Raw genomic sequence first — 121,896 nt, forward strand, 5'->3', positions numbered from 1 at the left:
AGATGTGCTGGAGACCGCAGAGTGGTAAAGAAGGGAGTGGCTTGGACTCTGTTCTGAGTCACAAAGCATTTCATCTCAAATTCTGTACTTGCTCAGTATGTTATTCATTTTGCATAAAACTCTAATTGGTTATACACCTGAGGGAATTAAAAACCCCATGTCCTTTTCAATCCATGGTATTTTCCTGTTGGAGTCAAGACCCCAGTCATCACTTCAAAATTCTTTAGAACCACAGAATTCCTGCGGTGCATTGACTCTCTGAAAGATCACCCTTCCTACACCTACTCCCCCGACTCCTTCCTGTAACACCATAATCCCACCTAGCCTGCACATCTTTGGACTTTGGGAGGATGCCAGATCACCCAGAGGAAATCCACACAGACATGGGGAGAAAGTGCAAACTCCGTACAGTCACCCAAGGTCGGAATTGAACCCGGGTCCCTAAGGCTGTGAGGCAGCATTGCTAACTACTGTACCACCAAGTCCCAACTCCGGTCTGAGGGGGAAGCAGCCCTGGGATGTGATTTTCCTAGAGGTCAGTCCCAATTGAGAGGAGGGTAGGTTTGGCGACCATCTTGAAGTAGGATGCAAGGGAAGAAGGTGGAATGCTGTAAGTTTGGGTCCAATTTAAAGGGATGACAGGAGCCATTAGTGTGGTTTCTAGTTTTGAAACACTATGCCAGGGAGAAGAGAGGAGCAGACATCCATGGCAGGGTAACTCCAAGGTTCAGTAATATGGGAGGTGATTAAGGATAATCAAGGCATATTGTTCCCAGATAGTCGCAGGAGAAGGTCAACCAACCAAACCAAACAGACCTGGATGGAGTTCTCAAAGCAAGTGAGCAGCCACAGTGTTCTGAGAAGGGTCTGGGCGCAGTGCCGTGAAAGGTTTAATGACTTACTTCATTCTGGAAAAGTGGGTGCAGCATGATATGCTGATGATGGGCATTTAAGTCTACAACCATCGGCAGACCTAGCAGCTGAGCAACTCGAGGGTGCACGGTGCTCTTGAACATGGCAGAAGTGAGTTCCTAGGATGTTTACTGACTGATGAGCAAGGTTCAATTCCCTAGCTCTACTGAGGAGCGACAACATTAACAAATGCAGCATCCCATTTTATTGAGCCAGTGCAAATAGTGAGAGATGCCAGCATTGCCTTATCTCTCACCCTTTCATCCTTTCAGAAAAAAAGGGTACACAATGTCAGGGAGAGGGCTCACAAAGGTGGATGACTGCCCAGCTTGCCATCCTCATTAGAGTGGAGAAGGAAGCCCTTGACATCGCAAGAGTGTCATTGCATGAGAAAGTGGGTGATGGAGCAATAGAAATACCTATAAGTAGAGGGTGAAAAGACGCTTAATTGGACTTATGCTTAGAATTAGGCGGGTTGTTGACTCCTATCGTCCTCCTTCAAAAAAGTCAAAACAGCTTCAGGAAGCTGGCAATGTAGCATAAAGGATTAACAGATGTGTTCATGATGTACCACTGACACTAGTCATTCATGTGTTAGACTCTCAAGGGAGAGGTTGGAATCCTGTCTAAGAGCGATATGCCTACTTTAAAACAATTTAGAAGTCGTAATAATAAACAAATGTTAAGCAGATACCAGTTGATGTCCACAGTCTGTGTAAGAACCAAATCCTCCTAGCTAGAGTCCAAGACAGAAGGCACCAATCTCAAAACATGGTGGCAGCTCAGAATAGGCATGACAGCCAGAAATTAAGCATCTACCAGCCCCCATGTTTCTTGCTGCTATCTAGCCACCAAGATTCTGCTCCATATAATTCTAAATATTACATGCAGCATCTTTATTTCAAACCCACTTTGGTCATTGATTTGTGCAATTTTACCTAGAGCTTCAGGTAGGAACATAAGAATGGTTTCATACAATTAAACATGGTTTCTTCCAACACTTGATTTATTTTCAAATCTTTAGCATCCACAATAATGACCCATGAATAAAGTAGAAACAAAAAACAGTCAAGAATAGAAATTTTCTCATATTCTACAGTGCTTAGTATCATAAAAACACAACCATGAAATAAATGCTCAATTCTTCAGTCGCTCAATACACAAAAGAACATAGGAAGTACAACTTTTCATTCCATCAGTATGCCTGACCTCCTTTGACAAATGTACATCAGGAGTATGGGGATATGCCGATATTTCCATAATATGGTACAAAGCTGATAAATCTAAACCTTTTGCCGTTCTTTATTTACAAGACAGTTTTATTGATTTCTCCGTTCAGCCAGAGCTATGAATAAATTATGAGGGAGTGACAAGCAACTTACATGTGTTGATGAATGAAGAGGGAAGAAACTGGTTTTATATGCAATTCATTTAATCTTGCTTTGGAAATTTTTGCAGCAAGTTGGTCATAGCTTTCTGTAAACAATGCACCTCTGTTATCTCTCAGCCGCAAGATCAGTAACCTCTGCAAGTTCTCCTTCTTAAAATAGAGTTGATTAAACTTCTTCCTTAAGAACAAATGGCAATTCACAAAATAGATTACCTTCTGAAGATGTAGAAGTAAATATTTTCATGCTTTCTTGAATAAAAGTTGTTCAAGCATTATGTTCCCCTCTGTCTATAGGGGAGTAAATATATGTGGCTTGGTTCCCACAACATTTCTTAAACCAAGGCAATTGGATGATGGATGAGTTAATATTTAAAGCCTAGTAACAAATGTGAGTGGAGAATCTCATCTATTTAATTGACTTTTATAGCTAACGGAAATAACTGATAACCAATTGATGAGGGCTATCCAATGGCTAGAATTTACATCAACATTCGGGGAATTAATAGCAATTTGGTTGGTTGGACTGAAATGCATAAAGTCTGTCCAGTGAGCGGTGACCCATGGAGTTCTATAAAGGCTCTTTGCTGTGCACGTTTTCTATGTATTATTTGAAGGTATTTTCTAAGGGTACCAAGCTTGAAGACAATTATAAATATAGAGAAGAGGGAAAAACATGCAATTGGATATTAATGTAGATTAATTAGATTCCATAGCTCAATTTGTCCCAATAAATGTAAGGTAGTGGATATATTTGCAGAAAACATTAATGATTTAATACACAATGAGGAAATATTTCTGAACAACCCAGTAAATCTGTAAGATAAAATGAATTGGATGTAGTCATTGATAATTTGGCTAAAACAATTGTGATAACTTTGCTTGATTACCGATTACCAATGAGACCACAGAGAGAATATTACATACAATTTTAGGCAGCCTTTCTTTAAAAGGATTTCAGCATTAGAGGTGGTTCAGAAAACAGTGACAAGAATGAGTCCAAGATTTGGAATTACAGGCAGTCCTCGACTTTATTATGTTCAAGTTGCAACGAACGGCACTTACAATGTATATAAATCAACTTTACAATGTTGGTTCCGACTTTATGACACCATGCCAGCACATTCATATGTGTGCATTGACTTTCTATGCCGCCCATCTGTATAACCGGACAGGTTAAGCCATCTTTATGAAGTTTGAAATTAGTGTTTTCATAGAATCATAGAATTCCTACAGTGCGGAAAGAGGCCATTTAGCCCATCGAGTCTGCGCCAACCCAGGCCCATTCTTCCGCCCAACCTTTGGACACTAAGGGACAATTCAACATGGCCAATCCACCTAACCTGCACATCTTTGGACTGTGGGAGTAAACCAGAGCACCCGGAGGAAATCCACACAAACATACAGAGAGAAAGTGCAAACTTCACACAGGCAGTCACCCAAGGCCGGAATCAAATCAGGGTCTCTGGTGCTGTGTGGCAGCAGTGCTAATCACTGTACCACCATGCCACCCGGTGAAAATTTTAAAAATACATTTATACGCTTACGTTGTGTTTAACAAGTGTTGAGACTCACATAGTTCAAGGTTAAACAGGTAACTGACAGTGATGAATAGCTTCATTATATCTCCATACTAACCAAGAAACTTGTGATAAGGTATGTAGGCATTAACAATCACCTCAGTGACTCGACAGGAAAAGAGTTGAGAGCACTTAACACTGCCAGGTCACCTATGAGTGATTGCCTACCTTGGTTCAGGAACCTATCCCCAATTTTTACCATTGTTCCTATAGGAAAATCAGTTCCGATTTATGATGTTTTGACTTACAACGTGGTTTTCAGGAACCAACTGTGTCATAGGTCTGAGAACTGTATGCTTTACAAATAATGGGTCGGTGGAGTGCAAAAATTCAGCCTGAATCCCAGAGCAACATACTCCAATGTGCTTGAACCATTGAGTTAACTAACCCTTTCACATTTTTAACTTTTGCCCATTCCACTTCCAAAGGGAGTATGTTTTCCTTGGGCTGAATTTTATGCAAAAAAAAATGAAATGAAATGAAAATCGCTTATTGTCACAAGTAGGCTTCAAATGAAGTTATTCTGAAAAGCCCCTAGTCGCCACATTCCGCGCCTGTTCGGGGAGGCTGGTACCGTTATTTAAGAAGGGTTGCAAGAATAACTCGGGTAATTATAAGCCAGTGAGCTTGACGTCAGGAACGTGAAATTCTTGGAAAAGGTTCTCAGAGTTAGGGGGCGCGATTCTCCACTGCCCACGACGGGTCGGAGAATAGCGGGAGGGCCTTCCCGACATTTTTCCTGACCTCCCGCTATTCCCCCCCCCCCCCCCCCCCCCCCCCCCCCCACGGCCGCCCCACGACACAAATCGCTGCTCGCCGTTTTTTACGATGAACAGCGATTCTCCCCTGGCCGATGGGCCGAGTTCCCAGGCCTTTACGGCCGTTTTCACGAACGCAAACACACCTGCTCTCACAGTTCGTGAAAACGGCCGCAAAGTGCCGTTCCGGACAACCGCCGTGACGCTTGGCGCGCGGGCTTAGCGACGGTCGCTAAGCCCGCGATGCCGTGCTTCACGGGGCCGCGCTGCTAGCCCCGCCCGGGGGGGAGAATCGGGTCCCGGGAGGGGGCGCGAAGGCTGCCGTGAAACACGGCCAGTTTCACGGCAGCCTTTACGACTCTCCGCATTCGTGGAGAATCGCGCCCAGGGTCTATGCACATTTGGAAGCGAATGGTCTTATTAGCGACAGACAGCATGGTTTTATATGAGGAAGGTCATGTCTCGCTAATTTTTTGAGGAGGCGACAAAAATGATTGACGAGAGAAGGGCTGTTAATATTGTCTACATGGACTTTAGTAAAGCATTTGATAAGGTCCCTCATGGTAGGCTGGTTCAAAAGATTAGATCACATGGGGTCAGGGGCGAACTAGTTGGATGGATCCTGAACTGGCTTGGCCATAGAAGACAGAGGGTAGCGTGGAAAGGTGTTTTTCCAAATGGAGGTCTGTAACTAGTGGTGTTCCACAGGGATCAGTTCTGGGACCTCTGCTCTTTGTAATATATATATAAATGACTTGGAAGAATACGTAGCTGATCTGATTAGCAAGTTTGCAGATGACACTAAGATTGCAGGAGTTGCGGATAGTGATGATAATTGACAGGGAATACAACAGGATATAGATAGGCTGCAAAACTGGGCAGAGAAATGGCAGATGGAATTTAACCCGGACAAATGCGAGGTGATGCATTTTGGTAGATCCAATTCAGGTTGGAGTAATAAAATAAATGGCAGAACCATCATGAGCAGAGAGACACAGAGATCTGGGCATGCAGGTCCACAAAGCCTTAAAAGTGGCAGCACGTGTGGAAATGATGGTAAAGAAAGCATATGGCATACTTGCCTTCATAGGATGGGGTATCGAGGATAAAAGCTCGAAAATTATGTTACAATTATATAGAACATTGGTTAGGCCATATTTTGAATACTGTATCTAATTCTGGTCACCGCACTACCAGAAGGACGTGGAGGCTTTGGAGTGAGTACAGAAAAGGTTTACCGGGATGTTGCCTGGTATGGAGGGTATTAGCTATGATGAGAGATTGAATAAACTGGGATTATTCTCCATAGAGAGACGGAGGCTGATGGGGGACCTGATAGAAGTTTATAAAATTATTAGGGGTATAGACAGGGTTAACAGTTGGAGGCTTTTTCCCAAACAGAAATGTCAATTACAAGGGGGCACAAGTTCTAGGTGAGGGGGGAAAAGGTTCAGTGGAGATGTGCGGGGGAAGTTTTTTTTACACAGAGGGTGGTGGTGGCCTGGAATGCCCTGCCAAGTGAGGTGGTTGAGGCAGATACGTTGGTTACCTATAAGACTTATCTGGATAGGTACATGAACACCGGGGTGCAGAAGGATACAGGCGGTTAGTCTAGATAGTACATGTGTTCTGTGCAGGCTTGGAGGGCCGAAGGGCCTGTTCCTCTGCTGTATTGTTCTTTGTATTAATAAATCAGACTGAGCAGAAAGAAAAGAAAACTCCATTGATTGTTTCTTTGTCCTGGGATCACCTGAAAGTGCTTCGGAATGAATGAATACATTTTCTTTGTAGGCAATCTGGCAGGTAGTTTGTAATTAAAAATGTTCCACAGACAGCAAATGTGTTGAATTACATTTTTATGCTCAGGGTCCAGGGAGGAATGTTGGCCAGGGCAGTTTTCAGGCGTTGGGTCCTCAATTTTCATCTGAAAAGACAAACAGATGTCATTTAAAATTTCATATAAACTTACAAAGCACTGGTCCCTCAGTATTGTACTGCAGTTGCTAGAGTAGGTATGTAAGGCCTGAAGTACAATAGTGGCTGTAATATGTAATATTACAAAGTCTCCCCTGCCTGCAGAATGGCTCCCACCCGACTGTGGCGGCACTGGACTCAGTCCACAGCCGCCATGTTGGATTCCCAGAAAAAAAAGCACACGTGTCTCACGCCATCGGGAACCCGGTCCATCGGGGGAGGACCTCAGGTGACGTCCTGAGGCCATCCTAACGGTGTACGGCATACTCGCGTTTTGGAGGGGGCAGAACATCACAAAAGCGGCACTGCTCCTGATTTCGGCACAAACGAGGATTCTCCGGCCGATTGCCGAACACGATTTCAGCGTCGGAGACAGGAGAATCCCGCCCATGGTATATTTGTTTGTTTATGTAAAAATCAAATGTCTTGTGTCATTTTTCAATGTTAAGGTGCTATGTAAAGACAAAACACAAAACTTGGTAGGCTCTTGTTATGGTTTACCTTGCTGTTCATTCACACTTTTCATTTTCTTTCCAAATGTATCCATGGGGCAGCACGGTGGCTCAGTAGTTAGCACTGCTGCCTCACCGTGCCGAGGATACGGGTTGGATCCCAGCCCTGGATCACTGTGCGTATGGAGTTTGTACGTTCTCCCAGTGTCAGCTGGGAGTGTCACTCCCACAACCCAAACTTGTGCAGAGTAGATGAATTGGCTACGCTAAATTGCCACTTAATTGGAAAAATTAAAAAGAAAAAGAAAGTGTATTCCTTTTCTTTTATTCTGATCTTCTACATCTCCCCTTTACTTGCATCTGCCACATGTCTACCAATTGAGCTCATCACAGAATCATTACAGTGGAGGCCATTCAGCCAATCGAGTCTGTACTGCTCTTTGAAAGAGCATTCTATCCAGCCCCACTGCTCTGCCTTATTCCTGTAACCTTTCGCATTCTTTCTTTTCAGATAGCAATCCAATCCCCTTTGGAGTACCTCGATTGAAACTGCCTCCACCACCCTTTCAGGATGTTGGTTCCAGACTCCAACCATCCACTTAGTGAAAACATTTTTCCTCACATCACACATACTCCTTTTGCCAATTATTTTGAATGTTCTCCTAAAATATTTTATTGTTTTCCGTGCTGTTTAAAATCCTATTTTTTTTAATTATCACCATATTCTGACATCACGCTTTCTTAGCCCATGCTCTAATACAAGTGCATAAATGGACCAAGCACTTCCAAATTTTCTTTAATCTGAGAAAAAAATATTCCCCCTCACCCTTTGCTTCCTATAAATTATTTAAAAGATGTAAAAAGAAACCATAATACTATTTTGAAGAGTAAAGGAATTATCCCTGCTATCCAAGCAAACATTAATCTGTGAATCAACATCAAAGACATATTACCTGATGCTTATCACATTGCTGATTGTGGGAGTTTGCTGTGTGTTAATTGGCTCCCAGAAGGTTTGTGGTAGTGTCTCTACTTCTGAGCCAGAAGTTATAGGTTTGAGACCCACCCCAGGACCTGAAGGCCCAGGGAGGTGCACTCATAACATGGTCAAACAGGTTGGGAGCGTCAACCTGAAAATCCTTCCAACATGCCAGAGGTTGGTGATAAGAGCGGGAGAGATGACTGGTCAGCCACACTTGATGTGCAGTGGGGCCTCTCAAACTGTAAGCCCCTGGCAACAGACTAGCGACCTATTCGGGAATTACTAGCTGTGGAAATGGACTCATGTATGCCTTAGTGCCTCACCAGGTGGGCAAAGAGAATTAGAATTGGCTCCCACATTTTCTACAGAGATTACACTTCAAAAGTATTTCAGTGACCGAGCCATTCCTGAAGTTGCAACCGGATGGCTTTGATTACAACCAGAGCACTACAGTGCTAAAGAGTGCTATATTCAACTGAGCTTAATCCCAAGATCCAATCAGATCCGATACCTGACCATTCAACCAGACCAGCCCCACAGTTCAGCGATGCCCCCTTGCAGGCTTTCAGGGTTTCAGGGCAAGGCAGGAGGTGATCTTTCATGCAGATGGGATCAAAAGGCCCTCCTGCCAGCCTGAAGAGAGGTTGAAGAGGTGGTGAACAATCATGGAATGATAAATGGGTCGAGTGCAGGAAACAGGTTAACAATCTGCTCTGATTTACAATGGTAAGTGCCAATGACATATTTCAAAATGCATGTCTTGAGTGGTCATCAATAGTGTAAGGTGCAAGTGGGCTGGTACGCCAGAGGTGTGAACGTGTGATTAGCCTGAGTGCTGCATGACATTTGAAGCCAATGCCTTTTGCACTTTTGTATGCACTTTGAAGCAACATGTGAATGACAACCCAGTAGGTGTGATGAGAATGCGTGCAGACAAGGGGGTTTGGAGTCACTTTGGTGTCACAATGTCAATAACATTGCACTTTGTCCAGAAGGACAATCTGACCCACAATTCGTGGGAGTGGAAACAGACAAGAGGAGGAGTTCCTGGTATCAGCCTCCTCACAGCAGCCAAGAGATAGGCAATAGATCCCAAATGAGGAGGAACCATGATTGTTTGTAGGTGGCAAGGCTGGCTGGCCAGATATAATGAAGACAGACAAACATTCTGTTGTTGGCTAATGGGCATACAGAATGGATGCACCTAATGTGAAATTCTCAAACTATGCTGATTGATAATGTGATTCCTTTTGTTCTCCACTACAGGTCACCATCTCCAAGTACCATGCCACAGCCATGGGAGGAGCCTGAAGATTCCACCTCAGGATGAAGTAGTTACCACCCCAAAGAATACTGCCTCTTCATCAACCTCCACCAGCACAGTTACACCCACAAAGTCTCTGAAGGGTTCACATGTAGATTTGGGAGCACAATCAGGTGGACATGCTGCAGACATGCCCAGCAGATACGGAGGGTGCAACAGCCAGGTCCTTAGATGATCAGAGGACTGCTAGGGATCAAGATCATGTTAAGCCCAGCTCTAATGACTGGACTCTGGTCACAGCAACAAGAAGCCTGCTGGACATGTGGCAGAGGTTAGGGAAATATGTCAGATACACTCTGGATTACATGGACTATGGAGATGACCATTCACTCCATGAGTTCTGCCATGTCTTCGGCATTTTGAGTGTATAGCTTCATCCATAGTTAGGTTGATGAGTGCCATTTTAAAAAAAGGGTTAATGTTAAATATATAAATATAGCGTCTATATCATCAGCAATGTAAGATCACATGGTAGCAGAGCATGGAGAGATTGTTCCATCTACGGTTTCATGCTATGTCTGTAATGTATGTGGTTGGTATAATGTTCAATAATAAGGTAGGAACGGTGGAATTCTATGCTTCTGGGATCAGTAGATTTCTCCTGGTTTTCAGAATATAAAAGTTATGCTCAGTAAGACAGGTTTCCCTCTGGGATTTGGCTTGCTCAGCAAATAACATATGCTGTGGTCATAAAAAGATGTATTAGTATTTTAGAACCTTGCTTAAAATAGTTTGTCATTGGCATCTCTGCACATCTGTCCATGGTCCTGCCAATTGGATTTATGACCTTCTCCTCATGCTGAGAAATGCTCATCATCTGAGGAGGATTAGAGTTAGGTTCCTTGCACTCTGCCCAATAGGATATGGAACCATAGAAATGTTACAGCATAGAAAGAGACCATTAAACCCATGGGCCGGGATTCTCCGACCCGGCGCCGGGTCGGAGAATCCCTGGGGGAGGGAGGGAGGCGCGAGAATCATGACCCACCGCCCCGACGCCGGCTTCCCCATTCTCCGACACTGTTTTTCAGGCACCAGCGGGATCGCCGGTCAGGGGCCATTGACAGCGGCCCCCCGGCGATTCTCCTGGCTTCAATGGGCCGAGTGGCCGACAAATTTGGCCAAGTCCCGCCGGCATGGATTACTCACCTCCCACACGGCGGAACCTGGACGGTGAGTGTGCGGGTGCCATCCTGGAGGGGGGAAGGGGGATCCGACCCTGTGGGGGGCGCCCCCACGGTGTTATGGCCCGCGATCGGAGCCTACCGACCAGCAGACGGCCTACTTTACTCTGTGCCAGGCCCCTGTAGGGCTCCGCTGTATTGCCCAGGGGCCGGCACGGAAAAGGGAACCACCTCCCCGCATGTGCGGAAATATGTTGGCCGTTCCGCGCATGCGCGGACTCGCGCGGGCCGTTTCCCACCGGTTGGAGCTGCGGGGACGACTCCAGCATAACCTAGCCCCCTAGAAAGTTGAGACTTCCTCACTTTTGAGGGTCGTTGACGCCTGAGTCACTGGCGCCGGTTTTCACGTCGGCTTGGGGACATAGCCCCATTTTTAGAGAATCCCGCCCATGGTGTATGTGCCAACTAAAAAAGCTAACCACTCATTCTAACCCCACCTCCTGACACCAAATCCATAGCCTTGCAGGTTACATCACTTTATGTGTATTGTATGTTTTTAAAATTTTATGCATGCAATTCTCCGGAAAATATTTCTAAGTGTGGTAGCGAGCGGGAATTGCCACATGCTTCCCGGTGTTCGGCCCAGCAATGCCGGCAACATATTTCAATATTAATTGGTCCACATAACGAGGCCTCACGGGCTTCACTCCGCAAATGAAGGCTCGCCAGCTGATTTGGCCGGGCGTGCTCACCAGTCTCCCGCTAACAAGGTCAAGCAGCACATAAGCTGCACTTGCTCAGCCAACTCCAGTCAGCTCGCAATAATGGCGCCAAGGAGACCAGCGCAGAGATATGGGAATACTGACCTCGCGAGGCTCCCAGACGCAGTGCAGGTCAGGAGGAATGTTCTGTTCCCCCCGAGGAGAATCAGCCACACGGCAGCCAGTGCTGCCTGGGATGAGGTGGCAGCAGCTGTCAGCTCGGTAATTGTGACCAGGAGGAATGGCTTCCAGTGCTGCAAGAAGGTCAACAACCAACACCGGGCAGTACAACTGAATAGACACCAAAGGGGTGTCTCCCACAAGGGAGTACCCAACCCCCAACTCCCCGTGACCCCCAACCCTCCCTCCACGCCCGCCCCCACGCCAACCCTCCCTTCATACCCCCCTCCTAACACTGTGAACCACGCGTATGGCTAATGATGCCCCCTCTGTGTCTCCTCAGGAAGAACCCTCCCATAATCATTGGGAGAGGGCCCAGACTGACAGAGGTGTGCCAGACTCCTCACCACCTTTGAGAGGGCCATGGAGATGACTGTGTTGGGCGAGGACAGATCGGTCGCCCATGTGGAGGATGGCGCAGAGGTGAGGAACCACTTGGCTCCACCAAGATGACCTGTCAAACGTGCGTTGTTATTGCCTTACTGACTGACCTATCCCTCCCACATGCCCATTCTCTTGCAGGTCATCTAGTCGATGGTGCCGGCCGATCCCGGGCGGCCCCCTCTTCTGACTCTGAGGAGAACACCTCGGAGGAGAGCTCAGAGGATGCAACCATAGTTGTGGCACAGCTGTCATCCCCACCCTCCGCCAGCACAGGTACACACACCTCGGTGGGAAAAGGTAGTGGACAGGCTTCTGGGGCACAATCTGGTGAGCACCACTCTACTGGTGATTCACCAGTTTTATAGCCGATTGGAGGAGTCCCAGAGGCTACGGCCGCAGGAGATGGCGCCGCAATGCAAAGCCCCTCAGCCAACAATGCTAGGGTGGTGACCCCAGTGGGAAGCCTGGTGGATGACGTCAGCACCATTAGTGAAGGTGTCCAAGGCATTGTGCAGTCAGTGATGGCCATGCCCGAGGGTCTCGGGGGATGTCACCAAGTACCAGGCTGACCTCGATGAGGTTCTGCGGGACATGTCCCGCTCTCAGATGGGCATTGCTGAGGCACTGCAGAGCATGGCCTGGTCACTGACGAGCATTGCCGAGGTCAACACTGTGGTGCAGACATTGGGAAACTGCCAGGTGCAGAGCCAGGTGATGCAGGGGCAGCCGGGGTCCAAACCAACTGCTTCTCTGTCCCAAGGTGAACCCCAGGGCCCTATGGGAACTGACCGGGAGGAGGGGGCTCTGGGTGCCAATCCGGACCAGTCCCATGGAGTGGCAACGGTGGCCACCAGCTCCCCAAGTTCCACCAATCTGATGAGGCTGTGACTCGCAGTCAGCATTTGGGACATGGTGGCACCGCTGTGCATGAGCAGCTGGCAAGTGCGTAGGGGCCCTCAGGCCTCAAGAGCCCCCAGAGGACAGCCGGCAGCGACATCGAAGGCTATGAGATGAGGTAAGCAGCTGGCTGCCTCCACCTCAGGTGTGCATTCTGGGGAAACACCAAGCTGTACTGGTAGAGGTAGGAGAACCAAGGACGTTGAGGATCACTGACAGCACCAGGGAGAAGGGGGTGGCACCATCAGGAGAGTGGGGGATTGTGAAACATATTAAACACCTTTGTGCACAACCAATATGATGCCTCTGTCACTTTCTTCCACAATGCGGCCTGACCTCTAAACCCTTTGTCATCTCTGCAGGCACCCCCTCTCCCCTCCGCCCCCCCCTCCCCGTGGCACCCACCCACCCTCTGGCCGTTGACATGACCCTGGAGCTGTGTCCCATTCTCTGGGTATTCGGATGTTTGCTGCTGCATGTGTGGTGTTGCCTCCCGCAGTGCTCAGGCACAGTGTCCAGGCATCAAGGTGTCATTGGGATGCTCGGCAGTGACTCCCACAAGTTACATGGCCCGCCCACCCACGGGAATCCACTTGGAATGTGTGAAATGCTCACTTAACCATGATTGCTAATCCCCTATCCGCAATAACCTTCTGGTACAAGACCAGAGGCCTTGGCCATCGGTGGGGGTTGTGGGTGGTCAGAGACAATGGCTGCCCCTGGAGCGGGTAAACAATGCAGGGGTCAGCATGGTGGTGCCGTGAGCGGTAGTCCACCGGTTATCCCCCCCCCCCCAGCTCCCCCACAATCTCCTGCGGCGGTCCACCCCTGTGGAGGGTCCTCCACCCCCAGCCAAGGGTCCCTCACCCCTCCATACCGAGCACTGACGTGGCAATCCCAGCGCCCTTAAGCTCTTTGCCTGTGACCAAAGATGGCTACTCATCTCCTCGGCTCCCCACAGAAGCCCTTCCAACAGGTTCACATTTTTCAAAACGAGTACTAATCGGCGCCAGAATGACCACTTGCTGGGGAGGCCGCTGAATGATAGGAGGCCTTTGGATATGGGGTGGCTCCTGTTAATTGAATGGAAATTGGGCTGGAAGCTGGGCTTAAGTGGTGATAATTGGTTTCTTGCCTCACTACGGCAAGATGCCATTTTCGCCTACGGGAACGGGGTGGTTGCATTGCAAACTGTTTGGCGCCTGGTGCTGTTCTCGTTTTTGGCATGTCCTCAATTTCTATGCCATATTCACCGGCTTTGTTTCTCTTGAGAGAGAGCATAATGAGGACAAAGATTTGCTCCCTTTATTTATTCATTTATGTTTGTATCTGTCCACTTTGCTGCACCAGGTTGTGCAGTGCCCTCTGCGGTACATATTGCAGAACCCATTCTGGATCAGTCAAGGCAGCGGAAGCATATCTTAAGAAGTCTAGTTGTTTGCTCTATGATGGCTCTTGTGGATACATGAGCTCCCCCTTACTCCAGGAATGTCTCACTGAAGTAATCTGTCATGTATGCAAGGCATGGCCCTCTTCAGGGAGGATCCATCCAACCTGGACTGGCTCAAAAAGCTCTGGGAGCCATGAGTTGCACAAGATACATGTGTCATGACAAATATCTAGGAAACAAGCATTCGTCATCTACTGCCATCGCACAGCAGTTGGTATGTTCAAGGAATGAAATGCTTTCCAATTTGGATTTGTTTATTGTCATGAGGTATAGTGAAAAATATTTTTCTGCGTTCAGCACAGACAGATCATTAGGTACATGAAAAGAAAAAGTTAAAAAAATACATAATAGGGCAAGAAAATACATAATAGGGCAGAAAATACATAATAGGGCAGAAAATACATAATAGGGCATATGCAACTGGCTGTTCCCTGGAAAACTTTCCCTATGGCCACGAGTGCAGTTGATGACTCCATGATCCATGAGTGATGATGCTGAACACAACTGTCTTCATCAGTGGTGAAGTGGATAAATCATAAATCATTACAACTAAATAGGACACCAGACACCCCCATTATGCACCTGTGTCACAGCATATCAGATGCCACATATGTTCCACATTGTCCCCTAGAAGCACTGCTGGCATAGAAATTGAGCAGTACAGTGACCCCGAGGGTCAGTGGTAGCTTTTCCAACAAATCCACATGGCGACATGTCTTGATGAACCAACACATTTCCCAGAGCATCCTCTGATGGCTCTGGCATTGCCGGTCTGACATCTGGAGATAGTTTGTTCTTCTCTGGATGCATTGAGCACCAGTGCCAATCTTTACTAATGCTTTCCCTGGATTTCTGCACCTTGACCAACCTTCCCCTCTGGTGCTGCCTGCTATTGGTCTTGAGGCCTTTGTTGTAGAACTGCATGAACTCTTATTCTACATATTGTCTCCTCCTGCTTTCAAAGTTGCAGGAATATCAAATGAATGAGACCCATGGTTATTAAAGTAATTGCACAATGTGAAGAGGACAGAAATACATATGATAGCATGCCCATCCATTTTTCTCATCCATTTAACTAACCATTAATGAGTCCCTTTAATTAGCCAAGTGTGTACAACATGAAATCTACCCACCCAAAATTAACCTCCTCCCACTTTAATCCAGCGCACATTCAAATAAGCTGCATTTGACATGAAACCCTTACTGTCTGGTGCATGTAACCTTTGAGACCCATTCCTGTACCTTCCACAATCCTCCTGTTAGTCTCACACTTGCCCCATCGTTCTTGAACCACTCAATACAATCTTTCTTCTTTCCTCTGTTACATTGGACCCTATTACGATTTCCCTGGCCTTTCCATGTATCGCCCCCCCCCCCCCCCCCCCCCCCATGCCAACACAGGCAACCATCCAAATGTCCATTCTGATCCCAAATTCCACTCCTTACAAACCCCTTCCCCTCCCCCACACCCCAACCCTTACTTCTGTCCATCCATTACCAACCCCATAAGATCTTTGAATACTAAACCTGACTGTGGATCTGCTGCCATACTAAAAACTCCCCTCCTTGAAAATGACTATTCCCTCCAACACGCAACAACCTCAATTCAACGCTCAGGATCCCTGGGCGAGATTCTCTGATCCTAAGGCTAAGTGTTGACGCCATCGTAAAACATCATCGCGTTTCACGATGGCGTCAACAGGCCCCGAGGAGCAGCGATCCTGTGCCCTACAGGGGGCCAGCACGGCACTGGAGCGACTCACACAGCTCCAGCTGCCAATACCAGCATCAAACGGGTGCTGCAGGTCTGTGCATGCACGCTATGGCCGGTGCAAATTCACGCATGCGAGTTACAACCGGCGCGAACTCACGCATGCGTGCTAGTTTCCTTCTCCGCGCCGGCCCCAATGCAACATAGCGGAGGGCTACAGGGGCCAGGCGCTGAGGGATGTAGGCCCCCACCAGGAGAGGCCGGCCCGCTGATCGGTAGGCCCTGATTGCGGGCCAAGTCACATTGGGGACCCCCCCCCCCCCCCCCCAAAACCAGGCCGCCCCCGCCGAGGTCCCACCGGGTATGACCACATGTGAATGGCGCTGGCGGGACTCGGCCTATCTCGGAGGCAACTCGGCCCATCGCGCGCGGAGAATCGCCGGGGGGGGGGGGGCGTAGAGCAGCCCCCGACTGGCGCCATGCCGACTGTGCCGGCGCCAATGGCGCTGATTCTCCGGTTATAGCGAATCGGCGGACCGGCGTTGGGGCGTCGGAGCGGCATCGCGTGAAGGGTGTCTTCCCGACGGCGATTCTCTGACCCAGCTCAGGGTCAGAGAATCCCGCCCCTATATCGACAGTGCTGACTCCATCCATCTTACAATTCCTGCCTCGGATCCTGGCATCATTCCACTTCAGCTCCTAAAACTATCTTCATCAGTGGTGAAGTGGATAAATCATTAGCACAACTAAATGGGGCACCAGTCACCACCTTTATGCACTTGTGTCGCAACCAGAGAGATATTACATATGTTGCACATTGCCCCGTGGAAGCACTGCTGATGGAGAAATTGAGTGGGAGCAGACCTTATTAGAGCCAAACCTTTCAGAACTTAAATTAGAAAACATTCATGCACACAAAGGGTGGTAGATGTTTGAAACTCTTTTCCGCAAACAGCAATTGCTGCTGGATCCATTGTTAATTTTAAAACTGAGATTGATAGGTTTTTGATCACCAAATCAATTAAAAGATATTGGATAAAGGCCAGTAAAGTAAATCATTGGATACTGTAGCTTTAATGACGGATCTGCAATAAAGAGAATGAATCCACTGAACTTTATGACTTGCGCTGCTTGCACATAAGAGAGGGCCATTGTTGTATGATTTCAGCAGCACCTTTTTGATGTGAAAGATAGAGGCATTGAAGTAGGATTGCTGCCATCTGCTCAGCAGAAAAATACTGCACAAGACAAGACCTAATTGCTTGCAGGGGAGGCCGAATTATGGCATTCTGCCTGGACGTCACTGTTGTACTGAACCTGCAAGCTTCTGTTGATTTTGGAGGTCAAGGTGTGGCCCATATGTGACTTTGTATTTGGTGGAGGCAGAGTCACCACTTTGGTGTCATTTGAAGTCATTTGAAGCTTGTGATTTAAGTATGCAGGTCATTTATTGCTTCAATAAACATGAGTCAAAAATGCTCAGTGAGTTATGGCAGTGAATCTGATGCTACGAATAGAAAAAGAAAAACTACCACTTTAGAAATTAAATTAGAGGTTTTAAAGTGTTTTGAGGCTGGAGAATATGCAGTTGATATTGGGGTTTGAGCTTCATTGCTACAATCCAAGGATCAGGAGGGAACAGCAATAATAAGATTTATTATTTACATTATACTTTCTCTCAGCTCATCAAGAAACAGTATGTTGAGAATAAGCCATCAGGGAAGTTTGGCATATCAATTATATCCTCAAGACTATTGACAATATTGCTGATTCACAGAATGAAGTTACATTGTCATGCCTGAATGAGGTGTGACAAAAGCATGGCCTGAATGTGGGAGCAACCTCAGAAGGTTTCATGAGGCTGCCCCCAAAATTCAGCAGCAGATCATCACCTTAGCTTTGCTTTGAAGTGATGGAGGAATCTGGTGTGGTGGAATTGTTCATGACCCAAGAGAAAAGTTGTCAAATGGTGATTTGATGCAACTAGAAAAACAACAAGATGAACAAGAAAAACTCACTGTTGAGACACTAGCCCCTGCAATGTCAACAACAAACGATTGTTAAGAGCTTCCCAACATCGAATCAGCAATGACAACCTTTACAGAGTTTGATCCAAACACAGAACACAGTTTCAAGATTGTTGACAATATTGCCCTTTGTCCCAATAACTCCACCAGGACTTGACTGCTCAACTTACTTCCAAAACCAAAATCACTCCATCTTCAGTCATTGAGCTTGTGCATGCAAAGAGGCTTTTATGTGCATTCACTCAGAAAGCATTTGAGAAAATAGGTCTTTGACTGAACACTTGGAAAACAAATGTCCTCGTCCTACCAGCTACATGGCTTGCAAAATCCATCGCCTCCAATATGCTAAATTTTCCTTTAGTGTCCAAAGGTGACCTGGGAATTTGGGGATAGACCGGGGAGTGGGCTTAGGTAGGATGCTCTTTCAGAGGGTTGGTGCAGACTCGATGGGCAAATGGCCTCTTTTTACACTTCAGGAATTCTATGAAGCAAGCACAGATACTTTGTCAGGAGCAGGTAGAGATGAAGGTGATTTGATGGAGAGGGTGCGCAAACATCCAAACAATTCACCTATCCAAACCTCTAAGCAACTCATGCCCCGCATATGACAGAGTCTACAGATCATGCATTGGACTTATCTGTTACGTAATTGGTTAAGAGACATTCCAATTAGTTGTCTCATTTATGTTAAGTATCCAATAATTGACACTTATATGTAAAGGGGCTTCAGGTGGCCTTTGTGTCAGGTGGTGTGATGATAAGAGTTTTGTGCAGAGTCTGTTAAAGTAAAATAAAGGTGTTTGTGAAAAGGAGCAGAACCTTTGACTCATTATACAACAGCAGCTAAACGTCCAACATTATCAGCCATCTTAGTGGAAGCAAGTCCCTAGGGGACTGCCTAAGAAGAAAGAGAGACTGGTGAGTGTTATCTATAATAAATGTGTATATTATTTGTTTACTATTTAGTTATTTATTTTACTTTACAGTTTATTACATTTTGAAACATTTAATATTGCACAAGTATTGTTTATCCAGATGGGAAATGTGCAAAAAGAACCTCACTCCAGTTTATACATTGATTCTTATTTGAATCTCTGGTTCACTTAGATTTGATTCACTTGAAGTTACCCCACCCATCCTTCTTGGCCCTTCATGCCAACACATGTTTTTCATCCAACCACCAATGGCCCCTTATGCCCTCCATTCGAGCACAATGCCCAAACATCCCCCAAGATTCCCCAAACCTCCATGCAAACTTTATAGCCATTCATCAAATGTCTACCATGGGCAGATCTCAGAGGCCATGCAGAGATGAAAAAGATCCAAATATCTACACAGCTCTCAATATACAGACTTGATATTTTTAAAATCCTCTCATTAATGAAAGCATCAAAGTGTTTAAATCTCAAGTAGTTAACCTCTTAAAAAATGAACTCTGTTCATACCACTAATCCTTTGACAGCCTCTTAAAGATGCCATTCAAACTTTGAACTTAAAATTCCCTGCTGGAATGAATGCGGCTTTTGAAACTCAGCTAAGCAAAATGAATATCCCTTAGGAAAATATCAACAAACTGGTTTAGTAACACTGTGTACACATTTTACATGATGAGCGAGGCACACCTCTCCAGAGTGCTGCCTGCTATATCTGTTGCACAGAATCTCCAGCACATGACTGCTGATGTCATGGTTACCACATGGTCTACATCACCCATTATCATATCTATTCCATTAGCTCATTGCATTGCAGTACATAAAACAGAATATGAACCAAAAATATATTTACTTTAGTATACTGTCATTCCATGTTGTTCCGTTGCTGGATTCCACAGGAAAACTCTATTTTCCGTGGCCCAAAATTAATATTTGGAACGATCTTTTAAATATTGTGATAAACAAAGAAAAAATAAGCATCATCGACTTATTCGTTAACAAAGCTTTCTTTCAAAACTTTTTAAATTTATTTATCTTAAATGAGGCCATTCACAGTTAGCTTAGTTGGTTGGAGAATGGTGTTTAAATGGATAGTGCACGATCAATACCCCGAACTGGTAGAAGTCATCCTTGGGGCCTGTGGGGAAGCACGGTGACGCAGTGGGTTAGCACTGCTGCCTCACAGTGCCGAGGTCCCAGGTTCGATCCCGGCTCTGGGTCATCTGTCCATGTGGAGTTTCCACATTCTCCCCATGTTTGCGTGGGTTTCGCCCCCATAACCCAAAGATGTGCAGGGTAGGTGAATTGGCCACTCTAAATTGCCCCTTAATTGGAAAAAAACAATTGGGCGCGCTAAATTAATTTTTTTTAAACTTCTTGGGGCCTGCCTCTTCTACATGTCCCATTGTAATATCATGACATCATTGAGACATGATTAGCAACCTTTAGCCAGTAAGGATGCTACATGGAGAGAGTGTTTGGAGTTTTCCTACAAAAGCTAACATCCTAAATTTCAGACAGTGAAAAATGAGCATGCTTGAATTTGAAGACCTAAAGTACTGTTGTTCTCAAAATATATACTTGTGTTCATAATCTGTCTTTTAGAATTGCAGACTATTAACATGGCAATCCTGAACCACACCCACCCACTTGAAGAAAAATGAAATGAAAATCACTTATTGTCACAAGAAGGCTTCAAATGAAGTTACTGTGAAAAGCCCCTAGTCGCCACATTCCAGCGCCTGTTCGGGGAGGCTGATACAGGAATTGAACTGTGCTGCTGGTCTGCCTTGGTCTGCTTTCAAAGCCAGCGATTTAGCCCTGTGCTAAACCAGCCCCTGGTTTTGGAACATAGGAATTTACATAGGAACATCGGAATTAGGAACAGAAGTAGGCAATTCAGCCCTTTGAGACTGCTCTGCCCTTTCACCCTTACACTTCACTTACCCTACACCTCCCACCAAACCACCCATCCTGCTCCCAAACCACCCACTCCCCACAAACCCCAAAAACAGCCTGGATGCAGCAAAATCAAGGTCATAGACACAGAGACACATAGAAGATAGGAGCAGGAGGCGGCATTTTGGCCCTTCGAGCCTGCTCCACCATTTATCACAATCAAGGCTGATCATCCAACTCAATAGCCTAATCCTACTTTCTCCCCATAGCCTTTGATCCCATTCTCCCCAAGCACTATATCTAGCCGCCTCTTGAATATATTCAAAGTTTTAGCATCAACTACTTCCTGTGGTAATGAGGTCCACAGGCTCACCACTCTTTGTGAAAAGAAATGTCTCCTTACATCTGTCCGAAATGGTTTACCCTGAATCCTCAGACTGTGATCCCTTGTTCTGGACCCATCATTGGTAACATCTTTCCTGCATCTACGCTGTCTAAACTGTTAGAATTTTATAAGTCTCTCTGAGATCCCCACTCATTCTTCTGAACTCCAGCAAGAACAATCCTAACCTAGTCAATCTCTCCTCATATGACAGTCTCACCATCCCTGTAATCAGTCTCATAAACCATGGATGCATATTTCTTTGTCACTAACCACAGAATCCAGGCCAAAATTTCCAACTCATCATGCAAACCTCAACAGTTTAATGTCAGAAAATGTAATGTTGGAAACACAAAATGTTATTGTAGGCAAAACAGTTCTTGATCTAATCCTAATTTGTTCTGGCATGCTTTCAAGCAGGTTATTATTTTGGAATAAACTTGATTTAAATTTTAAAATGGCACCAGCAACCAAACTGAATTGCAACCTGGATGTTAAGTTGAAAGACAGCACTTTTTTTTTAAAACAATTTTTAAAAAATACTAATTTAACTCACATGTTTCAATTTAATTGGAAGGCCAGGCTACAGGTTCCTAATTAAATATTTTACTGAATAGGCTTGTGCATTTGGCAGCATATTTATGTCTATTCAGAGAATGTATTTAGCAGATGATTTCCACTGATGACTTTTAGCAAAAACTGAAAATATTGCATATCAGATATATTGAGCAGAGTACAGCAGTACAAAAAAATAGGAACTCCTACGAAAATGCCTTTCCATTAATTATTTTATCTTACAGTTCAGTCACAAATTGACTAATTCAAAACATGACTTCATACACATTTGCCATCATCTATGTAAACCCCTTGCAGGTCGGGTAGAAAATGCTACCACTTTATGACTACAATTATACACCAGCAAATTAACTAACCTCCCAAGAGCTACCTTCTATCACGGTCTGCCAAAATGTATAATATCTTTTTGTATAGATTATAAGTTAAATTTAACAAACATGCACAGTAGCAGTTTATTGTTAAAATAATATTGTTGCAAAGTCAATAATGCAATAAGTCACTCCACATTGCTCATGGATGAACATCTCCCTTTAAAATTACTATTGCCAATATGATGAACATTGAAACAATAAATACTATAGTACACTACAAAATATTTACAGTTTTCCTTATCTGTAATTTAGATCTGATCTTCGTTGCATCCTATTAACATGCCGATGTAAAAGTTCATCAATAATGTCAAGCGCTTTATATTCTCACCACCAGTAATGAGGTAAAAGCATACAGGTTTATAAATTCCCAAAATTCTAATTCCATTTTATGAAAGCAAAATCCAATTTGAAACCCAATTAACTTGAAATTCTGTCTTCTTAAGTGTATTGCTATGCATAGTACATTCAACATCTTTCATCAACCTGGATAACATATGCACTTTGCAGTGCTGGTATTAACTATAAATCACTAACATATCTTTAAATCTTTAAACATTTAAAGCTCCAATTCTTCTTTTTCTTTTCTCCACATTTTCATCATTTTCATCAAACAACAAAAGAAAAACAAACAAAATAACAATCCCAAAGAACAACAGCCCCCTTTAATATACAGTCTAATACATCCATTCGTACATTTCAAATAAAAGTGAACAAGTGAGCACTGTCCTCCCCCCCCCCCCCACCTGTTCATTGGCAACAAGTTTGTGAAAGTGCATGATAAACAATCCCCATGAATTTTAGAACTGCTACTTTAGCTCAAATTTCACCTTCTCCGGGGTCAAGAATTCCAGTAGGTCCCCCTGCCAAGCTGAGGCACAGAGTGGAGAAGCTGATCTCCACCCAACAGGACCCACCTCCTGGCAGTCAGCGAGGCGAAGGCTAAAACATGTGCCCCAGCACCCGCCTGCAGCTCGGACTGGTCTGACACACCGAAAATTACCTCGAAGGGATCCGGTTCCAGATCCACATGTAAAACCCCGAGGATGATGCTAAAGACCTCCCTCCAATACCTCTCCAACTTCGGACAGGGCCAAAACATATGTACATGGTTAGCAGGGCCCCTCCCGCACTGCTCACAGACATCCCCCACCCCCTCAAAGAGCTGGCTCATCCTCGCCTTCATGATGTGCGCCCTGTACACGACCTTCAGCTGTATCAGCACAAAATCGCACATGAGGTTGAGGCGTTAATCCTTCGCAGCACCTCACCCCACAGACCTCTTTCCATTACCTCCCCCAACTCTTCTTCCCACTTGGCCTTAATCCCTTCCATGGAGACCGTGTCCTCTGTCATAATATAAATCTATGTATATAATGGAGTGCAGACAGGTAGTGATTGACACACAGGATGACCAGTAAGCACACAGAACAGAGCAGCCAATCACCAGACAGGACACGACCACTATAAAGCCAGAGGGTACCAGTTTTCCCGCTCTCTCGGGACCCAGTCTCTGAGACAGTCAGAGCTCGTGAGCTAGCCAGTGCAAACACCATGTGGTAGCTAGTAAGTCTGGTCAGGCTAGTGTCAGGTCTCCATTCAAGTCAGCATAGTGTCAACCCACAGTTGAACATGTATAATAGTTTAGATGTTAAATAAAATCGTGTTGCATCTCATCAAGTGTTGGAAGCCTGTCTCTCACTACACTGCATCAAGTGCAGTCCCCATCGACCCAGCCAGCCCAACACATCAGCCTCCACCAGAATCTTCCCGTAAATCGCCAACACCACCAACTCCAATCCCCCTGCCGTCAGTACCTCTTCCAACAACGAGTGGCCGGCGCTATCACGAAGCTTGGAACATCCTTCCTTTCAAAGTCTCGGAGCTGCAGGTACCTAAACCCTATCCCTTGCCCCAATCCGTACTTCTTCCCCAACCTGACGGAAAGTCCAACAGGAACAGATCTTTTATTACCTTGATCCCTCTCTCCTCCCATCTCCGAAATCTCCTGTCCAACCTCCCTGGTGCAAACCTATGATTCCCACAAATCAGCATCTCCCTTGACCCAACCTCCAACTTAAAGTACTGTCTCAACTGCCTCCAAGTCTTCAACATTGCTACCACCATCGGACTCCCAGAGTACTTGCCCACCACCAACGGAAGCAGTACCGTTGTCAGCATTCTCAATACTGACGCCTTACACAGTCCTTCCTCCACCCTAACCCATCAGGACCCCCCCAAAGCAACCCCCCCACGAACCAACCCCGGCCACCCACCTAATCCTGACTACCTTTCCCCCCCCCCCCCCCCCCCCACCCCAAATGAATTAGGTGACCACTTTGTTCACTTCCCTCAAAAATGACTTGGGTAAAAGGTCCGGCAGGCACTGGAACAAAAACAAAAATACGGCAACACCACCTTCGTCTGTTTTCCCTCGGCTGGCATCATGATCACGTTTAATAACCTTCAGACATTCAAAAATAGCTGTCTTCCCCGATCACCTTTGGGAGGCACCCCTCTAGCCTGGCCACCAGCACCTTCGCCAGTATCTTGCCATTTACATTCAGTAACGATATGGGCCTATACGACCCACACTCCGTCGGGTCCTTGTCCTTCTTTAACAACAAGGAGGTCGGGGCCTGTTCCAAAGTTTGTGGTAGCATCCCCTTCGCTATTGCCTCCACAAACATCCTCACTATCAACAAAGCCAACTTGTCTTTTGAACTTCTTATAATACTCCACTGGGAGCCCATCTGGCTCTGCCATCTTCCCCGATTTGATCTTCCCAATTGCCTCCTTAACCTCTTGTTCCCCCACCGACCCTTCCAATCTGGCCCTATCTTCCTCCCCCAGCCACGAATACTCCCTGCTCCCACACATCGGCCACTGCCTTCGACACCGCCACCCTCACCGAGGCAATTGCTTCCGACATCAATACCTTCATTGCCGGCAAGTCATTGCTCCATTTGTTTGGAAAACTTTCTCAAATTCCACGGCCATCACTTAGGTCATCTTCTCTATTGTGAAGGGCGCAGCCCCATCCAGCGATGCAACTTCCACCATCTTTCCTGCTGCCGGGCTGACCCTTTTGCTTGACAGCGAACTTTCGCTTGTCCCCTTCTTCCCAACGGTTTTCTTCTGGTTTTTAGACATCCCCCTCCTTCCTTTTCGTCTTCCTGCACCTGTTCATCTAAAAATTTCCCCTGGGACCGGGCATTAAATTCTGAAACACCGAGCCTTGAGCAGGAGCCACCCAACTTGCGACTTCCACCTACATGCCACCACCGGAAGTCCTAAACCTTCAATTCAAGATCCGTGAGTGGATTTACTTCCCATTGACTGGTTAGCAGGACTTTCTCATGACCATATCAATCCACCTGCAATATGCTGAAGTTTCCTGTTATGACCATATTTGTACATTCAGAATGGGGTAGTAGTAGTAGGGAAATCATGTTTAACCAATGTATTGGAGTTCTTTGAAGGAGTCACATGTTCTGTCGATAAAGGGCAAACGGTGGATGTATTGCATCAAATGCCTTTTGGAAATCTAAGTAAAGTGCCACAAAGTTTATTATGTAAAATAAAAGCTAATAGTATAGGGGGTAACATATTTGCATGGATTAAAGATTGGCTAGCTAACAGGAAACAGAATTGGCATAAATGGGTCCTTTTCTGGTTGGCAGAAGGTGATGAGTGGTGTGCCATAGGGATCAGTGCTGAGACTTGAATTTCTTAATGACTTGGATGAAAGGACTGAAGGTATTGTTGCTAAATTTGCTGATGACGCAAAGATAGGTGGGAAAGTAAATGGTGAAGAGGGTGTAAGAAGGCTGCAAAGGGACATAGATAGGTTAAGTGAGGGGCAAAAAATCTGGCAAATGGAGTACATGTGGGAAAATGTGAAATTGACCATTTTGACAGGAAGAATAAAAAAGCTTCTTATCTAAATGGTGAGACACTGCAGATGTCTATGGTGCAGAGGAATCTGGGTGTCCTAGTACATGAATTACAAATAGAAGTCCAAAAGCTGGTGATTCAAAACAAACCTGTTAGACTTTAACCTGGTGTTGTAAGACTTCTTACTGTGCCCACCCCAGTCCAATGCCAGCATCTCCACATCATGAATTACAAAAGGCTAGTACACAGGTACAACAAGTAATTAGGAAAGTTATAGAATGTTATAATTTATTTATATGGGGAATTAATTACAAAAGTAGGGAGTTTATGCTTCAGTTGTACAGAGCATTGAAGAAACCACATCCGGAGTATTATGTACAGTATTGGTCTCCTTATTTCAGGAATGTTGTAAATGCATCTGAAGCAATTCAGAGAAGGTTTTGCAGACAAATACCAGAAATAGGCGGGCTTCCTTCGGGGAAAAGGTTGGAGAGGTTAGGCTTGTAGCCACTAAAGTTTAGAAGAGTAAGAGGCAACTTGATTGATACCTTCAAGATCCTGAGCGGTATTGACAGAGTGAACATGGAGAGGACGTTTCCTTTTGTTATACAATATAGAACTATTGGTCACTGTTTAAAAATAAGCAGTCGCTCATTTAAGTAAATGATCAGGAAAATTTCTTCAAACAAAGAACAAAGAAAATTACAGCACAGGAACAGGCCCTTCGGCCCTCCCAGCCTGCGCTGATCCAGATCCTTTATCTAAACCTGTCGCCTATTTACCAAGGATCTACTTCCCTCTGTTACTTGCCCGTTCATATATCTGTCTAGATGCATCTTAAATGATGCTATCGTGCCCACCTCTACCACCTCCACTGGCAAAGCGTTCCAGGCACCTACCACCCTCGGCGTAAAAATCTTTCCTCGCACATCTCCCTAAAACTTTCCCCCTCTTACCTTGAAATTGTGACCCCTTGTAATTGACACCCCCACTCTTGGAAAAAGCTTGTTACTATCCACCCTGTCCATACCTCTGATAAATTTTGTAGACCTCAATCAGGTCCCCCCCTCAACCTCCGTCTTTCCAACAAAAACAATCCTAATCTACTCAACCTTTCTTCATAGCTAGCATGCTCCATACCAGGCAAAATCTTGGTGAACCTACTCTGCACCCTTTCTTAAGGATCCACATCCTTCTGGTAATGTGGCGACCAGAACTGCACGCAGTATTCGAAACGTGGCCTAACAAACGTTCTATACATCTGTAACATGACCTGCCGACTCTTGTACTAAATTCCCCGTCCGATGAAGGCAAGCATGCTGTATGCCTTCTTGACCACACTATCGACCTACGTTGCCACCTTCAGGGTACAATGGACCTGAACTCCCAGATCTCTCTGTACATCAATTTTCCCCAGGACTCTTCCATTGACTGTATAGTCCGCTCTTGAATTAGATCTTCCAAAATGCATCACCTTGCATTTGCCTGGATTGAACTCCATCTGCCATTTCTCTGCCCAACTCTCCAATCTATCTATATTTTGCTGTTTTCTCTGACAGTCCCCCTCACTATCTGCAACTCCACCAATCTTAGTATCATCTGCAAACTTGCTAATCAGACCACCTATACCTTTGTCCAGATCATTTATGTATATCACAAACAACAGTGGTCCGAGCACGGATCCCTGTGGAACACCACTAGTCACCTTTCTCCATTTTGAAACACTCCCTTCCACCACTACTCTCTGTCTCCTGTTGCCCAGCCAGTTCTTTATCCATCTAGCTAGTACACCCTGAACCCCATGCAACTTCACGTTTTCCATCAACCTGCCAAGGGAAACTTTATCAAACGCCTTACTGAAGTCCATGTATATGACATCTCCAACCCTTCCCTCTTCAATTAACTTTGTCACTTCCTCAAAGAATTCTATTAGGTTTGTAAGACATGACCTTCCCTGCACAAAACCTTTCCCCAATTTAGCCTCTTCCTTCCGGACCACTCTCATATTTGTCCATGAGTATTCTAATACTTATGGAATTGTGATCGTTATTCCCAAAGTAATCACTGACTGAAACTTCAACCACCTGGCTGGGATCATTCCCCAATACCAGGTCCAGTATGGCCCCTTCCCGAGTTGGACTATTTACATACTGCTCTAAAAAACACTCCTGGATGCTCCTTACAAATTCTGTTCCATCTGTGCCTCTAACACTACATGAGTCCCATTCAATGTTGGGGAAGTTAAAATCTCCCATCATAACCACTCTATTGCTCCTACATTTTTCTATAATCTGTCTACATATTTGTACCTCTACTTCACGCTCGCTTACTCAGAGGCCTGTAGTAAAGTCCCAACAATGTTACTGCACCCTTGCTATTTTTTACCTCTACCCATATTACCTCAGTGCTCGAATCCTCCATAGTGCCCTCCTTTTTTTTTTTTTTTTTTATAAATGTTTTTATTCAGTTTTCATATTTTATATTGAACAAATTACAAATTGTTAGGAGAGAAAAAGAACAACAAAAAAAAAAAAAAAAACACAACAAACAAACACGCAAAAATTAACATACATATTTACAGGTAAGCATCTTCGTAGTAGTAACTGCGCCCCCCCCCCCCCCCCCCCCCAACATGTTTATTTAGTTTGGTTTTGGGCCTTAGCTAGCCATCGAACCCCCGTACCGAACCTGTAGCCCCTCCCGCTACCTTCCCCCGACTATTCTTCCTCTTGTACATTGGCCACAAATAGGTCCCGGAACAGTTGCATGAATGGCTCCCACGTTCTGTGGAAGCCGTCGTCCGACCCTCGGATGGCAAATTTGATTTTCTCCATTTGGAGAGATTCCGAGAGGTCGGACAGCCAGTCCGCAGCTCTGGGCGGTGCTGCTGACCGCCAGCCAAACAGGATTCTACGGCGGGCGATCAGGGAGGCAAAGGCAAGGGCATCCGCCCTCCTCCCCAGGAATAGATCTGGCTGTTCTGAAACCCCGAAGACCGCCACTATCGGGCATGGCTCCACCCTCACTCCCACCACTTTGGACATTACCTCGAAGAAGGCTGTCCAGTACTCCACGAGTCTGGGGCAGGACCAGAACATGTGGGCGTGGTTGGCCGGGCCTCTTTGGCACCGTTCACATCTGTCTTCCACCTCCGGGAAGAACCTACTCATACGGGTTCTTGTTAAGTGGGCTCTATGTACCACTTTTAGTTGCGTCAGGCTGAGCCTTGCGCACGTGGAGGTGGAGTTGACCCTATGCAGTGCTTCGCTCCAGAGTCCCCACCCTATCTCCATCCCCAGGTCGTCCTCCCATTTCCTTCTTGTTGCGTCCAGTACGGTGTCGTCCCTATCTACCAGTCGGTCATACATGTCACTACAGTTCCCTTTCTCTAGGATACTTGCGTCCAGTAGGTCTTCCAGTAGTGTCTGTCGTGGCGGTTGTGGGTACGTCCTTGTCTCCTTTCGTAGGAAGTTTTTGAGCTGCAGGTACCGTAGCTCGTTCCCCCCAGCTAGCTGAAACTTCTCTGTCAGTTCGTCCAGTGTTGCGATCCTGTCGTCCGTGTATAGGTCCCTGACTGTCAGTGTCCCCCCGTCCTGCCTCCACCTTTTGAAGGTGGCGTCAGTCAGTGCTGGTGTGAACCTATGGTTGTTGCAGATGGGAGCCCTGTTCGACATTTTGGTCAGGCCAAGTTGCTGCCGCAGTTGGTTCCAGGATTGGAGGGTGGCTGTCACCACTGGGCTGCTGGAGTGTTTTTTGGGTGGGGATGGGAGTGCTGCCGTGGCGAGGGCCCGGAGGGAGGTTCCCATGCAGGAGGCCTCCTCCGCACGCACCCACTCAGCCTCTGGCTCCTGGATCCATCCCCTTACTCGCTCGGCTGTTGCTGCCCAGTGGTAGAATTGTAGATTCGGGAGGGCTAGCCCTCCCCTGGTTTTTGTTTTTTGTAAGACCTTCTTTGGGATCCTAGCATTTTTACCCCCCCATACGAACGCCATGATGAGTTTGTCCAGCGCTTTGAAAAAGGCCTTGGGGATGTAGATCGGAATGGATCTAAACAGGAAGAGGAACCTGGGCAGTACGTTCATTTTGATCGTCTGAACTCTCCCCGCGAGGGAGAGCGGGAGTGTGTTCCATCTTTGCAGGTCCTTTTTAACTTCCTCCGTCAGGCTGGTGAGGTTCCATTTGTGGATCCCTTTCCAGTCATGGGCTATTTGGATCCCCAGGTAGCGGAATTTATGTCGGGCTTGATTGAACGGCAGCCCCTTTAGTGCTGCCCCCCCCCCCCCCTTGCGGGTGTACTGGGAAGATCTCACTTTTGCTCATGTTGAGTTTGTAGCCCGAGAAGGCTCCAAACTCTTTCAGGAGCGCGATGATTCCGTCCATGCTGCTTTGTGGGTCCGAGATATAGAGGAGCAGATCATCCGCATAGAGTGAGACTCTGTGCTCTCTACCTCCCCTTCGGATCCCCCTCCAATTTTTTGCTGCCCTGAGCGCGATTGCTAGCGGTTCAATTGCTAGTGCGAACAGCAGCGGGGACAGTGGGCATCCTTGTCTGGTGCCCCTGTGCAGCTGGAAGTATTGGGAGTTGGTATTGTTGGTCTGTACACTCGCCATGGGTGCGTTGTACAGGAGCTTTACCCAAGCGGTGAACCCTGTTCCAAGCCCGAACCGCTCCAGTACCTCTATGAGGTATTTCCACTCGACTCTGTCGAAGGCCTTTTCTGCGTCCAGGGAGACGATCACCTCTTGTGTTCTCTCCCCGGAGGGGGTCATTATCACGTTCAGCAGGCGCCTGATGTTCGCGGTAAGCTGTCTACCTTTGACAAAGCCCGTCTGGTCCTCTGTGACCACCTCAGGTACACAGTCTTCTAGCCTCTTGGCTAGGATTTTGGCCAGTATTTTGGCGTCTGCATTCAGCAGAGATATGGGTCTGTATGACCCACATTCCGTTGGGTCTTTGTCTTTCTTAGGTATCAGCGAGATTGAGGCCTGTGCTAACGTGGGTGGCAATGTGCCCCTAGCTAGCGAGTCTGTGAACATCTCCCGTAGGTGCGGGGCCAGCGCTGTTAGTGCCCTCCTTAATCACAGCTGTGATATCATCTCTGACCAGTAATGCAACTCCTCCACCCCTTTTACCTCCCTCTCTATCCCACCTAAAGCATCTATACCCTGGGATATTTAGTTGCTAATCTTGCCCTTCTCTCAACCAAGTCTCAGTAATACCAATAATATATTCCCAGGTACTAATTCAAGCCCTAAATTCATCTTCCTTACCTGCTACACTTGTCGCAATTAAGCAAATGCACCTCAGACCACCTGTCCCTTTGCGTTCATCATCTCTTCCCTGTCTACTCTTCCCCTTAGTCACAATAAATTTATTATCTAGTACTTTACTGGCTTTAATTGCTGCCTCTTTACTGACCTCTAACTTCCTAATCTGGTTCCCATCCCCCTGCCACATTAGTTTAAAACTTCCCAACAGTGTTAGCAAAAGCACCCCCTAGGACATTGGTTCCAGTTCTGCCCAGGTTTAGACCATCTGATTTGTAATCGTCCCACCGCCCCCAGAACTGGTTCCAATGTCCCACAAATCTGAACCCCTCCCTCCTGCACCATCTCTCAAGCCACGTATTCATTCTGACTATTCTTGAATTTCTACTCTGACTGTCTCGTGGCACTGGTAGCAATCCTGAAATTACCACCTTTGTGGTCCTACTTTTTAAACTTATCTCCTAACTCTCTAAATTCTGATTGTAGGGCTTCAACCCGTTTTTTACCTATATCGTTGGTGCTGATATGCACCACGGCAACTGGCTGTTCACCCTCCCCCTTCAATATGTCCTGCAGCCGATCTGAGACATCCCTGACCTGTGCACCTGGGAGGCAACATACCATTTGGGAGTCTCGTTTTCGACCACAGAAACGCCTGTCTACTCCCCTTACGATTGAATCCCCTATGATTATAGCCCTGCCAGTCTTTTTCCCACCCTTCTGTGCAGCAGAGCCAGCCACGGTGCCATGAGCCTGGCTACTACTGCCTTCCCCTGATGAGTCATCTCCCCCAACAGTATCCAAAACGGTATCCTGTTTTGGAGGAAGATGACCGCAGGGGACACCTGCACTGCCTTCTTGCTCTTTCTCTGGCTTTTGGTCACCTATTCCCTGTCTCCCTCACCAATCCTAATTTGCGGTCTGACAAACTCACTGAACGTGCTATCCATGACCTCCTCAGCATCGTGGATGCTCCAAAGCGAGTCCATCCGCAGCTCCAGAGCCGTCATGCGGTCTAACAGGAGCTGCAGCTGGACACACTTCCCGCACATGAAGGAATCAGGGCAGTCTCTGGACTCCCACATTGAGCACGAGGAGCATAACATGGGTAACTTCTCTCTGAGAGTCATGAGTCTCTGGAACCCTCTTCCTCAAAAGACAGTGGAAGAGTCTTTGAATATTTTTAAGGAGAGCTAGATGTATTCTTGATTAACAAGGGGATAAAAGGTTATTGGGGGTTGGCAGGAATGTGAGGTTGAGCTAACAATCAGACCAGCCATGATCTTATTGAATGGCGGAGCAATTCGAGGGGCCGGGTGGGGTACTGCTCCTAATTCGTATGTTCCTGTGTATATTTGTATGTTAGTGTCAACATCTTTCCTCATTGGGTTACTGCTGCTGGGAAGGGAAGAAGGGAAGTCAGTCAAGTTTTGTTGCAGCCTTTAAAAAGTTTCAGTCCATTAAAAAATGGGCATAGCTTTTTGCACAACAACAGCCTAGTCTGAGTAGCAAGAATCATTAATACATTTTTGTTAGCCTCAAAGAGTGACTCATGAAGATTTGTGGCACACTCATTCAAAGGAAGTAGGCAAAGCAGATAGTCCATCCTACCCCCAAGTCCCTAACACACAGTTTTACAAGAGATTCATCAACCTCAAAAGAGTGGCCAAGGGAAGTCACAGTTCATATTGTACATCCTGTACTAACGACAGAAACTTCATATATCATTTTTGTGTCTTCAGTTTTGTGCCAGGGGAACTGACAGATACAATGGGAATCTCTGAAAACATTAAAGACCTCTGCAACCCAAAAGGAATCCATGGACACACACTATCAGTCACAAGGGGTTCTGCTAGTTTTGAAGGGCAGTTGATTTAAAGAGACAATTCAGTTCTCATCAAGGGATGCGTGTGTTCATAAGGGAGAAATTAAGTGTCCGTGCCATTTACATTCCTCTAATACTGGCCAGGAGTTTTTGGATGGCAGGTTTTCCTTCCTGCCATCCGAGGAATCAGTAGTAGACATGCCATCATCAATCCTGGCAGCCCAAAGCTAGTTAACACTCTAACGAGCATTTGTGGGGTGGAGCTCTCTAGTCTCAGCAGTGCCCAGAAGCTGCAGTGGACAGGACTGGGACTGCAAGCAGTATCCAGAGTACGCGTGGGATTCTCCATTTCCCCAGCCCCATGTTTCCCAGCAGTGCGCTATTTGTTGGTGGCAGGATTTTCTACTCCTGCCGCTTGACAATGGGATTTCCTATTGAAGCCAGGAATCCCGTGGGCAGGGGTGTGCTGCCAACAGGAAAATAGAATCCCAATTGATAAGTCCTGGAGTTCTTGAGTTTTGCGGGACTCGCAGAAGGGAGAGGAGGCTCGGCTCAGCTCGGGAGGAGGGTGGGGGGGGGAGAGGCTTGGATAGAAGGAGACAGCGGTATTGGTGGAGAGGCCAAGGCCAAGGAGGGAGGAAGCACCTGCAGGGGGCAGATATTTAGGGATAGCACCCGAAGTTGAAAGGAAGCTTTCCCCCCCAAGCCTGAAAATTGAGGTAAGTTTTTAAGGCCACCCTCCACCTACAAATCTGCCAACGGGTGAATATAAAATCATGCCCACTGTGGTCATTGGCTGAAAAAGATAGAGAAAGGTAAGGGGAGATTGAGAAGTGGCAACAGCAGCAACAGAGCAAATAACCTTGAGAAAATCATTCAGAAGCTGTTAGTGTTCAAGACGATGATTGAAGTTGCAAGGGAGGAACGCCTAACAAAATGGTTGGTAACATTGAAGAGGAGTTCGCGGAGACATCTTATTTTCTAAAGATGTTGGAATAAGAAGAATTGGTTGTGGTGAAGGACCAGTGGTATTGCTGGAAATGGTCATGCCCAAGTGGCAGATTGATTTCCAACATGTTCTGTAGTCTGCAAGCCAAAGAGTAGCACAGATGTGATAAACAGTGAGGGTGCAAGGCCATTGTGGATATGGTATGGACGAGAATATAGTGGAAACAAATCTTAGCAATTTTAACCCGGATGCTGGGTCAAAGAGAATTTCAGAAACTTTCAGGATTGAGGATATTTGCCATCCCACAAGGAAAAAACAAGAGGGAAATGGGATTTGGAATAGGCAGCAAGAGGAATTATATTGTCTTATCACGGACTGAAAATTTCAGACAACCCACTCTTCTTGATTGGAGGAATTAAGTGGCAAAAATTAGGATCACAACACCTTAGGATGTGGATTGTCCCAGAATGCAAGAAAGAGCTTGGCTCCTTCACAAACGAGACTGAGGATTGTTCTCTTCATGAACTTTTATCATTCAAAACCCTTCTCTCTAGCCTTTGGGAGCATTGTTCTCTGAAATTTCAACCTTCGTTTTTTCAAACAGTCTCTGCATGCATCAATCTTCAAAGTGCATACGGTGGGTCATTTAGTAAGAAGTTTGGAGAGTAAAAGAGAAAAGAAAGGGAGCAATCAGAGAAAATGGTTCAGGGTAGAATTCTAATGCAGGTTGCGGTCTCCAAAATTGAAGATTTGGTATTTTTGAGTTGGGGAAGAGGGTATTCGGCTGTACTCAGGTGGTTGGGGGCTAGCTATGTGGTGAAGGAGGGTAGTCAGGGTTTTGTGGGGTAGTCGGGGGATGAAGGGGGTTGGGTTTGTAGTCAAGGGGACAGGAGGTTTGTCAAGGGTTCGGGGGTGGTTCGTCGAGGGTGGCGTCTAGTTTGGGAATCCAGTGGGTGGGTTTGGAAGGGAGAGGCAGGGGTTCAATACCATAATTATCCAGGAATTGGAAGTGATTTTAATCCTTTTCTGAACAATTCTCATGCAGTCCTTGCATGGGTTTTTTTGGGGCAGGGGCGGGGATCCCCAATGCATCTTTCAGGTACTTCTGAGACACAACCCTCTGGAGAACAGAAGATCTGGGCCAATGTGACTTTACAAAGAGAAAAATACAACATGGATTTAACCATTCTTTTTTTTGGTAAATTTTGAAAATAATATTTTTTCGCAAATTGCACAGCATGATGTGATGCGTAAAGCAGATGGCTACTGTTCTACGTCATTTAGTGAAAGTTTAACAAATGATTGAAAGCCAGGTCCAAGCTAAAGAAGAAAACAGATTAAAATTATTGAGATTTTAATGTGATTGCTGTTGATTACTGTGTTGATAGGTTACAATTACATTAGAAGTATTTGCAATCAGTTTTCAATGATAATGTTCATTTATCTGCAAACAAAATGCAACACTTTCATATATAAAAAAAGAAAAGCAAGCGCTTATAAGCTGCAGCACATTCTAAGACCTCTTTCTGTCAACTTTGATTAAGTGTTTCCCCCTGAGGGATATTTCCTTTTACTGCAAGTCAGCAGTTCTTTGATGCACTGTTGCACCATCATGGGAAATCAAGTGCCAAGTTTTTCTGAAACAAGTTATTAATCACAATCTTTAATTCAATATCAGGTTACAAAATCCCCTCAAGATATACAATAGCTACAGTTCCAACAATTAGTTATGTTCACAGAGGAGAAAATCTATATATATTACACAAAAAGATATTAAATAAGTGGAGTGACCTGTTAACATGTGTCACGGTTAAATGTCACTAATCATAATTATTAGCTTCACATTTGATAAAGGAATAGTTAGGAAAACTCAAGTACATACCTAAACAGCTTTTGTTAAGATTTTGTGCATGTGTGGACTAACATCATGTGCATTTAGATTGGGAAAAAACTTTGTAAAGTATTAAAATTCATGTAGAAAGAGCCTTCTTGTCCCCTATCATCCCCTCACCAATATAAATAAGCTTTGAATGAAGGACCAAATATGCCGTCTCAGCTGCTAAACCTGTAATGGTCACAAAGCACTGGTTTCTCATATCTTCCCCCAGCAGACAAAATGCAGACATGACAAACAAGGCTGGATATTACAGGGTGCTACGTTCTCTATTCCTGCCTAAAAGGTCGATGGGAAGCCCACCCAGGAGAACAATGGCTGCCTTGCTGTCATTTAATGGTCAATTGGCTATTGAGAGGTAGGAGACGGGATTTCCACCCATCATGCCTCACAGAACTTTTATTTTTAATTTCACAGAGTTTGGGTGTCGCTGGTTAGGCCAGCATTTATTTCCATCCCTAATTGCCCGTAAATTCCCATTTGCAATGCCTCGACCAATCAGGCTTGCCCAATTTGAATTTTAAAACTTGGCAGTTAACTGTTCCCTGGTGCATTCCATGACAGTGCCTCTACAATCGGACTTGCCAACCAATCAGCACCCTCTTCTTATGCAGAATAAATTGTTCCCTTTGAGATTTGGTATTCTGTCAATTCAGTCCTGATGAGTGCCAAAGAAAGAGCTTCAATAGTGTGTCTCTTTTTTTCTGCAATACTCCTGTTCAGTGCGACCAAACAACTCTTAATATTATTTTTTAATGTTTTCTCAAGATTTAATTCAAAGCAGCAATCAGAAAACCATAATAATTTAGTATACTTCCTAAACTCTCAAATATTTTGTTTTTGTTGGTGAAGCTTTAATTTATTGCAATAAAGAAAGTAGGATGAGTTGTGCTCAAAATCCTGATTTATCTATACCTGCAAAGGCAGCGGTAAGACTTTCCACATCATCTTGTATACGCAGTTGCTGTATTTCCTTAAGCAATGACTGACAATGGCTCTCCTGGGCAATACCCATTTGTTCCAACTTTCCAGCAGTAAGTCTCAATAAAGCACGTCCTGTTGATAATAAATTTTATAATAATATAATAATTTTATTTATAATACATTTATAGTAGTTTTATAATAAATAAGCATTTACTCATTTAAGATAGGTTCACTTATTAATAATGGCAAATTCTAAAGAGTGCTAACGAAGAGAAAACAAAAAACAGTTTGAGAAACATCTCTATAAATTTTTAACGAGCTTTGATACCGATTTCAACTGTTTCCCAGAAATCTACATGTAAGTCAAAAACAACTTTCGCCAATAATTAGCAACTATATATTTTAATTGTTCCTTTAATCAGAATTCTAATGTATGTGCCGAGATTTTTTATTTTTTTAATTTAGCACTTAACTAAAAGAAAATATTAACTTTTTAGCAACAATCTGCTTACAATCAAAGAAAATGCAAACCTAATTTTCAGTTTGCAAAGTAGAAAATTACACAATCTGTATTCTGAACAATTTCAGAGAATGATGTTGCAATTTCAACATCAAGTAATGAACTTTAGGGCTTTCCACTTTAAAGAACTCTGATTACATAGCTCGTTCAGTTCCACACTGAAAGCTGAAAAGCAAGTTAAATTCTGCAGTGTCAAGAAGATACATTACTCAGACAGAACACAGTTTATGAGGGTCAATAATTGCCATCAGTGTCAGCTCCAGTTGTAATTCAGGTCAGCAAAGCATTTCAAGTTAAATTACTTATCTTCCATATGGCCTTCGTCTGAATGTAGTTTATCACCCACATTCACCAGAACAGGCCAGATAGGATGTTAATCATAGGTAAATGCCCTTTGACTTTCACTTGCAATAACTTTGTATGAACTATATGATCATCCAGTGCTTAGTAACATCCCTCAATCATTTTGCTCTCTTCAGCCTCAACTCTCAGCACCAAAAAGAGAAGGAATTACACACACATTTATTAGTGCATTTCCTGTGATATTGTTCATGCAAAAAAGGCAGAAACATAATACAGAATGTATTATTCTTCTGAGATGCAGCTATGTCACTTGAAGAGCACACGGTCAATCATAGGATCCCAACAGTGCAGAAGGAGACCATTCAGCCCATCGGGTCTGTACCAACCATCTGAAAGAGCACCCTACCTAGGCCCAATCCATCGCCCTGTCCCCGTAACCTCACCTCAGGGTGATTGAGCATGACCAAAACATGCACATCTTTGCATTGTGGAAGGAAACTGGACCATGCAGACACGGGGAGAATGTGCAAACACCACACAGTCACCAGAAGTCAGAATCGAACCTGGATCTCTGCCGCTGTGCCGCCTCAATTTGCATATTAAAGTAAACGAGGACTCGGGTTATTCTGAGTTATCTGAACGTTTCACAATGTGGACATCTGTCTTGCTTAAACTTTACTCCACCCATACTCCACCAGTAGGTCCATTCGGGTAGCACAGTTGCTTCACAGCTCCAGGGTCCCAGGTTCGATTCCCACTTGGGTCACTGTCTGTGTGGAGTCTGCACGTTCTCCCCGTGTCTGCGAGGGTTTCCTCCAGGTGCTCTGGTTTCCTCTCACAGTCCAAAGATTTGCAGGTTAGGTGGATTGGCTATGTTAAATTGCCCTTAGTGTCCAAAAAAGGTTAGGTGAGATTACATGAATAGAGTGGAGGTATGGGCTTAGGTAGGGTGCTCCTTCCAAGGGGCGGTGCAGACTTGATGGGCCAAATGGCCTACTTCTGCACTGTAAATTCTATGATTCCTATATTGTTGCAATTGGACCCCCCCCCCCCCAGTTCTACTGCACGCACCACCATTCAACCTCCACCAAATTGCTCGCAGCTGAACAAGACTGTGAACACTTATTGAAAAGACCCACTGCCAGTTAGGACAAGAGAATGTCTGTTATGAAGGAGGCAGTGGTGATGAGTGGGTTGGCCACAGGGCTGGGGGCTTGTTCAAAATTTAATTTTAGCACTGGGGAAATATGCATTTTTCCAAATACATGCCTCACTCTACTTCTTATAGCTTAAGTCACTGCTTGGAAGCAGTATTAAGAAATACTTTGCTGGGCCTGTATGTTCCCCTGAATGAACAGACTTTGAACATTGCCTAGATCTCAACACCAGCTTGGGGGAATGGTGGCATTTACAAATGAGTTACGGGTTTATCAGGACAGTGGGGTGGATTTCACAATTTCACAAAGTACAGCGCAAGGACAGGCCCTTCGACCCTCCAAGCCTGCGCCGACCATGCTGCCCGTCTAAATTAGAGTCTTCTACACTTCCAGGGTCAATATCCCTCTATTCCCATCCTATTCATGTATTTGTCAAGATGCCCCTTAAACGTCACTATTGTCCCTGCTTCCACCACCTCCTCCGGCAGCGAGTTCCAGGCACCCACTACCCTCGGTGTAAAAAATCGTATCTCGTACATCTCCTCTAAACCTTGCCCCTCGCACCTTAAACCTCGACAGGTTCGCTGGCAGCAGGATTCTCTGTTCCCACCTCTGTCAATGGGAATTCCCATTGAAGCCACCCCATGCCACCGGGAAACCCACAGGCAGGGATGTGGTGCCAGCGGGATCAGAGAATCTCACTGAGAATTCCAGCCTATATCTATGTCAACCTGGTTACTTTATGAAATTATTTAATTTTCAAAATGGACAAAGTCTTTATCCTGGATGTGCTGGCCTTGGAAAGGGTCCAGAGGAGGTTCACAAGAATGATCCCTGGAATTAAGAACTTGGCGTATGAAGAACAGTTGAGGACTCTGGGCCTGTACTCGTTGGAGTTTAGAAGGATGAGGGGGGATCTTATTGAAGCTTACAGGATACTGCGAGGCCTGGATAGAGTGGACGCGGAGAGGATGTTTCCACTTGTAGGAAAACTAGAACCAGAGGACACCATCTCAGACTAAAGGGACGATCCTTTAAAACAGAGATGAGGAGGAATTTCTTCAACCAGAGGGTGGTGAATCTGTGGAACTCCACAGAAGGATGTGGAGGACAAATCACTGAGTGTCTTTAAGACAGAAATAGATAGGTTCTTGATTAATAAGGGGTTTTGGGGAGAAGGCAGGAGAATGAGGATGAGAAAATATCAGCCGTGATTGAATGGTGGAGCAGACTCAATGGGCCGAGTAGTCTAATTCTGCTCCTATGTCTTATGCTGATTATGCCTGAAAAGCCATGACTCATACCAGAGGAACTTCTAGGCTTTGGAAAACCAGCAGGGACTTTTTTTTTATCTCAAAGAGGCCCCCTGTGACTGCAGCAAATCACATTCAAAAGAAATGTTTGGTGATATGTACAATATCTACAATATTGTAGATGGCTGGTGGTGTAACCGCCAGCCAGCAGGTGGCGGTACAGACCCACCATGTGGTCTTGAGACAGGGGTCATGTGACAGGGCACTCAAATATAAGTGTAGGCACATCCAGCGATCGGGAGATGGTTACACAATGTACAAGAGGACAGTCGTGCCAAGGGGCAGTACAAAGAAACTGTACGAAAACTTGCTCTGTAACAGATCGCGATCTTACCATGTGTGATTTAATAAAGATCCTGGTTTGGACAAGTCACAAGTCATTTGGTAGATTCCTTGCTAGACATCAAACACAACAAAATGCACCAACACCCTTTACATTTCTAAGGCACAAGTCTGGCCACGGAGTTTAGGGTTAAGTCCTGTGTAGGGCAGCATGCTGGCGCAGTGGGTTAGCCCTGATGCCTCATGGCGCCGAGGTCCCAGGTTCAATCCCGGCTCAGGGTCACTGTCCGTGTGGAGTTTGAACATTCTCCCCGTGTTTGGGTGGGTTTCGCCACCACAATCCAAAGATGTGCAGGGTAGGTGGATTGGCCACGCTAAATTGCCCCTTAATTGGAAAAAATGAATTGGGTACTCTAAATTTAAAAAAAAGACTAAGTCCTGTGAGGGTTTAAAGCCATATTCTGTGGTGGGGTGGGCTTGATTGTGTGCATCCCATGGTCATCTTAGGGTGCCATATTGAAAAGGCTCCCAACATCACTGACACACCATTGAAGAAAGAAGATGGACTGCCTGAAGAATGAAGATGGATCTCCAAAAATACTTGGACTTCTGCAGGCCAAGTGTGTTCTTGACCATCATGTTTTCATGGTTGTGTCTTCACCTGCATCACATTAGTGGGATGTAAATCAGTTTCCCACCTGTTACCAGCCAGTTTCCCGACCCACCATGGCAACCCCCCACAGGAAATTCACACCAGCATAAAACCGATTTTTGGACTCCCTTTTCATTTATTTTGCTTTTATCATTTTTGATCCATGGATGTTCAATGAACATATACCTTTAAGTCAAGCAGAGGAAGTGAGGAACTCAAAAGTTACAAAAAAAGTACACTATGCTCGCTTTTGAAAAGCAGAGATGGAAGGGACTCGGTTTGATTGGTTGGCTGGTGGGCAATGAATTGGCAAAAGGTCGTATTCTGCCTGGCGACTGGTGGTAATTAGGTCCTATGCAGATGGGATGGTTTTCAGAGAACCAAGGAAAGGACAGTCAAGTCCTGGATGCTCAGAGAAGAAGCTGTGAGTCTCTCTTTCTCTCCCTCTCTCTCTTTCTCCAGAAACGCTGCACAGCAGGAGCACCCCACCCAGCCCAATACCCATAATCCCACCTAACTTTTTTTTGAACATGAAGGGGCAATTTAGCATGGTGAATTCACCTAACCTGCACATCTTTGGACTGTGGGAAGAAACCAGAGCACCTGGAGAAACCCGCACAAACACGGGGAGAATGTGCAAACTCCACACAGTCACCCAAGGCCCTGGTGCTGTGAGGCAGCATTATGAACCACTGTGCCACCCCAACCTTAATAAAACACTGGTTAGGCCCAAGCTAACCAGTATTTTGGCCAGTCCTGAGCACCACATAGTAGGATATCAAGGCTACAGAGTGGGCACAGATTCAATAATAACTTTCAAAAGAAATTGGAAAGATATTTGAAAAGAGAACATTTGCAGGGCTGGGGGGGGGGGGGGGGAGCAGAGGAGTGTGAAATATATTTGGTAGCTCTTTCAGAAGATTCAGCACAAGCAAGGTGGACTAAATGGGCTTTTGGTGTGCAGCCTCTTTCTATGATGCTCTGATCAATGTGCATCTTCACAAGTTTTGTAGGATGTAATATTAGGGATAGCTTTCGATTGTGAGGTATGTTCATTAGGAATGGAATTGAAATTATTCAGATTAGTTGGATTCTGAGAAAAATCTATAGTTAAAATTCTTAAAAAGAACACTGCACCTGTAATTCTCCTCTATAAACAAGATGTCATTAGATCAATGATTCTATAAACTTATTTAATAACTTCTGGCATTTAGGTTAATGAGAACTTGGTGAAGATGAGCAAGAGAGAAAAGATATTCTGCAAAAACAGTAGTCAGTAAATTACCTTGGGCCATTTCCATGCCCCCATTAATGGCAAATTACATGAGAACGTTGGCATTGAAGGGCGAGCAGATTGCTTGCTCTCCATCTTGGCTAAGGAGCTAAAAAGAAAATTATTTAAATAGAAAATAATTTAAATATACGAAAGAGGGTAGAAAGGATACTCAAAGAAAATTAACATGCCGTTCCTGATTATAGTACTCACTATAATTGCACCATGGTTAGCATAAATGCTTCACAGCTCCAGGGTCCCAGGTTCGATTCCCGGCTGGGTCACTGTCTGTGCGGAGTCTGCACGTCCTCCCCCTGTGTGCGTGGGTTTCCTCCGGGTGCTCCGGTTTCCTCCCACAGTCCAAAGATGTGCGGGTTAGGTGGATTGGCCATGCTAAATTGCCCGTAGTGTCCTAAAAAGTAAGGTTAAGGGGGGGGTTGTTGGGTTACGGGTATAGGGTGGATACGTGGGTTTGAGTAGGGTGATCATTGCTCGGCACAACATCGAGGGCCGAAGGGCCTGTTCTGTGCTGTACTGTTCTATGTTCTATGTTCTATGTTCTATCTAAAACCAGGAATTTGGTATGTAGGCAAATGTAAAATTTAATTTACTTTGTTGCATTTCACCATATAGCATATTAGTATGTACGAATAGCTTCCACAATAAAGTTATATAGACTTTGACTCTGAGACAGTTTTGACAAACAAGACAATTCAATATCCAGAAAAAGATCTGAAGCATTTCACATCAATCAGATGCATTCTTAAAATGGATTTATTGTAACTGACTGAAAGATCACACTTTAAAATATATTAGTGCCAGGAAATCAATTTAGAAGAATGATCCCAGATGTGTACTTTCTAAAATCTTTGATGAATCTAAACTGGATTGTAAAGTATTGCTTAAATGGCTAAAGTTCAGTTGAAGGTTTAAACAAGCCAGTTGAGACACTAGGCACTGATGCCTCATCAACACCTGAATTGGAATAATCAAATGAGGAGTGTGTGATACTACACCTCAGCTCCGACAGACAATGGTCGCAACGGTAGTCCCATGGGCCATCAATCTGATCAGGAAGAAATGACTCGCGTTCCTTTGACCTGTATTCTGCTACAGGGAAGCCTGACTTCCTAACCTTGAATTCCTTCTTTATCTTCTAGAATGCCTCTTGCTCGCATTCGACAGTGCATCCCCAAATTTGCAGATGATACAAACTTGGGTGGGAGGGTGAGCTGAGGAGGATGCAGAGATGCTTCAGTGGGATTTAGACAGGCTGATTGAGTGGGCACATGCATGGTAGATGCAGTATAATGTGGATACATGAGGTTATCCACTTCGGTAGAAAAAATAAGAAGATATTATTATTTGAACGGGTCTAAATTAAGAGAGGCGAATACTCAGCAAGACCTTGGTGTCCTCGTGCATCAGTCGCTGAAAGTAAGCGCACAGGTACAGCAGACAGTAAAGAAGGCCAATGATATGTTGGCCTCCATAGCGAGAGGATTTGAGTATAGAGATGTTTTACTGCAATTGTATTGGGCGTTGGCGATACCACGTCTGGAGTATTGTAATGAACTCCAATTGGCCAACCAATAAAGCCAATTGGAGTTCATTACAATACTCCAGACAGCTCATTGAGGGGGCCCATATAATCACCTGTGTAGGCTTTGTGAGCCAGTCTTAAGTTGACTGGACTGCTAGCAGCACTGTTTGTAGCTGCTCCTGTAATATCGTTATTGTAAATAAATATTGGTGTGGTGACGGAACTCCTGCCTCCCGTGGATTACTACAAGTATAGTGTGCAGTTTTGGTGCACTTATCTGAGGAAGGATGTTCTTGCTATGGAGGGAGTGCAGTTTACCAGGCCGATTCCTAGGATTACAGGACTGTCATATTAGAGATAATAAATCAGTTTGGATTATATTCATTGGAGTTTAGAAGAGTGAGAGGGGATCTCATAGAAACATACAAAATTCCAACAGGATTAGACAAGGTAGATTCAGAAGAATGTTCCCGATAGTGGGGAAGTCCAGAACTAGGGGTCATAGTTTGAGGACTGAGGTGTGGAGAATTTCCTTCACCCGGAGAGTAATGGATCTGTGGAATTCGCTACCACAGAAAGTAATTTCAAGAAGGAATTAGACACAGCTCTTGGGGCTAAAGGGATCAAGGAATATGGAGGGGGAAGGTAGGATCAGGGTATTGATCAGCCATGATCATAATGTATGGTGGAGGAGGCACGTAGGGCCGAATGGCCTCCTCCTGCTTTTATTTTTTATGTTTCGAAATCATCAACATGCATGACAAAAATTCCAGTTAGTTTCTCTTTATGATACCAATGGAACTTTGCGGGGTGCCTTTTAACTGAATGCAACCCATTTTCAACAGGACAGACCTCATGGAAAAATACCATACTCTTGACGTATTATTCAATTTTATTCAATTTCCTTAGCTTTATTTCTATGTCACGAGCTTCTTAGGGCAGTTTCAAAAAACTCTCCCCTTGTAAAAATGCAACCTTTATGTCAATAGTTTTGCATTCCCAGGAATATGACATCAAAATAAATCTTCAAACTTACTTGCCCTGCAATAGGTGAGTAGACCCTGACATTCTGATCCCCTAATCCCTCTTCAAAACCTCAGGCTACTAATCTTGTTTTGGCTTTATACAAGTGGTCTGGACATACCTTTTTTGTACAGATCCACCGGTGAGATAAAACTAGCTGTTCCTGTCAGGTACATCAAGTCTATACTGCACATTCCTTCCAACTTTCTAATTCTTTCTGCTTTGTTTCCTTTTGTTGAAGCAACTAAAATCTCTTGATCACCAGCACTTCTACTTCTATTCAGATTGTTAGCTTGCTCTCCAGGCCTCATTCTCGTTAAAGTACAACCTCTACTTGCATCCCTGTCCCTTTCTTGACTACTATTACATGATTTGATTTGTCACGTGTACCGAGGTGAAAAGTCTTGTTCTGTATACAGTCCAGACAGATAGAACATAGAAAAATACAGCACGATGTTGTGCCGAACCTTTGTCCTAGATTAATCATAGATTATCATAGAATTTACAGTGCAGAAGGAGGCCACTCGGCCCATCGAGTTTGCACCGGCTCTTGGAAAGAGCACCCTACCCGAGGTTAACACCTCCACCCTATCCCCATAACCCAGTAACCCCATCCAACACTAAGGGCAATTTTGGACACTAAGGGCAATTTATCATGGCCAATCCACCTAACCTGCACATCTTTGGACTGTGGGAGGAAACCGGAGCACCCGGAGGAAACCCACGCACACACGGGGAGGATGTGCAGACTCCGCACAGACAGTGACCCAAGCCGGAATCGAACCTGGGACCCTGGAGCTGTGAAGCAATTGTGCTATCCACAATGCTACCGTGCTGCCCCACATGAAAAATTCCATACGTGAAAAAACATAGGCACACATAAATACACAATGTAAATACTATAGACACAGGCAGCGGGTGAGCATACGGAGTGTAGTACTATTCCATCGAGAAGATGTGTGAAGAGATCAGCTCAGTCCACAAGAGTCATTCAGGAATCTGGTAACAGCGGGTAATGAGCTTTTCATTGAACCTGATAGTGCCTGTCTGCAGACTTTTGTATCTCCTGCCCGATGGAAGAAGTTGGAAGAGAGAATAGCCCAGGTGGGAGGGGTCTTTGATTATACTGCCCGCTTTCCCAAGGCAGCAGGAGGTGTAGACAGAGTCCACGGATAGGAGGCCGGTTCACGCGATGGAGTGGGCTGTGTTCACATAGATACATAGAACATAAAGTGCAGAAGGAAGCCATTTGGCCCATCGAGTCTGCACCGACCCATTTAAGCCCTCACTTCCACACTATCCCCATTACCCAATAACCCCTCCTAAACCTTTTTGGACACTACGGGCAATTTATCATGGCCAATCCACCTAACACCTGCACGTCTTTGGACTGTGGGAGGAAATGAGAGCCCCCGGAGGAAATCCACACAGACCCGGGGAGAATATGCAGATTCCGCACAGACAGTGACCCAGCGGGGAATCGAACCTGGGACCCTGGAGCTGTGAAGCCACAGTGCTAACCACGTGTGCTACCGTGCTGCCCCAAAGTGATTCACTTCTGAGAAAACGGTGGATGAAAGATCGATGAGGATGGGATTCGAACCCTCGCGTGCAGAGCACAATTGATTAGCAGTCCATCGCCTTAACCACTCGGCCACCTTGTCCCTACCCGCAAGTTTCTTCACGACTTTCTGTGGTTTCTTATAGTCTTGGGCCAAACAGTGCCATACCAGGCTGTGATGAAGCCAGACAGGATGCTTTCTGCGATGCATCTGTAAACATTGGTAAGAGACAATAGGGACATACTAAATTTCCTTAGTTTCTTGAGGAAGGAGAGGCGCTTTCTTGGTCATTGCACGACATGGATGGACCAGGACAGATTGGTGGTGATGTGAATACCTAGGAATTTGAAGCTGTCAACCATCTCCACCTCGGCACCATTGATGCAGACAGGGGTGTGTACGATACTTTGCTTCCTGAAGCCAATGACCAGCTCCTTAGTTTTGCTGATGTTGACAGAGAGATTGTTGCTGTTACACCATGCTACTAGGTTCTCTATCTCCCTCCTGTACTCTGACTCATCATTCTTTGAGATCCGACCCACTATGGTCGTGTCACCAGCAAACTTGTAGATGAACATTGAATTTACAGTGCAGAAGGAGGCCATTTGGCCCATCGAGTCTGCACTGGCCCTTGGAAAAAGCACCCCACTTAAGCCCCATGGAGCCTCCATGGCGATGGAGCCAAATTTTGCCACTTAGCCGTGTGTGTTCAGGGAGTTTATTCGGGGGCTAAGTACGCAGGTTTGCGGGCCCCGGTTTGAGGACTATCGTGGAGGAAGTGTTGTTTATTCTTACTGATTGTTGTCTATGGGACCAGGGAGATAGCATCTGCAGTGGACCGATTGTGGCGGTATATGAATTGCAGTGGATCAAGGCATTCTGGGAATATTGAGTTGATGTGTCTCATGACCAATCTCTCGAAGCAACTCATAATGATAGATGCCAGGGCCACTGGACGGTAGTCATTGAGGCATACTACCTGGTTCTTCTTTGCCACCAGTATGATAATGGTCTTCTTGAAGCAGGTGGGAACTTGGAACGGAATAGGGAGAGGTTGAAGAATATATCCACTAGTTGGTCCACGCAGGATCTGCGTGCATGACCAGGGATTCATTGCATGACCCATTGCTTTCCAAGGGTTCACTTTAAAGAAAGCCGATCTGACTTGTGAAGCTGTGACGGTAGGTATGGGTGTGTCCCAGGCTGCTGGGGCAGTTGACAATGGTTTCCTACTCAAACCCAAGCATAGAATGCATTGAGTTCATCAGGGAGGGGTATGCTGCCGCCAGAGATTCTACTCGGCTTTGCTTTGTAGCCCGTTATCTTGTTTAAGCCTTCCCACAACCGACGAGAGTCCGTGTCATTCGTCTGTGACCCTAGCTTAGTCTGGTATTGTCTCATGGCATCCCTGATGGCTTTGTGGAGGTCATACCTGGATTTCTTGTGTGGTCAGGTCGTCTGTCTTGAACGCCTCAGACGTGGCCTTCAGTAGGGTGTGAATCTCCCGATTAAACAATGGTTTTCCGGTTGGGGAATGTTGTACTACCTTCTTTGGCACTCAGACTTCGACACATTTATTGATGAAGTCTGTGAGGGGTCTTGTTATGCTCTTGGCGTAGCATAAGCTGCTTCCTTGATGTTCACTCTGACAAAGGAAGGTTCAGATGTGGAGATAACTTCAACACGTTTATTGAACTATTTACAATTCTCCTACTCGGATTCACCTCTATGGTTGATCCTTCTATAGCTACTCAGACTGACGAACCAGTCTGCTACAATCCACGTGTTGAATCAACCCTGTGTCTGTACTCACTGAGTGTCTCCACTGGAAAGAGGAAGATCATGTGTGCTGTGTCCTTTATATATGGGTTGGTGCAATGCCCCCCCCCCCCCCCCTGTGTGGTAGTGTCACCTCTTGTGTGTATCGTGAATGCCCATTGGTCGTGTCCTATCTTACTGACCTATTGGTTGAGTGTCTGCGTGTCATGTCTCTGGTGCTCCCTCTAGTGTCTAGCTAGTCTACGTGCACTTACATTAACCCCTTGTGTATCTACAGTGATGCATATCACCACATGAGGGTGGTAGCATATTTGTTTAGGTTGGCCATTGAGTTCTTGGATATGGACCAGTTCACTGACTCCAACTAGTCATGTAGGAGCTCTTCTGTTGCCTCAGACCGGCACTGCATGACCTTCTGAACCGGATTCTCCCGCTTAGGTTTCGCCGGGAGAAGGAGCACCGTCTTATGGTCTGATTTTCCTAAGTGCAGTCAGGGTGGGGAGGAGGGAGGGGGGTTGGATAAGTAGGCACCCTTGATTTTTGTGTAGTAGTGGTGGAGGATGTTGGTGCCCCTGGTGCGAAGGAGATGTGTTGGTGGAATTTTGGCAGTACACTCGAGGTTGGCCTGGTTGAAGTCCCCGGCCACAATGAACAAGGCCTCCGGGTATTCTGTTTCACTCTTATTTATAGCAGTGTACAATTCATCAAGCGCCTTCTTCACTTCCGCCTAGGGTAGGATGTAGACGTGATAATGGCAGAAGTGAACTCCCGTGGATGGTAGTATGGGCGGTACTTCAGTCAGGTATTCCAGGTCCGGAGAACATCAGTTCTCCAGAGTCGCCACGACCAAGCACCTTGTGGAGTTGATGAGGAGGCAAACTCTTTGCCCAATGACGCCTTGCAGCCCATCGGGTATATTGCAAAGTTGTCAGGTTGTATGGCACAATTCAGTGAGGCAGAGGTGAGCCATGACTCCGTGAAACTGAGCATAAAGTCTCTTACTTCCCTCTGAGATGCAAGTCTAGCGTTAAGTTCGTCCAACTTGTTTTTGATCGCTTGGATATTTGCCAGGAGTGTGCTGGGGAGAGGAGACTTGAAACCACGCTGTTTTAGTCTCTCTTCCTTACTGGCAAGCAGTAATGGCCACGTTTCCCTCTCCTTATAATTCCCGTCATTCTCCCATAAGAGCAGAACTTCATCCACAATTTTGCGATATTTTCGTGGTGTCACAGCCACTTTCTAGTTGAGTGTCACAACTGATACCTGATTTTTGTGTTTCCACATCTTTACATGATTTTGCCAATCCATAGAATTTGCCATTCTTCTGCACATTTAACCATTTTTTGTATTTTCCAGAGATTTTCCCTGCTCTCCCTATTACAGTAGCATCCCACCATAAACACTGGTCCCTTCTGGCATGTATGTTACCTTTAGGTAGTTAAACTTTTGAACAAATAGCGACATCATCTTGTGCTTGAATATTATGCTGTTCAAGCTCTATCAAATTGTGTCTCCCGTCATCTGCTCCTCATGACTACATGTGTATGCGAAGTGCAGAGCAGCACGGTGGTGCAGTGGTTTGCACGACTGCCTCACGGCGCTGAGGTCCCAGGTTCAATCCCGGCTCTGGGTCACTGTACGTGTGGAGGTTGCACATTCTCCCTGTGTTTGTATGTTTCTCGCCCCCACAACTGAAAGATGTGCAGGATAGGTGGATTGGCCACGCTAAATTGCCCCTTAATTGGAAAAAATGAATTGGGCACTCTAAATTTATTCTTTAAAAATGTGTGTAAACTGCATGGTGCCTCCTCACTTTATACATGCTGTTCAGGACCTGTGAATGTATTATCAATACAATCAACCACGAAGAATTTACACAATTTGATTACTATGTTGTATTATTACTACTTTCCCATTATTCCCTATTACCTTGCCATCCCCTTTCCATCCTTTTGGACTTCCCTTTCATAATATACCATAGCTTCTTAACGTAATGATATCTCCAATGGCCATATGCTATGCCGTAGAGCTCACCAAATTCTCTCCGAAATCTCAGCTTTAATGAATCCTTAAACTGCATCATTAAACTAAATAATGGCAAGCACACAACAGGGCATGGTGTCTTGTGATATTTAATGCAGATTTCGCATTGAGCAGTGATTTGTTCAATAAGGTCATTGTGGTGGCTTGAGACATAAACTGGAGTCTTCCAGCAATTAAACAAAGGGCTTTATTGATGAAAGGCAATGGCAATTTAACAGGCATAGAACACTATACAACAGGTCCCTGGTCCACACTGTTGGAGTCCTGCTCCCAGGCACAAACTCCCCATTAGCCAGGGTTTATGTACAACCACGCAATTGGTCCCAATCCGGCCCCTTGGGGCCATGGTACTCAGTAATCTTATCCTTCATCAAGTACTCCTGCGTTTTGATATAGGGTCTTCAGTTTTTGTGGTGCTGGATAGGCAAACTGCCTGTGTAATTTACTAATGATCTTTTTGTCTACCAAATTCTTATTCTCGGTCGTTAACAAAAGGTCATGTTATTTTTGATGAGAAACCTGTGGCTTCCTTAGTGGTAAGCAGTAATGGCCAGATTGAGTAAAATACAGCTCCACACATTTACCAAACACTATAGCTCGATCATTCTTCATGTCTCGCGTCACCTGAGCCTTTTTCATCACAGATCAACTTAAAATTAGCAGTATCTAGCTAGAAACCACATCAGCACTGATAAACAAATTGATCCCTGTGATCTTACAGAGGAGGACTATCTGTTTGGAGGAGGTTAATGTATTGTTATCTCTGAACCTGATGCAGGTGTCGCTTTCATACTTCCTTCACCGGTCTGTCTACTGAAGGGACCCCAGATAGCAGTTAAGCCAGTCCACACCACATACACTGTAGAACAATGTCTAAAGCTGCACAGTTGAAGATATCGATCATCGATTTGCTTATTACCAATTGCGACCAATACAATTCCACCACGGCAGTCACCATCATTTTCAGTCTCCGATAAATCCATCTCATGGGTTACTTCAAAAACACAATTTCTCCTTTAAGACAGTTCCTCACATAATGATACTGGGAAGCACACCGGAAACATCGATTAACCATGCCCCATTCATTTTTGGGGTTTGAACGCCTACGGTCACCATCCCAGGCACGCTTTTTGTCCCAACATTCCAAATGGCTAGGGTTATGACCATTTTCAAACCTCCTGTCTGCAAAATCCAATGAAAGAGACATACCAGGAACGCATGGTAGGATATAATGAACACAAGTTTATTCACTATACACAGCCAACTCTCCTCGCCCCGAAGGGTCACCCACACTGACCTGTTCCCAGGTCACGGTATATATACAATAAGGTTTCCCTCTTGTTAAAGGAAAACTCCGCCTCATTTTACCGGTGGTGTTCATACTCCGTGGTGCTCACAGGGATCCAGAGGTGCATAATCCGTGGCCGCTGAGGGGGTCATAACACTGCCATCAATCTCATCTCTGTTTTGGAATTTTCATCTAATATTTGGTCGACCTTGGAATTGAGCCACCATTGAATCCTCTATCCTTTGGTTTATGAAACTTTTGTTTGCATATTCTAAGAAAGTGACTGGGAATAACGGTTTTCCCAGAAACTTTTTACAAGGCTGCAGCCATTTGATTTGGGAAAGAATCATTCCCCCAGAATTGAAATCCTGTTAGTACCAAACGTCTATCAACACGGGGAATGTGGGCACAGTCCAGTAATTTAAAGCCAATATGGATTCTGGAATTTCAAGTGCAATTCTCTGTAGTATTTTGTAACATTTATCAAAACTCATGATATTTTCTTCAGTGGATTGATCCTCTGACTTCCTAAACCTGTCAAAGATTGCCCAGGCTTCATATGCTTTCAATAAGTCAACTTTTTGTAACACGTGTAGGAAGTGAGGCGTCATCAAGCGATGCATTGGCATTCTCGATACAATTCAAGTGCCTGGATGCTCTGCTGGAGCCCACCAGTACAGCCCTGGTCACGTCGTTTTCGGGCAACATGCTGGAAGAGGAGGTGGAGGAACGGCATGCCTCATCTTATGAGGAGGATGTGGAGAGCCAGGGGCCCAAGCAAGTACAGGAGGCTGCACAATGTGTGCTCCAGGGGCTAATCTAATCGCCTCCAGGTTCACCGACTATGTGGCCTGACCACTGGCAGCTCAACCGTCTGTCCCACCCCCCATAAACCCTCCACAGACACCCTCCACCGCCCCAGAAACCCCACCCCCTTTCTGAGCTTCCCACCCAGGTGTTCGCCCTGGGTGGGAGCATCAGCAGGTCTGGTCCATGGGATGGAGGATGATGACGAACCGCTCCACAATAAGCTCTGGTGCTCTGCAAAGTCACATTCCACTGTCAGCTTGGGTGATCCCTGCATTCATGCTAGCCATTCCAATTCACAGTCTTCTAGAGCGACCGACCAGGCCTGGGTGGGCTCGGCAATCTTCCAGGTGTCACAGGTAGTGCGCTGCCATCCTTTTCTGCATCAGATGCGCCGGGGCAGGAGGGGGCGGTTCAGAGGTGCTGCAGCCCCGTGGGTGTCACCAGTACGGGCACCATCACCTCCTTGGGGTGCCCAATGGCCCCTGGGTGCCTCCTTGGGATAGTGGACTCCCTCCAATCTTTATTTTCTCCCTGCGGTTGTGGGCTGCATTCTCTTGGGGCGCCAGATAATGCAGTGTGAGACACTTATGCGTGGGCAGCACAGGGGGCCTGCAGCTGGTGGCCTGTGTGGGCTATGGCGGGTAGTACGGGTGTTGGCATATCGTGCAGGAGGGTGGGGTGTGAGGGGTGGGGTACGTGGGATGGGCGTGGTGCCAGCAGCTCCGATATGGTGACTCTCAATTTCTGGCCAGGGGTTTGCCCATCCTAACCCAGCACTGCCTATTGGTCCACCTCGTGGGGCCTCATGGAGGTTGGGGGGGAGTGGGTAGGACAGGAGTGGTGGCAGGGACACAGAGGTGGTGACTCACCCGGGCCACCCTGAGGAGGTCGTGCAGCTTCTTTCGACACTGCTGCCTATCCCTGCAACAAGGCCCACGGCAATCACGGCCTCTGCCACCCATGCCCAGCCCTGTTTGACGTCGGTGGGTGGCAGCCTCCTTCCCACCCCAGAGAACAGGGTGTCCCGCCTCTCCTCCATGGCATCATGCAATAATCCCAGCTCTGCATCCACAAATCTCAGGGCCGCTCTCCGGGGTGGCATCTTCTTGGCTGAAATGAGTGTGTGGGTTGTGTAGTGCTTATATGCAGCTCCAGTGTGTCAGGCTCTACAGTGCTAATCCCGACCCCAGCGAATCCGACGCTGGCGTGAGTTTAAATTGTACTAGTGCCACGTTGTGCAAGTGCTGGCCAATTTGCATGTCCTGAATTGCTCAGGGACTGCCACCTTCATCAGGACCATGGAACACCTGCCATTCAGTACCGACATCGGCACTTAATCTGTCAAACAGATAATCCCGTCCTTGATTTTTAGTTCAGCTGGAGGCAATACATGATCAGAATGATAGTCATTTTTACATATATCACAGCAAAATGATTCAAATAGATAATAATAAAAACAGTATTACAGCATCTGTGGAAAGAGAATTGGGCTGGATTTTCAGAGACTCCAATGACTTTTAAAAATGGTGGCTAGTACCCGATTCTAGGTTTCCTGGTCTCATCTACATGGACATCAGTAAGGCTTTTGACAAGATCCTGCATGGGACACTGATCACGAAGGTAAAAGCCCATGGGACCTTGGGTAATTTAGCAGATTGGATCCAAAATTGGCTCAGTGACAGGAGGCAGAGGGTGGTCAAAGGTTGTTTGTGTGACTGGAAGCCTGTGTCCAGTGGTGTACATTAATGATCGGTGCTAGGTCCCTTACTGTTAATGATGTACATTAATGATCTAGATGTGGTAAGGCAGCACGGTGGCACCATGGTTAGCACTACTGCCACACGGCGCCAAGAATCCGGGTTCAATCCTGGCCCCGGGTTACTGTCTGTGTGGTGTTTACACATTTTTGCCGTAACTGCGTGGGTCCAAAAAGATGTGCAGGGTAGTGGATTGGCCATGCTAAATTGTCCTTAATTGGAAAAAAATAATTGGGTACTCTAAATTTATAACAAAAACAAAACGATCTAGATGTGGGGGTATGATCAGTGAGTTCGCAGATGACACAAAAATTGTTGCTGTGGTGAACAGTGAGGAAGAAAGCCTTAGATTACCAAGCGATATAGAAAGGCTGATCAGAAGGGCAGAACAGTGGCAAATCAAATTTAACCCTGAAAAGCGTGAGGTGATGCATTTTGAGAAGACTAACAAGGCAAAGGAATACACAATGAATGGTAGGACACTCAGAAGTACAAAGGACCAGAGGGATCTTAGGGTGCATGTTAAAAGATCCCTGAAGGCAGCAGGACAGGTAGAGAAGGTAGTTGAAAAGGTACTTGCTTTTATTAGCCGAGGCATAAAATATAAGACCAGGAAGGTGAAGATGGAGGTGTATAACCGTTAGCACACAGCTAGAGTATTGATTGCAGTTCTGGTCACCTATAGGAAAGCACTAAAATGGGTGTGGAGGAGATTCACCAAGATGTTAGATGGACTGGAGCATTTCAGCAAGAAAGAGAGGCCGGGTAGGCTGGGGTTCTGGGTATAGATTTAAGATAAGGAGCAGAAGATTTAAAGGGGATTTGAGGAAAAACCTTTTCACCCAGAGGATAGTGGAAATCTAGATCTCACTGCTTGAAAAGGTGGTATAGGCAGGAACCCTCAACATTTAAGAAGCATTTAGATGAGCACTTGAAACATCATAGCATACAAATCTACAGACCAAGTGCTAGATAATAGCATTAGGATAGATAGGTGTTTGACAGCTGGCACAGAAACCATGGGGTGAAGGGCCAATTTCTGTGCTGTACGACTCTATGACTATGATTGCCGGTGACCCGAATTTTCATCAGTGCGCGATACGGCTGCAGGTTTGTGTGGATAGTGATCCAGCACCCTGATCTTTCAACCTAGTCACCTCTGGGCAATCGCCCAGTCCCAGCAGTTTTTCTGGAGTCGGGTTAGCTTTTCAAGGACTCATGGTTCACAGCAGCTCCAAATTATTGTGAACCATACTCAGGACGAGGAAATCTTTAGAAAGGCAAGTTCAAAAGACCTTACCCATACCCCCTTGTCATCTATGCCTCTCCAGCCACACCCATGGCTCCTCATACCCTTCATGCCAATTTATGACACATATATGCTTATGCACCCAGTATTAACTCTGGGCAAAACAAATGAACCCGTTAATAATAATAGCCTGTGTGAAAAAGCTTTAAAAAAAATTAATTCTTTCATGATATTCTTTAAAAATATGCTTTTACTACAGCCCCATAAAAATGTCAATCAGTCAGGACTTTAAAGTCAGTAACAGAAACTAAAAGCACTGTGTGTTTACCTTTGTGTAAATAAACATTCTGCAATTGACAGAACATATTACAGAGAAAGGACTGTCAATCAGGCAATGTTTTCGCTTTGATGCATTTGTTTCAACATGCTGATGGTTGTCTGGGCTCTCAGCCAAGAATACATAATGAACACTTTTTGGAAAGAAAGTAGTAAGTTATGAATAAATGATTGTCTTTTTTTTAAAAAGCTTTTCCACATGCACTATTGTTACCATATGGTTAATCGGTTCTGTACAGAGTGTATACTGGGTGAACGGGATTGAAGTGCCTTATGTTCAGATGAAGGGTATGACCAACCATGCGGGTAATTTAAGAGGCATAGTTTGGCATGGAAGGTATGAGGAAACAAGCGACTGTGCGAGGGTGAGGTGGTGTGAATGGCTAGTGCTGGGGGGGTGATTTGAGTTACTATTACAACTGGGACCAAGTCCCATAGCACTAAGGGGAGGGGGGGGGGGCGCCTTTTAAACTACGCTTTGGCTGGCACCGAACTCTTTCAGGGGGCTGCGGACCTGATTCCAGTTATCATCCACACCCCCAGATTGAGGCACTTACAGGCACTTTATCCCGGGGTGGGCGCGCCGACCTGAGAAATTTCCTGACTGCTGCTACCCACCTCCAGAATGAATGCCCAGCCATACGTTTCAGGTTGATGACCGTTTATCAGCACCAATCTCTAGCTGCATTTCGAAATTCTAAACCATGAAGAAGTATTTTAAACACATTGTCCCAGAATTTCAGGGAGCTGTGATTTCTTTCCCCCCTCACTCTGCAGCTCAAAAACATTTTCCCTGTAAGTGCGTGCTAATAATAACAAAGAAAGGGCAATGGGGCACCTTGGGCTCTCATGACACATGAGACCAACCAATGACCTCGTTAATCAATCAGATTTAAAGATTGAGAAATAAACTGAGGAACAAAAGAGAAGGAAGGTGAATTTGAATTAAATCAGTTCAAAAATAAGGAAGATTACATTATGAGTAAGAAAGGAAAAACAATTTACTACTTGTAAGAAAAAGATTCCAAGTTTAAACACTTCCTTTTCTGGGTGGATAGTTTGATTGGCATTGCAGAATTATAAATATCCAAATTAAAAGATATTCACACTATTAAGTACCATCCCTAACTTTTTGTTGTGAGTTTAATGGACAATGAATGTATAACTGCTGCAATTTTGTGAAATTGATGGCAAAATTAAAGCATGTTGCTGTGTCCCCAAGGTTAAAGCCGGAGCTACATAAATCAACCAGCCACTTGTGGTGATTCGTATTTCACAAAGTATCTCTTCTTTGCCACTAGTTTCTGCAAAATTTACATATTAATAATAGCAAGTGCCAGTAAACTAGCTATTACGTGGCTGCAAATTTTGGGGCATTTTATGTGCTTTGAAACTTAGCGTATATTGACAAAACACAACTGAATAGTTAGATCTTTAAAAGATTTTATTGAATTCAGGAGGGTTCTGGAAATTTGGAAGTCTCTTGCTGAATCTGAAAAACTATGAAAAATAATACTACCTCAGATACATACAATTAGGTAGTGTAATTGGGTTTGCGAGCTCCACTAGAACATAGAACAGTACAGCACAGAACAGGCCCTTCGGTCCTCGATGTTGTGCCGAGCCATGATCACCCTACTCAAACCCACGTATCCACCCTATACCCGTAACCCAACAACCCCCCCCCCATTAACCTTACTTTTAAGGACACTACGGGCAATTTATCATGGCCAATCCACCTAACCCGCACATCTTTGGACTGGGGGAGGAAACCGGAGCACCCGGAGGAAACCCACGCACACAGGGGGAGGACGTGCAGACTCCACACAGACAGTGACCCAGCCGGGAATCGAACCTGGGACCCTGGAGCTGTGAAGCATTTATGCTAACCACCATGCTACCCTCCACTATCATCAGAATATTGACAGTTTTGTCAGCCTGGAAGCTAATGGATTGGATCATTTGTATATAAAATACACAATTCCAACTGGAAAAATGGCTCTTAAGGAAATATCAGAATATGATTTATGGGTCTAACAAAGTCCCATGCATAAAAGTTAAGGATATAAACATTACCATGGATATGGACTCTCATCAGGATATTTGAAAATTTATTTGTTTCTGCTTCAGTTATGACAGCATCGCAGACTTAATATCTGTATTCCGCCAACATTTACAAATGTGGTTAACGGTGATAATGGCCAGATAATCTATTTTGTGATGTTGAATGAGGGATAGATATTGGCATAGGCACCAGAGATAAATGTCTCATCATAACAAAATAAATTGGTACGCCAGATTCACAGAGTCCAGTTAACTCTCAACTATTAAATTATTCTGAACCAGGTATGTAAACCAGGGGAGGGACCAGCTGCATTGCAAGGACAACTTAAAAACCTTAGATGCATCTGGTAAAAATCCAACTTTATCTGCATATATGAGTGAGGAGAAAGAATGATTACTCAGATTCTAATGATCCACTTAGACCAGTCTTGTCCTACGCATTAGCTTCTAGCCTCGTGTGGCTAATTAGGAACCACATGTCACTAATTGCATTCTCCATGAGGAAATAAAAGAATAATAGACGCTGTTGTTTGGCATCCGAACATTCTTATTTGAATGGAATTTTCATATACGCTTTGAATTTGCTTGACGTTGGTAAAATGGCAAGACAAAAAAAGCAGAATGTTAAAGTTCGTATGGTATGTGCTTTACGCTTTACTTCCTTGGCCACTCTTCACTGGCTAGACAGAATTTCCGAGGAGTGCCGATCACAGTCGGAAGTATCACTCTGCTCCTTTTTACTAATCCAGATTGGGAGCTGCATATTTTTCACCCGCTCGTCTGACTGGGCCGGGTGAGGTGTGTGCAGTGTTACCAGGTTCTTTTAAGGGCAGCAACATCAGGATAAATTAAGCCATGCCCCCTTTATATGGCACTAGATAAGTGGGGGGGGTGGGGGGGGCGGGGGGGGGGGGGGGGGGGGATGGAGAGAGGAGGGCGTGGTGGGAAGGGTAGGATGGGTTAGAGAGCGTAGAATGGGTTGGGAGTGTTGGATGATCAGTCAGAGGGTGGGAGGGTAGTGGGGAGGTCGATGGGGTAGATAGGTGTGGGGGAGGAAGAAGTAGAGCAGTTAGTCAGGGAGGGGTGTCAGGTTGGTGGTGGTGGGGGGAGGGGGGGGGATGGTGGTGGTAGTCAGGGGTCCAGTGAGAGGTCAGTTTGGCAGTACCATAGTTACCCAGGAGTTAGAAGTAGCTTTAATCCTTCTAAATTTTCCTGTGTAACTATTCTGCTAAAAGAGCTGGAGCCATTCCAAGTCTTTAAATCCGATTTAAACTTGAGTTTCAGATTGTTCCCAGTGCAGAATAATTGCCCATCAGAAGTTTGAAATTCCCGTGCAAAAAGGAATCCGCGTGGGGTCCTCCAGCGCATCTTCTGGGGTACCTCCTGGAGTAAGACCTCCCAGAGAACGCAAGTTCTGAGCCATGGTGAAAACACCAGAGTTCAGGCTCTTGGAAACACCAGTTTTAAATGTACTTTGTGGTCAGTTCAACCAATCTGAATAATTGCATCAGAAGAATTCAGGCCCAACCAAAAACAGGCTACTGTAGAGCATGTCCAGACAACGGGTAAACAATATCCAAGTATGTCCTGGGTGAAGAGCATGGGCAGATCTTGCTGCGCAAATCAATATTCTCAGTAATCTCTGATAACCTTAAAGTATCGCCTAAAACCTGCTTTAAGATACAAGACAAATTCATGCCAGAATTTCTAACTTTGGTGAAAGACAAAGACTGCAATGCACTGAATGGCATTAGAAGTTTGGTAAATAAATATAGATGAAATGCATTTGTCAACATTGTGTGTGAGGCATTTAAAAACAAAATTAGTGCAAGTAGCCAAAATGGTGCCACTGCATAGACCAAATATCAGACAGTCCAAGAGTATATTCCATGTCGACCAGATGCATTCTACTACCCATATTTATTTGCAAACTGTCCCTCAGCAGGAACTCACTGTAGATTTCTCCTATAGGAATTTAAATAGATAGCCAATATACATTCAACAAAACTGACTCTCAAATCACTGTTTAAACTCTCGTGCCACCTAGTGTTATCAAAGCAGAATTATCAAAGCATAAAATGTCAAAGTGAAAGCAAAGGCAGATTTCAAATCCTTGGGTTAAATAAGTTTTTGCTCAAATATTAATGCTGTGACAAACTGATGTACACTGGTTCACAGCGGAATTTCTGTTTTCTTCATCAGTGGCAGTAGGAGCATTCCTGGTAACTGCAAAAACAGTAATTATTATAGGCATCCATTGTGAAAAAAGAATCAATTTGCTACCATATGGCTCACAACAGAGAGACGTCCCAAATGGGTGGAGGGTGCCAGAACGGAAGGTCCTCTTGAACACGGAGGAGAGAGACATTCCGCTGGCCGGGGAGGATGTTGCCCTTTCCTGCGCTTATGGTGAGATCAGCGGTGCTAAACCAAGTGAGGATTGAGAATGCAACATGCATCAGATAACAATGCTGAGTCATGTCTCCTGTTTCTCAGACCATTTTCATGCACTGATGAACTCTCCTTTCTTTCGCAGGCACATCTGGGAAGCAGTCCAACTCCAGCCCAGAGAGCAGCATAGAAGAGGAATTCACGGGGCCCGAATTGGGAGAACTGTCACAGAGCTCACCCATACCCTCCACCAGTGCACAGACACACAGCTCGGCGGGAACTAGTTTTAGAGAAGCCTCAGGGTCACAATCCGGTGGGCATAACACACTGACAGATTCGCAACAGGCAGAGGCAGAGCAGGCCCGGCTGCCAACATTGGGAGGATTGTTGTGGGGCAGAAATCTGCTGAGACCCTGTCAAATGACGAGCCTGAGTCTCTCCTCGGGCAGTGTGCCATTGCCAAGGCAATGGTACAGACATACTGTGGCAGTCATTGACTTTGGAAGTTATTGTGCCAAGGGTTCAATGCTGAGCAACAATCAGTGGCGCTCACACGCATAGCTGGTGCTTGAGTGGACATAATTGTATGACTAGTTTGACTCCAAACATATTGTAAGTTACAGATGAACAGTCTCAGCTGCAATGGGGCACTGATGACTGAAACATTTTTTTTCAATTAGCCTTTCCTTTGTCAACTTCCCACCTACAGTAGGCCCACCCCGCCCCACCCCTGAGATTGAGTGGAACCAGCAGTCCTTAATGTATCCCCACATCCCTCTGCCCCCATCTCCCTGGGTCAAGCCCTTTAGTTTTTCTCCTCCATGAAGACAGGGAGTCAAGTGCTGCGCTCACCTCTGAGCTCCCCTCAGAGATTTGCTTGCCAGATGCACACCTTTTGAATTGAAGCCAGTCGTGCTTAGTACCATTCTTACATAATGCCACCATGGATGGTTTTTTGATGGGGTGTATGACTCCGGCATACGGGCCCGATGCGAATCTATTCCAATGACATTCCTGACATTGAACAGTGGAAAAGCAGCCTGCCACTGAAGGGAGGAGGGGATAATTGCATCTTGCTTTCACGTTGACTTGAAACACAACTTCGGGCTTCTTGCGATATTTTCCATTCCTGTCACTGAACCCGCCTGATGCAACTGGGAGCCGAAAATCCTGACCTTCATAGAATTCCTACAGTGCAGGAGGCCATTCAGCCCATCATGTTAGCAAAATATCATTATTTGGCCTACAAGGAGCTCGCTCTAAAAATTGTTTGGACCGTTAGATATATATCCATACTAGAACAGAATTAAAGCATATAAAATTTAAAGATTAATTTTAAGCATTTGAAAAGTCAGAATAGTCTGAAATTTAAACTGAGATTTGTTTTTCTGTTGATTCAAAACATCACTAAAGTATAATCCCCAACTAATACATTAAAGCTGAGTTTATTTCTAACCTATATGTCATGGCTGTGAACAATTACTGGCACTATTGCAAATAAAGACAACAAAGAATGCTATATCGAGCCATTTCCAGTTTCGCTGCTCCGGCCCATTAAAGTATTTGACTACAACATAAATATTTGAAGATGTGGTCAATTAAATGCAGCTATAGGAAGTAATTGTAGCTACTTTTCAATAGAATATCACTTCCTCCATCATCCTACTTTTCATCTACCTCTAATTAGATCAAAATAGTTAAAAAGGTTTGCACTATATTGCACCTTTAAAGGTAGACAAACATCCCAAGATGCTTCACAAGAGGGAGGTTGGGGACACCAAGCAGAAATTGGAGAAAAGAGCCAGGAAAGGTGACTGAAAAGTTGTGGTGTTTGGGAAGTTTCTGAATAATAATAGCAACCTTAATTAATGTCTCAAGTAGGCTTACATTAACCCTGCAATGAAGTTACTGTGAAAATCCCTCAGTCGCCACACTCTGGTGACTGTTCGGGTACACCAAGGGAGAATCCAGAATGTCCAAATTACCTAACTTGGGACATGTGTGAGGAAACCGGAGCACCCGGAGGAAACCCACGCAGACACGTGACCCAAGCCGGGAATTGAACCTGGGACCCTGGTGCTGTGAAACAGTGCTAACCACTGTGCTACTGTACCACCGCAAGATAAAGATGAAGTTAAGACAGAAGGATTTAGAAAGGAATACTAGGATGAGGTCTGTAATGGCTATGGGTTCTGGCACTGATGATGGAACAAAAGGTGCAAAGGGAGGTGGGGATACAGTTGATGAGTCAGAAGAGCAGAGGGTACAAGTTGGCATGTGGAAAATTGCAGTAGTCAAATGAAGTAAGGTCATGGAGGGAATTGTAAACGCCTAGGTTCTAAATGGGCATATGAGGGAACAAAGGGCCAAAAAAGATAAGTGAGGACAGAGACTTAGTACAACATAGATGCAAGCACATAACTTTGGATATATTGGAATTTTGCACAGAGAAAATCTCAGGAGGCTCATGTGAGTAATGGAGAATTAGATGAGCAATAAAGATAAGCTGCGGGATTCTCCAACAGCAGGATCCTCCACCCCGCCGACAATGCACACACGTCTGCGCGTGGGATGGGCAACAATGGGTAACCCCATTGGCTGGCTGTGGGAACAGAGAATCCCGCTGCTGGAGGGGGCGTACCGCGCCGGAAAACAGGGCTGACGGGACAGAGTATCACGTCCCAGGTTTAATGATGATGGGGCAAAAGGTAGGGAATATTGAAGTGGAAATAAGCAGTATAGCCTTGCAAATCAGACATGCAATGCACTAAAATTATAATTGTTCACTGCGCTTGCATAACTTGATCTTCTACAAATATATTAAAATTATCTGCATAAAGTACAGTCCAATAATTAACTAAAATATTCTTGTGTTTCCGCATTTTTTATTTTCACAAACAATCCTAGTCACAACCAGACACATTACCATTTTGGGTGAGAATTGAAAGGCCTGTGAAATGACAAAAATGTTGTTGCAGAGGAGAATGCCAAAGGCCAACAGATAAGGGAGCCAATGTCTAGCCTTTAATTATCCTAATAAACAGGTGAAGGGTTATGAAACAGTGGCAGAATCCTCTATAGAGCTATCTTTAATCAAGCCATACATGTCATAAGAACCATCTCAGAATACCAGCCTGAGTTTCATAGGTCAACGTACTATCTATATGTCAAGGCAATTACTATGCTACCACACAGATTAACAACAAGCTGCTAAAGTTGCATATGAGGTGACGATAATTGGCTGAACAATTTAACACTCCCGTTATTCTGCTAATAATGCTAGTGAGAAACTAACAACCCTCATCACAGCTCTGTGGTATTGACATTCACAGCTGCCTCCAGCATTCTGAAGCACAGCATTCTGGAACTATGAAACAAGTATCATGTTGTTCTTTGGCTGATGAGCCACTTTCAACTCTCATCTGCATACCAAAAGTGCACCAGCTCAATTTGTCTGGCCATATAGCCAATTATAAATATGCACTGGATTATCAAAAAATTCAACGACCAGCTCTTTTTGTGACTCATTATTTTCAATTATTACCCAACACAGATTTCATCTTAACATAAAACATTAATAAAAATTAGCCTCCAGGGTGTTTCTAAACATTTTATAATAATTAACTTCCTGTGCAATCAGATGCTAATTAATTGCCATTTAACAGGCTTCTGCATTAAACAACAAAGGACCGATCTAAATTTAAAAGCAGTTGTGACAATATTATGCCATTAGGAACAAAACAGCCTAAATTTCAGCATTTAGTTTTGTTCAATCCACATTGTAAATCCAATCCTGGAGCCACTAAAAGCTCACTTTTATCTCAAATGCATGGAAATGGAAAGAAATTGTCCCTTATTATGTGAATGTGAACTACTACAACATCAAAATGTTATTTTAACTGCTGTGATTATGGATGATCTCTCCAGTTTGTAATTTTTCATGATTTCCTTAAACTTTGGACTCTTTAAAACTTTTGAAGGTTGATTTTGGAAGAAAAGTCAAATTGGCTTTCGGTAGAATCAGCAAGGATGATTACAATTAAAACATAAAGCTGTATCATGGTATTTCTTTAGGAATTAGCTTATACCTTTCAAAGGAGTTAAACAATGTACGAGATTGATATGCAAGATTTAATATCGCTTTGGAAAGCATTTTAAATGGTAAGTACAGGAGAGTAAAGCAACCACAAGACCAACTGAGGCTGCCAAAAACATCTATACACCAGATGATGGTGGAAATTGGTTATCATTAACTGCACACTATAGAGGTGGTTGCCCATTCTAAGCATGGACTGTACAAGTGCTACACAGTGACATGGTGGCACAATGGTCATCACTGCTGCCTCACAGCACCAGGGACCCAGGTTCGATTCCGAACTCGGGTGACTGTTTCTGTGAAGCTTGCACATTCTCCCCATGTCTGCGTAGGTTTCCTCCGGGTGCTCTGGTTTCCTCCCACAGTCCAAATATGTGAAGGTTAGGTGGATTATAAAATTTCTCCTTTGTGTGTGGTTGCACGGAGGGGAATTGGGCCTGGGTAGGGTGGTCTTTTGAAGGGTCGGTGCAGACAAGATGGGCCGAATGGCCTCCTTCTGCACTGTACAGATTCTATGATTCTGCACACTGTACTCCAGAAGTTGATGTACATCATCACCCCCCAAAATGTGAGCCACAAACAGCAATGATCAAATTGGTTATATAGATTATTTTAATACAGAGCAGAACATTTATTAAAGCATTTTCTTCCACTGTCAAAAAGAGACAATATCGCATGATGTATAGTTTACACAAGCTTTGATTGGTTTAATAAACATTGAATTAAACTATGTACATATTTTTTAACATCAACAATTCACACACAAGTGAGACAGGTACTGGCACAAGGACAATAACTTGCATGTACAAGTTGTGGGAAATTTTAAGTTATCTTCAAGTTACTCAACAGACTATGATGCAAGTTATATATCAAATGATATTTTATCCCACTTGTAGTCAGTGAAGGTATTTCAAAATCATGTTACCAGACAATAATAAGGCTAGCTTCAAATTAATTTTGTGAGCAGAACCTTGCTTTTACGTGGTCTTGCATGTGATAATGGATGTTACTTTTTAAAATATTTTGGGAATATGGTAGTATTCTAAAAATAAGGCAATGTGTGTGTGTGCATATGCCCAGAATTAATTAAACTGGGGGAGGTTTGATAGAGATAGCTTGTCTGTGACAGCTGAGAGATAAAAGAGGTAAACATGTTACATTTGTGCATTTGTATTGAGAGATTATGGCGGGGCTGGATTTACAAGTAAATAGGTTGAGTTTAAAATTTGCATTATGAGATTAGTAAAGACTTGACATTTCAGCTCTTGAATTTCAAAGGGCGGTTTTGAAGTGACAAGGAACTTTTACAATTTGCAACGATTTGCAACGGTTTCATGAGTAAACAAGGGACAGTACACTAAATGTTATTGGCCCTAAGGTCGAGGCAATAGCAAAACATACAAAGTGGAGTTCAAAGAGGTGTTTGAGAACAATGAAATGAGAGATGAAAGGGGAAAAGATACTTAAGGAAAGATGTTTAGCCAAGTTGGTACAGTGGAACTGACAGCAAACTTGGATAATATTACTGGATTTTTACAGTTAAAATTTATAAGGGGAAATGCTGCCAAGAAGGTACATTATATGTGTGTGTTGACCAACTAGGGTTTTTTGGAGGTGGGATGGGTCGTTCTCGAAGACCTTTAATATAATGCGGTTATTTTTTATTAATAAATGCTTTATTCTAAAGGTGTTATTGGAGTTCTATGCTTTGGGGGTCAGTAGCTTTTCTGCCTCATTTTTAAAATACAAACTTTTGATCCGACTTCCGGTGGCACTTGCGAACGGAGCGGTCGCGTTGGAGAGAGGCACCCGCTAGTCCGAGACATTTCGCCGCTTTCCGGGGCTTTCCCCGTCGTTTCGCCGATCAGGATTTCTTCCGCCTTGGGGATGGGCACCGGGTGAGGCCAGTTTGGAGCATGTGGGGAGCCCCGTGGCCGGAGGAGCAGGGACATCAAGCCCAAAGTGAGTGGCGGGGGAGGAGCTTGGCACAAGGCAAGGCCCGAACAGGGCGAATGTCGAGGGGACCAGGGCACATCGGGTCGCTCCCGCTGTAAATGAATTTTGGGATGTTGGAAGTCAGGTCCCAGGGGAAAAGATTTGTTGAACTTTGACTTTTGAAAAAATAATATTTTTTATTTTACTTTTATATATTTTTTATTATTTATTTGTGAATGATTTTTAAATTTTATTATTTATTTATTGAAAGAAAGAAGGAGAAAAATTCTAAGTGGAGAGGGGAGGAAACGTGGGTTCGGCGCCGAATGACAGGATCAGTAAAAGCGCTGACAAGATGGCGGATGTTGGACCACGTGCTGGGGGCCGCACTACTTACAGTGGAAAGGGTGACAGAGGGGATGGCGGTGAAGCTTGAGAAGCAGTTGGCGAGGCTCATGGAGGCGTTGAGGAAGAAGATAGCGGTCGCAGTGAGATCATTGGTGGAGGAGACAATCGCCCCGGTGAGGGTAGCTGTGGCAAAGACATCGGCCGACATGAGAAAACAGGGTGAAAAGATGAAGGAAGTGGAGGAGGCTGTGTTGCAGCACAGCGACCAGCTCACCTCGATGGTGGACGAGCTGCAGAGGATGGTGGAGGTCAACAGAGGACTCTGAGCAAAGCTCTAGGACTTGGAGAACTGCTCGAAGCAGCACAATCTGAGAATTGTGGGCTTGCCCGAAGAGGCAGAGGGCTCAAGGCCAACTGAGTACTTTGCTAAGATGCTGGCGGAGTTGATAGGGGAGGATAAAGACCCTTCCCGGTATGAACTGGACGGAGCTCATCAGTCGTTAAGGCAGAAACACAAAGTAAATGAGCTGCTGAGAGCAGTAATTATCTACTTCCATAAATACCACATGAAGGAGGTGGTGTTAAACTGGGCAAAGCAGAAGCAGGAGGTGCAGTGGGATGGTGCCAGAGTTCGGATTTACCAGGACTTGACGGTGGAGTTGGCGAAGAGATGAGCAGCGTGCAGCCGAGTGAAGGCGGCACTGTACAAGGGGCTGTAATTTGGTATGGTATACCCGGCAAAGCTGAGGTTGATGTACAACACCAAAGGTTTTTATTTTGAAACGGTGGACGCGGCTGAGGCATTCATGAAGGCAGAAGGCTTGGGACAGAAGTGAGGAGTGGAGCTGGAACAGAGACCATGGACTGTGATTGGGGAGCTGGAAAACGTATAAATGTTACAACTTTCTTTTCACTGACATGCATTGTAACTTACTTGACTTCACATTGTTATAGAGTTTAAGTTTTTGTTTGGTTTGATTGGCATTTTTATTCCTTTTTTTTGTTGCAACGGTTATGTTATTTTAGTGAATTGTATGGGTTAGATTGTTTTCCTTTTTCTTCTGGGCCTGGGTGGGAGGGGACAGTATGCCTTTTTTGAGGGGGGGGACACCCACGGTCAGCTAGTGAATGGAGATGAGGTGAGAGGGCGGCTGCGGACATTGAAGCCTGGTTAACAGGTTTTGGTGGGCCTACGAGGCAAGCAAGTGGGGGTTGGGGGGGGATCGATACTGGGGGAGGATCGATACTGGGTGAGTTTCTTTCGAAGGGAAGTTTAGGAGGGGATTCTGGGAGGGGGAAGGGCTTCGATGTTAATAATGGATAGGGACAGGTCAGGCTCATGGGGCAGGTCCCGGTGGTATGATGATGGCGGATAAGAAGGGGGCGGTGAGAGACCCCCAGTTAGGATAGTCACGTGGAATGTGAGAGGATTGGAAGGCCCAGTCAAGAAGTCATGGCTGCTTGCGCATCTTGAAAGTTTGAAGGCCAATGTAGCAATGCTGCAGGAGACTCATCTGGGATTGAGGGATCAAGTGAGACTTAAAAATGGCTGGGTTAGTCAGGTGTTTCACTCTGGATTTGACGATATGGTTCCAATTGGGACGATGTGGGATTCGCAAAGGTGTGTGGGGCCATCCCTGACTTGGACACACAGAAACTAATAGTGGGAGGGGGTCTGGAACTTGTGCAGGAGCCAAGATTGGATAGGTCATGGCCGCGCTCGCTGGTCCCGTCAGTGGGGGCGAAGGTGCTGGCTGGGCTAATGGTGGAAATGGGAGGGGTGGACCCTTGGGAGGTTTCTGCACCCGAGTGGGGGTACTCATTTTTCTCAGCGATCCATAAAGTGTACTCGAGGATCGACTTTTTCATGGTGGGGAAGAAGCTGGTAGCTGGGGTTAAAGGGTCGGAGTACTCGGCAATTGCAATATCAGATCATGCTCCGCATTAGATCAATATGGTACTGGAGAAGGGGGTGGAACGGAGGCCAGGGTGGAAGTTAAATGTGGGACTGTTGGGGGAACCGAGGGTTCTGTGACAAAATTGAAAAAGTAAACGAGGAATATGTAGGTTTTAATTGCGCTGGGGAGGTGTCGATGGCGGTTGTCTGGGAGGCTTTAAAGGCGGTGGTGAGGGGTGAGGTGATCTCATTCAAGGCTAGGCTAGACAAAGAGGAGAGAATGGAGTGTCAGAGGGTTATAGATGAGATGCTGGAGATAGACAGGAGGTTTGCAGAAGATGGGGACCCAGCAAAGTTGGAAAAGAGGAAGGAACTCCAGGCGAGCTTTGACTGACAATCTACCAGGAAGGCGGTATGCCAATTGAGGCGAGCAAGGGGCAGTTTACGAGCATGGAGAGAAGGCGTACTGTATGTTGGCGGGTCAGCGACAGTTTTGTACTGTATGAGAGGCAGCGGCAAGGGAAATTGTCCAGGTGCGGGACAGGGCAGGGAAGTTGGTGGTAGCTCCAGGTCAGATTAACAGGGTCTTTAAGGAATTCTGGGCGCAATTCTCTGACATCACGCCGGTTGGGAGAATAGTGGGCCGCGCCAGTTTTTCACGCGACGCCGGTCCGACGCGCTCCCGCTATTCTCCCAAACGGCCAAATCTGTTCCATCGTGTTTTGCGCGCAAAAACACGGAGAATCGCCCGATGCACCCAAAATGGCGATTCTCCGGCACCCCCGCTATTCTCCGGCCCGGAAGGGCTGAAGTCCCGATGTCGTGACACCAGGCAACGCTGTCCACACCTGCTTTTTAAAGTCGTCAGCCAGTCGTGCTGGCAGAGGGAGGGGGGGGGGGGGGGGGGGGGGGGGGAAGAGGGAGAAGTGGGAGGGGGGAAAGGGAGAAGTGGGAGGGGGGGGAGAGGGGGAAGTGGGGGGGGGGTGGGGGGGGAGAGGGGGAAGTGGGGGGGGTGAGAGAGAGAAGTGGGAGGGGGAGAGGGAGAAGTGGGAGGGTGGAGAGGGAGAAGTGGGGGGGAGAGAGGGAGTAGTGGGAGGTGGGAGCGGGGAAAGGGAGTGAGTGGAGTGGGTCGGCCACCCCCGGCTGCAACATCTCAGCCGCCCTGCTATGGCAGGACGGTGACGAGGACACGGCCGCAGGTTGCCCTGTGGCTGATGGGCACAGGCCACTGACGCACCGGTGAGGAGGACGTTGTTAACTGCCCGTTGGACGCAGAAAGTGACCAGGGGTTAGGCTGGCCGCGTGTCAGCAGCGCGACCAGGCCACCGGGACACACAGGTTTCCCGTGGCAGGCGGCTGCCGAGGTGTCGAATAACCTTCGTCTAACATGTTGTTTCTCTGCCCCCCACCACCCTTCTGTAGGTGACGATAATGTATTCGAACCGAACGGCTATGATCAGCGCAGTGGTTGGGGCCGCTGCACTGCAGTTGGGACATCCAACAGCGTCCACAGCGACATCCCACAGTGGTTGCAGGGGCAGCTGCAGCAGCAGAGGGAATGGCCATGGAGTGGCCCGTCGTCGAGCAGCATTGGGGGGGGGGGGGGGGGGGGGGGGGAGGAGGAGGAGGAGACATTGATGGTGGAGCCAGCTTGCCAGAGGCGACGATCGAGGCCTAGGGTGTACCGTGCCCGGATCTCTTTCGAGACTATGTCGGACATCACCTGCAGGAGGAGACTCCGGATGAGCAGAGAGATGGTCGCACATATCTGCCAACTCATGTCGCACCTTGCCCCACGTGGAACGGGAGGAGGGCACACGACCCTGGTTGCCGTCAAGGTGACGGTGGCACTTAACTTTTATGCTACCGGCTCCTTCCAGTCTCCGAGCGGGGACCTATCCGGAACATCGCAGGCATCAGTCCACAGGTGCATCCGGGATGTGACTGACGCCCTGTTTGCCATCGCCGACCGCTGCATCACCTTTCCCGAGGACCGAGCAAATCAAGACGCACGAGCCCATGGATTGGCCAACGTGGCCGGGATACCGATGGTCATGGGAGTCATTGATTGTGTTCACGTCCCCATGCGCCCGCCTGCAGGCAACAGGTAAGTGTTCACAAACAGGAGGGGGACATACTCCATGAACATCCACGTGGTATGCAACCCCCACATGAAGATCATGCACGTGTGCGCAAGGTTCCCTGGGAGTGTGCATGATGCGTACATTCTTGCGCAGTCATTCATCCCTGCTATGTTTGAGGGACAGCCCCCCCAGCTGAGGGGTTGGTTGCTGGGCGACAGGGGTTATCCACTGAGGTCTTAGCTGATGACGCCTATATGGAGGCCTCAGACCAACGCGGAGACCCTTTACAATGAGGCCCATGCAGCAACCAGGGGTGTGGTGGAGCGCTGCTTTGGTCTTCCGAAAATGCGAATCAGGTGCCTGGAACGCTCCGGAGGGGCCCCGCAGTACCAGCCTGAGAGGGTCACTCGCATTGTTGTGGTATGCTGTGCGCTGCACAACATTGCAATGCAGAGGGGAGATGCCCTGGTGGAGGAGTCGGAGGGAGAAGCCACTGGCAGTGGTGCCAACACGGAGGAGGAGGAGGAGGAGGAGGAGGAGTTTGGTGGTACGTCGGGCGCAGCACACAGACACAACCCGGGTGCTGGTAATGTCCAGAAGGCTGCACGACAGCTCTGAGGACAGCGGGCACGCGACGCATTGGTGGCTGCAAGGTTCACGTGTCACGCGCGACGGCATCGCTGAACACTACCACTAACACCTGCATCGCCAGTCGTGCAGACTGCTCCACTTCGAGATCACCCTTAACACTGCGGCCAAACGGTATGGCACGACATTGATGGCTGTGTCAGCGGATGTGATCAGTGCCATGTTGAATGATGACAGCCCACTCTGCGATGAGCTGTGAACTCAGAATCGTTAGACAAAGTCTGACTCATGGCAATAGCTGAACCATCCACCTCGGTGGCCGCTGAGTTCGTCAGGGACACTCCATCACGTGCCCGCGTGGGGTAGCTGTGGGAGGGTGTGGGGGGAAGGGACTGCACACCCGGCACCGAAGTTTCACTGCTCGTCAACCCCAGCGACACTCGATCACCATCACGATCCCCGTGGCAACGGAAAAATTACAGTGTTACAAGTTAGGTGCAACAGTGAGTTTAATGGCGAATATTAAGTACAGATGCCCTAGCCCCTACAACTAATCTGTGCCCTTCACCCATGCCAACTTACTATGTGTCCCTCTTCATTGCCTTATGGGCCCTACCACTATGTCTAAGTGAATCCCCAGATGGTACAGCAGGAGTGGAGGCGGACTGCTGAGAATCACGCCCAGCGACATGTCTCCCCGTCGGCACTCGTTTCCTGGGGCGACCCAGCCTTGATGGGCCAGGCTGCTCCGTGGGCGTTTCGGATGACGTTGTGCCACCCTGCTCTGCCCGCTGCCCACCCGATGAACCAGGGATGGGACGGGGGGAGGCTGAGCGTTCAGGGACGTCCCGTGATGGAATTAATGGGACAGGCCCTGGAACCTCCTCCTCCCTCGGGGAGCCCGGTGGCCCCCGGGCCTCACTGTGGGACGGAGGTGCGAGCGGGGAGGTGCCCCGTCGCCCCACCGACACCTGGCGCTGCCAGTCCTGGAGGCCTGCACCCGTATCGACCATGGTCCGAAGGTTCGCTGAGACAGAGTCCAGGGAGTGAGACGTTCCCGCCATGGACTGTGCGACCTCAACCTGTGAGTGCGCGACACCATCCAGCACGTGCGTCAGGCGGTCGATGCTCTCTGCAACTGACTGCTGGGACTGTGCCATGGTGTGCTGGGACTATGCCATGGCCTGCTGGGACTGTGCCTTGGCCTGCTGGGACTGGGCCAGGGCCCGTAATGCGCCGGCAATGTCTTGTTGGCTCTGGCGCATTGCTGCCTGTGAGAGGGCAGCCCTCTCCAGGGCCATTGATGACCCGTGCACATTAAGACCAACGCCTTGCATAACCTGACCCATGGCCGAAACCGTTTCACCCATTGCCTCGACCGTGGACGCCACCCGTGCGGTGCCGGCCTGGGTGGCTGCGATGAGCGGCACCACTCTCTGCTCATGGACGTCGTTTGACTCCTCTAACTGCGTCTGCAGCTGCTGGAAGACGGCCCTCATCCTGTCATTGTGTCCCTGGGTTTCAAAATGCATCGGCTGTCCAGGTGGGTCGAGTAAATCCAGGAACCCGGGAAACGTCTGGCTTCCAGCTGGATGCTGGGCCTGGGCTGCCCTCCAACCATCCAGCCCCTCGGCTGCTCCGACCTCCACCTGCTGTACCGCTCAGCTGTGTGGTGCACACCAGACCGTGACCCAGGAGCCTCATCACTTAATTGCCCAACCGAGGGGAGTGTCTCTGGGATGGTGGATGGTGTGGGAGACAGCAGTGCCGCAAGCTCGATGTCCTCATCTGTCAAAAAATCAGCAGTGTCCTGGTCCCAGTCATATCCCAGCGCAGGGCGACGCGGCCCATGTCTGATTCTCTGTCAGGTTAGTCTGTTGACTGCGTGGCCGTCCTGTGTGCGTCCTGCTCGAGTGTCTCCGATTTGGAGGATGGCACTCCTGGCTGACCTCCTGCCACCCTCTGGCGTGCGGCCCTGGGTGCGGTGGTCGTGGCGGATGGGCGCCTGTGTGTGGCAGCAGACGGCCCTGGGCGTTCGTCAGCACGCCCTAGTGAACAGAATGATACGGGGTTAATTAGACACGCTCGGCCGGGCGTAGGATTGTCCAGTGGGAAGAGTGTCAGGGCACAGAGGATGGGGGGTCCAGTGGGCAGAGTGTGAGGGGACAGAGGATGGGCTGGGGGGGGGGGGGGGTCATGCAGGGTTGTCTCACTTGGTTCTGCACCTCCAACCTTGCATTGCGCAACCTCCCGGGAGGCAGATCCCCCAGCAAGGTCCAGTGCCCTCTGTTCAAACACGGTCAGGGGGTGCATAACGGGTGAACCCCCTCCGGTTCTGTTGCGCTCCCGGCTGTTGTGAGCAGTCTTGTCCTGTTTGGTGGGGGGGGGGCATAGATAGATCATCACAATTCGGCAGGTATCATCAGGGCGTTCCGATATTGGCACAGGATGCGGGGAAAGTTGCAGCTACACCATGGCATCTCTCCAGGGGGTCGCAGCGCTCATGTGGGTCTGTGACAACTTTGTTAACCACCCTCCACTCACTCTCGCCCCCTCTCCCCCTCGTGCCGGGGGGGGGGGGTGATGAGGGACATGGGGCGTGGAGCTTCTTGCGGCACTGCTTCCCAGACCGAGGGGTCTGCCCCACAGCACTGATTGCCGTGCCCACCTCACGCCAGGCCCGTCGCACAACACTGGAAGGGTGGCGATGCCCTCGTCTTGGGCAGATGATGCCCCTGCGCTGCTCCACCTCATCGAGGAGGGTCTCGAGGTCAGTCTCACCGAACCTCGGAGCGGCCCTCCGTAGCTCCGACATTTTCACCCCCTCCCTTGTTGTTGTCGCTCGCGCCCTTTTACGACACGGAGCGGCGTCATTCGGGCGTATTCGGCCGTTGCAGCCTTCAGACGTCACCCCCCCGTGTTTCCCACGGCCCCGCTCCTAGCCCATTTCCGGGGCCAGAATCGATCGTGAACGGGGCCCTTTCGCGCCGTCATGGAACTCGGCCGAGTTCACGACGGCTTTCCCGATGCCGCGCGGCATCGGAGAATCGCGCCCTCTATGAGTGGTTGTACAGGTCAGAGAATTTACAGTGGAGAAGGAGGACATTCGGCCCATAAAGTCTGCACCGGCTCTTGGAAAGGGCATCCTACTTAACCCCACACCTCCACCCTGTCCCTGTAACCCTGCAACTCTGTCTAACCTCAGGGCAATTTGGTATGGCCAATCCACCTAACCTGCACATCTTTGGACTGTGGGAGGAAACCAGAGCACCTGGAGGAAACTCACGCATACATGAAACGAAAATTAAATGAAAATCGCTTATTGTCACAAGTAGACTTCAAATGAAGTTACTGTGAAAAGCCCCTAGTCACCACATTCCGGCGCCGGTTTGGGAAGGCTGGTATGGGAATTGAATCGTGCTGCTGGCCTGCCTTAGTCTGCTTTAAAAGCCAGCTCTTTAGCCCTGTGCTAAACCAGCCCCGAATGGGGAGAATGTGCAGACTCTGCACAATCAGTGACCCAAGTGGGAATCGAACCTGGGACCCTGGCACTGTGAAGCCAAAGTTCTAACCACTCTGCTACCGTGCTGCCAGGTCAGAGCCTCCTGGGGGAGGCCGGGAGATGCAGGGATTTCTACATGGGCTGGAGTACACAAGGTGGCATGGCCGGAAGGGTTTCTGGTGCAATATTATAAAAAATTCAAATATAAGTTGGTACCGCTGATGGTGGGGATGTTTGAGGAGGTGATAGGGAAGGGGGTGTTGCCACAAAGTTTGGGGCAGGCATCGATTTCCCTGTTACTTAAGAAAGATAAGGCTCCAACGGAGTGTGATTTATCACTTTTAAACGTGGATGCAAAGATATTGATGAAGGTACTAGCAGGTAGGCTAAAGGAGTGCCTCCTGAAGGTGAAGATCAGACAGGGTTTGTGAGAGGGAGGCAGCTCTTTCAAACATTGGGAGGGTATTGAACATGGTTATGCAACAAACGGAGGGAAAGGAAACAGAGGCATTAAACGCCAAGCAAGCATTTGACCAGGTAGAATGGGAGTACTTTTTTTAAATATAAATTTAAAGTATCCAATTTTTTTTTTCCAATTAAGGGGCAATTTAGCGGGTCCAATCCACCTAGGATATACATCTTTGGGTTGTGGGAGCAAAATCCAGGTAAACACGGGGAGAATGTGCAAACTCCTCACAGACAGTGACCCAGAGCCGGGATATAACCTGGGACCTCGGCGCCGTGAGGCATCAGGGCTAACCCACTGCGCCACCGTGTTGCCGCTGAATGGGGGTACTTGATGGCAGTTCTGGATCAGTTTGGGATTGGGCCCAGATTTGTGGACTGGGTAAAATTACTAACTAATATATAAGGAGCCGAAGGCGAGTGTCCGCACAAATAACGTCAGCTCGGGATACTTTCCTCTCCACCGTGGGACTAGGCAGGGATGTCCTATGTCCCCCCTGCTGTTTGCACTCGCGATTAAGCCATTGGCCATGGCGCTATGAGGTTTGGGGGTATGGAAAGGGAGAATGCGGGGGGGTGGGGGGGCAAGGAATAGGACATAGGGTGTCCTTATATGCCGATGACTTGTTATTATACGTGTCGGAACCGAGTGTGTCAGTAGGAGGAATACTGGAGCTGCTTCGGGTGTTTGGGTCTTTCTCAGGGTACAAATTAAATCTAGACAAGGGTGAATATTTTGTGGTGTCTCGGCCGGGGTTAGAACATAGAACATACAAAAATATAGCACAGAACAATTGAGGGGGGGGGGGTTCTGCCATTCCGTAGGGCAGGGGTCACTTTAGGTACCCAGGGGTGCAGATTGCTCGAGATTGCGGGTGGGGGGGCTCCATAGGTAGAACATTTCTAGTTTAGTGGGGGGGGGGGGGGGTCAAAGCTGATCTAGCAAGTGGGATGGTCTCCTTCTGTCACTTGCGGGTCAGGTACAGGCAGTTAAAATGATTGTGTTGCTGCGATTCCGGTTTACTTTCCAATGCCTGCTGATTTTCCTGCAAAAGGCATTTTTTAGAGAGATAGTCGGGATGATTGCCTCGTTCATATGGGGAGGGAAGGTGGCCAGAATTAGAACAGTGCTACTACAGAGAGAAAGGCAAGCAGAGGGTTTGGGTCCAACCTGATATATTATTACTGTGTTGTTCCTCGTGACTTAATAAAGCTCGTAGTCTCAAATGTGGAGAAGATGCTTTATTGTGAATTTGTTCTGTCTTCAGAGCTGTTACCTACGGCTACCTCAAGTGCTCCTAGCTGGCGTGTGTGTGTCCTGCTCCAAGTTCTGCCCTCTGTGAAGTGTGTCCTCACTTCCTGTCCCGGTCTATTTATATGGCTCTCCCGTGCTCCCTCTAGTGTTTGCTCAGTTGTATTGCATCTAGTTAACTTGTGATCACCACAATTACTGGGTGGTGAATGTGGAGAAGGTACGGAGCTGTGTCTGAGGTTGATTCCCAGTGGATCAGAATGGAGGCAAGTTCGTGTAGGGGGGTCAGGATTGAAGGCGCGAGCAACATCGCTGCTCCCGACGGCCCCGGAGCGATACTCAGGGAGTCCGGTAGTAATAGCTTCATTGAGAATTTGGAGGCAGTTTCTCCAGCACTTTGGATTGGGGGCAGGGTCAAGGGGAATGCCAATTCAGGGGAACCATAGATTTGAAGCAGGGAAGTAGGATGGAAATTTTCGGAGATGGGAGGAGAAAGGAATTAGGACACTAAAATATTTGTTTCTCGGGGGTCGGTTTGCAGGATTGAAGGAGCTGGGAACAAAGTATGGGCTGGAGCAGGGGGAAATATTTAGATATATGCAGGTTCGAGACTTTGCCAGAAAGGAGATACTGAGCTTCCCAGGAGAGCCGGCTTCTACATTGCTGGAGGAGGCGCTGACGACAGGGGGATTGGAGACGCAGGTAGTCTCGGCGGTTTAAGGGGCTATTTTGGAAGAGAAGAAAGCACCACTGAAAGGGATCAAGGCAAAGTGGGAGGAAGAGTTGGGAGAAGGTATGGAGGAGGGGTTCTGGTGTGAGGTGCTCCAGAGGGTGAACGCCTCCACCTTTTATGCGAGGTTGGGGCTGATACAGCTGAAGGTGGTATATAGAGCACATCTTACAAGGGCGAGGTTGAGCTAGCTCTTTGAGGGGGTAGAAGATGTGTATGAACATTGTGGCGGAGGGGCCCCGCAAACCACATTCATATGTTTTTGTCCTGTCCAAAACTAGAGGATTATTGGAAGGAGGTTTTTAGGGTCATCTCTAAAGCGGTGCATGTGAAACTGGACCCTGGCCCTCGGGAGGCCATATTCGGGGTGTCGGACCAGCCGGGTTTGGAAATGGGTGCGAAGGCAGATGTTGTAGCCTTCGCCTCGTTGATCGCCCGAAGGCGGATCCTGTTGGGATGGGGAGCAGCCTCTCCACCCGTGCCCTGGTGTGAACTGAGGGGAAGGATGGAGGGGTTCTATAATTCATGGGCGTTATTCATTGTGCGCTTTCAAGAATTGGATTACATCGAACATTATGGTGGAGGCCTTGGAGGGTTGGGGAGAGGGACTGTACGTGTTAATGGTGTGGGAGATTCCGGATTCCTTTGTTTATGTCAACGTGCGGGCTAATGTTTGGAGGTTTGGTGGGAGGATGGGAACCTTGTTATTGATGTGGGGATTGACATTGCATTAGTTACCGATTGTTGTTTATTGTTGGGTGTAAATTTGGGAGAAAATGTGAAAAAGGAGAATAAATTATTTTGAAAAAAGAAAGACTTATGATCTGTAAGATTGGGTTCCTCTGGGATTTGGCTCGGTCATCAAATAATATCTGCTGTGGTTGTAGTGAATCTGGAAAAATACAACTAAGCCTGCTGCCTTTTCCCTGTGTAAGTATTGATTGATAGGTGGGGTGTTGGGGGTGGGGTGGATGTCCGTAGATGTCAGTAACACTCAAGTGTTAGAAGTGGTTTTAATTCCATATGGACTATAAATGATGAGCTTGTTGTGGGAATTACAAAACACATCAGACTTGGTTTGGGAGGTTTTTAATTCCTTTATGATTGTGATGGTATCGTGACCGGTACAGGCTTGGAGGGCCGAAGGGCTTGTTCCTACGCTGTGTTGTTCTTTATAATGACATTCAGGTCTACCAATAGGAAGCTCTAAGAGAAAGCTGTGGTCAGAATCAAAAGTAGTGTGCAGGTGGAATTATTTTATTTGTCAAGTAAGCCATATACTGAATGTGCATCATTATTTTATATTCCAAAATGGAAATAAGTTTTATTGATCAAAATAAGTGAATCTGATCATTGCTCTGTACTGAGCACAAGATGCCCGCGCTGCTTACAGGATGGCGAAGCACTACGATATGACAGAATATCCAAGATAAGGTCTTAAATTTTAAAACCTTACATTTACACATTCTCAATGCATACTTCGCAGTATGATGCCTAGAAACCTAGGGGTAGCAGAGATGAAATAGAGAACATCCTAAATCAAAACAAATCTTTTGCAACACTCACTCATGAAACAGGACTATGCGAAGAAAAAGATTACTTCTGAGTGGCTCATTCTAAACTCTTACCTGAGATAGCATGTTCAGATATTGCTTCTACAAAAATAGAACCATGTTCAGGATATTGGCTTCTAATCCACTCGCACACTTCATCCTCTGTCCACAAAGAAACTGGTTTATTATGTATTGATGTATTTTTCACAACTCGAATCTTACATTCTTCAAGTTCAAGCTGAATCTCAGAGTGGTCAAGAGGTAAAGTCTATCAGATTAAAACAAAAGTTAGAAAACACCTACTGCATCCCACAGCAATTTAAAGAATTAACTACTGAAGCAATTAAGTAATACTTTGGCTGAACTTAAACAACAATTTCTGAAAATGTGTTCTTTGTCATGTTGGCTGCTGCAAATACTTACTACAATGTGACCTCTCCCAAATAGTGTCATAAAAATATATAATAATCTTTATTGTCACAAGTAGGCTGACATTAACACTGCAATGACTGTGTTCGAGTACACAGAGGGAGAATTCAGAATGCCCAAATTACCTAACAGCACGTCTTTTGGGACTTGTGGGAGGAAACCGGAGCACCCGGAGGAAACCCACGCAGGCACAGGGCGAATGTGCAGACTCTGCACAGACAGTGATTCAAGCCGGGAATCGAACCTGGGTCCCTGACGCTGTGAAACCATAGTGCTAACAGTTATGCTACCATGCAGACCAATCAAAGAAATGGAAATAATTTAATAAATATATACATAACGCAGTTTATCAAAATTTTATTTTACTGTCCTGAAACAAATATTTTGTCATGTTTTAATATTTAAAGACATACTGAATTGCATTGGACGGGAATCAATCATCGAGTTAATTAGTACCAGCTCATTAATTCTGAATATTGACCAGCTTGGCTCTCATTGATTATAATTTTCAGGGAATAAAAAAAAAATCAAGTATTCATATTGTTCAATATATAATATATAAACAGTGAAACCTCAAGCCAATGAATACTGAAATACAAATTGCATTACAAATGTTGCAATTTTTAATTCTTATCACATGCCATGATGGTAATTTTAAAAATAGCCCTCTGAAGTAACTGTTTGTTCATTTCCAAATATCAAAATTAAAAGGTGATTTGACCATACAAGGAATTCTCCGTTTTGCCGACACCCGGGGGTTTCCCGACGGCGTGGGACTGCCCCACAATGGGAAACCCCATTGACTAGCGTATCGGAGAATCCCGCCGGTGGGTCGAGGCTGAAAATTGGCACGGCAGGACGGAGAATCCAGCCCATGATGGCGATCAATGGCAGAGTAAGAAAAAATTTCCTCATCTCAAGTTTCTGTTTGGTTCCTTGAGAAGCGTCCCATCAGTTCGCACAAGGTGAAATGTTTCTATCAGGGTATAAGAGTTGATGTGAAATCAATATTGTGTGTGAAGGTGCACTGCAATAGGCAGGGAACAATATCTCACTATAGTAAACCTGGGGACATAAATGGGTATTTAATATCAACGTCATCACTCAGGTCAAATAAAGCAGTATAGAAATGAGTTTTCCAAGTTCACAATTTGTGATTGAGATAAGTAACTTAGAAAGATTGGATTTTATTTTCAGAGCCTGCTTCAAAATGCTATCCTATGGATGGTAGAACATGAGCTACCAATCTCCATCACAGGCAGCGCTTTGCAACGGCAAAATATTTCCTCAAAAATAGGGTCATTTTGTCATGTGCATTGGCCGATTATAGATTGCCACAGGCAGAAACCTCTGAAGGAATCTGGCGAGGGAAGGTTTATAAAGCAAAACTGACTTCAGGAAATGCAAAAGAGTATAAGAGAAAAATAATATGAACTCTCCTTCTTACAGGGCAGAGTCAAAGTTTTTAAGTTAATAAAGTGGTACTCTGGCATTACAGGAGAGGGTCCAGCATACTACAATAATAACTCCAGTATCACCATATTTATAAGTTACCAAGTGAAGATAATGCCAAAAGTCACAGATTTGTTTGAAAATTTTAAAGAATTTTGAAGAGAATTAATTGCCATGAATACAAAAATTAGACATCCACCTGTATCCATTTTAAAAATTAGCCCAATGGGTAAGAACTTAATTTAAAACCAAGCTACAAATTTCAACTTTTTATCTATTTGCCCTTTTTACATATCTTGCACCCCTCACAAACCATTGGCGAGGAAGTCAATAAGTCAGTTTGTCATTGGACTTCCGGTCGGCAAGCGGAGCGGTCGCACTGAGAGGGGCTCCCGCAGGGTAACGAAGCCGGGGCCTTTCTCTCCGCAGTGGCAAAGAGCAGGGAAGGGAAGACGCAACCCCCCCCCCCCCCCCCCCCACCCCCCACAAACCTGTCGGCGGAGTATCCTCGGCGGCAGCAGCAGGAGCGGTTCGGCGGCGGCGGCAGCAGGTCCACCCCCCCCCCCCCCCAACGCAGGCCAGGAGCGGTAGCGGCCAGGACCGAAGCGGGGCACAGCCGGCGGCAGCGACCAGCGACCTAACTACCCCCACCGGGAGCACGTGGGGTGCGAAGTGCGGGAGCCCGAACGGAGCAGTGGGGACCGAGCAGCGGGGACCGAGGAGCGATGACCGACCCAACCGGCAGCGACCACCACGAGGCAAGGCCAAAGGGACTGCACAAAGCCTCACTCTCTCTCTCTCTCTCCTGGGTGAGTGGGGAAAGGAAGAAAAAAAAAGGACTTTTATAAAAAAACCTAAAGAAAACTGTTAAAGAGAGGGGGGGAAAGAGGGGTATATATATTATTTTCTCTCTTTTTACACTCTCTCCCATCCAAAGTAAGCCCACCTGAGAGGAGTTGCATAAAAGGGGGGGGGGGGGGATTAATTAATTAATTAATTAATTAATTAATTAATAAAATAAAATAAAGTGGTAAAGGAAAGAAGGGAAGGGGGGGTAAAAAAAAGATTTTAAAAAAAGGAAGAGACAAAAAAAATAAAAAAATAAAAAAAACAAAATAAAAATAGGGTGCGGAGAAGGGGGGAAAAAAAAAACAAGGGGAGAAGAAAAGATGAAAGGGAAGGAGGATAAAAAAACGGCAGGAGGGAGCCAAGGGAGAGGGGGCACCAGAAGCAGACGGGACAATGGGCGAGCCAGCTCAGGCGAGCGAATCAGCGCACGAAGCGGCGGGACGGATGTATTGCCGCATCAAAAAGAGCTGGACAGACAGGTGCCCTCTCCCCCGGGGCTAGAGGGGGACTGGAATTGGAAGGCAGCCTTTACCGAGGTGCTGAGGGAGCAGCTGCAGGCAATCAAGGCAGAGGTGAAAGCGGACGCAGAGGCCGCAGTACAGGCAGCAGTGGCCAGGGCCATGTCAGGGGTGCAACAAGCTCTGACCAGATTGGAGGTGAAACTGGAAGCCCAAGGGGAGAAACTGGAAGCCCAGGAGGCGACCATTAAGGAGCTGCCGAAAGTAGCGACCGACATGAGCGACTGGGTCACGGCCCTGGAGAGGGAAGTGGCGAGACTGGGTGCAACACAGGGGAGCCTGAAGGGCAGGGTAGATGACCAGGAAAACCACTCGAGAAGGCAAACTGTAAGGATAGTGGGCCTGCCAGAGGGGATCGAGGGTAGAAACCCCACAGCATACGTGGCTGCGATGCTGGGCAACTTAGTGGGGAGGAACACTTTCCCCATCCCACCGGAAATGGACAGAGTACATCGGTTGCTGCGCCCGAAGCCCAAGGCAGGGGAACAACCGAGAGCAGTCATAGCCAAACTGCACCGGTACCGGGATAGGGAGACAATCCTGCGCTGGGCCAAGGAAAATAGAGCTTGCAAATGGGAAGGGCACGCCATCCGAGTCTATGAGGATCTTGGAGAAGACGGGCTGAGTTCAACAGAGCGAAAGCAGCTCTCCACAGGAGCAGAGTGCGTTTTGGTATGCTGTACCCAGCGAAACTCGGTCACATACCAAAACATGGAATATTTCTTTACAGCTCCCGCTGAGGCGAATAGGTTCATCGAGGAGCACGGGCTGGAAAACAACCAGCAGGGGTAAGGACGAGGGGCCCCTGGCAAGGGGCAACGACACGTCGACGGGGGGGGGGGGGGGGGGGGGGGGCAATGCCAGCCCCCCCCCCCCCAGCAGGAACACCCAGAGCAAAAAACAAACCACTGCCCAAGGGAACGCAACAAGGGGGAAACCCGGAGCGCAGAGACCCGACCGCATGGGGAGAGCAGTGATAGCGGCCATCCTGGACGGCCCCCTAACAAAGGGAAACCCCGGAGGGCAGGAGCGTGTCCACCAGATAAAAATGGTTAATCCCACAGGAACAAGGGGGCAGGAGCCCCCCACCAGGATAATCACCTGGAACGCAAGGGGACTTAACAGCCCAGTGAAGAGATCTAGAGTCCTCACCCACCTCAGAAACATGAGGGCCGACATAGTCTTCCTCCAAGAGACACACCTGAGGGAGCAGGACCAACTGCAGGTAAGAAAGGGTTGGGTGGGACAAACCTACCATTCCTGCTATGGGACAAGGGCCAGGGGGGTGGCGATCCTGATCGGCAGGAGGACAATGTTTAGGGCGACAAAGACGGTCACAGACCCGGGGGGGGGCGGTATGTCATGGTCAGCGGGGCCCTCGATGGGGCACCGGTAGTTCTAGTCAATGTGTACGCGCCCAACTGGGACGACACTAGTTTCATCAAAAAGACCATGGCAGAAATCCCGGACATAGCGACGCATCGACTAATCATAGGGGGGGGAGACTTCAACTGTGTACAGGATCCAAAGACGGACAGATCAAACCCCAAAACGGGGAAAACCTCAAGCATGGTAAGGGAACTCAGTCACTTTATGGAGCAGATGGGAGCAGTGGACCCCTGGAGGTTCGCCCATCCGGGGGAGAAAGAATTCTTCTTCTTCTCCCCAGTACACAACGTGTTCACCAGAATTGACTTCTTTGTGGTGGAGAAAACGGTGCTTCCAGGGATAGACAAAGTGGAATACTCCGCAATTGTGATATCAGACCACGCTCCACTCTACATGGACGTGTGGCTAGAGACGGGAAGGGCCCAGCGCCCCACATGGAGGTTGGACGGTGCCTTACTAGCTGACAAGGCCTTCAGCGAAAGGATTGCGCAGGCCATAGCAGAGTACACGGAGAACAACCAAAACGGGGAGGTCTCACCCTCCACGTTCTGGGAAGCGCTAAAGGCCGTACTAAGAGGGGAAATCATTGCCTTCAAAGCGCGAAGAGATAGGGAGGAAAGGGTGGCTAGGCAGAAGCTGGTCAACTCCATACTGGAGGTAGACCGTAAATACTCCGAGGCCCCGACCGTAGAGCTCCTGGCGGAGAGAAAAGAACTACAAAGGAACTTTGACCTGCTCTCCACCAGGAAAGCAGTGCACCAACTCCGCCAGGCGCACGGGACCCTGTACGAACACGGAGACAAAGCCAGCTGCCTGTTGGCACACCAGCTGAGAAAGTAGGCAGCCACCAGAGAAATTGCGCAAATCAGGGGTACCGGAGGCACGTTGGAAACAGAACCAGAGAGGATTAACAAAACCTTCAAGGCCTTCTACCAAGAGCTGTACACCTCAGAGCCCCCAACGGGGAAGGCTGGGATGAACCGGTTCCTTGATGGACTGGACATACCAGTCGTGGGAGAGTGCAGGAAACGGGACCTGGAAGCACCACTAGCACTGGGAGAGATCATGGACAGCATTAGCTCCATGCAGACGGGGAAGGCGCCAGGACCGGACGGATTCCCGGCGGACTTCTACAAAAAATTTGCGACAGCGCTGGCACCGCACCTGCGGGAGATGTTCACAGACTCGCTAGCTAGGGGCACACTGCCACCCACGTTAGCACAGGCCTCAATCTCGCTGATACCTAAGAAAGACAAAGATCCAACGGAATGTGGGTCATACAGACCCATATCTCTGCTGAACGCAGACGCCAAAATACTGGCCATAATCCTAGCCAAAAGGCTAGAAGACTGTGTACCTGAGGTGGTCACAGAGGACCAGACGGGCTTCGTCAAAGGTAGACAGCTTACCTCGAACATCAGGCGCCTGCTGAACGTGATAATGACCCCCTCCGGGGAGAGAACACAAGAGGTGATCGTCTCCCTGGACGGGGGGAACGAGCTACGGTACCTGCAGCTCAAAAACTTCTTACGAAAGGAGACAAGGACGTACCCACAACCGCCACGACAAACACTACTGGAAGACCTACTGGACGCAAGTATCCTAGAGAAAGGGAACTGTAGTGACTTGTATGACGGACTGGTAGAAAGGGACGACACCGTACTGGACGCAACAAGAATGAAATGGGTGGATAACCTGGGGATTGAGATAGGGTGGGGACTCTGGAGCGAAGCACTGCATAGGGTCACCTCCACCTCCACGTGCGCAAGGCTCAGCCTGACGCAACTAAAAGTGGTACATAGAGCCCACTTAACAAGAAACCGTATGAGTAGGTTCTTCCCGGAGGTGGAGGACAGATGTGAACGGTGCCAAAGAGGCCCGGCCAACCATGCCCACATGTTCTGGTCTTGCCCCAGACTTGTGGAGTACTGGACAGCCTTCTTCGAGGCTATGTCCAAAGTGGTGGGGGTGAGGGTGGAGCCATGCCCGAAAGTGGCGGTCTTCGGGGTTTCAGACCAGCCAGATCTATTCCTGGGGAGGAGGGAGGACGCCCTTGCCTTTGCCTCCCTGATCGCCCGCCGTAGAATCCTGTTTGGCTAGCGGTCAGCAGCACCGCCCAGACCTGCAGACTGGCTGTCCGACCTCTTGGAATCTCTCCAAATGGAGAAAATCAAATTTGCCATCCGAGGGTCAGACGACGGCTTCCACAGAACGTGGGAGCCATTCATGCAATTGTTCCGGGACCTGTTTGTGGTCAACGAACAAGAGGAAGAATAGTCGGGTGGCCAACAATCAGGGGAAAATGGACAGGAATTGGGGGAAGGTACCCGGGGGGGGGGGGGGGCTACGGGTTCGTTATGGGGGTTTGTTCGCATGGTTTTACACTTATTTCTTTTTCTTGTTAATTTATTGTTTTTGTATTGGAGGGGAGGGATTACTGTTTTTCTCTGTTGTGATAAAAATTTGTTGTTGGAAGCTTGAATAAAAATTATTCAAAAAAAAAAATCTCAGCAGCAACCAGGGGGGGTTGGGGTCTGTAAAGGGGGTTTGTTTTTGCGACTGTTTGTTTGCTACTTTCTTCTTTTTTGTATTGTTATTAATTTATTGCTTTGTATTGGTGGGGGGGGGGGGGGGGGGGGGGGGGTCCTTCTTTCTGTTTATTTCTATACCTTGTTTATTTTTTTGTTGGGAGAAAATTTGTTGTTGAAAAATTTGAAAAAAAATTATTTTAAAAAAAATAAGTCAGTTTGTTCTGTGAATTATGACTTTGTCTATTATGGAATGTAAAACACTGCTAAGCCATTGCCAAGAGGATCTCATGTTGACTGGAGTTACAATTTACCATTCTGACAGCGATCAGGATCACTCCTCGGAAGCACTCCATATGGTCTAGCTGAGATTAGAAAAGGTTTTCCAGTACAGTACAACTATCCCTCATTTAGCACTCCTCATGTATTCTTAAAAACAGCATGCCACATTAAAATTAGCTAAAAGAAATGCACTTTCCTTGAAGAAAATATATAATGAGGGTGGATTGTGTTCGTAATCTGTCATTTTTACATTAAAAAACCTAATGGCTGCCTTGAAAATAACTGGCCCAAAAATCCTCTGACTAACTGCTCTGGTACCATTCCCAGTGTGTGGATATCCATGGTCTTCTATTGGATTGAACCGTGATTATGCTTGGCAAAGTACTGCAGTGGCTTGCCATTGCCTTCTGCAGTACAGCTGACCAAGAAACTCTCCTGTTCTTACCATCAGGTATTTGGAAGAATGTTTGTCACGTTATGAACACACCTTCCATGCCATCAAGTCCTGGAGTGGAATTTGAACCTGGAACTTCAGATCCAAATTTAGGAATACTACCACCACTTCACAATGCCCGTAAATAACGTTCTAATTCTTGATAAACTTAGTGTTAACTCTTTTCCTCCTGCTCACTACTTTACTCCTCCAGCTCGCCACTTCTACTTCTTGCTTCCTCTTGCTTCCCTCATCACCTCTTGCTTCCCTCCCCAACTTTCCAGTTCGCCTCTCTCCCTGCCCAACCCTCACACTTATCATCTTTCTTGCTCGCCAACCATCCCTTTTACCATTTCCCTCTGCTGTGTTGGTGAAGGAAATAGTGAGTGGCAATGTCAGTGAGTGGGTAGGATGGGGAGGGAGGTGACAATTCAGTAACCATGCTAAAATAAAAAAGCAACAGTACTATTAGGGAACATCCCTAATTTACCGACTGTGCTAAAACCAAAACGTGCTATTAAGTAGTGCTTTAAATGAGGGACATCTGTACCTAAAATGTTAACCAGTGGTTACTGACCTGTAAATGGTGATGCACTGGTTTTGTTTGGCAGGATTCAAATTGTGGCTCTGGTGCAACTTCACAGTCCATTACTGAATGATAAATATGGTAGTACTGAAATAGTCCCAGGTTGTGATTTATTCAGAGATCAACAACAGACTGCAACCTATTTGCAAAACAAATTGCATTTAGTTCACTGAATTTTCATAGCATTTTCAGAATACAATTTTAAAATCCTGAACTAGTAGACAGAGGCTCCAGTAAATTGTTCTAAGAAATCTACAGGCCAGTTATACAGTATTGTTTCTGGAGTGAGCACAGGTAACATTGTTGCCGCGAAGTCCAGAAACTCAGGAAGAGAGATTTTGTGTTTTAAAACCTGCTTTTGCACACAAGAACAGAAGAATTAGGAGCATGTGTAACCATGTGGCCTGTTGTCCCTGCTCCACCTTTCAATACTGTCATGGCTGACCTTAGGCTTCAACTCCATATTCTCACCCACTCCCCATATCCCTTAATTCCCTGAGAGAACAAAGTTCTGTCTATCCCAGCCTTAATTATATTCAATGGCGAACATCCACAACCCTCTAGGGTAGAGAATTCCAAAGATTCACAATCCTTTGAGTAAAAAAAGTTATCCTCATTTCAGTGCTAAATGATCAAACCCTTATCCTGAGGCTGTGCCTCCTGCGTTTTAGACTCCCCTACCAGCGGAAACAATCTCTTAGTGGTTACCCTGTCACGCCCCTTCATAATTTTGTAGGTTTCAATGAGATCGCCTCTAATTCTACCAAACTCCAGAGAATAAAAGCCCAATTTACTCAGCCTCTCATCATAGGACAATTCCCTTATCCCAGAGACCAATTTAGTGCAGACTCTTCATTGGTTACAATAAACACCTTGATTGTCACATTAAGTTAATTGGGTGTATCTTTTCAAATATGAAGATAATAGCCCAAATCGTCCGATGCACAGGTCATTGGATACAAGAAATATGACCCAAGATATGCGTCAAGACCCTGCAAAGGTTCTGGCATGCTCACCTCTGTGGGAATTTCCAGAGAAGTTTCCACTTCCCCTGATCCCTGGGACCTCTATGAATGTCTGTCTCTAACTCGGAGTCGGAGATTTCAGACGGCTCCATACCTAAACAGGACCTGGGAAACATTGGAAAAATCCTAGTCTAATTCCTGAATAATTGAGGCACTGGCACATCCCTCCCCACCCACACCTACCCTGACCTCCCCAACCTCCACTCAACTTCCTGACTGACCCCCCTTGCCACCCGACTACCCCCACGAGACCCGACTACCCCCCTACCACACAACTACCACCTCACCCACATGCGACTCTACCCACTTATCACAGCTACCCAGACTACAATCATAGAATTATAGAATTTACAGTGCAGTAGCAGGCCATTCGGACCTTCGAGACTGCACCAGCCCTTGGAAAGAGCACCCCACGTAAGCCCACACTTGTGACCTATCCCCGTAACCCGGTAACCCCACCTAACCTTTTTGGAACTAAGGGCAATTTAGCATAGCCAATCCACCTAACCTGCACATATTTGGACTGTGGGAGAAAACTGGAGCACCCAGAGGAAACCCACGCAGACACAGGGAGAACGTACAGATGCCGTACAGACAGTGACCCAAGCCGGGAATCAAACCTGGGACCCTGGAGCTGTGAAGCTACCGTGTTGCCCACTCACTCATTCACAAACATTCATCCATTTACATTCACTAATGTCCATACTTAACTTTTGACTTTTCTTTTTTTTAATGTATTGTATTCGAATCTTATACAAAAGGTTACAAAACATAAACAATTCGGGGAACAAAACTCCCCAACGCACAACTATACAGTTTGTACAATTTTATTCCCTTTTTCACCCCCCTCCATCAGCTCTGGCTTCTCCGACATCCCAAATATCACCACCAAAGGATCCGGCTCAACCTTCTCCCCCGCTATCCTTGTTTGCAACACAGACACCCCCGCCCAGAATCTCTTCAACGTTTCACAGCCCTGGAACATGTGAGCGTGATTTGCTGGTCCCCACCCACACTTCACACACTCATCTGCCACCCCCTGGAAGAACCCACTCCTTCTATCCAAAATCATCCCTGTGCACGAGGAGGTCGCATTTACCCTTCGTAGCGCCTCACTCCATACTCCCCAATTAATCTCCCCTCCCACTTCTCCTGAATTCTCACCACATGCTTACCTCCCTGCTCTCCTAGCCACCTGTATGTGTCCCTGATCCTGCCCTCGCCTTCTACATCCAGAAGCAGCAATCGCTCCAACAGAATGTACCTCGGCAACCTGGGGAACTCTTTCCAGGCCTTCCATGCAAAATCCCTTACCTGCAGGCGCCTAAACTCACTTTCTCTCGGAAACTCTACCTTCTCTTTCAGGTCCTCCACACTGGCAAATCCCTTCTTCCGGTTACAGATCCCTCACCTTAACCAGCCCCACTTCTCTCCACTACATACCATCTATCCCCATGGCTCAAAACCGTGGTTTTCGCACAGCGGCACCAGCACCAACATCCTTTCTATCCTGAAATGCCTCCTCAGCTGGTTCCAGACCTTTACTGTGGACTGCACCACCTGGCTTTTGGCGTATTTCCTTGGTGCTATTGGCAATGCAGCCGTCACCTTAGCCCTCAATCTGGACACTCTACAGGATTCTTTCTCCATGCTAACCCATTCTACCCCTTCTCCTTCCCACCACCGTCTCACTTTCTCCACGTTCGTTGCCCAGTTTTAATGTAGCAGGTTTGGCAATGCCAACCCTCCCTTCTACCTCCGTCTCTGTAACAGGGTCCTCTTAACCCTTGGCACCTACCCTGCCCATAAAAATTCCGAGATAATCATGTACTGTTTTCAAAAGAAGGCCTTCGGTATGAAGATAGTGAGTGTCTGGAATATGAACAGGAACTTCGGCAGAATATCCATCTTCACCACTTTGACCCTCCCTGCCCGAGTCAAGTGCAGTGTGTCCCTCCACTCCCTAACCTCCTCCGCCAGCTTTGTTAGATACCATTTATCTAGCATCACCCATTCCTTCGCTACCAGAATCCCAAAGTTTCTAAATCTGTGTCTGGCCACCTTAAATGGCATCCCCCCCCCCCCCCCCCCCCCCCCCCTCCCCCGAGATTGGCTCGCCGACCCAATTCGTTCATCGGCAACACTTCATTTTTCCCTACATTTAACTTGTATCATGAGAACGCCCCTAACTTTCCCAACAGGCCCATGATCCTCTCCATGCTCTCTAGCAGGTCCAAAACAAAGGACATCCATGCATAGCGACACCTGATTCTCCTTTCATTCCCTCGTAATTCCTTTCCACTCTGTCGATCCGCTGAGAGCCATTGGCAGATGCTCTATCCCTAGAGCAAACAACAGTGGTGACAGCGGGCATCCCTGCCTTGTTCCCCGATGCAACTCAAAGTTCTATGAACCCAAAGCATTGGTTCGCACACTCGCAATCGGTGCCACGTAGAACAGGTGCACACATGCCACAAATCTCAGCCAAATCCGAACCTTCTCAGGACCTAAAACAGTTACCGGCACTCCACCCGGTCGAATGTCTTCTCCGCGTCCATGGATGCCACTACCTCCGGTATCTGGGCTCTCGACAGGGTCATGATCACGTTTAACAACCTCCTTATATTACTAGAAAGCTGCCTGCCCTTTAAGAAACCTGTTTGGTCCTGCGCAACCACCCCGGGACACAACCTTCCACCCTTCCCACCACCAACTTAGCCAGTACTTTTGCATCCATATTTAAAAGCGATATGGGCCTATATGACCCACATTCCAACGGGTCCATCCTTGTTTGGTATCAATGTGATTGTTGCCTGTGTCAATGTCTCCGGCAGCTCCCTCTTCTCCAGTGCCTCATTAAACACCGCCAAGAGTTGCGATGCCAGGTCCATCGCAAACGCCTTATAGAATTCCACCGGGTGACTGGACTTCCGGTCAGCAAGCGGAGCGGTCGCAAGGAGAGGGGCTCCCGTAGCGGCGGCGAACAGGGAAGGGAAGGAAAAGGACGCGCACCAACCCCCCCCCCAACAAACCGGTCATCGGAGGATCTTCGGCAGCGGCGGCAGCAGGAGAGGTAGGGAGGCAGGAGAGGCTCAAGCGGTGAAGGCAGGAGAGGCCCAGCAGCGGCAGGTCCACACCCCCCCCAGGCCCGGAGCGGAGCAGCGTCTACACCCCCCCCCCCCAGGCCCGGAGCGGAGCGGAGCAGCGACTGCACCCCCCCCCCCCGGGCCCGGAGCAGAGTGGCGTCTACACCCCCCCCCCCCCCAAGGCCCGGAGCGGAGCGACGACTACACCCCCACCCCCCCCCCAGGCCCGGAGCGGAGACTACACCCCCCCCCAACAGGCCCGAAGCGGAGCGGCGTCTCCCCCCCCCCCCCCCAACAGGCCCGGAGCGGAGCGGCATCTCCCCCCCCCCCCCAACAGGCCCGGAGGGGAGCGGAGCGGCGTCTCCCCCCCCCCCAACAGGCCCAGAGCAGAGCGCAGCGGAGCAGAGCGGCGTCTCCCCCCCCACCCCAACAGGCCCGGAGCGGAGCGGCGTCTCCCCCCCCAAACAGGGCAGGAGCGGAGGGGCGTCTCCCCCCCCCCCCCCAAGGCCCGGAGCGGAGTCTCCACACCCCCCCCCCCCCAAACCGGCAGCGACCACCACGTGGCAAGTACAAAGGACTGGACAAAATCCTCTCTCTCTCTCCCTCACCTACGTGAGGGAGGAAGGGGGAAAGTGGGGGGGAAAAAAAAGAAGAGGACTTTTATTTTAAAAAGAAAACTGTTAAAGAGAAAGGGGGAGGGATATATATATTATTTTCTCTCTTTCTACACCCACTCCCATCAAAGTAAGCCCACCTGAGAGGAGTTGCATAAAAGGGGGGGGGAGAAAATAATTAATAAACAAATAAATAAAATAAAAATAGGGCACGGAAAAAAGGGGGAAAAGAAAAACAAGGGGAGAAGAAAAGATGAAAGGGAAGGGGGAGAAAAAAACGCCAGAAGGGAGCCAAGGGAAAGGGGGCACCATAAGCAGACGGGACAAAGGGCAAACCAGCTCAGGCGAGCAGATTAGCACACGAAGCGGCGGGACGGATGTATCGCCGCATCAAAAAGAGCCGGACAGACAGGTACCCTCTCCCCCGGGGCTAGAGGGGGGCTGGAATTGGAAGGAAGTCTTTACTGAGGTGGTGAGGGAGCAGCTGCAGGCAATCAAGGCAGAGGTGAAAGCGGAAGGAGAGGCTGCAGCACAGGCAGCAGTGGCCAGGGCCATGTCAGGGGTGCAGCAGGCTCTGACCAGATTGGAGGAGAAAGTGGATGCCCAAGGGAAGAAACTGGAAGCTCAAGGGGGGAAACTGGAAGCCCATGAGGCAACCATTAAGGAGCTGGAGAAAGCAGCGACCGACATGAGCGACCGGGTCATGGCCCTGGAGAGGGAAGTGGCGAGACTGGGCGCAACACAGGGGAGCCTGAAGGGCAGGGGAGATGACCAGGAAAACAGCTCGAGAAGGCAAAATGTTAGGATAGTGGGCCTGCCAGAGGGGACCGAGGGTAAAAACCCCACAGCATACGTGGCTGCAATGCTGGGCAACTTAGTGGGGAGGAAAGCTTTCCCCACCCCACCGGATTTGGACAGAGCACATCGGTCGCTGCGCCCGAAGCCCAAGGCAGGGGAACAACCGAGAGCAGTCATAGCCAAACTGCACCGGTACCGGGATAGGGAGACAATCCTGCGCTGGGCCAAGGAAAATAGAGCCTGCAAATGGGAAGGGCACACCATCCGAATTTATGAAGATCTTGGAGTGGATATATCTAAGAAACGGGCTGAGTTTAACAGAGCGAAAGCAGCTCTCTACAGGAGCAAAGTGCGTTTTGGTATGCTCTACCCAGCGAAACTCTGGGTCACATACCAAAACAAGGAATATTTCTTTACAGCCCCTGCTGAGGTGAATAGGTTCGTCGAGGAGCACGGGCTGGAAGAACAGCAGGGGAGGTAGGGACGAGGGGCCCCTGGCAAGGAGCAACGGCATGCCAATGGGTAGGATGGGGGAAGAGCGGGCAGAAAACCGTAGAGGCCAGGTAGAGGAGAAGCGAGACAACAACCTCCGAGAAGGGAGCCACCGTACTAGCAGGAAAGCTAGCGCCGGGGGCACGCAACAAAGCAGGGCCGCAGCGCACCCCCAACAGGGGGGACGGCGCCAGGCAGGGGAGGGGGGAGATCACCCACCAAAGTCGGGAGAGCAAACGGGGACAGGAATAGGGTATAGAGGAGCAAAGGAGGGGTATACAGGGGAGGAGGGTAGAGGGAGAGACCAGGGGGGGGGCACACAGGGAGGGAGAGACCAGGGAGGGGAAAGGTAGGGACAAAGGGACAAAAGAGGCCAAAAAAGGAACAGGGCTACAAAGTACCACAACGAAGGGCTCGGAACAAGGAACCGCTGCAAGCACCCACCCAGTACGGTCTGTGGGCAAAGGGGCGCCCCAGAGTGCAGGGGACTACCCGTGTGGCGGACACACAGTGGACGGCCATGGCGGGTGCCCCCAGGACAAGGGGAAACCTCGGAGCGCAGAGACCTGACCGCATGGGGAGAGCAGTGGTAGCGGCCATCCTGAACGGCCCCCTAACAAAGAGAAACCCCGGAGGGCAGGGGCTCGTCCACCAGACAAACATGGTTAATCCCACAGGAACGAGGGGGCAGAAGCCCCCCACCAGGATAATCACCTGGAACGTAAGGGGACTTAACGGCCCAGTGAAGAGATCTACAGTCCTCACCCACCTCAGAAACATGAGGGCCGACATAGTCTTCCTCCAAGAGATGCATCTGAGGGAGCAGGACCAACTGCGGGTAAGAAAGGGCTGGGTGGGACAAACCTACCATTCCTGCTATGGGACAAGGGCCAGGGGGGTGGCGATACTGATCGGTAAGAGGACAATGTTTAGGGCGACAAAGACGGTTACAGACCCAGGGGGGGCGGTATGTCATGGTCAGCGGGGACCTGGATGGGGCGCCGGTAGTCCTAGTCAATGTGTACGCGCCCAACTGGAACGACACGAGCTTCATCAAAAAGACCATGGCAGAAATCCCGGACATAGCGACGCATCGATTAATCATTGGGGGGGGGGACTTCAACTGTGTACAGGACCCAAAGACGGACAGATCAAACCCCAAAACGGGGAAAACCTCAAACATGGCAAGGGAACTCAGTCACTTTATGGAGCAGATGGGAGCTGTGGACCCCTGGAGGTTTGCCCACCCGGGGGAGAAAGAATTCTCCTTCTTCTCCCCAGTACACAACGTGTTCACCAGAATTGACTTCTTTGTGGTGGGGAAAACGGTGCTTCCAGGGATAGACAAAGTGGAATACTCCGCAATTGTGCCCCACATGGAGGTTGGACGGTGCCTTACTAGCTGACAAGGCCTTCAGCGAAAGGATAGCGCGGGCCATAGCAGAGTACACGGAGAACAACCAAAACGGGGGTGTATCATCCTCCACGTTCTGGGAAGCGCTTAAGGCCGTACTAAGAGGGGAAATCATTGCCTTCAAAGCGCAAAGAGATAGGGAGGAAAGGGTGGCTGGGCAGAAGCTGGTCAACTCCATACTGGAGGTAGACCGTAAATAATCCGAGGCCCCGACCGTAGAGCTCCTGGCGGAGAGAAAAGAACTACAAAGGAACTTTGACCTGCTCTCCACCAGGAAAGCAGTACACCAACTCCGCCAGGCGCGCGGGACCCTGTACGAACATGGAGACAAAGCCAGCCGCCTGTTGGCACACCAGCTGAGAAAGCAGGCAGCCACAAGAGAAATTGCGCAAATCAGGGGTACCGGAGGCACGTTGGAAACAGAACCAGAGAGGATTAACAAAACCTTCAAGGCCTTCTACCAAGAGCTGTACACCTCAGAGCCCCCAACGGGGAAGGCTGGGATGAACCGGTTCCTTGAAGGACTGGAGATACCAGTCGTGGGAGAGGGCAGGAAACGGGACCTGGAAGCACCACTAGGACTGGGAGAGTTCATGGACAGCATTAGCTCCATGCAGACGGGGAAGGCGCCGGGACCGGACGGATTCCCGGCGGACTTCTACAAAACATTTGCGACAGCGCTGTCCCCGCACCTGCGGGAGATGTTCACAGACTCGCTAGCTAGGGGCACACTGCCGCCCACGTTAGCACAGGCCTCAATCTCGCTGATACCTAAGAAAGACAAAGACCCAACGGAATGTGGGTCATACAGACCCATATCTCTGCTGAACGCAGACGCCAAAATACTGGCCAAAATCCTAGCCAAAAGGCTAGAAGACTGTGTACCTGAGGTGGTCACAGAGGACCAGACGGGCTTCGTCAAAGGTAGACAGCTCACCTCGAACATCAGGCGCCTGCTGAACGTGATAATGACCCCCTCCGGGGAGAGAACACAAGAGGTGATCGTCTCCCTGGACGCAGAAAAGGCCTTCGACAGAGTCGAATGAAAATACCTCATAGAGGTACTGCAGCGGTTCGGGCTTGGAACAGGGTTCACCGCTTGGGTAAAGCTCCTATACAACGCTCCCATGGCGAGCGTACGTACCAGCAATACCAACTCCCAATACCTCCAGCTGCACAGGGGTACCAGACAAGGATGCCCACTGTCCCCGCTGCTGTTCGCACTAGCAATCGAACCGCTAGCAATCGCGCTCAGGGCAGCAAACAATTGGAGGGGGATCCGAAGGGGAGGCAGAGAGCACAGAGTCTCACTCTATGCAGATGATCTGCTCCTCTACATCTCGGACCATCCGCTACCTGGGGATCCAAATAGCCCATGACTGGAAAGGGATCCACAAATGGAACCTCACCAGCCTGGCGGAGGAAGTAAAAAAGGACCTGCAAAGATGGAACACACTCCCACTCTCCCTCGCGGGGAGAGTCCAGATGATCAAAATGAACGTACTGCCCAGGTTCCTCTTCCTGTTTAGATCCATTGCGATCTACATCCCCAAGGCCTTCTTCAAAGCGCTGGACAAACTTATCATGGCGTTCGTATGGGGGGTAAAATGCTAGGATCCCAAAGAAGGTCCTACAAAAAACAAAATCCAGGGGGGGCTAGCTCTCCCGAATCTACAATTCTACCACTGGGCGGCAACAGCCGAGCGAGTAAGGGGATGGATCCAGGAGCCAGACGCCGAGTGGGTGCGTGCGGAGGAGGCCTCCTGCATGGGGACCTCCCTCCGGGCCCTCGCCACGGCAGCACTCCCATCCCCACCCAAAAAACACTCCAGCAGCCCAGTGGTGACAGCCACCCTCCAATCCTGGAACCAACTGCGGCAGCAATTTGGCCTGACCAAAATGTCGGACAAGGCTCTCATCTGCAACAACCATAGGTTCACACCAGCACTGACTGACGCCACCTTCAAAAGGTGGAGACAGGACGGGGGGACACTGACAATCAGGGACCTACACACGGACGACAGGATCGCAACACTGGACGAACTGACAGAGAAATTTCGGCTAGCTGGGGGGAACGAGCTGCGGTACCTCCAGCTCAAAAACTTCCTACGAAAGGAGACAAGGACGTACCCACAACCGCCACGACAGGCACTACTGGAAGACTTACTGGACGCAAGTATCCTAGAGAAAGGGAACTGTAGCGACTTGTATGACTGACTGGTGGAAAGGGACGACACCGTACTGGACGCAACAAGAATGAAATGGGAGGATGACCTGGGGATTGAGATAGGGTGGGGACTCTGGAGCGAAGCACTGCATAGGGTCAACTCCACCTCCACGTGCGCAAGGCTCAGCCTGACGCAACTAAAAGTGGTACATAGAGCCCACTTAACAAGAAACCGTATGAGCAGGTTCTTCCCGGAGGTGGAGGACAGATGCAAACGTGCCAAAGAGGCCCGGCCAACCACGCCCACCCATGTTCTGGTCTTGCCCCAGACTGGTGGAGTACTGGACAGCCTTCTTCGAGGCTCTGTCCAAAGTGGTGGGGGTGAGGGTGGAGCCATGCCCGATAGTGGCGGTCTTCGGGGTTTCAGACCAGCCAGATCTATTCCTGGGGAGGAGGGCGGACGCCCTTGCCTTTGCCTCCCTGATCGCCCGCCGTAGAATCCTGTTTGGCTGGCGGTCAGCAGCACCGCCCAGAGCTGCAGACTGGCTGTCCGACCTCTCGGAATCTCTCCAAATGGAGAAAATCAAATTCGCCATCCGAGGGTCGGACGACGGCTTCCACAGAACGTGGGAGCCATTCATGCAATTGTTCCGGGACCTGTTTGTGGCCAACGTACAAGAGGAAGAATAGTCGGGTGGCCAAGAATCAGGGGAAAATGGATGGGAATTGGGGGAAGGTAGCGGGGGGGGGGGGGGGGGGGGGCTACGGGTTCATTATGGGGGTTTGATGGCTAGCTAAGGCCCAAAACCAAACTGTAAATAAATTCCAATAAACATGTGCCTCGGCCATATTGGGGAATGTAAAATATGTATGCCGGCTAAAGGGGGGAGGCCACAGTTAGTATTACGAAGATGCTTACCTGTAAATATATATTGTAATTTTTGCGTGTTCTTTTTTTATTTTTTTTTTATTTATTTGTTTGTTTATTTATTTTTCTCTTCTCTCTCTCTAACAATTTGTGATTTGTTCAATATAAAACATGAAAACTGAATAAAAAACATTTATAAAAAAAAGAATTCCACCGGGTAACCAACGGGCCCCGGGGCCTTCCCCGGAGGGAGACTTTTAATAACACTTCATGAATATATATTATTTTTTTCAGGGCCAGGTTGGTTGTTTAGCAACAGTTATTCCTCAGATTGCCATTAAAAACAAATTGCTATTACACCTGACTGAAAATGGTGTAACTTTAAAATAAAATTTGTAATCACCTTGCAAGAACAGAAAAGAAACAGGAAAAGTTTTAACCATGTCAACTGATTTCAATGATTGCTGTGTGTGGGTGGCAAGGGGTGAGGGTGCAGAGTGAAATGGGTCCACAGCACAGCCTGTGCACAGCATTGAATGATAGTCCACCCTTTCAGGATCTCCATGTTAATCCGCCCATCTACTAATTCCAGAAATTGCAATCACTTCCAGAGGAGTAATGATGGCACACATTGATTGTTTTGTGTTTGCCATCAGAAAAACAGTGCAAAATCGAGGTCATTATATTTTATTAATTTATAAGCACTTTGGATCAATAATTTTACAGGAAGATTAATAACCCAAAGTCATCTGATTGATTAATTGCTCAAAGTCAACAATAATTCATTGATCAACCCCACAGTAATATTCCCTTTCTGCATAAGATATTTGGAAAGTTATCAAAGTTTTCTGTTTCATATTGCAAATCTGTGTTTTGTGAATTTCTACGTAAGAACTAGGGGCTGGTGTAGGCAATTCAGCCTGTCGAGCCCACTCCGCAATTCATTTTTAAAAAGATGTATTTTATTACAAACAACCATCAAATCAGGTGACAACACATAAACAACCCGAGAAACATACTTCCCAGCAATCATCTATACAGTCTGTACAAATGTTTCCCCTTTTATACCCTCCCCCCTCACCCTTCCCCCTCCCGCTTCCACGAACAGCTACTCAAACACGGTCACAAACATCTCCCACCTTTTCTCAAACCCCCATGCAGAGCCTCTTAACTCATACTTTATCTTCTCCAACCACAGGAAGTCGTACAGGTCACCCAATCAAGCCACTATCTCTCCCCCAGTGGTGATGCCAACCACCACTCCCAAAAAACTCGCCGCCGAACAATCAGAGAGGCGAAGGCCATGACATCAACCTTCCTCCTCTTCATGAGCTCCGGCTTCTCTGAGACCCTAAATAACCCCACCAAAGGGTCCGGGTCCACCTCCTCCTCCACTATCCTGGCTAAGACCGCAAACACTCCCACCCAGAATCTTCCCAATTTTTCACAACCCCAAAACATGTGCGCGTGATTCGCTGGCCCCCGCCCACACCTCTCACACTCATCTGCTACCCCCTGGAGGAACCCACTCATTCTCGCTTGAGTCATATGCACCCTGTGCACCACCTCAAACTGTATCTGGCTCATCCTTGCACAGGAGGTCCTGTTTACCCTATGCAGTGCCTCACTCCATACTCTCCAATTGATCTCCCCTCCCAACTCCCCTTGATCTTCACCGCCCGCTCACCACCCCGTGCCCAGCCCCACTTCCCTCCACCTCCTGTATACACGATCCATCCCCCCAGCTCAAACCCATGATTCTCGCACAGCGGCATTAGCACCGACATTCCTTCCATTGTAAAATGCTTCCTCAATTGATTCAATATCTTCACCATGGACTACACCACCGGGCTCCCTGAATACCTATTCGGAGCCATTGGTAACGCTGCCGTCACCATAGCCCTCAAACTAGGCCCCTTACAAGATTCCTCCTCCACTCTAACCCATACTACCCCTTCTCCTTCCCACCATCACTGCACCTTGTCCACATTCTCCGCTCAATAATAATGAAGCAGGTTTGGCAATGCCAACCCCCCTGCTGCCTCTGCAGCGAGGTCCTCCTGACCCTCGGCACCTTCCCGCCCATACAAAGTCAGAAATGATCGTGTCCAATTTCAGAAAAAAAGCCTTTGGTATAAAGATCTGGAGAGCCTGAAAAATAAACAAGAACCCCGGCAGAATATTCATTTTCACCACTTGGACCCTCCCCGCCAACGTCAAGTGCAGTGTATCCCACCTCTTAAGAGCCTCCCTGGCTTCCTCCACCAGTTTTGTTAAGTTCCACTTATGGAGCCTATCCATTCCCTCGCTACCCGAATCCCCAAATACCTAAACCTATCCCTCGCTACCGTTAATCGCATCCCTCCCCTAAATTTGCCCGCCGTCCCAGATCATTCACTGTGAAAATCTTGCTTTTCCATACATTCAGTTTAAACCCCGACAACCCTCCAAGCCTCCCCAGCAGGCCCATAATCCTTCCCATATTTTCCAGCGGATCTGAAACACACAGCAACAAGTCATCATCATAGATCGACACCCGATGCTCCCTCTGTCCCCTCATATTCCCCTGCTACTCAGCCGACCTCCCTGAGAGCCATCGTCAAGCAATAATTGCTATAATGGGCACCCCTGCCTCATACCCCTGTGTAAGTCAAAGCTTTGTGAGATCATATCATTCATCCTCACTCTCGCCTTTGGTGCCACATACAGCAACTGCACCCATGCCACAAATTCCGGCCCAAACCCAAACCTTCCCAAAACCTTGAACAAGTACCACCACTCCGCCCAATCAAATGCCTTCTCCGCATCCATGGACACCACCAGAGCTCCCGAGAGATTCAACACTACATTCAACGGACGTCTTATACTGTATTACTTGCAAGCTGCCTGCCCTTCGCAAAGCCTGTTTGATCTTCTGCAACCACGCCTGGGACACAATCCTCCATCCTCCCTGCCAACGATTTAGACAATATTTTCACATCCGTGTTCAATAGTGATATGGGCCTATATGACCCACATTCCACCGGGTCCTTCCCCTTTTTCGGGATTAACGTGATTACTAACTGCTTCATCGATTCTGGCACCTCCCCCTTCTCCAGCGTTTCATTAAACATTGCCAACAGATGTGGTGCCAGGTCCGTTGCAAATTCCTTATCAAATTCCACCGGATACCCATCTGACCCTGGGCCCTTCCCCAATTTCATAGCCCTGATACTATCCAGCACCTCCCTCAGACCCAAGGATTCTTCCAACGCCTGCCTATTCACTTCCTCCACCCGGGGAAATTTAAGTACTTCCAGAAACCACTCCATGTTTCTCTCCTCTCCCCCCGGGTCTGCCTCTCACAGTCCCTGGCAGTTCTTCCTAAATGCCTTGTTTATCTTTCCGGGACCGACACCACATCTCCACCCCAGTCCGTATCTGCAATATTTCCCTGGACACGGCCTGCCTCCGCAGCTGGTGAGCCAGCATGCGGCTCGCCTTCTCCCCATACTCATATTGCATCTCTCTTGTCCTGCACAGTTGCCCACCTGCACTCCCCATTGTCAACCTGTCAAACTGACCCTGCAACTTTTCCTTCCTTGCCAATCCCAGGAATATTCCCTGTCCACCTCCATTATCTAGCTCACTAGGCAGTCATGTTCCTGCCTCCTTATACTATCCGCACAAGCCTTAAACAAAATAATTTCCCCTAGACCACTGCTTTCCGTGCTTTCCAAAAAATGGCCTCCGACACCACCCCATTCTGTATCAACTCACTCCTTAATCGCCGCCCGCACCTTATCATAAATATCTCCATCCGCCAACAACCCCGAATAAAACCTCCAACCTGGCCTCTGCTCTCGTCCAGTTCTAACCCGATTCTCCACCCAGTGGGGTGCATGGTCCGAGATAACTATCTCCGCCTCCTCTGCCCCCTCCACACCAACCAAAATCCCTCGACTCACTACAAAGTAATTAATCCTCGAATACACCTTATGTGAAAAGGAATACTCCCTTCCCCCTGGGTTCTGACAGCCCCATGGATCCACCATACCTGTCCTCTCCATAAACCCACCCAACTCCCTTGCCATTCGTACCCTACCCATCGACCTGGGGCTCAACCTGTCCACTCTCGGCTCTAGGACACAATTAAAATCTCCTCATATGATCAACTGGTGTGTGGCCAAATCCGGGATTGCTGCCAGCAATCCTCTCATAAAACACACATCACCCCAATTTGGGGCATACACATTTACTAACACTGCCGGCTCCCCTTCCAATACCCAACTCACAATCAAATATCTCCTACCCGGATCCCTCACCTCCTTCGCACTCACAAATCCCATTTTTTTGCTCATTAAAATCGGCACTCCTCTCGATTTCAAATCATACCTCGAATGAAAAACCTGCCTGACCCACCCCTTCCTTAACCTTACCTGGTCCTTCACCCAGAGGTGCATCTCCTGCAGAAAGACCACCCCCGTTTTCAAGCTCCTGAGGTGCGCGAATACCCGCGACCCTTTAACCTGCCCATTCAGTCCCCATACGTTCCACATTACCATCCTTACTGGAGGCCTACTCCTCCAATCCCCTCTGCCATCCATCATCTTCCCCACTTAACACCCGCTCCCTTAATTCCATCGTATACCTAGCCCATCCCAGTTGACCCCCTTCTCCGCCCCTGACCATGCCATCTCTCACCCCCTGCCACATCGCAACAACCCCCCCCCCCCCCCCCCCCCCCCCCAGTCACCCCTCTCGGCCTTCTCCCCCACCACTTTACTTCCGTTCACAAGCATCACCTGCTGGCATGACAGCCCCTGCCCAAAGGCACCCATCCACAACTCCTCAGCTCAAGGAAACAGGCTTCCTGCTGACTTTACCCTCCCCCACCCAAACAAACACAGCTCCTGAACTCCAGGCCGCCTCCCCCAGAAGCAAACAAACAAATGCTAAACTCAAATAGTCCCTTAAAAAAGGAGGGAGGGGGGAGGGAACATTCATCCCAACATAAACTTTTTACTCTTACAATGCCAACAGTAAACAACAAACCCAAAAAGGGGCTCTCTCCAAACCGGAGGGGATGAAAATCCCCCAATCCCTACCCCCACTTCGAACGTGTTTCCAACCATTACGAAGAGCCAGCACCCTGGTTCCCCAGCATTGTCCCTCCACCTTTGCCCTTAAAGTTTTACGCAGGTTCCCTTGGAGCCCCATCTCCGCCTCCAGAGCCATCATACAATCGCTGTGGTCTGAAATCACTCCTTCAATCTCCCGAATCTGTGACCCCTGCATCTCCAAGCACCTCTCCACCCGTCATAGTGCCAGGGTCCCAGGTTCGACCCTAGCTTGGGTCACTATCTGTGTGGCGTTTGCACATTCTTCCCGCGTCTGCATGGGTTTCCTCCGGGCGCTCTGGTTTCCTCCCACAAGTCCGGAAAGACATGCTGTTAGATAAATTGGGCATTCTGGATTCTCCCTCAGTGTACCCGAACAGGTGCCAGAATGTGGCAACTAGGGGCTTTTCACAGTAACTTCATTGCAGTGTTAATGTAAGCCTACTTGTGACAATAATAAAGATTTTAATAATAAGTTATTTCTCCTCATCTCTGTTTAAAACTGCTACTCGTTATCCTAAATCTATGATCGCTCATTCTAGACTGCCCCACAAGAGAAAACATCCACTCTACATACACTTTGTCAATTCCCGTTCTCATCTCATACATCTCAATTAGGTCTCCCCTCATTCTTCTTCAGGCGTCGGAGAGCTCCAGACTTGTGAGAGACACTCTTCTGGGAGTGGAGGATATAGGGAAGTGGAGACTCAGGGTTTACACTCACTTTTGGGCAGTGGAGAGCACCAGACTTGCAGCCAGCACTCTGAGTTTGAAAAATCCAAGAGTGTCATCACAGGAAAGCGGTAAGCTGATTGGTTGGTGAGTAACTGATATTAGGGCCTTTTTTAAATAGCTGAAACTTAAATAATTAAATGAAGCAATAGTTAGGGAACAAAGCTAGGAGGATAAAGGAGTAAAGAAAAAGTGAATCTAAGAGCAGAACCAGGTGGTCAAAAGACTGTAAGAAAGAGCGTAGTGCAAGCTTATATCTCCTAAGGACATCTAAACAGATGTTTGAGTGAGTACAGTTGGGTAGGTACTTACTACTACTATAGGTTAGAATTGTTAAGATATCATTCTGTGATTCATAGTTTGTAAGAAATATATTCTATAATAACAAAGAGCGGGGAAGAAGATCCCTAGTTGATATTGCTTGATATTAAACGATTAATTTAACTTAAAGGGGTAAGACAGACAGCAGAGATCCAAGCCATACATAGTCTGCTCTTCTTATTCCATGTGGGAGACCAGGAACGTCTCCAGTTCCCAGTATCAGCATGTATGCAGGAAGTATCTCAAGCGCAGGTCCTGGAAGACCGGGTTTTGGAGCGGAACCAGTGTCTGCCAACTGTGGAGCAGCTGCAAAGCGGAGATATCATGGATAGTACATATAGAGATGTGATCGCGCTGCAGGCTCAGACTTCACAGGCAGGAAGGGAATGGGTGACCATCAGGCAGAGCAAGAGCACTAAGCAGGCACGGCAGGAATCTCCTGTGGCTATTCCCCTGCGAAACAGATATACCATTTTGGATACTGTTGAGGGAATGGCCTCTCGGAGGCTAACAGCAGCAGCCAAATTCATAGCACAACAGTTGGCTCTGCTGCACAGGGGAGGGGGAAAAGGCGTAGAAATGCAATAGTAATAGGGGATTGAATTGTGAAGGGAATACATAGACATTTCTGTGGCCGCAAAAGGGACTCTAGGCTGGTATGCTGCCTCCCTGGTGCTAGGGTCAAGGATGTCTCAGAGCAGTTACAGGACATTCTGAAGGGGGAGTGTGAACAGCTAGATGCCACCGTACACATCGGTACAAAAGACATAGATTAAAAAAATAAGGTACCAACAGCAGAATATAGGGAGCTAGGAAGCAAGTTGAAAAGTAGGACCTCAAAGGTAGTTATCTCAGGATTACTTCCAGTGCCACATGCTAGTCAGAGTAGAAACAGCAGGATATATAGGATGAATATGTGGCTGAAGAGACGGTGTAAGGGGGAGGGTTTCAGATTCCTGTGTTATGGGCTAGGATTTAGAGAACCCCAAAGTGTATCATGGAGTTCACCTGACCCACAACTTGTAATAGATTGTGGTATGGGGAGCACAAGGCCCACTCTACAGATGTGGTACAGCAGAAATGGAAAAGTATTTTATAAAGCAAAACAATGTTTATTCTATGAACTCAAGTTAACCTTTTTAAAACATACTGTGAACATCTTAGCAAACATCAATTCAAATACAACCCCCAAATAATATAGCACTAAGTAATCCTTAGTAACTTCCCAAACAACATCCAGAAGACAAAAGAAACATCTTTTAACAAAAGCACATCAGGTTAAGTTCACTACTGAAAACATTTATAATTCCGAATTCACCATATGATCAAGATATAGTCTTTTCATGGCAGAGAGATCAACAGTACACCTGCTTTGTCTGGCTTCAGCTCCAACACTGAAAACAAAACCAAAAAGAGACAGACACACCCAAGCGTTTCTCAAAGTGAAACTAAAAAGCAGAGCCAGATCTCAGCTCCACCCACACTCTGACATCACTGCAGTAACATGAGCAGCCAAACATTTCTTAAAGCGGCATTCTCATGACACCACCCCCAAGAAAAAAAAATAAACCATCAACTTCAAGATGGTTTCATTTTTCACCTTTTCACTATCCTTTAAAAAATGCACATGTAATATCAATAACTCTTTTAGGTCAGTTCTTTTTTCTCACTCAAGGTAACTCAACAATTTATCCCAATTTTTAAGAACATCCTCAGTTTCCAATTTAATTTGAGGTATGTCAAATTCACAGTCAGCTGGATTTGGTTCATCACTTTGAGTTAGAATCATCAAAACCTCCTCCTTTTTCTCTCCTTCCCTTTCAAAGTACCTTTTAATCAAATTCACATGACACATTTGGTGAGTTTTCCTTCTAGCGGGTGTTTTTAACCACATAATTCACCTCGCTTAATTTCATTTCAATCTGATAAGGTCCACAAAACCTTGCCTTTAAAGGTTCATATACCACTGGTAACGATACTAAAATTTATCTCCACTGGCAAAACTACAACCTTTGGATTTCTTGTCCACTACCCGTTTCATCACATTTTGTGCAACTTTTCAATGTTGTCCAGCCAATTCACCTGCTCTATTTAACCATTCCCTAAAATTTGACACATAATCCAATAATGTAATTTCCGATTTCTCACTCACCAATTTTTCCTTAATCAATTTAAGTGGTCCTCTTTCCTCATGACCAAAAATTAGTTCAAAAGGACTAAATTTGGTTCACTCCTTAGGTGCATCCTTAATTGCAAACAGTACAAATGGAATTCCTTTATCCCAATCCTCTGGATAATCTTAACAATAAGCTCTCAACATTGTCCTTAATGTCTGATGCCACCTTTCTAACACTCCCTGCGAGCCTTGATGGTATGCAGTTGATTTAAATTGTTTTATTCCTAAGCTATCCATAACTTCTTTGAATAACCTTGAGGTAAAATTTGATCCTTGATCCGATTGTATTTCTGTGGGTAGTCAATATCTAGTAAAGAATTTAAGTAACTCCTCCACAATCTTTTTAACTGTAATATTACGTACTGGAATGGCCTCTGGAAACCAAGTAGACACATCCATGATAGTCAAAAGATATCAATTCCCACTTTTTGTTTTAGGAAGCGGACTTACGCAATCAATTAGGACCCTTGTAAAAGATTCCTCAAATGCTGGAATGGGTATTAAGGGCACTGGTTTTATCACTGCTTGAGGTTTCCCTATCAATCACTTGACATGTGTGACATGATTGACAAAATTTAACTACATCTTTATGTAGTCCAGGCCAATAAAAAATTTTCTGGAATTTAGCTTGGGTTTTCCTTATTCCCAAATGACCTCCCACTCATGTACCTCATGTGCAACTCGCAACACCTCCTTTCTATACCCTACCGGCAATACTACTTGATGAACTTCTGCCCACTTTACATCTGCCTGCATATGTAAAAGTCTCCATTTTGTCATCAAGACATTACTTTTACGGTAACAACACTCTGGTATACACTCAGATTCCTCTTCCGTATACGCTTTCTGATTCATCCGTTTTATTTCTATATCTTTTTGTTGTAACCCTGCCAATTTTCCTGAACTAAAAATATCCGCCTCATCCTCCACCTGTTCTTGTTCTTTTTCAACCATCTGATCAAAAATTGTTTCTGATAATTGCACTTCAACTTTATCTTCACTCTGATTTCTCCTCTTGTCTTAACCTGTGACTTTGCGGCCTTGTTACTACACAATCCAGAGAAATCCCAGGATATTCGTCCTTCAACACTTCAGTTGTCTGATTTTCCACTGGCTTATCAACCACAATAGGCATCACTCCCACCTGCAATCCAGCTATATCATTACCCAAGATAAACTGTATTCCTGGATAAGATAGTTTCTCTATTACTCCTACTACCACTTCACGACTCTTCACTGGACTTTCCAACCTTCCATTATATAATTGAACACTACTCCTCTCACCCTGAATTCCACGTATTACCACCTTTTCTGGCAATATTCTTCCCAAACTGCATAACTCCTCATCTCTCACCATTAAAGATTGACTAGCTCCCGTATCTCTTAAAACTGTGACTTCTTCCTGCTCCTCCTGATACACATGAGTAAACTTTACCCACACAAGTTAATTCTCAAAATACATCTGGCACCTTATCAATCACCTCTTGATCAGGCTGTACAATCTTTTGCACCTTCTTCACTTCACTTGGGCTATCCTTTACCACTTTAACAAACCCCACTGGCAGCACGGTAGCATGGTGGTTAGCATAAATGCTTCACAGCTCCAGGGTCCCAGGTTCGATTCCCGGCTGGGTCACTGTCTGTGTGGAGTCTGCACGTCCTCCCCGTGTATGCGTGGGTTTCCTCCGGGTGCTCCGGTTTCCTCCCACAGTCCAAAGATGTGCGGGTTAGGTGGATTGGCCATGCTAAATTGCCCGTAGTGTCCTAAAAAGTAAGGTTAAGGTTAAGGGGGGGGGGTTGTTGGGTTACGGGTATAGGGTGGATACGTGGGTTTGAGTAGGGTGATCATTGCTCGGCACAACATCGAGGGCCGAAGGGCCTGTTCTGTGCTGTACTGTTCTATCTATGTACATTGTCTTATCCTGTTTTACTACATCAGCCTTTCCCAGTGCTTTTCTTCAACCACCAACACTGTGACTTTACATGGCCTAGTTTATTACAGTGAAAACATTTGAAATTTTTCATTTCTTTTCCACCCTCCTGGATTTCTTTTTTAGTCTGAGGTACACTCTCCTTATTATCTCCCATCAGATCACCTTTACCTTTACCACTTGAGTATTTCTCATGTCCCCAGTTTCTATCCCTCACAAGCTGAAACTGATGTCGGAAACCAAGCTTTGATTTACGAACTAATTCATAATCATCTGCCATTTCTGCTGCTAATCTCTCAGTTTTACCGCTCTGCGCTTCCACATGAGTTCTCACTACATCAGGAATTGAATTTTTAAACTCCTCCAAAAAGTATAATTTCTCTGAGAGCTTCATACGTTTGGTCTATTTTCAAAGCCCTTATCCACCTATCAATATTCTCTGTTTGAGCCTTTCAAACTCCATGTATGTTTGACCAAATTATTTCCTTAAATTTCTAAACCTTTGTCTGTAGGCTTCAGGCACTAGTTCATATGCACCTAAGATGGATTTTTTTCACCTCCTCATACATCTCAGATACCTCCTCCGGTAGTGATGCAAACACTTCACTAGCCCTACCTATCAGCTTTGTTTAATCAGTAATACCCACATGTCCAGTGACCATTCCGTTTGTTTAGCTACCTTCTCAAATGAAATGAAAAAAGCTTCTACATCTTTCTCATCAAATCATGGCACTGCGTGGACATATTTAAATAGATCCCCACCAAGCCTTCGACTATGACGCTGTTTCTCACTATCCTCATCACTATCAGCTAACTGTACATTTCCCTTTACTGTCTGCTAAGTTTAACTGACTGACATGTTTCATGGCCATTTTCTGAAGTTCAAACTTTCTCTTTATCTTTTTCCCTAATCTGTATCTCCCTTTCTCTTTCTTTTTGTTCTGTTAGGGCTTTTCTTGATCTTTCCCTTTCTTCTCCCTCTCTCTCTCTCTCTTTTTCCTCTCTCTCTTTCGTATTCAAGCTGCTTTAATTGTTTCTCATGTTCTATTTGTTTAATTTGTAACTGAAGTTTTGCCATTTCCAATTAATCAAACTGTGTCTCAGGCAACATTAAATGCTTAGCCACCGCCATAATTACCTCATATTTTTGCATTTTGTCAGGTAATGTTAACTGCAATGTTTTTGTCAAATCTCTCAGTCTGCTTTTAGTCTGTCTGTAAGGTACTGCATGTTACCGTCTCCACCCCAAAAAACTTCAGAGCCTCTGAAAGAGCCAATGTCCACAACACACTCCCTACTTAAACTAATATACCACACCTAAAAAGCAACCACAATATGCTCACTCCTCACAGTCTTTAAGTTTACTAAGCCAATCCAATAGATAGACTTTTATCCCGGACGAGCCCCCAATTTTCTGTGGGCCAAGATTTAGAGAACCCCAAAGTGTATCATGGAGTTCACCTGACCCACAACTTTTAATAGATTGTGGTATGGGGAGCACACGGCCCACTCTACAGGTGTGGTACAGCAGAAATGGAAAAGTATTTTTTAAAGCAAAACAATGTTTATTCTATGAACTCAAGTTAACCTTTTTAAAACATAAAGTGAACATCTTAGCAAACATTAATTCAAATACAACCCCCAAATAATACAGCACTAAGTAATCCTTAGTAACTTCCCAAACAACATCCAGAAGACAAAAGAAACATCTTTTAACAAAAGCACATCAGGTTAAGTTCACTACTGAAAAAATTGATAATTCCGAATTCACCATATGATCAAGATATAATCTTTTCATGGCAGAGAGATCAACAGTACACCTGCTTTGTCTGGCTTCAGCTCCAACACTGAAAATGAAACCAGAAAGAGACAGACACACCCAAGCTTTTCTCAAAGTGAAACTAAAAAGCAGAGTCAGAGCTCAGCTCGACCCACACTCTGACATCACTGAAGTAACATGAGCAGCCAAATATTTCTTAAAGCGACATTCTCATGAACACCCGGGGCATTGGGACCAGTTCTGGGGGAGGTGGGATCAGTACAAGCTCAACGGGTTACACCTGGGCAGAATCAGGACAAATATCCTTGGGGGTGGGGGGGGGGGGGGGGGGGGTTGGAGGGTACATGCTAGAGCGGTTGGGAGGGTTTAAATTAACATGACAGGGCATGGGAACATATGCAAGGATTTAGAGCAGGGGGGAATCAAGAACAAGGGAAAAAGACAACAAGGAGAATATGAAAAGTGACAGGCAGAGAATGGGAGGTGACTTAATAGAGGTTCATAAGATGGTGAGGGGGATAGATAGAGTGGACGTTCAGACACTATTTCCTCGGGTAGATGTAGCTGTTACAAGGGGGCATAACTATAAGATTCAGGGTGGGAGATATAGGAGAGATATCCGAGGTAGGTTCTTTACTCAGAGAGTGGTTAGGGTGTGGAATGGACTGCCTGCTGTAATAGTGGAGTCGAACACTTTAGGAACTTTCAAGCGATTATTGGATAGGCACATGGAGCACACCAGAATGACAGGGAGTGGGATAGCTTGATCTTGGTTTCGGACAATGCTCGGCACAACATCGAGGGCCGAAGGGCCTGTTCTGTGCTGTACTGTTCTATGTTCTATTAGCTCTTCAGTGTTCAAGACGGACAGATAGAAACGAAAAGGTGGTAGAGTTGCAGTGTTGATTAAAGAAGATATTAATAGAATATTAAGGAAAGATATTCACAAAGACCATGTAGAATCTGGATGGGTCAATTAGGGAACAACAAGGGGCAAAAAACATTTGTTGGGGTGATATATAGACTACCAAATTGTAGTGGTAATGTTGGGAATAGCATTAGACTATTGATCAGAGATGAATGTGATGAAGGAACATCTGCGATTATGGGTGACTTTAATATGCATAAAGATTGTATGAGTCAAATTAGTCATAATACAATTGAGGAGGAATTTCAGGAGTGTATGCGGGATAGTATTCTGTACCAATACATTGACAGACCAACAAGGGAACAGGCCATTGTGGGTTGGGTATGTGCAGCGAGAAAGGTTTAATTGGAAATATGGTTTGAAAGAACCCTTGGGAATGAGTGACCATAATATGATGGAATTCCTTATCAAGGTGGATAGCGAGGTAGTTGATTCTGAGACCAGGGTCCTGAACCTCAATAAAGGTAGCTATGATGATATGAGGCATGAGTTGGCTATGATGGACTGGGAAACATTAGTGAAAGAAAGATCAGTGGACAGGCAATGGCAGGCATTCAAGGAACAAATAGGTGAACTCTTAAAGTTATTTATTCCTATTTGGTGCAAGAGCGGAAAAGTAATTGTGGTCAAACCATGGTTTACAAAGGGAAATTAGAGATAGTACTAGATTCAAAGAAGAAGCATACAAATTAGCAAGAAAAATCAATAGACCTGCGGATTGGGAGCGGTTTAAAATTCAGCAAAGGCAGACCAAGGGATTGATTAATAAGGGGAAAATACAATATGAAATTAATCTAGCAGGGAACACAAAAACTGACTGTAAAAGTTTCTGTAGTTATGAAAGAGAAAAAGATTGACAAGAACTAATGTAGGCCCCTGACAGTCTGAAACAGGTGAATTCATAATGGGAGCAAAGAAATGGCTGAGGAACTAAATTCGTACTTTGCTTTTGTCTTCACAAAGGAACATGAATAATGCTCCGGAGGTTCTGAGAAACTGAAGGAAGGAGCTGAAGGAAATCAGAATTAGTAAAGAAATGGTTTTGTGGAAATTGTGGAAATTAATGAGATGAGATCGAAGACGGATAAAGGGAAGTGGCTAGACTGGGCGCAACATAGGGGAGCCTGAACGGCAGGGTAGATGACCAAGAAAACCGCTCGAGAAGGCAAAATGTTAGGATAGTGGGCCTGCCAGAGGGGATCGAGGGTAGAAACCCCACAGCATACGTGGCCAAGATGCTGGGCAACTTAGTGGGGAGGAAACTTTCCCCAACCCACCGGAAATGGACAGAGCACATCGGTTGCTGCACCCGAAGCCCAGGGCAGGGGAACAACCGAGAGCAGTCATAGCTAAACTGCACCGGTACCGGGATAGGGAGGCAATCCTGCGCTGGGCCAAGGAAAATAGAGCTTGCAAATGGGAAGGGCACGCCATCCGAATCTATGAGGATCTTGGGGCAGATATAACTAGGAGACGGGCTGAGCTCAACAGAGCGAAAGCAGCTCTCCACAGAAGCAGAGTGCGTTTTGGTATGCTGTACCCAGCATGGAATATTTCTTTACAGCCCCCACTGAGGCGAATAGGTTTGTCGAGGAGCACGGGCTGGAAAACAACCAGCGGGGGTAGGGACGATGGGCCCCTGGTAAGGGGCAACGACACGCCGACGGGGGGTGGGGAGGGGCGAGGCAATGCCAGCCCCCCCCCCCCCCGGGCAGGAACACCTAGAACAAAAAACAAACCACTGCCCGAGGGACCGCTCCAGGTGGGAGGCCAGGCCCCAGCATGAGGGAACGAGAGTATTGGAGAAGGGAGAGCAGGTGAGAGGGGTGCAGGGTAGGATGGGGGAAGAGCGGGCAGAAAACCGTAGAGGCCAAGCAGGGGAGAAGCGAGACAATAACCCCCGAGAGGGGAGGCACCGTACTAGCAGGAAAGCTAGCGCCGGGGGCACGGAACAAAGCAGGGCCGCAGCGCACCCCCAACAGGAGGGGAAGGCGTCAGGCAGGGGAGGGGGGGGGGGGAACACCCGTCAAAGTCGGGAGAGCAAACGGGGAAGGAGGGAAAAGGGGAGAGACCGGGGGGGGGACACAGGGAGCGAGAGACCAGGGAGGGCAAATGCAGGGACGGAGGGACAAAAGAGGCCAGAAAAGGAACAGGGCTACAAAGTGCCACAACCAAGGGCTCGAAACAAGGAATCGCTGCAAGCACCCACCCAGTACGGTCTGTGGGCGAAGGGGGCCCCCAGAGTGCAGGGGACTACCCGCGTGGCGGACACAGTGGATGGCCATGGTGGGTGCCCCCGGGACAAGGGGAAACCCCGGAGCGCAGAGACCCGACCACATGGGGAGAGCAGTGACAGCGGCCATCCTGGACGGCCCCCTAACAAAGGGAAACCCCGGAGGGCAGGGACGCGTCCACCAGATAAGTATGGTTAATGCCACAGGAACGAGGGGGCAGGATAATCACCTGGAACGTAAGGATACTTAACGGCCCAGTGAAGAGATCCAGAGTCCTCACCCACCTCAGAAATATGAGGGCCGACATAGTCTTCCTCCAAGAGACGCATCTGAGATGCAGGACCAACTGCGGGTAAGAAAGGGTTAGGTGGGACAAACCTACCATTCCTGCTATGGGACAAAGGCCAGGGGGGTGGCGATCCTGATCGGCAAGAGGACAATGTTTAGGGCGACAAAGACGGTTACAGATAAAGGGGGGCGGTATGTCATGGTCAGCGGGGCCCTGGATGGGGCACCGGTAGTTCTAGTCAACATGTACGCGCACAACTGGGACGACACGTGTTTCATCAAAAAGACCATTGCAGAAATGCCGGACATAGCGACGCATCGACTAATCATGGGGGGGGGGGGCTTCAACTGTGTACAGGATCCAAAGACGGACAGATCAAACCCCAAAACGGGGAAAACCTCAAGCATGGCAAGGGAACTCAGTCACTTTATGGAGCAGATGGGAGCAGTGGACCCCTGGAGGTTCGCCCACCCGGGGGAGAAAGAATTCTCCTTCTTCTCCCCAGTACACAACGTGTACACCAGAATTTACTTCTTTGTGGTGGGGAAAACGGTGCTTCCAGGGATAGACAAAGTGGAATACTCCGCAATTGTGATATCAGACCACGCTCCACACCACATGTACGGACGGACCAACAATACCAACTCCCAGTACTTCCAGCTGCACAGGGGCACCAGACAAGGATGCCCACTGTCCCCACTGCTGTTCGCACTAGCAATCGAACCACTAGCAATCGCGCTCAGTGCAGCAAAAAATTGGAGGGGGATCCGAAGGGGAGGTAGAGAGCACAGAGTCTCACTCTATGCAGATGACCTGTTCCTCTACATCTCGGACCCACAGAGCAGCATGGACGGAATCATTACGCTCCTGAAAGAGTTTCGAGCCTTCTCGGGCTACAAACTCAACATGAGCAAAAGCGAGATCTTCCCAGTACACCCGCAAGGGGAGGGGGGGGGGGGGGGGGGGGGGGGGGGGGGGGAGGGGGGGCAGCACTAAAGGGGCTGCCGTTCAAACAAGCCCGACACAAATTCCGCTACCTGAGGATCCAAATAGCCCATGACTGGAAAGGGATCCACAAATGGAACCTCACCTGTCTGACGGAGGAAGTAAAAAAGGACCTGCAAAGATGGAACACACTCCCACTCTCCCTCGCGGGGAGAGTCCAGACGATCAAAATGAACGTACTGCCCAGGTTCCTCTTCCTGTTTAGATCCATTCCGATCTACATCCCCAAGGCCTTTTTCAAAGCGTTGGACAAACTTATCATGGCGTTCGTATGGGGGGGTAAAAATGCTAGGAGATCTCAAAGAAGCTCCTACAAAAAACAAAATCCAGGCGGGGGGGTAGCCCTCCCGAACCTACAATTCTACCACTGGGCGGCAACAGCCGAGCGAGTAAGGGGATGGATCCAGGAGCCAGAAGCCGAGTGGGTGCATGCGGAGGAGGCCTCCTGCATGGAGACCTCCCTCCAGCCCTCGCCACTGCAGCACTCCCATCCCCACCCAAAAAACAGTCCAGCAGCCCAGTGATGACAGCCACCCTCCAATCCTGGAACCAACTGCGGCAGCAATTTGGCCTGACCAAAATGTCGGACAAGGCTCCCATCTGCAACAACCATAGGTTCACACCAGCACTGACTGACGCCACCTTCAAAAGGTGGAGGCAGGACAGTGGGGCACTGACAGTCAGGGACCTATACACGGACGGCAGGATCGCAACACTGGACAAACTGACAGAAACTTTGGCTAGCCAGGGGGAACGAGCTAAGGTATCTGCAGCTCAAAAACTTCTTACGAAAGGAGACAAGGACGTACCCACAACCGCCACGACAAACACTACTGGAAGACCTACTGGACGCAAGTATCCTAGATAAAGGGAACTGTAGCGACATGTATGACCGACTGGTAGAAAGGGCCGACACCGTACTGGACGCAACAAGAATAAAATGGGAGGATGACCTGGGGATTGAGATAGGGTGGGGACTCTGGAGCGAAGCACTGCATAGGGTCAACCCCACCTCCACGTGCGCAAGGCTCAGCCTGACGCAACTAAAAGTGGTACATAGAGCCCACTTAACAAGAAACCGTATGAGCAGGTTCTTCCTGGAGGTGGAGGACAGATGTGAACGGTGCCAAAGAGACCCGGCCAACCACGCCCACATGTTCTGGACTTGCCCCAGACTTGTGGAGTACTGGACAGCCTTCTTCGAGGCTATGTCCAAAGTGGTGGGGGTGAGGGTGGAGCCATGCCCGATAGTGGCGGTCTTCGGGGTTTCAGGCCAGCCAGATCTATTCCTGGGGAGGAGGGCGGACGCCCTTGTCTTTGCCTCCCTGATCGCCCGCCGTAGAATCCTGTTTGGCTGGCGGTCAGCAGCACCACCCAGAGCTGCAGACTGGCTGTCCGACCTCTTGGAATCTCTCCAAATGGAGAAAATCAAATTCGCCATCCGAGGGTCAGACAACGGCTTCCACAGAATGTGGGAGCCATTCATGCAATTGTTCCGGGACCTGTTTGTGGCCAACGAACAAGGGGAAGAATAGCCGGGTGGCCAAGAATCAGGGGAAAATGGACGGTAATCGGGGGAAGGTAGCTGGGGGGGGTGGAGGGCTACGGGTTCGTTATGGAGGTTTGTTCTCATGGTTTTATGCTTATTTCTTTTTCTTGTTAATTTATTGTTTTTGTATTGGAGGGGAGGGGTTACTGTTTTTCTCTGTTGTGATAAAATTTGTTGTTGAAAACTTGAATAAAATTATTCCAAACTAAAAGGAAGGACAAAGCCGCAAGCGTCAGTCTGATGGCAAGCTAAGGCCCAAAACCAAATTGTAAATAAATGCCTATAAACATATGCCTCGGCCATATTGGGGAATGTAAAATATGTATGCCGGTTAAAGGGGGTGGCCACAGTTGTTATTATGAAGATGCTTGCCTGTAAATATACATGTTAATTTTTGCGTGTTTTTTTCTAATAATTTGTAATTTGTTGGATATAAAATATGAAAACTCAATAAAAAACATTTCCAAAAAAAATTATACATTAATAATTTGGAAAGGGAACTAAATGTATTATCTCCAAATTTGTAGATGATACAAAGTTGGGTGGGAGGGTGAGCTGTGAGGAGGATGCACTGATGCTTAAGCGGAATTTGGACTGGCTGAGTGAGTGGGCATATGCATGGCAGATGCAGTATAATGTGGATAAATGTGAGATTCCTGGGATGGCAGGACTGTCATATGAGGAGAGACTAAATAGGTTAGGATTATATTCATTGACGTTTAGAAGAGTGAGAGGGGATCTTACAGAAACTTATTAAATTCTAACATGGTTAGACAGGGTACATTCAGCAAGAATGTTCCCGATACTCCAGAACTAGGGGTCATAATTTGAGAATGAGGGATAAACCTTTTAGGACTGAGGTGAGGAGAAATTTCTTCACCCAGAGAGTGGTGAATCTGTGGAATTTGTCCAAAGAAAGTAATTGGGGCCAAAATGTTGCGTGATTTCAAGAAGGAATTAGATATTGTTCTTGGGGCTAAAGGGGTCGGAGGTGGAGGGAGGGGGGGGCAGGCGCGGTCAGGGTACTGATGATGAGCCATGATCAATATAAGTAGCGGAACAGGCTCAAAGGGCCAAATGGTCCACTCCTGCTGCTATTTTCCATGTATGTTTCCATGTAAACTCGAGAGTATCGGCCTAAACTGCTTAATCTCTCTTCCCAAGACAAACCCCTCATCTCTGAAATCAATTCACTGAATGTCCTCTGAATTGACTGTAATGCAACTACATCCCACCTCAGATAAGGGGACCAAAACTGTGCACAGTACTCCAGGTGCGGTTTCACCAATACCTTCTACATTTGTAGCAACACTTCCCTACTTTTATACTCTATTCTTTTAGCTATCAAGGCCAAAATTCAATTGTGTTCCTTATGGGCGGCTAGCATTGCTGCCTCACATTGCCACGGACCCAGGTTCAATTCCAATGCAGGCGACCGTGTGAAGTTTGCACTTTCTCCCTGGTTCTGAATGGGATTCCTCTGGGTGTTCTGGTTTTTCCCAAGGTCCAAAGATGTGCAGGTTAGGGGAACTGACCATGCTAATATTGCCCAAAAGGTTAGGTGGAGTTACAGGCAGGGGATTGGGCCTAGTTAAAGTGCTCTATCGGAGCATGGGCCGGTGCAGACTCGATGGGGCAAATGGCCCCCTTCTACACTATAGGGATTCTATGATTACCTGCATGCTAGTTTTCTGTGATTCACACACAAGGACACCCAGATCTCTCTGCACCGAAGTACTCTGAAGTTTCGCTCCATTTAGATAATAAGTTACCTGTCCATTTCTCCAACCAAAATGGATAACCTCACACTTGCAAACATTAAACTCATCTGCCAATTTCTGGCCCACTCACCTAACCAATCCACATACCTTTGTAAAATTCTCATTTTCTCATTGCAACTTACTGTCCCACCTCTTTTAGTGTCATCTCAAAATTTGTCTATAGTACCTTTCATCCCTACTGACCCCAAGTCATTAATATATATTGTAAATATTTGGGTCCCCGAGGACCGACCCCTGTGGCACCCTACTGGTTACATCTTATCCCGATTCTCTGCCTTCGGTCAGTTAGCCAGTCTTCTATCCAAGATAATAAATTATCCTCAATCACATGTCCTCTTACCTTGTGTATTAACTTTTGTGCAGCGCCTTGTCAAATGTCTTCATAAAGTCCAGATGTACTACGGCTACAGTATACCCATTATCCACTTGGCATGTTATATCTTTGAAGGACTCTGACAAATTAATCCGGCATGATTTACCCTTCATAAAACCATGCCGACACTGATGAATTGCATTTTGACTTTCTAAATGTCATGTTACACTTCATTCATAATGGATTCTAACAATTTATGGGGCTGTTTAGCACACTGGGCTAAATCGCTGGCTTTGAAAGCAGACCAAAGCAAACCAGCAGCACTGATCGATTCCCGTAACAGCCTCCCCGAACAGGCGCCGGAATGTGGCGACTAGGGGCTTTTCACAGTAACTTCATGAAGCCTACTCGTGACAATAAGCGATTTTCATTTTCATTTCATTCATTTGCCAATGACAGATATCAAACTAACTGGTCTATAGTTTCCTACTTTCTGCCTCCCTCCCTTTTTGAATAAGGATGTTCCATTAGCACTTTTCTAGTCCACTTGAATCTTTCCTGCATCCAGAGAAATTTGGAATATTATAACCAATGGATCCACTATCTCTGCTACCACTTCCTTTAAGACTCTAGGGTGTCGGCCATCAGCCCCAGGAATTTCTCTGCTGTCACTCCCAATAGTTTTTTTATTACATTTTCCACATTGATGATGATTGTTTTAAGTTCCTCCTTTTCTATTACCTCTGCATTACTTGTTACTATTGGGATGGTACTTGTGTCCACTGTAAAAACTGAGGCAAATATTGATTTAGTGTCTCTGCAATTTCTGTGTTCCCCACTATTAACTGCCTGGTCTCTTCCTCCAAGAGACCAACATTCACTGTATCTACTCTCTTCCCTTTTGTATACTTCTAGAAAATTTTGCTATCCTTTTTTAAAAATATTTTGTCCCAGTTTTCTTTCATATTTAACCTTTGCTCTTTTTATTACTTTTTTAGTAACCCTTAGTTGATCTTTAGACGTTTCACAAACTTCCAACCTGCCACTGGCCTTGCAATATGGCGTGCCTTTATTTTTGTCCTTCCATTATCTTTTAACTACCTTGTTTGGCCATGAATGTTTTCCCTTCTTACAATCTTTCTTCCCCTCTCGAATATATTTTAGTTGGTAGGAATTGAATATCTCTTTAAACAATTGCCACTGCTCATCAACTACTCTACCTGGTCTTTCTACCCAGTACACCAGAGCCAAATCTGTCCTCATGCGAACATAATTACCTTTGATTAACTTCAGAACATTAGTGTGGGACTCCAGTTTCTCACTCTCAAACTAAATTTGAAATTATAACATGTTATGATCACTCTTCCCTACGTGGTCATTATTTATTCTGTCCTCATTACACACTACCAACTCGAGAGTAACCTGCTGTCTGGTTGGTTCCACACATATTGCACCAAGAAACAATCTCTAATACATTCAATGAATTCTCCTTCAAGGCTACCCTTGCCAATTTAATTAATCGAGTCAATGGGCACGATTCTCTTGTCATGTTGCACTCAACCGAGAGCACAACGTGGCCGGAGAGTCCTGCGAGAGGCCTCCAGTGGGCCTCCTGACAGGCTCTGCATCTAACGGGATTCACCAAAGTCACAAAAGTAGGTCTCAAACCTACTTTTGACCTACCTGGCCTCCCTCGATTCCCCGGCCACCGGTCAGTGCTGGTCCGAACAAACATACACCAGGTGGCATGGCACCTGGGGTGGCCAGGGTAAGTGCAGAGTGGTTCCCTGGCCTTTCCCCTGGAGTACGGGCACCTTGGCACTGCACAGCTGGCACCTTGGCACTGCCACACTTGACACTGCCAAGCTGGCAGGAGCATTGCCCGAGTGCCAGAGTGCCCAAGTGCTGGGGTGGCACAGCCATGGGTTAAGGGTTGAGGGGAGCAGGCTGTGCCCATGAAATGAGGGTGGAGGGGGTCTTGAAGGGTGGGAGAGTGCAGGGCAGGTAAGTAGCGCACTCCACGACTTTGGATGGGAGATGGTGGGGGTCCTGGAAGGGAGGGGGTGCTGTAAGGGGACTGAGAAGTGCCTGAAGAGGGGGTCCCCCATGGACATTATAGCGGGGTGTCCTCACTTGGGGGCTGTGGAGTAGTGTCCATGTGTATGGGTGGTGACATTACGCAAGGGTGGGGGTTGTGGGGGACCCACAAGCTCACTTTCAAACCAGCGGCCCGATCACTGAGTTCAGCTCCCCAGTGCTAAAACAAATTCTAAGTGTGGGCTAAACCGGCTAGAAGCTCCCTGAAAAACCCACCACAAATTAACTTAGAAATGTTTTGGGAGAATCATGCCCTATGTGCATATTAATGTATAAAATTATTGTTGTACCTTTTTACAAGCCTCAAACCCAGGCCTCGGTGGTGAAAGCGCCAAATCCTAACCACCCGAGAGGGGCAAGACTCAGGTAGTAATCTGGAGATTATTACCCTGTTCATGGGGTGGATTCTCTGCTCCCAGATGCTGAAATTGCGTTCTGAAATGGGGCGGAGAATCCATTTTGGCACTAAAATCGGGAACGGCGCCGATTTTCAATTTTCCGTCCCGCGCCGAGTATCCACCGCCTCGGGCCATTGCCTGAGGCCCGCCCTGCGGTGCTCCGTTGCCGACCAGCCGAATTCCTGACTGCGTGGCTTACGTGTGCTCACACCATTCGGTATCCCCCCGTGGCGGCTGCGGACGCAGTCCGGGGCCGCCACAGTCGCGGGACGGCCCATCAGCAGGCAGGGGGCCTTCATTCGGGACTGGGGTCAACGTGGGCGGGCGGTCCAGGGCGCACGAGTGGCCGATGTGGAGCACTACTTTGGTGCTCCAAGTCCATGGGCTTGCGCGGCCTCTGACCCAGAAGTGCGGGGCAGCAGTATCGGCAGATGGAGCTGCGATCTCGACGATGGCTCCCTGCTAGCCCCCAGCAAAACAGGGAATCTGTGGCCTTTTGACAACAGTTTTCCTGGCGTAAAAGACCAGTTTTCACGATGGCGTCAGCACTTAGTCTCAAAATCGTAGAATCCAGACCCATATTTCCTCCGCAGAACCGGTGTTGTTCTACCTGTTGTTGGTACCTACGTGGCAACAAGCTGTCCCAAAACAGATCGACTGCCATTCTTCCTACAAGCTTTACTTTTAAGAAATTACTTCCTTCTTATTATATGCCATTCCTGATATTCCTCTTACAGGAAGATTATTAAATTTGTATCACCTCATCAGACTGTCAAGTTAGTCCGTTCTTTTGCTTCATTAACAGCAATGCCACTCACACCTCAAGGCAACAAAACGTCAAATAAATTAAGTCACCTTGCCGACATTTCTAAATAAATTGTGATTCTACTTCAACGCATCAGCAACTTTTCCTGAAATATCACCCTCGTTTTGGCCTTTTGACGACTCGTCGCCGTGGAACTTCACCCTGGTGAAACATCTTCCCCACACGAAAGGAAGTGCTAATATTTCCATAAAGACCCGAGTCGCTCAAACGCTGTATATTGCTCGATCTAGCTTTAAATTTAAACGGGAGAATACAAGTAATACACAAGCTCAACTGTGTGTGGTCTGGTCCCACTCGAGCATTTAACACATTTAACTGTACAACTTCACAGTAGATCAGTCACATTACACACGTAATGCTCACATACCTGACTCTCTACCCGGAGCTCTCGCTGTGCACACACCTGACCCTTTACCTGGTGCTCGCAGTGCACATGCCAGGCCCTCTACCCGGAGCTCTCGCTGTGCACACACCTGACCCTTTACCTGGAGCTCTCGCGGTACACACACCTGACTCTCTACCCGGAGCTCGCGATGCACACACCTGACTCTCTACCCGGAGCTCGCGATGCACACACCTGACTCTCTACCCGGAGCTCGCGATGCACACACCTGACTCTACCAAGAACTCGCGATGCACACGCCTCACCCTCTACCTGGAGCTCTCGCGGTACACACACATGACTCTCTATCCGGAGCTCGCGATGCACACACCTGACTCTCTACCCGGAGCTCGCGATGCACATACCTGACCCTCTACCCGGAGTTCGCGGTGCACACACTTGACTCTACACCTGGAGCTCTCGCGCAGCGCCCCAGGTGGTCGGAACGTGCTACACACACCTGAACCTGATTCTGCCGTTCATGCCAGATGTGCGCTTGCAATTAGCGCACGA

General features: G+C 47.2%; 1 protein-coding gene and 1 non-coding gene across 9 annotated transcripts; both read right to left on the reverse strand.

Annotated features, from left to right (window-relative positions):
* Positions 1 to 1,900: 1,900 nt before the first annotated feature.
* On the reverse strand, positions 1,901 to 121,656 carry LOC119967471 (sterile alpha motif domain-containing protein 12-like). 8 transcript variants are annotated; one of them, XR_005460993.1, is made up of 6 exons: positions 121,369 to 121,479; positions 87,070 to 87,217; positions 78,688 to 78,880; positions 36,809 to 36,949; positions 6,490 to 6,561; positions 1,901 to 2,480 (listed from the first exon to the last, which is right to left on the reverse strand). XR_005460993.1 is itself a non-coding variant. In XM_038800040.1 (5 exons), exons 2-5 carry the CDS (start codon positions 87,139 to 87,141, stop codon positions 6,551 to 6,553), a joined length of 417 nt encoding a protein of 138 aa, XP_038655968.1. In that variant the 5' UTR covers positions 87,142 to 87,217; positions 121,613 to 121,656; the 3' UTR covers positions 6,160 to 6,550. The 8 variants fall into 8 exon arrangements, 7 of the variants coding, with proteins under 7 accessions (XP_038655968.1, XP_038655969.1, XP_038655970.1 ...); XM_038800040.1 differs by lacking the exons at positions 1,901 to 2,480; positions 121,369 to 121,479 and adding an exon at positions 121,613 to 121,656 and having other exon boundaries at positions 6,160 to 6,561; XM_038800041.1 differs by lacking the exons at positions 1,901 to 2,480; positions 121,369 to 121,479 and adding an exon at positions 121,511 to 121,556 and having other exon boundaries at positions 6,160 to 6,561.
* Positions 46,466 to 46,547, reverse strand: trnas-gcu. Its single transcript has one exon. It is a non-coding gene; the product is annotated as a tRNA-Ser (tRNA).
* Positions 121,657 to 121,896: the final 240 nt, after the last annotated feature.

Source organism: Scyliorhinus canicula, chromosome 6 (assembly GCF_902713615.1).
Source record: "Scyliorhinus canicula chromosome 6, sScyCan1.1, whole genome shotgun sequence".
Taxonomy (NCBI): domain Eukaryota; kingdom Metazoa; phylum Chordata; class Chondrichthyes; order Carcharhiniformes; family Scyliorhinidae; genus Scyliorhinus; species Scyliorhinus canicula.

Excerpts from the sequence above, each read along its gene's own strand:
- LOC119967471 (XM_038800040.1), bottom strand. The coding sequence starts at position 87,141 with ATGGACTGTGAAGTTGCACCAGAGCCACAATTTGAATCCTGCCAAACA. Across the intron at positions 78,881-87,069 it reads CAGTGCATCACCATTTACAG|ACTTTACCTCTTGACCACTC; the intron begins GTCAGTAACCAC and ends TTAATCTGATAG. Across the intron at positions 36,950-78,687 it reads ATCTGAACATGCTATCTCAG|GACGTGCTTTATTGAGACTT; the intron begins GTAAGAGTTTAG and ends TATTATCAACAG.